Source organism: Capra hircus, chromosome 6, assembly GCF_001704415.2.
Source record: "Capra hircus breed San Clemente chromosome 6, ASM170441v1, whole genome shotgun sequence".
Classification (NCBI taxonomy): Eukaryota; Metazoa; Chordata; class Mammalia; order Artiodactyla; family Bovidae; genus Capra; species Capra hircus.
The window spans coordinates 15,219,739-15,363,917 of record NC_030813.1 but is presented as its reverse complement, the minus strand read 5'-3'; the positions used below and the strand labels follow the sequence as shown (position 1 = coordinate 15,363,917).

The 144,179-nt window shown below is 38.4% G+C and overlaps 1 protein-coding gene across 1 annotated transcript; it reads left to right on the top strand.

The window, feature by feature from the left end:
- Positions 56,425-138,632, top strand: ENPEP (glutamyl aminopeptidase). Its single transcript, XM_005681306.3, has 20 exons — positions 56,425-57,319; positions 70,008-70,149; positions 73,051-73,182; positions 85,063-85,183; positions 86,486-86,640; positions 86,846-86,959; positions 89,693-89,827; positions 92,142-92,207; positions 94,660-94,725; positions 94,858-95,009; positions 105,858-105,937; positions 113,874-114,007; positions 114,135-114,190; positions 123,233-123,383; positions 124,380-124,453; positions 124,563-124,667; positions 124,755-124,925; positions 127,963-128,103; positions 136,758-136,836; positions 137,833-138,632. Exons 1-20 carry the CDS (start codon positions 56,685-56,687, stop codon positions 137,977-137,979), a joined length of 2,856 nt encoding a protein of 951 aa, XP_005681363.2. The 5' UTR covers positions 56,425-56,684; the 3' UTR covers positions 137,980-138,632.

Genomic DNA, 144,179 nt, shown 5'->3' with positions numbered 1-144,179 from the left:
AAAGACTTTGGCATATATCAATAAAGCAGAAATAGATGTTTTCCTGAAACTCTCTTGGTTTTTCTGTGATCCAGCAGATGTTGGCAATTTGATGTCTGGTTCCTCTGCCTTTTCTAAAACCAGCTTGAACATCAGTAAGTTCACGGTTCACGTATTGCTGAAGCCTGGCTTGGAGAATTTTGAACATTACTTTACTAGCATGTGAGATGAGTGCAATTGTGTGGTAGTTTGAGCATTCTTTGGCATTGCCTTTCTTTGGGATTGGAATGAAAACTGATCTTTTCCAGTCCTGTGGCCACTGCTGTTTTCCAAATTTGCTGACATATTGAATGCAGCACTTTCACAGCATCATCTTCGAGGATTTGAAATAACTCAACTGGAATTCCATCACCTCCACTAGCTTTGTTCATAGTGATGCTTCCTAAGGCCCACTTGACTTCACATTCCAGGATGTCTGGCTCTAGGTGAGTGATCACACCATTGCGATTATCTGGGTCGTGAAGATCTTTTTTGTACAGTTCTTCTGTGTATTCTTGCCACCTCTTCTTAATATCTTTTGCTTCAGTTAGGTCCATACCATTTCTGTCCTTTTTGAGCCCATCTTTGCATGAAACATTTCCTTGGTATCTCTAATTTTCTTGAAGAGATCTCTAGTCTTTCCCACTCTATTGTTTTACTCTATTTCTTTGCACTGATCACTGAGGAAGGCTTTCTTATCTGTTTGCTATTCCTTGGAACTCTGCCTTCAAATGAGTATATCTTTCCTTTTCTCCTTTGCCTTTAGCTTCTCTTCTTTTCACAGCTATTTGTAATAGATAAAGTTAGCAGTGCTTTATATAGCTTCTAGATAAATAGTTTTTTATTTAATGAGAACTATATAGAAGAACCTATAGGTTGCAGTGTGAATTAAATTTGGGATGTGTAGTTAAGATATTTTCTTTCTTAGGGTCTTGATGATTTGGTAAATTAGTAAGTGCTATCTTTTTAGGACCAAATGGAGCAGAGTGGTTGCATTAGTTTGCTAGGGCTTCCATAAAAAAAATACCACAAATTGGGTGGTTTTAACAACAGCAATCCATTTTCTCTCAGTTCCAGAGGATAGAAGTTCAAGATCAAGGCATTGGCAGGGTTGGATCCTCCTGAGGCTTCTTTCCGTGGCTTGTGGATGGCTGTCTTTTCACTGTGTCTTCACATGGTCTTTCTTCTGTGAGCCAGCAACACTGAGGTCTCTCTGTATGCCCGTATTTCCTCTTCCTATAAGCACATCTGTTATATTGCATTAGGGCCCATCCTAATGGCCTCATTTTACTCAGCACCATTTAAGAGTCCCTGTCTCTTAATACGGTCACATGCCAAGCTATTGGGGTTAAGTCTTCACCATATGAATTTTAGGGTGGCACAATTCAGTCCACAACAGTGGTTGTTTGTGGGTTTTAGGATCAGTGAGCCCCATGGTCAAAAGTGATGCTTTCAGCACTGTGTCAGAATGGGCCAGTTAGGCTGCTGTGATAAACAAATCCACAAGACACAAAGACTGATTTTTCGCTCACATGAAATGTCTTTTGCTGATTGGCTGGGGTCTCTGCTCTGCCTTGTTCCTACTCTAGGACCCAAGTTGACAGCTGATAACTGTATCTGAAACATCAGTGGCAGGTAGAGAAAGAACCATGGCAAATTTCACATTGACTCCTCAAACTTCTGTTCAGAATTGACACATAGCATTTGAGTTTACATTTCACCAGCCACAGCAATTTATGCACCATTCTTAACTTTAAGGAAGGCAAAGTGGCTGGGGAAACAAAATCTGACTAGTGCCTAGAGAAGACAAAACCTGGAAAACTGTGAATATAGCCTCAATATCAATGGAAACCACTAACTAGCGAGTGACATTAGGCAAGTTACTTAACTGCTCTAGGCGTCATTTTCCCAAATTAAAAAATGTGACAACATTAATGTTAATTCCTATCATGTGAGATTCCCATGAAGATCAAATGAGATAATGAAGAAGATACAGTTAGTACATCCTTTTGGACTCACTTGGAAAGGCTAAAATGCTTCAGTATTAGATACTATTATTATTACTATAAATAATATTAGAAATTTCCTCATATAGAATGAGCTATAGAGATCTGGTCAACCCTCTTTTTTAGATAAGAGAACAGAGGACCAGAGTAAATGAATGATTATCAGATGAAATAGAACCCAGGAGAGAGAATTCATTACTTCAGCCTGTCATCCTCTTATACTGTGATGCCTTTCACAATCACTTAAAAATATATACACACATTGATATACATTTATTTATTTATATGGACTATAACGGTAATTTACAGAGTTTAAGAAAGTTCCAGATCCCTTAATGGACTGGAAGATGAGAAATGCTTTAGACAGAACCTCTTTATGGTTAGTGGTTGTGAGATGGGGACAGAAATCCATTGGGAAGAAACCAAGTGAGCTGCTGAAAGTGAGAGAGAAATGGGAAGAAAAACTAGGGGATCTGGCAGTGGCACCATTGCTCAAGAGCAAGGAGTCACCTGAGCTGATGGGTGTATATGAACTGAGGATAAAATAAACTAAGGGAAAAGGAGTTTTACAAGTGTCCACAGCTGCCCTCCTCACGTACATGATCCCTTCATGACTTATTTCCTGAACTATAATGTCAGCAGGGAAGTGGTCTCTCCACTAAGAATAACAAACAGATATTTTCCACAGCGCCTTGAGCACAACGCATTTGCCTTTGAGGGGTCTGCTCTCTGAGGTATCTTGCAACATGCCCAGGAGAGAAGCACTCAACACTTTCATGCTTCTTCCAACCCGTAAAAAAACATTGACACTGTAATTTAAAAGTGGAGGCTATTGAAAAAATGTTCTGGCATTAAAAACCATAAGGAACAATGCTACAAAATGCAGAATTTCTGAGAGCATCAGAACTACCTGGAATAGATTTGACACAGGGATACTCTTGTTTGAAATCAGGCCAAGTGACCTGGGTTATAACTCAGATTCCAACCCTTTTAACCATGTAATCTTGTACAAGTTACTTAATATCCCTAACCTCCTTTTCCTTGTCCATCAAACAGGGATAATAATAATACATATATACCTCACGAGGTTACTGTAAAGATTACATAATGTTGCTGTGAAAATTACATGAAGTCCATCATGAAGAATGTAAGCCAGAATCATTATCCTTATCATCATCACACTTTCAGGGTCTCTTCAGACCAAATTGAACATTTTTAAAACTTTTTTTTTTAAGATAAAATTTATCTTTCCTTTTCCATTCCTTTGTACATCTGATAGTGAATATAAAGCTTTGTAATTTAATGCTCAATGATTTTGTCAGTTTAATTAACTCTTTCAGCATCCTAAAATTGTGTTGATATTTAGGAAAATATTCCTTACTAAATTTTTTGTTGTTGTTCTTAAAAAGCTTGTAGTAAATTCCCTCAGTATAAAGGCAACCTGATTCAATGAAAAGAATACTAAATCTACCATCGAGAAACCTAGATTTTATCCAGGAACACTGTCACTAAACAGCTGGATGGCTTCACACTGGGGCCTAACACTTACTTTCCTTATTCATAAATTTAGTAACTGTGGGGCAATCACTGGGTGAGCAAAGAGGATTCAAGAGAAGACAGAGTCTCAATGTGAACAACTGCAAAAATAATACCTCTAATCAAAATGTGAAAGTCAGAAGGAAAAAGTAGTCTTCTGGAAAAAAAAAATATTTGCTTTTAAATATGTTGAGCTTGAGAATCACGGTGAAACATTTGATTAGAAATATCTACAAATCAGTTGGATATCCACAACTGGAATTTGACAGTTATGGCAGAAAATGTCAATGTTAGGACAATTATTTAAACAAATACCTGACATTATTCGAATGGATGGTAATGTTGATGGTAAATATGAAGATACAAAAAGAACTAGATGGTTCAAATTGTATTTGGAAAGAAGAGTAGAATCAGAGAGGTCAGAGGGGAATTATGACAGTGTGGTGCCATGGATAAAAATGCACGTCTTTGTGGGCAGGCAGTGATGTGTGAAGCAGCAGGTGAGGAACACGTGAACTTCTGAGTGCCTAAAATGACTAAATACTAGTTTTGCTTAAAACGAAAAAGAAAAAACTTTGGGCCTAATTGGGCACTGAGTAGGCCAGCAGGTTTGAATTCTTGGCATCAAGAGAAGAGAATGTTGAGAAAAATATGGAAGCAAAATGCCAGTTATAATGGAAAATCTGAAGCATGCGACTTAAGAGTAAAATCTTATTGAATGTAGGTCTTGAGAAATTTTATGTGGCCTTTGACAATTCCGATTCCCCAGTGGAGTCAATTGTTTTGAAGCCATCTTCTTCGGAATGCACAGGTGGCTGATGAAGGAGAGAGAAATGGCATGAGTTCAGGAGTAAGAGAAAAAGACATGGTATAGTTGGTAGTCAAAAGGCACAAGAAGGATGGTGAAGAGAAACATGCCCTTGCGGAAGAAGAGACAAGAGGACCCTTTTGAGAAAATGGTTGCGATCAAATCACAAAGCCCACGTCATCAGGTGGAGCAAAGCTTTGAAATGTTGTTCTAAGATAGTGATTATTCTTTAAATATTACTCATTTGGCAGGATGATCAGCTTAGAAGTAAACTGTTAAAAACAACTTCCCAGCTTCTAGAATTTATCTGTATCATTAGAAAATAAAGATAGCCTCTACCTAGACTAATTTATAAGCCTGTTGCTGTTAAAAGGTGTGAAATTGTTTTATTAATTTGAATGCCTGGCCCTTTCCTTCCTAATTTTCCTTTTTGTTCAGCTAGTTTTAACAACCCCTCAGGGAACCTTGTTTTCCTCAACAGCTGCTCCTGTTGTTGGCACTCAGTGGCTCCTTTCCAACCTTTTGCAGCCAACCTTTATGAGAAGGGGGAGCTAACAGACTAATTAGACTGGTAGCTTAAGAAAATATAGATCGTGGTACACACCCACACCAAAAAGGCTTACATGCACAAAACCAAGCATTTAGGCTTGCCCAACCCTCCCAAACTGCTAACTTCAGACTTTATGTCTCATTTGGAAAATTGGTTTTGTTTTGCTGTTTTGTACTTTGGCATACTATAGAGAAGTTTGACATACTCATGGAAAAAAAAGGACGTCTGGAACAATGAGATCTACATTGGAAAAATTATGTAGGAGATTTGGAGGTATAACATAACCATTTGTCATTAATGGAAATATGCAAATCGGCAAACTAGCAAAATCTGCTTTAGCTGTTGAAAATTTGAGGATAGCTGCTGCTGCTGCTGCTGCTGCTGCTGCTGCTGCTGCTGCTGTTGCTAAGTCGCTTCAGTCGTGTCCGACTCTGTGCGACCCCATAGACGGCAGCCCACCAGGCTCCCTCGTCCCTGGGATTCTCCAGGCAAGAACACTGGAGTGGGTTGCCATTTCCTTCTCCAATGCATGAAAGTGAAAAGTGAAAGTGAAGTTGCTCAGTCATGTCCGACTCTCCGCAACCCCATGGACTACAGCTTACCAGGCTCTTCCATCCATGGGATTTTCCAGGCAAGAGTACTGGAGTGGGTTGCCATTGCCTTCTCTGGAGAATAGCTGCAGAAAGGGTTAACTTTTTGTGCCATATAAAGAAAAAAATATGTTTTCTAGTTGACTTGTAAAATACGATGTAAAATAGTTGGCTTGTAAAATATGATATTTTCTGGCTGAAAGTTCCTATAGAATTGTCTTTCCTGAACCTATCACATCAATAGTGTTGTAGTTGTCAGTGTTACAAGAGTGGCCAAAGAGAAGATTCAGTATTTCTAAATTCATCAGCTATCTGCGTCAGAATTACCTAAGCTTGTTTTTAAGAAATGCGGATTCCAAGAATCCACCCCAGAGATACTGAATCTCTGTGAGTTTTAAGAATAATTTTAATAAGCTCCCAGATGATTCTTATGAAAACTAAAGTCTGCAGGCTAGGTTTCAAAACATACAACCACGTTTAGATTCATCACTGCTCAGAGTGAAAACTGGCATATCCTTTACATTATGCCAATTTTTTCTTGCAAATTTTCCTGCCAGAATTAAAAAGATGCACATCTTTTGACACAGCAATCCTATTTCTAGGAATTTATCTCAAGGAAAATACAACAAATGTGCAAAGACATATGTAAAAATATTCATTGCAATATTGACTACATTAGTAGAAAAGTGGTAATGATTTAAAAACTTATTAAGAGATTTTGATTAAACTATTACACTTATGTAGGATTATTATGTACAATGTTCTAAGCACTTCAAAAGATGTAATTTAATCTTTATAACATATGTAATATAATATAGTATAAAATGTTAATAATGTAACAATATTATTGCCCCCATTTTACAGATGATAAAGCTGAGGTGCAAAGCAGTTAAGTATTTGTCCAAGATCACACAGCTAGCACACAGCAGAGCCAACACAATGCCAGGCAGCCTGTCTTTAGAGCCTGTGGCTTCACCCTGCACTGTCTGCCTCTCAACATTCTGTGGCCTTCACATCATGATAATATGAAAGAAAATATTTTACAAAAAAAAAAAAAATGTTTGATGTCATATTCATGGTGAAAATGAACATTTATACCTGGATTCTGAACCAAAAGATTATTATGAAAAGGTAAAGAAAACAACAGGTGTTAGAGTGGGTGCACCAGATTGAAGATAATGACCTTTTGGTGGAATTATGGATGTTTTCTGTTTTTCTCCTTTTGCTTGTCTCTGCTTGTTTTCTCCTTTTTTTTTTTTTTTTTTCCAGTAATGAACATATACTGTTCTTAAAAAATACAGAAGAGTAATACGTGAATGGGCCTGGCCTGCAAATATATTAGAAAGTTTGTGCTTTTAGAAGAGTGGCCTTTAAGATAAACTGACCATAAATAGAGAGGAGGAAAAATACCCTTTTTTACGCCTACATTCACCTTACTCCATATGAGTCCACTGTGTTTCTAGCAGATCTGTATTCTCAGGCTTCTTTTTCATGAGCAAGCTAGTATAAATGGCTACATTTTCTTTTACTACTAATTTTATTTTCCATTTAATCTTTCTTTTTCTCCACCAGAAAGGGATAAGATTTCTCTTTCTAAATAAATAATGCTTTTTGCCTCATCTATAAACCTGAATATGTATATTTATTTCATTATCTTGGGTCTCTTAAGGATCCAGTCTTATTCAGAACTATCTGAATTATACATGTCAATAAAAGAACCAGTTGGGATTCAGTCCAAGGGGAAAAAACTTAAAAGAGCCTCAAAGTGGATGTCACACCAAACTCTAGGCCAAGTTAATGTTCAGTTAACTTAGCAGCATGATTGGAGCATTTCTTGATCTAGTTTACTTTAGTGCAGGCAGGTAGATTTAGTGTTCTTTGTATTTGATAAATGTCAACATTATTTTTCAAAAAGAAACTGATAAGGCAAGGTGATATGTTTGATTTCTGAAGATTTAAATTCTGAATGGTTGTGTGTTTTGCTGGTAAGTTATATTAAGTAACCATATTGTTTTTAAACATGAGACTGTTTTATCAACCCCAAATTTGCTGCTAAGGCACAGCAATTTTTTTAAAAATTGAAGCAAATGAAAGCTCAAAATAGATTTGGAATCATTATAATAAAATAAGACAGACTTTTAAGCAACTACCTGTCACTTCTCTGGGAATTTAAATTTACTTTTTTTGCCTCTCAACAAACATCTAACAGAATTAAAAATCTAAAAATCACGTATTCAATCTGAGCCTCTGCAAGTATAAGGACTTTGCCATGTGAAATATTACCAGCTTTTTTTCTTACTTCAAGGAAGCATCCTTTACTTATCTAAAACTAGTACAAAGATAATAACCAAGGCCAAAAAATAATCCCTGGTGGGATTGCCAATATTTTAGCAAAATGTAAATTGCTAACTCATAAACATTAATTCTCTTTTTGAATAAGATTTTTATGAAATTCATTACTATTACTATTCTTTTCCTACCATTGTAATTTTGATAATTTCATCTGTTCATGATTTAAGCACGTAAACATTATTTTTAAATGTAGAAAACTATTTATGATGTGACTATGTTTATATGCACACATAATATAGCATAACATAAAATTTTCCAAATAATTTGCAATGAAGAATAAATCATTAAAAAGTGTTCCAGATGATTGTATTTCAGATCAAAGTCTTCAGCATTCCCACAAAGGTCAAGAAGTAGTAGTTATTAAGCTCCAAAGGAGCTTGATGGATATTGGTGGGTAATTAAACTGTAACTGATAAAGTATATTGCTGGGTCTTTTATTGTACACTGCCCTTCTAGTTTGAATATATAAACCAGCCTCACCCCAAATTTCAGATATTTAAAACAATTTTAACTTTGTCATTTTACCTGGTATGAAAGTACTCATTCTTAGCAATATATGAGCATACAAGTGTCTAAATAACTGAAGAAAATTGACTCAAATATTTAAATCAAATCCATTAGTTATAGGTAGCCTCCTCAGTGGTGTAATTTAGAAGAAACTTAAGATTTATTGCTCTGAGCAGGTAAAACTGCTCTGGAAAACTTGGCTGATATTGGGGTTTCAAATGTGTTTTGAAGTTGCTTGTGATTATCCACAAAGGCATACCCTAAGTTGACACACAAAAAGGCAACATCATAGTGTGGAAAATTATTAGCTTGTGAATCAGAGTATCTGTTTGACTCTCTTCTTGCTACATCCTCATATAAAATGTGGACAATGATACTGATCTCTCAGAATTATTGTGAAGTAGTAAATAACACCTAGGAAATTGTCTGCCATATGATTAACTCACAATAGATGTCGGCTTCTTTTCCCTTGAATAATGAATGTAAGTGGAATATTTACTGACTTTTCAATGAATAGAACTGGTTTTCATTTATTCTGCAAATATTAAACACGTCAACGTTTGGGTATGGAAATGGGTGTCACTCAATATTCCAAGTATGAATATTTTCAATGCAGGGAATTAGAAGTGAAGTGTTAGTCATTCAGTCATATCTGATTCTTTGCAACCCCATGGATTAGAGCTCGACAGGCTCTTCTGTCCATGGGATTCTCCAGGCAAGAGCACTGGACGGTTACCATTTCCTTCTCCAGGAGATCTTCCCGACCCAAGGGAAGCTGCCAGTGATGATATCGGCCTGTAGTACCACAAGGTTCTCAAGAGGCTTGCACCAAAGACTCTCTGAATATCAAGAAGCTCTGGAAGTTTCCTTCTGACCCCTCAGGCTGCAGGACTGATGCAGATGATTCTCAGAAAGCTCACCAGAAGCTGATTAGAACCTCTCATATGCTCAGTCATCCGCCTGCAATTGCCTCCAGAAAATAATGGCTTCCTTTTCTCCTAAAGTTTGTGCTGGTGTCTCCCATCTCAGTAGGATTCTGGGAAACACAGTTCTCAACTTCTCTTGCAATGGAGACCTTAGGAAGGTGGCAGTGATGCCGAAATGAGTCCAAATAATCCAGCACACCTACTAAAGGCAAGACTCTGGGCTTTGTGATCTTGGAACACAAGCGTGACTTGTGTGAATCTTCTCACCCTGCTCTCAATCTGGCAAGGGTGATAAGACGCATGAGTAAAAACGGTGGTTCAAGGCAGAAGATTCAGGTAGAGGCAGATGCAGGGACAATGTCTGGCAATTCAGAGAAAGAAATGGCTTCCAGCTGAGAAAGAATCAGGGAAGACTTCAATGAATGGGTAGACTTTAGATTGAGCTTTAAAGAACCAGTAAATTTGGGGAATAAGTCAACACGGAAAAGCAGGGAATTAGGGGCATGAAAATGGTATAAATAAGTACAGGGATTCCCAGGTGGCACAGTAGTAAAGAATCCACCTCCTAAGGCAGGATAAAGGTACAGAAATAGAAAAGAATGTAGTGATAAGCGACTTTATTCAACTGAAGAAAGGTGTACTTTGAAAAGGGGCAAAGTGGAGGGGAATTCCCAGAAAGTAGTTTTTGTTTCACTTCAGACACTGTTCCAATATATGAGTTTGAAATCTTTTTAATAGCAAATGGAAAGCAATTTGAGATTTTAAGAATATGATGATTAGATTGCTCCATTAGGGTGAGGCCTCACCACAACTCTGTTTTGTGGGTATTATCCCAGCTAGTTGTTCAGTCATTAAGTCATGTCCAGCTCTTTGTGATCCCATGAAATCCCATAGGCAAGAATACTGGAGTGGGTTGCCATTTCCTTCACCAAGGGATCTTCCTGACCCAGGGACCAAACCTGCATCTCCTGCATTGCAGGCGGATTATTTACCCCTGAGCCACCAGGGAAGCCCTGTCATCCCTGCTGGGTGTCCATTAAACCAGGATGGGCAATGCATCCCCAGGAGGTGCGTGGGATTTGGTGTGCACAGCCATAGGCAGGCACCTGTTAGCCCCCCACTCATAGGTCATTAGAAGAAATTGGGGTTCAGAAAGATTAAGGAACTACCCAAGATCATATGTTGATGAAATGTGAAGCTCGTGGATCTTGATTCCAAAGCTAACATTTTTTTCCACCTAACTTGCTATACCATACTGCCCCCACTCCACAGTCCCATCAATTTTTTCCCATCAATTCCTTCAGCTATTTTCTGCTCCTTTTTTTCTAACTATATAGGTCTTGCCCTGAAATCCTGAGAAATAGGAGACTAGTAAAATTTGCTCCAAGTAAAGATCAAACTTATAACCCAGGTTTTTCCTCATATACCTATTAAGGTATAAATGTCATTCAGTTTTATATAACAAGAGAAGAGGAGATTTTGAAAGTTATTCTTTGTTTAATACAATGTGAAAGAAACTTATTCAACCAATGCCCTCTCAATCCACGTCCTTCTGGTGTTAAAATAGTTCTGGGTTAAAGTTGAGCATTCTGCTTACTGGATTATCTAACTCATTTCAAAAATTATTTAGTCTTTACTTATATAATCATTACAATCCCATCCCCAAGTTGAAGATGAACTAATCTTCCTGTTTAGAACTTTACCATCTGAAACTGTGACCCAACATTTCTAAACTGACTTATCAACACCTCCTTTCTCATTGGATCTTTTGAGTCTGCCCCAGGATTTCTCACTTTCTCTAAATAAAATACCCATCCTTATATATCATAATGCTCCTCATCTTTTAAGTCTCAATATAAATTCAACTTTCCCCATGAAGTCTCTGCCCATCCAGTGCCCACCATTACCCCTATGGATGTAATGTAACAAGCCCCCATCCTAACGGCTCTGAGGTTCTGTAGCATCCCTTGCGATTTTTCTATACCCCAGCCAGAGTTGGGATGCAGGTAGAAATAAGGAACTTACTAATAGAAAATGAAGGTGTTTGCTTCAGTAGCACATGTACTAAAACTGGAACAATACAGAGAAGATAAGCATGGCCCCTGCTAAGTGAATTTATTTACAAAACAGAAGTAGAGTCATGGATGTAGGAAACAAACCTATGGTTTTTCCCAAGGGATGAGCGGGGAGGGATAAACTGGGAGATTGGAGACTGGGACTGACACACACATATAGAATTCAAAGACCCTTGCTCCTTGGAAGAAAAGCTAGACAGCATATTAAAAAGCAGAGACATCACTTTGCCAAAAAAGGTCCATAAAAGTGAAAGCTATGGTTTTTCCAGTAGTCATGTATGGATGTGAGAATTGGGCCATAAAGAAGGCTAAGTGCCAAAGAATTGATGCTTTTAAACTGTGGTGCTGAAGACTCTTAAGAGTCCCTTGGACAGCAAGGAAATCAAACCAATCAATCCTAAAGGAAATAAACCTTGAATATTCACTGGAAGGATTGATGCTAAAGCTGAAGGTCCAATACTTTGGCCACCTAATGCAGAAAGCTGACTCATTGGAAAAGACCCTGATGCTGGGGAAGATTGAGGGCAGGAGGAGAAGTGGGCGACAGAGGATGAGATGGTTGGATGGTATCACTGACTCAGTGGATGTGAGTTTGAGCAAATCCAAAAAGATAGTGAAGGACAGGGAAGCCTGGTGTGCTGCAGTTATGGAGTCACAAAGAGTCAGACATGACTTAGCGACTGAGGAACAACAACAGTATATAAAATAAAAAACTAATAACCCACTGCATAACACAGCGAACTCTATTCAATGTTCTGTAAAGGCCTATATGAGAAAAGCATCTAAGAAAAAAAAAGACTATATATGTGTACGTCTAATTGACTCACTTTGCTGTATACCTGAAACTAACACAACACTGTAAATCAACTATGCTCCAATAAAAACTTAGAAAAGAAATAAAAGGCAAATGTTTATGGCTAGTAGTTTAAAACAGAATTCTGTGGTAAAGAATAAAATTATGCCTGCTTCTTGAATTGCGTTCTATAACTCAGACCCTCAGTGTCAGGCTGGACTAGTCTACACTTGGAATGAATAAATAATAAAACAGTAAATACTCACTACAGCACTCTATTATGTGCCCAAATCTGATCTCAGCACTTTACTAAACAACAACAACAACCCTACCAGATATGTACTGTTATTATCCCCATTTTACAGAAGAGAATTTGAGGGCCAGAGAAGTTAGATAACCAACCTAACATCACACAGCTAATACTTGACAGAACCAGGATTCAAAGAAGGCAGTTTAACACTATAGTGACTCATCGAATCATATTGGGGGGAGGTAGGGTTTCAATATATGAATCTGGGGGGACACAAACACTGAGTCCCTAAGAACAGGTGAGTCTGGTGCATAACCAGTATTCAGTTCAGTTCAGTCGCTCAGTCGTGTCCGACTCTTTGCGACCCCACGAATCACAGCACGCCAGGCCTCCCTGTCCATCACCAACTCCCGGGGTTCACTCAAATTCACATCCATCGAGTCGGTGATGCCATCCAGCCATCTCATCCTCTGTCATCCCCTTCTCCTCCTGCCCTCAATCCCTCCCAGCATGAGGGTCTTTTCCAATGAGTCAACTCTTCATATGAGGTGGCCAAAGTACTGGAGTTTCAGCTTTAGCATCAGTCCTTCCAATGAACACCCAGGACTGATCTCCTTTAGGATGGACTGGTTGGATCTCCTTTCAGTCCAAGGGACTCTCAAGAGTCTTTGGAACTACCATATTCTCTGTGTTTATAGAGATATAGAAGCATTCCTTTTTAATTTTACAAACACTATACAAATTTTAATTAAAATGTAAATTATAAACATTTAATTTTGCAATTAAAATTTAACTGCACAATTTTTAAATAAAAAATATAGGAGTATATGGAGCAAAACAAATATGGATACATTTCCATTGTATCATATGCCCAGTTATCTTTCAGGTGTTTCTAGCACACATTCTTATATCCACTGATTACAGCAGTTTTGTGAAGTGAGAATCAGATTGGTTAAAAGGTGAGATGGTAGATCTGTCGAGATAGATTGCATATATCCACTAGAGGAGCATATTGTATCTCTGGGCACCCTGTCCCCTGCACATGCTTATATCATTATCTTTCATATTCAAAAGTTCCTGCTGACTGTGCAGGTGCACAGGCGAGGCTGTAAAATCTGCCTTGTGACTCATGATAGTTTCTTTCATGATTCGCACCAGGCTTAGTCATACCTGGCAGAGCCTGTTGCTGTTTGCAGTTTTGCCTCTTTTCCTCATGGGTTAATGACTTACCTTTTCTCTGACTTCAGCAAGAGACATTGACCAATCTTCTCCAGGGTCTCCAACCATTCCTGCTGAGGAGCTCATTTTGATATTTCTGAGACTTATTATGCTCGTCTCCACCCCTACACTGGGAATACAGAGAATGAGGTACCGGAGAGAGCAGGTCACTCACAAGCAGACCCTGAGCATACTGGAGCCTAACTCAGCTGCCTACTGCAATGTCCTCCTCACAAAGCTTCCAAACACCAAGGCGAGAGGATTGAGGCTTCTGGAGCCAGCTTAGAGGCTGAACCAGTGAGTTCAGGAAGAGTCACTTGGCCACTAGTGAATTACTGCTGCTGCTGCTGCTGCTGCTAAGTCGCTTCAGTCGTGTCCGAATCTGTGCGACCCCATAGACGGCAGCCCACCAGGCTCCCCCATCCCTGGGATTCTCCAGGCAAGAACACTGGAGTGGGTTGCCATTTCCTTCTCCAATGCATGAAAGTGAAAAGTGAAAGTGAAGTCGGTCAGTCGTGTCCTACTCTTCGCGATCTCATGGACTGCAGCCTACCAGGCTCCTCTGTCCATGGGACTTTTCAGGCAAGAGTACTGGAGTGGGGTGCCATTGCCTAGTTCATCCTAATTCAATGACTTTGCTCTCCTCTAATTCATTTGCTCTCTTCTCAAGAAAGTCCTCTGGTAAAATGTTACAGAGTTTCTTTAACCAGTAATATCTGGTCAACAAAACAAACCCTGTTAAAAGTTTTTCTAAGAAATAATGAAGAGATGGAAAAATGCTATTATCTACAAAATAAGGCAGAAAAACTGAAAAAGGGAATCTCCATGCCCATGCAGAGTCCCCAGACGTGTGGGAGACCTCCTTATGTGCCTCTCCAGATACACTCTCCAGCTTTCCCACCTGCTGTGTGACCTGGGATGTTCATCTGCTCTGTGTGGGATGGGGACAATCCACAGAAACCACAGACAGAAGATAAAGAAGGACAGTGAAGCTGAAGTATTCATTCCTTTGTATGCCTCCTTTTGGGGTCACCAGGGACAAGCTGTACCCATAAATCAAAGGTCACAATGCCACCTGGGTGCCCTGCCTACACAGCTCTCCTTTTCTTCAAATTTTCTCCAGCTGCTCCTCCTCTTTCCCTTTCAGCCCCTGATGATAGCAGAGCCCCACTGTCACTGGCATGGCAATACATCACTCTTCCTGGTAACATCTCTACACACTGCCTATGCCTTTGTAAACTTTATTAACGCCTCTTCTCAAATTACCCTATTTCAGTGTGACATCTCTTTCTGCTGGGACCACAGAAAGCAAATGGAGGATATCTTTGTATTGATAATTCTCCAAAATACCACAACAGCACCTAGAAGAAAACCAGCATGTTAGATTAGATAAAGTAGGTAGACTAGACGGAGAAGGCAATGGCACCCCACTCCAGCACTCTTGCCTGGAAAATCCCATGGACGGAGGAGCCTGGTAGGCTGCAGTCCATGGGGTCGCTAAGAGTTGGACACGACTGAGCGACTTCACTTTCACTTCTCACTTTCATGCATTGGAGAAGGAAATGGCAGCCCACTCCAGTGTTCTTGCCTGGAGAATCCCAGGGACGGGGTAGCCTGGTGGGCTGCCGTCTACGGGGTCGCACAGAGTTGGACACAACTGAAGCAACTTAGCAGCAGCAGGCAGACTAGAAGGATAAGCAACAATATTTTCTCTACATGAATCCTGATGCAAAGAGCTGACTTATTGGAAAAGACTCTGATGCTGGGAAAGATTGGGGGCATGAGGAGAAGGGGGCGACAGAGGATGAGATGTTTGAATGGGATTACTGACTCAGTGGACATGAGTTTGAGCAAACTCCAGGAGATAGTGAAGGACAGGGAAGCCTTGCATGCTACAGTTCATGAGGTCGCAAAGAGTTGGACACAACTGAGTGACTGAATAACAATATGAATCCCAGGAAGACCTGCTAATGGGGAATTCACATGCTCTATGTCTCTAACTACTCCTGAAGAAAACTTCCCAGTTGTGGATACCAGCCCCAACGTAACTTATTTATTTATCCTAAAACCTAATTCTCAGGTTTCAGTATTGCACTTTAGTCAACCAACCACAGAGGTATCCAATTTGTAAATGACCTTTTCTTGTTTTATTGATGAGTATATTAAAGATAGTAAATGTATTGGTACTTCCCTGGTGGTCCATTGATTAAGAACCCACCTTGCAGTGCAGGGGATGCAGGTTCAATCCCTGGTCAGGGAACTAAGCTCCCACATGCTGCAGAGCAACTAAGCCCACACACTGCAGCTACTGAGCCCATGTACCACAACCAGAGTCTGTGCACTGCAAAAAGATCCTGCATGATGCAAGGAAGACCCTGCATGCTCCAACTAAGATCACATGCAGCCAAATAAATAGATAAGTAAATATTTAAGAAGAGCAAACAAATAAATATATTGATTTTTAAAAACAATCAAATGTTGCTCCCACCATAACAATAAGAAAAACCAGAATTATTTACAAAGTCATAACTTTTCTTGAGAGTTGAGTTAAGGAGGCAGCCAATGGAACTGAATTCCACAGTGAAGAGTCCCTCTGGGACATAAGGATACTCAAACGGATTCATCTTAGTCAAAGCATGGAGGGAAAAGTGGCTGTAATAGAAGTAAGTAAGAAGAAACAAGAGAAAAAATTAACAAATCCCTAAAGGCTGAGAGTGGGTTAGCATACCACTTTAGAATGACAGGAGTGCCAGGCATAGGGAAGTTTGCACCCACTTGCATGCTCTTCTGCACAAGCCTCCCCTAGATTCTTAGAGAAATAGTAAGGACAGGGAAGGAGACGAGATCAAACCTCATCAATGGTGACCTGGTGACTCTGAGGAACAAGCACAAAACAGTGCCACTCCTGTGGACCTTATTTTCATAAGAAGCAAAAGCTGTAAGCCATTGGAAGAAGGACAGCAGTCCTTCTCAGCCCTTTCCCCCATCATGTGGCAGTGGGTAGGAAATGCTCCTTCCTGCCCCTTGGAACTAGTCACAGACCCATTGCTTCTGTAGGGAGGGTAGAAGCAAAAGATATCTTCCCTGGAGGATGTGAAGGAAACACTCTTGGACCAGTTATTCTGCACCAATAAAAAAGATTTGCTTCTGCTGGGGGAGGGGAGAGAGTATTTCTCCTGCCCCAAACTCACCATAGATTTGAGGCAGAGTCTGGCTGCCACAGAAGCAGAGGGAATGAATACTCACAAGGGCACACTTTTGAAGCCTTGGCATACTGCCTGAAACTGAGGTTGGACCAGGAAAATCAAGAACTTTTACCCCCGCTACAACCCACCACTGAGTAATATGCAACCGCAACTGGGAAAGGGGCAAGACCATGGACCAAGGCAGGTGACCAAGAATGAATAAAAGCTGAGAGTGTAGTACACCAGAAAAAACTCCTCAGTACCCCAAGCCCCATACAAAAGACAAGGTGAAAATAACCCACTGTTAGAATCTGAAGCCTCTGATTTCACTGAGGATGACAATAGCAGTAACAAAACCCAAATTTTGCTTAAATATTGACTGTGGGTTGTTTAATTGCTAAGTTGTGTTCAACTCTGTGACCCCATGAGCTGTAGCCCGCCAATCTCCTTTGTCCATGGGATTTCCCAGGCAAGAGTACTAGAGTGAGTGGGTTGCTGTTTCCTTCTCCAAGTCATCTTCCCGACCCAGGGATCAAATGAGCGTCTCCTGCATTGAAGGCAGATTCTTTGCTGGCTGAGCCACCAGGGGAGCCCCGAATCCTGGCTAGATTGATTCAATATCCCTTGCTAATAACCTAGCAGAAGAAGAGTGGCTATTCCTAGATCTGAAACTATTTAATTCAAGGTATATTATTACAATGTACACAATGCATTAGAAAAAAATAAGACTCAAAAAAGCAAGGAAAAAATCGACGTACTGTCAAGAGATAAATCAATCAACAGAACCAGAAACAATGACCTAGATGTGGTACTTCACATAAGGATTTAAAAATAACTATAAATAATTTGTTAAAGTATATGGTGGAAAAAGTGGACAGAGAGTATCAGAAAGAAATGGAAACTATAATAAAATGCTAAATGGAAAAAAATCATGGTATAAGAAATCAACAGTTCCTTTATTAAACATGGCTGAGGAAAGAATCAATGACTTTGAAGACAGAAAAGTGGAAATTAACCAAAAATTAAACAAAATGACAAAAAAAGAGTGATGAAAGAGAAAAGAGCATCCAAGAGCTGTGAGATGATGTCAAACCATCTAACATAAATATAAGTGTACTTCTACAAGGAGGAGAGAGAGAACAGGGAAGAATCACTCCAAGAGATAATGCCTAAATTTCCTGAAATTAATGAAAGACAAAAACCCACAAACCTAAAAAGCACAGAGAACCCTGAGTAGGATACACACACACAGGCACACACATGTATCATAGTCAACTTGCTGCAAAAAATAAAAATAAAATAAAGAGAAAATCTTCAAGGCAACCAGAGGGATAAAAAAAATCATTATCTAGAGAATAACATGGAGAAGGCAATGGCACCCCACTCCAGTACTCTTGCCTGGAAAATCCCATGGATGGAGCAGCCTAGAAGGCTGCAGTCCATGGGGTGGCTGAGGGTTGGACATGACTGAGCGACTTCCCTTTCACTTTTCACTTTCATGCATTGGAGAAGGAAATGGCAACCCACCCCAGTGTTCTTGCCTGGAGAATCCCAGCGATGGGGGAGCCTGGTGGGCTGCCGTCTATGGGGTTGCACAGAGTCGGACACGACTGAAGCGACTTAGCAGAGGATAACAGTGGACTTTTGTCAGTAACTGTGTAACAAAAGAACAGTAGAGCAACATCTTAATGATGGTGATGAAAAGAGCTGTCCATCCAGTGAAAATTCAAAAATGAAAGGAAATACTATCTATGTCAGGAGAGTTTGCTTTTGGCATTTACACAGAACCACAGAAATTCACACTTGTCAAAATGTATTGCATGACATACACTTTTATGCTTGCACCCAATCTGTACTGTGACCTACTCAAGAATAAGGACTTTTATTTATTCTTTTTCTCCAGTGCCAGATGCAGTGCCTGGCACCCAGAATGTGCTCAGTAAGCGTTTCTGGTTGATCAGATCAACTTAAACCGAAGTCTTTTGTGTATGCACGTGTGCATGCTCAGTCGCTCAGTCTAAGATAGCTCATTTAAATAATCTTTATTAAAAAAGTATTTCTGGTGCCTACCATTGCAAAACAGCATCTATCAAATTGGGAGTTAAAACAATTTATTGAGGTATTCAGAGACTTTTTGAGTATAAATAATGTCTTTCTGGGGTTTCCCAGGTGGCTTAGTGGTAAAAGAATCTGTCGACCAATGCAGGAGAAACAGAAGATGCAGGTTTAATCCTCAGGTCAGGAAGAACCCCTGGAGTAGGAAATGGCAACCCACTCCAGTACTCTTGCCTGGAAAATACCATAGACAGAGGAGCCTGGGTACAGTCCATGGGAGTGCAAAGAACTGGACACAGCTGAAATGACTTAGCATGCATGCATGCAGTGTCTTCCTATCTTACCATCTTTTACTACTATTAGTGCTACTGTAGTATGTTATGCAGAACACTTTACAACGTGATCTAGTGACGAAAAGAGATAGTCAGGATTTCCCTCTGCAGAAGATTGTCAAGGAAAAGAAAATATGGAGGCTGTCTATACACATTTTGAAGAAGTAAGTTTTAATTAAATTATTGAGATAGTATTGAATATTTATCAATGTGATAATCAAAGAAATGGTCTGCATTTCTAAGTTTCTATCGTTTGTGGTATAGGGTATCTTAATTCAATCAATTATTCCAGTGGAAGTGCTTCAGAAATGGTGCTACCGCTAGCTCTGCATAACATGTGAAAAAGGGGAGGATGATAGAAGTGATAAAGTAGTAGAGACACCAAAACTTATACATTACAACTGTGTATGCATCTAGGTATACACATTTATGGGCTTCCCTGCTGGTTTAGATGGTAAAGAATCCACCTGCAGTGCAGGAGACCTGGGTTCAATCCCTGGGTTGGGAAGATCCCCTGGAAGAGGGCATGGCAAGCTACTCCAGTATTCTTGCCTGGAAAAATCCTCAGGGACAGAGAAGCCTGGGGGGCTATAGTCCATGGGGTTGCAAGGAGTCAAACGCGAGTGAGTGACTAAGCATACACACACACATACACATTTATATATGTAAGTTTCAGTCTCCTTGGTGTTAATCATACATTTTCAGTTTACTACATAATTTGTGCAAAACTGAATACGACTATACACTTATATTTGGAGAAGGCAATGGCACCCCACTCCAGTACTCTTGCCTAGAAAATCCCATGGACGGAGGAGCCTGGTGGGCTACAGTCCATGGGGTCGCACAGAGTCGGACACGACTGAAGCGACTTAGCAGCAGTAGCAGCAGCAGCAGCATACTCTTATATTAATATATGATTAAGTAGTTTTTAGGATCACATATTCACCATCCTTATGGAAGAAAGTGAAGAGGAGCTAAAAAGCCTCTTGATGAAAGTGAAAGAGGAGAGCGAAAAAGTTGGCTTAAAGCTCAACATTCAGAAAACGAAGATCATGGCATCCGGTCCCATCACTTCATGGGAAATAGATGGGGAAACAGTGGAAACAGTGCCAGACTTTATTTTGGGGGGCTCCAAAATCACTGCAGATGGTGACTGCAGCCATGAAATTAAAAGATGCTTACTCCTTGGAAGAAAAGTTATGACCAACCTAGATAGTATATTCAAAAGCAGAGACATTACTTTGCCGACTAAGGTCTGTCTAGTCAAGGCTATGGTTTCTCCTGTGGTCATGTATGGATGGGAGTGTTGGACTGTGAAGAAGGCTGAGCGCCGAAGAATTGATGCTTTTGAAGTGTGGTGTTGGAGAAGACTCTTGAGAGTCCCTTGGACTGCAAGGAGATCCAACCAGTCCATTCTGAAGGAGATCAGCCCTGGGATGTCTTTGGAAGGAGTGATGCTAAAGCTGCAGCTCCAGTACTTTGGCCACCTCATGCGAAGAGTTGACTCATTGCAAAAGAGTCTGATACTGGGAGGGAGTGGGGGCCAGAGGAGAAAGGGACGACAGAGGATGAGATGGCTGGATGGCATCACGGACTCGATGGACGTGAGTCTGAGTGAACTCTGGGAGATGGTGATGAACAGGGAGGCCTGGCGTGCTGCGATTCATGGGGTCGCGAAGAGTCGGACACGACTGAGCGACTGAAGTGAACTGAACTGAACTGAACTGATTCATGCCATTATTGAGCACTATTTTGTATCTAGAAATGTGATATCCTACTGCAGGATGTTACTATAAGCAAGCCTAGAAGGTAAATTTTCCATTGTATTAAAAACATGCAAAGCAAATGATTTGTACAAACTACATATGTCTATATGCATACTTATATACATTAATAAGCAGAACATAATATTAGAACCATTTTTAAACCTTGTTTTAAAATAAGAAGTATGTTTTATTTTGTTACTGAAAAATGTCAAGGAGCAATGGAGTAAAACCCATACAACCTCACCTAAATTCACTGAGTAGTAAGGTTTTTGCCATATCTGATCTCCTTTCTTCCCTCATCCCCTCCCCCTATACGCACACATGAATATTCTTCTCTCAACCATCCAAAAGTTAAGCTGCATACATACATCAGAACACATCACCTCTAAATATTTCAGTTCTCAAGAAAATGTGATTCCTCTATACAACTTCACACCAGTACCACACCTAACAAGCAGTCATATCCAAACTTTCTCAATTGTTTCACCATGTCCTTTTTGCTAGATTATTTTTTCAGTCCAGGTTGTAATAATCAAGGTTGATGTATTTCATTTGGCTGTTATGCCTGCTTAGACTCCCTCAGTTTTCATCTGTCTTTGCTTCCTCTGCTTATAACATTAAAATAGTTGAAGAGTCCTACAGAACACTCCATATCCAGGATTTGTCTGTTCCCTTGCGTTAGGTTCAGATTGAACATTTCTGGCAGAACACACTGTAGGTGATGCTATATTCCTCCTGTCACATAACATCAGGAGGCAAGACTTCAGGCTATCCCACTACTGGCAGTGCCAAGCTCCATCACTTGGCTAATGCGGTCACCTCTCCATTATAAAGATATATTTTGTCTCTCTGTAATCAATAAGTTATCTATGGGCTGATACTTTAATGTCATCAATAGTGTCCGCCTCTTTGTGACCCCATGGATTGTAGCCCACCAGGCTTCTCTGTTCATGGAATTCTCCAGGCAAGAATACTGGAGTGGGTTGTCATTTCCTTCTCCAGGGGATCTTTCCAACCCAGGGATCGAACCCGGGTCTCCTGCACTGCAGGCAAATTCTTTACCATTTGAGCCACCAGGCAAGTTCCCAAACTAAGAGACTATCCAGTTCTCCAAGAATCTTTCACCTACTGTTTCAGGTGAAACATCTGTTCTTGGTGATCTGAACCAATTTTTACATTGGAGGTTACAAAATAGTGATTTTTCTCATGCTATCAGGCTTTCTATATTTATTAGGGGGGAAGTATGCTTTAAACAAACACTGAATAAAATGATAAAATTTCATCAACCAAACGGTGTTATAAATTCCATCATCAGGTCTTAGTACTCTTGAAAATGATCCCAGCAATTCAACTAAATTTTTCACGTTCAGATATAGATTGATGACCCAAAAGTGTCTGAGATACCTCAGGACCTCAGCTCATTTTCAACTGGACCCCACCATGAGGTAAGCCAAGCATGTTCACAGGTTGCGTTGGGTGTCACTGCCTCCAGGGAGCCATTCCTCATTAACCTCAGATGGAGACAATCACTCTCATCTGTGCCCAAGCTGTGTCCTGTACAAACTTTCATCAGAGTACCTCTGACACTTCATTACACACAGTTATGGTTGTATTTACTTCCTTCAGGCTTCCCTGGTGGCTCAGCAAAGAATCTGCCTGTAGTACAGGAGACCCAGGTTCAGTCCTTGGGTCAAGAAGATGTCCCGGAGAGGAGAATGTCTACTCACTTCAGTATTCTTGCTGGGAGAATTCCATGGGCAGAGGGGCCTGGTGGGCTACAGTCCATGGGGACGCAGAGTCAGACACAACTGAGTGACTAACACACACAGTCACTCCCTTCTCATGGATAAGCTCAGGCAGGATAGAAACCTTTTCTTATTGGCCTTCTTAGCCATAACATCTAGGACGATGCCCAATGCATACTGAATTAACACTGAAGTCACACACAATCTGTATCGTCTAACAAAACCCCTGAGAGGCAAGTAGGGCACATGTCCCTTATTTGTTTTATACGGAGAGCAACTCAGAGAGGTAAGGTGACCTGTTTTCAGGAGGCTGTTTTCCTATCCAGTGATGGCAGACTACACCACAATCGCTACTCAAGAACAAATTCCAGTGATGCTCCTCCAGTGGTTTAGCGATTTCTAGGAATGGGAAAAAACATCTCAAACGCTTGTTTCTGTCACAAAATGCCCTGCCCATTTTCTCCAAACATCCTTTTCTTGGATTTTTTTCACTTCTCTAATTATTAAAGCTGTTATTTATTAACTCATTATGCACTGTGCAGGGCTTCCCTGGTGGGTCAGACAGTAAAGAATCTGCCTGCAATGCAGGAGACCTGGGTTCCATCCTTGGGTTGGGAAGATCCCCTGAAGGAGGGCATGCCAACCCTCTCCAGTGTTCTTGCCTGGAGAAATCTCATGGACAGAGGAGCCTGATGGGCCACAGTCCATGAGGTAGGTCACAAAAAAATCTAAACATGACTTAGCAACTAACACTTTCACTTATGCAAATATGAAACAGAAACAAGGAAGTACTAGATAACTTGCCCCATCACATTCCCAAAAATCAAAGGGGCCAGGATTTACCCAGATGCTCCAGAGTGAAGGCTGTAACCCACTTGTGATGGCACCCTAATCACTGCTGTAGAGCAGAGCCAATGTCAGGCCCTGGCAAAGAACCACTTAGAAAGGAATTATTAGTCTCCTCATTTATACAGGAGGTAGTCTTACAGAGGGATTAAGTAACTTCAAGTTAGCTAGTAACAAGCAAAACTAGACTTTTGAACCCATATGACCTTACTCTATGGCCAGAGCTCTTAATCATTGATCTGTGCTGTGTATGCTAAGTCACTTCAGTTGTGTCTGACTCTTTGTGACCTAGTGGACTATAGCCCGCCGGGCTCCTCTGGCCATGGGATTCTCGAGGCAAGAATACTAGAGTGGGTTGCCATGCCCTCCTGCAGGGAATTTTCCTGACCCAGGGATCGAACCCACATCTCCTGCACTGGCAGGCAGGTTCTTCACCACTAGTGCCGCCTGATCACTGATCTATTGCTTCTTTAACTTGCTGCTTCCCCATCAGTGTTCAAGCACACCCTCCTTCTTACACAATGGCCTTTACAGAGGAAAGGAAATCAGCAGTTGTGCTAAAAATAATAATAGGTGATATTTACCAAACACTTACTGGGTACCAGGAAGTGTTCTGAGTATTTTAAATGTATTATTACATTTTATCCTCATATTTACTCCATAAAGTAGGTTTCGCTTTAATCATGCTACACACATGCTCATTTAATCCTTGCAACAAATATTTTGACAAGCAATGATGGTGAAAACCCTTGAGATTTTATCTCAGGAACATAACTGGCTCATGAAAATGTACACAGAATATGCAGCTTAGCAGAGAGGCCCTCACACGAAGCTGCAGTGAAACTCCAAGTCTGTTCACAGAGCACTGTGTTCCATCACTCTTTACTTGGTGTGGTAACAATAAACATTAATCTACTGTCTTAAGAAAAAATTATCTACCTCAGCAACAAGTTAAACAGCATAGATCTGTTTTCTTTAATCACCATTTTTGGGAGTTCGTGATGAAACTACACTTAGTGGTATTTACTTTCCCTTTCAACAATCTTTGAAGTCAAATGCTTTTATTTAAAACCCTGCAAAATGCATATTGCCAAGTGAATGAAGCCCATCTAAAAAGGCTACATGCCGTATAATTCTAATTCTATGACACTAGAAAAACTGTGGTGACAACACACGCATCAGTGGTTGCCAGGGGTTCAGAGGGAAGGTGAAGGAGGGATGGATAGAGAGCATAGGGAATTTTTAGGGCGGTGATATCATTCAGTATGCTATTGTAATGGTGGATACACCTCATTAAATATTTGTCAAAATCCATAGAACTTACAAAGAATAAACCTCAGTGTAAATTATGGGCTATAATTATTAACATTGCAACAATACTGGCTCATTGATTATTACAAATATCACACTAATGCAAGATGTTAATAACAGGGAAAACTGGGGGCAAGAGGGGATGATGGGGTATATGGGAATTCTGTGTATTTCCTGCTTATTTTTCTGCAAACCTAAAACTGTTCAACAGATAAAGTCATTATTTTAATATCATGTACAATAATTACATATGTGAATATATAATGTTCCTGTTACAGATGGAATGTACATATATGTGTGTATGTGTGTAGAATGTACATATATATGTTGCAGAAGAACATGAAGCCACTTCCATCAGACCATCGAAACATCATTACTAACACAACTCCCCTTCTTACTGAGAAGGAAACGTCTCCTAGTTAGTTGTGCTGTGGGATATGTTCTGTGCTGTTGTCAACTCTGGGCAGTTCATTAGGAATAAATTTACAAGATGTCAACTGAAAAGCCCAGTAAAGCCAAATTTAAGAACATTTCACCATATGATACATTGAGCACGTTGTGAATACTATTCTATCTTTGTCATACATCCCCATTCCTGTTGCCAATAGAGCACACACATCCCCAAAAGATTTTGTTTAGGGCACATTTTCAAGACCCCTGGAGATTAGAAGGCATGAGCATGGTGGGGGGCAGGGTAATGAAATTCCTTAACTCTGAAAGAAAGACTAAAAAGAAATAAGAAGATTCTACTAACAAAATTGAATGTGCATGTGTGTGTGTGTGTGCACGCATGCACATTTGGCAGGAGAAGGTTGGGAGTGGAAGGTAGGAATGGAACAAGATTTTAAGATGGAAATAAACCCACACCACTTACACACACACATACACATATGTCTGGAGCATATAAGAGTCTCTTTAGTTCAAGCTGGTTTTAGAAAAGGCAGAGGAACCAGAGACCAAATTGCCAACATCTGCTGGATCATTGAAAAAGCAAGAGCATTCTAGCAAGACATCTATTTCTGCTTCATTGACTATGCCAAAGCCTTTGACTCTGTGGATCACAATAAACTGTGGAAAAGTCTGAAAGAGATGGAAATACCAGACCACCTGACCTACTTCTTGAGAAATCTGTATGCAGGTCAGGAAGCAACAGAACTGGACATTGAACAATAGACTGGTTCCAATTAGGAAAAGGAGTCCGTCAAGTCTGTATATTGTCACCTTGCTTATTTAACTTATATGCAGAGTACATCATGAGAAACACTGGGCTGGATGAAGCACAAGCTGGAATGAAGATTGCTGGGAGAAATATCAATAACCTCAGATATGGAGATGACACCACTCTTACGGCAGAAAGTGAAGAAGAACTAAAGAGCCTCTTGATGAAAGTGAAAGAGGAGAGTGAAAAATTGCCTCAAAACTCAACATTTAGAAAACTAAGATCATGGCATCTCGTCCCATCACCTCATGGGAAATAGATGGGGAAACAGTGGAAACAATGGCTGATTATTTTTGGGGGCTCCACAATCACTGCAGATGGTGACTGCAGCCATGAAATTGAAAGACGCTTACTCCTTGGAAGAAAAGTTATGACCAACCTAGATAGCATATTCAAAAGCAGAGACTTTGCCAACAAAGGTCTGTCTAGTCAAGGCTATGGTTTTTCCATGTATGGATGTGCGAGATGGACTATAAAGAAAGTTGAGCACTGAAGAATTGTTGCTTTTGAACTGTGGTGTTGGAGAAGACTCTTGAGAGTCCCTTGGACTGCAAGGAGATCCAACCAGTCCATGCTGAAGGAGATCAGTCCTGGGTGCTCATTGGAAGGACTGATATTGAAACTGAAACTCCAATACTTTGGCCACCTCATACGAAGAACTGACTTATTTAAAAAGACCCTGATGCTGGGAAAGATTGAGGGCAGGAGGAGAAGGGGACAACAGAGGATGAGATGGTTGAATGGCATCACCGACTCAATGGAGATGAATTTGGGTAAAGTCTGGGAGTTGGTGATGGGCAGGGAAGCCTGGAGTGCTGCAGTCCATGGGGTTGCAGAGTCGGACACAACTGAGCAACTGAACTGAACTGAACTAGGGGATAGTCTTTAGGAAAGTAATTGTTGGATCATTTTGGATTTCTGGATTTCAGCTGCCTCATCTCTAAGATGAGACGGTTACATGCATGCCAAGTTGCTTCAGTCATGTCTGATTCTTTGTGACCCTATGAACTGTAACCCACCAGGCTTCTCTGTTCATGGGATTTCCCATGCAAGAATCCTGGAGTGGGATTGTTGGATTATAGGAATACTCAAATACTCAAATTTACTAAACAAAGTCAAATTGTTCCTAATTTTATTTCTTATGGTCTATATCTTGCTTTATCACATACTTTTTGGTGTATTTTGAAGAGCAGAGGTTTTTGGTAAAGTCTAATTTATAAACTCTTTCATATTTAATATTTGTGTATCCTAAGAAAACTTGCCTGTCCCAAATATTTTCTTCTAGGAGTTTTATGGTTTTAATTTTTCATTTAGGTCTCTAATCAATTCTGTTTTTTAATATAGTGACATATTATGTATCAAAATTCACTTCCTTCAGTACAACTAGTGTCTTCAATCTACTTATTTCAGTATTACCTGCTTAAAAAAAAAAGAAAAGCTATCATTTTCTCATCAGTTACCTTGGTATCTTTGTGAAAAATTAATTGTCCATATGTACGTGACCTTATCTCTATTCATGCCCTTTCATCAGTTTACATTCCAATCCAAAAGAAAGCCAATGCCAAGAAATGTTCAAACTACTGCACAATTGCACTCAGCTCACATGCCAGCAAAGTAATGCTCAAAATTCTCCAAGCCAGGCTTCAACAGTACATGAACTATGAACTTCCAGATATTCAAGCTGTATTTAGAAAAGCCAGAGGAACCAGAGATCAAATTGCCAACATCTGTTGGATCATCAAATAAGCAAGAGAGTTCCAGAAAAACATCAAACTTCTGCTTTATTGCCTATACCAAAGCCTTTGACTGTGTGGATCACAACAAACTGTGGAAAATTCTGAGAGACAGGAATACCAGATCACCTTACCTTTCCCCTGAGAAACCTGCATGCAGGTCAAGTTAGAACTGGACATGGAACAACAGACTGGTTCCAAATAGGAAAAGGAGTACGTCAAGGCTGTATATTGTCACCCCGCTTATTTAACTTATATGCAGAGTACATCATGAGAAACGCTGGGCTGGAGGAAGCACAAGCTGGAATCAAGATTGCCAGGAGAAATATCAATAACCTCAGACATGCAGATGACACCACCCTTATGGTAGAAAAGTGAAGAAGAACTAAAGAGCCTCTTGATGAAAGTGAAAGAAGAGTGTGAAAAAGTTGCCTTAAAACTCAACATTCAGAAAACTAAGATCATGGCATCTGAGCTCATCAGTTCAGTTTAGTTCAGTCACTCAGTTGTGTCCGACTCCTGCGATCCCACAGATTGCAGCATACCAGGCTTCCCTGTCCATCACCAACTCCTAAGGTTTAATCAAAATCATGTCCCTTGAGTCAGTGATGCCATCCAACCATCTCATTCTCTGTTGTCCCCTTCTCCTCCCACCTTCAATCTTTCCCAGCATCACAGTCTTTTCCAATGAGTCAGTTTGTATCAGGTGACCAAAATATTGGAGTTTCAGCTTCAGCATCAGTCTTTCCAATGAATATTCAGGACTGATTTCCTTTGGTTGGATCTCCTTGCTGTCCAAGGGACTTTCAAAAGTCTGCTCCAACACCACAGTTCTGGTCCCATCAATTCATGGGAAATAGATGGGGAAACAGTGGAAACAGAGATAGACTTTATTTTCTTGGACTCCAAAATCACAGCAGATGGTGACTGTAGCCATAAAATTAAAAGACGCTTACTCCTTGGAAGAAAAGCTATGACCAACCTAGATAGCATATTAAAAAGCAGACATTACTTTGCCAACAAAGGTCCGTCTAGTCAAAGCTATAGTTTTTTGAGTAGTCATGTATGGATGTGAGAGTTGGACTATAAAGAAAGCTAAGTGCCAAAGAATTGATGGTTTTGAACTGTGGTGTTGGAGAAGACTCTTGAGAGTCCTTTGGACTGCAAGGAGATCAAACCAGTCAATCCAAAAGGAAATCAGTCCTGAATATTCACTAGAAGGACTGATGCTGAAGCTGAAACTTCAATACTTTGGCCACCTGATGCAAAGAGCTTACTCATTGGAAAAGACCCTGATGCTGGGAAAGACTGAAGGTGGGAGGAGAAGGGGATGACAGAGGATGACATGGTTGGATGGCATCAATGACTCAATGGACATAAGTTTGAGCAAACTCCGGGAGTTGGTGATGGACAGGGAAGCCTAGTGTCCTGCAGTCCATGGGGTTGCAAGGAGTCAGACATGACTGAGTGGCTGAACTGAACTGAAATTGTTCTACATAACTGCTTGCTTAGTTGCATCAGCAGTGTCTGATTCTTTGAGATTCTACGGACTGTAGCCCACCAGGCTCCTCTGCCCATGAGATTCTCCAGGTAAGAATACTGGAGTGGGTTGCCATTCCCTTCTGCAGGGTATCTTCCTGACTCAAAGACTGAAGCTTCATCTTTTATATTTCCTGCATTGACAGGCAGGTTCTTTACCACTGGCACCAAGGTGTCTCAGGGGGTAAAGAATCTGGCTGCAGTGTAGTAGACCTTAGTTCAATCCCTGGGTTGGGAAGATCCCCTGGAGTGGGGCATGGCAACCAACCCACTCCAGTATTCTTGCCTAGAGAATCCCATGGGCAGTGGAGCACGGTCCATAGGGTTGCAAGTTCTACATACCTGTTCTTATGTAAATACCTCATGTTTTTTGTTGTCGTAGCTTTACAACAAATCTTGAAATCAGGTCGTCTTTAGTTCTGAAAATCCTTATTGATTCCCTTTAAAAATTGTTACGGCTCTTTCAGATTTGGGGTCTTTCATAACTACGTTTTGAACTGACATAAATTTCTATCTGAAAAAAGTCTATTAGGATTTTGACTGGGATTGAGTTGAATCCTAGATCAATATGAGAGAACTGACACCTCAAAAATATTGAATCTTTCCATCTATGAACATGGAGTGTCTATCCAGTTGTTTGGCAATTCATTGATTTATCTCAACAAAATTTTATAGCTTTCAATATACAGATCTTGCAAATATTTTGATAAATTTATCCCTTAGTGTTTAACATATCTGGAAGTTAGAGAAGGTATTTTTTAAATTAATTAATTTAATTGATTACTTTCCAATATTGTGATTTTTGTCATACATTGACATGAATTCGCCACAAGTGTACACGTGTCCCCCCCCGTCCTGAACCCCCTCCCCCTTCCCTCCCCATTCCTTCCCTCTGCGTTGTTCCGGTGTACCGGCTTTGAGTGCCCTGTTTCGTGCATTGAACTTGGATTGGGCGTCTGTTTCACATATGGTAATATACATGTTTCAGTGCTATTCTCTCTAATCCTCCCACCCTTGCCTAGAGAAGGTATTTTTATTTTTTAGTTTGTATTGTTGGCATTGATTTTTGCTTATTGGTCTTATTTCCCACAACCAGCTAGATTAATTTCTTGGTAGCTTCCTAATCTATTGTTCTCAGTTATCCGTGGCTCTCCCCTCTAGACTATTTGCTCTGGATTCTGTGACATCTTTCCTTTATGGTAAACAAACACATCTGTTCATAGCTGTGCAGCTTTCTCAATTGGGCTGCTGCTTTCTGCCCTCAGAAAACTGATGGACCAAAGGCCTCATTTCATTGTGCATTGTCTATCTTTCCTTTTCTACTCCAAACTGATGATATTTTCCCAACACAAGTCTTCCAAAAGCCCCTCCAGGTAGCTTCTCATCATCCCTATCATGGTCACAGGAAAGTGTTCTAGGAGCATGACAGGAAAAATTAATTTTTTTCCATTGTAACTGGATTCTCTCTCCCCCTCTTCTGCGCTATTCTTATGTGTCATGATTATTTCTTGTACATTTTTATGTCTTTTAAAGAAGAGAAGAAAGAAGAAAACATAGTCTTTTATATTAATTCCCATATTTACCATTTTTGATGCTCCCTTTTGTCTATGGGTTTTATCCTGTTTGATCTCATTGTTTGGATATATCTCCATCACTCATCTCACTTTGTACTATTATCATCATACATATAAGATCTTTACGTGCTATTTGCCCAACAATACATTTTTATAATTATAGTTTCATGAAATTATCTTTTCAATAATTAAAAGAGGAAAAAATCACAGTCTTTACAATGCCCAGATTAAAGTAGTTTATGTAAGACAGCTTGAGAGGGAGGATGTGTGTTTATGAAGAAATATTGATCATTAAAATTTTATATTCTGATTCACTAGCACAGTTGGCTGCAGTGCAATCCTAAAATGAGATAAAATTGTTAAAGTTTCCTACGCAGAAAGAAAGACTCTATTTCATTTTTCTCCACAGACTTAATGGAGTAAGTAAATACTACTAACATGGAAACAGAGATTAAATTGCTGACATAGCTGACAAGCAGTGCAGGTAGGATTAAACACAGTCTGTTTCCGTGGTCTGTGTTGCATCCCAAATAGTATTTTCCATAGTAACCACTGTTTGGGTTCCTCCAGACCCTTTCAAAAGCGTCTAGTTTTACCCAGGACCTTGCAGGTGTGTGTCACGTGCACGTGATCATTTTAGCTGCTGTGCCACAGCCACCGTCTTCTCTAACATCCTTGCTCTGATCTGGTTCCCTCCGAGTTATCACTCCTGAATCAGCCAAACCCCCTCCTGAAAGCACTAGTTACTGACGGTGCCGCCACTCCACTGCTGGCCCTCTGCTGCCAAAGGTCTTCTGTGCCTTGCTGCAGCTGCCGGCTTGCATGCAGTCACCGACGCTGCAGGGGCCATGCTGCCAAAGTCTCCTGCTGCTGGCAAAGGTCACGACCTGCTAGCAGGAGTGCTGGGCTGAGCCAGGCCTCTGTCTCTCTCCCACTCCCAGGGCCTCAGTCAGAAGCCAAGGTGGGGACGCTGAGCCCAGAGGCAGACACTGCTATCCTCAGAAGTCCTCCTCCCCCTAAGGCGGAGTACTGACCGTGATCACAGTTTAAGGGCCCCACTCTTTTAGGATAAATTCTTCTTCGAGATGGCAGTTCACTTCAGATGTAAGTGGACTCTTGGCAGGTGTGTACCACCAGTCCTCAGTCTCCTGAGTCACTGAGATAAGTTCAAGAAGTTCTGTTAAGTTCGAGTAAATTCAGCTGAGGTTTCCACAACAGTGGCATCTTCAGAACCCAGTGTTTGGTGTTGGTCAATAAGTATGTCTGTGTAGACCAGGTCAATACACTAGCATCAGATTCCTATGTAACTAATGCTATTATTCATGTTTTAAAAACAGCAACAAATTTGAAGGCTTTTTTCTAGTGTTTTTCATTCTGATAAATGATATTTTCATACACAGGGAAAGAAGATCTTTCCTGAAAAATGTAAGACTGACTTCTCACTTGATATTCTAAAAAAAATTCTTTTGGTACTGAAACTTGGAATAATCAACTTTGAGGGACTACCTATTCAGTACAATTTGCTGCTTCAGTGCTATATTCAATGTTATTTTTCCTAGAGATTAAAGCATAATATCTTAGAACTGTTTATATCAATATTTTAAAGTAAAGATGATTGACAAGTAAAATTATGGCTTTTTTTTAGGGGTTTTTTTGGTCATATTTCCATGAGTGAATATCTCAGGGCATAGTTAGCTTTTTATTTTTCCTAATGTTACATACGCTTTTCAGGAAAAGAAAGTTTCACTCAGTACATTAGTGTTGAATCTAAGTGGACTAAATGAAGGAATATACTCATATCATAACTTACTTTTTACCCATTAAATAAATTATCTAATAGAGTTCTGGCCCTATTGAGGACTACAAGAAGAGCGTGCAGAATTGAATACTTGTTTTCTCCTCAAATCTGAAATACTATATTGCCTGATTTTTAAAACATTATCTGTACATGTGAAAAGACTAGCAATAGGCAAATTATATTACCTGAGAATTTTATTTTTTAATAAAAATATCTTTTAAAGTTCTTTTTAATTTTAGTGTTTTATGATAATAAAATTCATTTGTATCAAAAGCATAGTAACTTAAGAACACCCAGTGAAGAGGTATTTCTTTTAAAACTACAATTTACAAAGAACTGAAACCCATTAATTTCCAAACATTAGCATATTTTTAAACTTATTGTACTGTTAGTTCTCATGCTTTTGGAATTATTCACATAGAAAGCTATCCTTTGAGTACAAAATAAACATTGAGATTGGTATTTTTAAAAAATAGATAAAAGGACAGTATAGTTGACATTTTTGCTTTGGATTATCTATATATAGTTATGTAAATCACAATTGGGGAGTACAGAACTTTTTTATTTACAAAATGATTGGAAACAATTTTCATTACAATGAGATAGAAGAGACTGTATATCAGTTAATAGATTTACTTGAAAAGAACAAACTTGGAAGTTTTGAGATTTGCATGTACGGGCAATTCTGTTCAAATTAGTAAAATCTCTTCCACTCCCTCTCGGTCTCATTTCTTTCATGAACACTTTAGGGGGAAAGCATTTTTATAGGTCTAATGTTTTTACATGGCTTTACATACAATTACAACTGTCTTTGTGTAAGAGACCCTAAATCATCACATTCAAGTGCAAACATGTCTGAATAATAAGGTTTCTTTTTTTTTTTTTTGCAAAAGACAATCCAAATAAAGTTTCATCACATGAAATCTGCAAGTAAGTAATTTTAATTCTACATCGAGTTAAGTCTTGTACAGACAGCATTTATTTGTACTACAACCCATATTTTTCCCTCCACAGGAAATGTTTCACATTCTAGCTGTGTTATTTTCTTTTTTTTAATGAATAGAGAAGGCTAGATTTGAGACTTAAGTGAACTATATTTAATGAGTTAACTCAGTGTGTAGAACAGTGCTTGGCATATAATAAATCTACACATGTATTAGCCATAACCAAGCAGAACAGTGACAGTAGATAAAAAACGGGCTCTGGGAACTTCCCTGGTGGTCCACTGGTTAAGAATCTGCCTGCCCATGCAGGGGACATGCGTTTGATGCCCAGGCTGGGGAGGTTGCACGTGCCACAGGGTAACCAAGCCATGCACTGCAGCTACTGAGCCCATGCACCTGGAGCCCGTGCTTTTCAGCAAGAGAAGCCCCCACAGTGAGAAGCCCACGCACCACAGCTGCAGAGCAGTCCTCGCCTGTGGCAGCTAGTGAAAGCCCACATGCAGCAACAAAGACCCAGTACAGCCAAAAATAATGTGAAAAAAAATTTTTTTAATGGGTTATGGATTAGGTAAGGGAAATTTATCTCAATAACTTCCTTGTCACTCACAACAAAGCAAAATAATACATGAGGTTTAGTGGAATCTAAAGGCAAAGTTTAAATTGGGCAGAATTTCCAAAAACTCTATTATAGGGCTATTTGTTCCTTTTTATTTGAGTACCTTTTTCTAGAAACATTTTAGCAGATAAAAAGGTAAGAAATACACCTCATCTTTTCCTATGTGACTGGAGTAGTCAAGTTTCAATTTGGAGCATAATAACTATTCCTCAGGAGCACTTTAAAGTGTAACACTCAAGCCCACGCTAAAAGGACACCGGAGTCTCTTCCGTACTAGGTTCTCCCTCCCTTGAGCTATCCTAGAATCCCTCAGAATGCTTCCTTGTTATGAAAGACCAGCCATATTTGCCTTTGGCTTACAGATAGAACCATAACTGATTGTACTCTCTCTGACAATGAGAGAGCACCACGGCCTTTACTCCACAAAGGCTGTGAGAAGCTAAGTGCACAGAATCGCTTCTGCCTGTGAATGCAGCTTAAACCTGCAGAGTTCAAAGAAATGCGCCATTCATCACAGCCTGCAGTAGACGTGTTATTGCTGCCTCCACGGTGATGGTTGCTGCAATCACCAGAGTGTTTCTTCAGGTACAAGATAGGATAGTTATCCCCAGAGCCATAAATGTTAGCATTAAAATTGGTCTCAGCCTCAATGTGACAGATAGTTCGCTCAGACCACCCCAAGTCCAAAGGCTCCCTATCTCTCACCCCTCCTAGGTGGATGACTGATTTGGGAGTGGTTCTAGTGTCTGCCACCCCACAGCCTTAAAACCATAAATGCCCCCTTCCTTGCCCTTGACTACACACTCGGAGCATGAATCAGCTCATCTGTTCTTGTCTCTTTCCACCCTCATGGAAACTTTTCCCCCACTAGCTTCCGTGCCCTTCCTTCCAGTCAGATACATGGATCCACCAGTTTTGGATAGTTTCTTTTACCATTCCTTCAAATTCACTAAGCATTTTCTTCCTCAGTGTGTCTAACTACTATTTATCCCATCTGGTGTATTTTTCACCTCAGGCATTATATATAGTTTTTATCTTGAGGTTCAATTTGGCAGTTTTTACTTTTCTCCATGTCTGCTTAACTTTTTGTACATACAATTGCAGTCACTGTTTTCATATTTTTATCTGCTAATTCTAATATGTGTGTCAGCTCTGGTTTCAATTGATTTATTTTCCACCTATTTAGAGATTCTTATTTCCTGCTTCTTTGCATGCCTTGTAATCTTTGATTGGAGGTCAGACATTGCGAATTTTATCATGTTGAATGCTGGATATTTTTGTATTCCTATCAATATTCTTGAGCTTTATGCTAATATACAGTTGAGACAGTAGGAAACACTTTCATCCTTTTGTGTCTTGGATGGCTAATTTCCACTGTTGAGGCTAAACCTTCCTGAACAATCTATTTTCACCCTGGGCACATTGAGGTTTTCTAGACTGGCTAGAACAGTGACTATACCCAGCCCTGTGTGAGTGCTCATATTGTTCTCTCTTATTCTTCTGGGAGATTTCCTTGCCTCTGATAGTTTCCTCACAGACATACACTAATGAGTACATGCTGAACGGTCAGGGGAACACACCGTATATTTCTGGATTTCCCCTCCTCTTTATTACTCTTTCGAACTCTAGCTGACTTTGTCTCCCTGGGTTCTATTCAACTCAAAGAGCCTGCTAACTCCTCCTGGGTTCCTCCTATTTGCACTACAGTCTGGAAACTCTTTTAAAGCAGTAAGCTTGGGCAAAAATAAGAGTCACCTATTTGTTTCCTGTCTCTCAAGGTAACTGTCTTATGTTGCCTGATGTTTGGTATCCTGGAAATCATATATTACATACCTTATTTTCCTTTTCTTTGTAGTTTCAGGTGGAAGGATAAATTTGGTCCTTGTTACTTAATCCTGGCTATAAATGAAAGTGAAATTGAAATTGAAAGTGAAGTCGCTCATTGGTGTCCAACTCTTTGCGACTCCGTGGACTGTAGCCAACCAGGCTCCTCCGTCCATGGAATTCTCCAGGCAAGAACACTGGAGTGGGTTGCCATTTCCTACACCCCAATTTTGAATATCAGACAGACTTCAATAATTTTCCACCTTGAGGGGAAGGATTTGAAGAAGTGGTACTATGAGAATGTCTAAGCAAGAGATGTTTACAGACGGCAGTCTTATAGAAAAAAGTTACGTGAAGCTGTGTTTGCATAGCATATAAAATAGTATGGAAATAATACACATTCTGTCAAAAATGAGGGAGATTATGGGGAGGGGGCTGAGCCTGCTTGGTTTTGCCTTTGGGTTGGGGTCTCAATCTCTTTTTTTAACCAAAATAGCTCTTGAGATTTTTTATGCCAATCTGTCCTTAATCTCCACATCAGGTTCAAACACCAAAGTTGAAAAGTATTTACCCACACATAATTAAAATTCTTCCCACCTCTTCTCAACTGTTCAATAATGGGAAGGAGAATGCCTTGTAGAATATAAAAACATAGCAGGTGCTTCTGCTCTGGAACTTTGCACAGTCTGCCAGCTTACTTATGGATCTGGTATGGAATACCAAAGGGAACACACTGTGGGCTAACTCAGGAGTTGGATGAAACTAGCAAGATACCCATTCTGGAAATATATAGTCATGTTTGTCAGATTTATTTCATTAAACATACTTCAAGGGATACAAAGCAGGCAAGCACATGCCTAAATGAAGCCTGGGTGATTCTCCAGGGCAGGGTTGCAGAGACAGTCAGAAAAGAGAGAATATTTTACCTTAATGAATGAGGAACACATTGATCTAGGGAACCCTTCCTCCCCACCTGAGTTCTTACAAAGGTTACTCTCTTAAGCAGACATCGTTTTCAAGAAACTACACTTACCTACTTGGAAATAAACCCATCTTTTAATTTTTAATATAACGTCACAAAATGATAGTTTTATGTGCTTCAAGGAATATATATAAGTATCTGACAAGGAGGGCTTCCCAGGTGGATTAGGTGGATCAGTAAAGAATCCACTTGACAAGCAGGAGACATGAGTTTGATCCCTGAGTCAGGAAGATCCCCTGGAGAAGGAAATGGCAACCCACTCCAGTATTCTTGCCAAGGAAATCCCAAGGACAGAGGAGGTTTGTGGGCTACAGTCCATGGGGTCACAAAAGAGTCAGACACAACTTAGTGACTAAACAATAACAACAATATCTAACAAGGAACTGCCTGTGCTCTAGTAGGGAAGTAACTCATGTATTTATTAAGAGTAGCACAAAGGAAGACAGACCCCAAGTAACACAGTAGGTGTTGCGAGAGGGCATCAGAGGGCAGACACATTGAAACCATAATCACAGAAAACTAGTCAATCTAATCACATGGACCATAGCCTTGTCTAACTCAATGAAACTAATCCATGCCGTGTGGGACAACCCAAGATGGTCGGATCATCGTGGAGAGGTCTGACAGAATGTGGTCCACTGGAGAAGGGAATGGCAAACCACTTCAGTATTCTTGCCTTGAGAACCCCAGGAACAGTATGAAAAGGCAAAATGATAGGATACTGAAAGAGGAACTCCCCAGGGCGGTAGGTGCCCAATATGCTACTGGAGATCAGTGGAGAAATAACTGCAGAAAGAGTGAAGGGATGGAGCCAAAGCAAAAACAATACCCAGCTGTGGATGTGACTGGTGACAGAAGCAAGGTCTGATGCTGTAAAGAGCAATATTGCATAGGAACCTGGAATGTCAGCTTCATGAATCAAGCCAAATTGGAAGTGGTCAAACAGGAGATGGCAAGAGTGAATGTCGACATTCTAGGAATCAGCAAACTAAAATGGACTGGAATGGGTGAATTTAACTCAGATGACCATTATATCTACTATTGTGGGCAGGAATCCCTTAGAAGAAATGGAGTAGCCATCATGGTCAACAAAAGAGTCCGAACTGCAGTACTTGGATGCAATCTCAAAAACGACAGAATGATCTCTGTTCATTTCCAAGGCAAACCATTCAATATCACAGTAATCCAAGTCTATGCCCCAACCAATCACACTGAAGAAGCTGAAGCTGAATGGTTCTATGAAGACCTACAAGACCTTTTAGAACTAACACCCACAAAAGATGTCCTTTTCATTCTAGGGGACTGGAATGCAAAAGTAGGAAGTCAAGAAACACCTGGAGTAACAGGCAAATTTGGCCTTGGAGTACAGAATGAAGCAGGGCAAAAGCTAATAGAGTTCTCCCAAGAGAACGCACTGGTCATAGCAAACACCCACTTCAAACAACACAAGGGAACACTCTACACATGGACATCACCAGATGGTCAACACCAAAATCAGACTGATTATATTCTTTGCAGCCAAAGATGGAGAAGCTCTATACAGTCAGCAAAAAGAAGACTGGGAGCTGACTGTGGCTCAGATCATGAACTCCTTATTACCAAATTCAGACTTAAATTGAAGAAAGTAGGGAAAACCACTAGACCATTCAGGTATGACCTGAATCAAATCCCTTATGATTATATAGTGGAAGTGAGAAATAGATTTAAGGGATTAGATACAGTGCCTGATGAACTATGGACGGAGGTTCTTGACATTGTACAGGAGACAGGGATCAAGACCATCCCCATGGAAAAGAAATGCAAAAGGCAAAATGGCTGTCTGGGTAGGCCTTACAAATAGCTGTGAAAAGAACAGAAGTGAAAAGAAAAGGAGAAAAGGAAAGATATAAGCATCTGAATCCAGAGTTCCAAAGAATAGCAAGTAAGAAATCCTTCCTCAGTGATCAAAGCAAAGAAATAGAGGAAAACAATACAATGGGAAAGACTAGAGATCTCTTCAAGAAAATCAGAGATACCAAGGGAACATTTCATGCAAAGATGGGCTTGATAAAGGACAGAAATGGTATGGACCTAATAGAAGCAGAGGATATTAAGAAGAGATAGCAAGAATACACAGAAGAACTGTACAAAAAAGATCTTCATGACGCAGATAATCACAATGGTGTGATCATTCACCTAGAGCCAGACATCCTGGAATGAGAAGTCAAGTGGGCCTTAGAGAGCATCACTATGAACAAAGCTAGCGGAGGTGATAGAATTCCAGTTGAGCTTTTTCAAATCCTGAAAGATGATGCTATGAAAGTGCTGCACTCAATATGCCAGCAAATTTGGAAAACTCAGCAGAGGCCACAGGACTGGAAAAGGTCAGTTTTCATTCCAATCCCAAAGAAAGGAAATGCCAAAGAATGCTCAAACTACCACACAATTGCACTCATCTCACACGCTAGTAAAGTAATGCTCAAAATTCTCCAAGCCAGGCTTCAGCAATACGTGAACCAGGAACTTCCAGATGTTCAAGCTGGTTTTAGAAAAGGCAGAGGAACCAGAGATCAAATTGCCAACATCCACTGGATCATGGAAAAAGGAAGAGAGTTCCAGAAAAACATCTATTTCTGCTTTATTGACTATACCAAAGCTTTTGACTGTGTGGATCACAATATACTGTGGAAAATTCTGAAAGAGATGGGAATACCAGACCACCTGACCTGCCTCTTGAGAAACCTGTATGCAGGTCAGGAAGCAACAGTTAGAACTGGACATGGAACAACAGATTGGTTCCAAATAGGAAAAGGAGTACGTCAAGGCTGTATATTGTCCCCTGCTTATTTAACTTCTATGCAGAGTACATAATGAGAAACTCTGGGCTGGAAGAAGCACAAGCTGGAATCAAGATTGCTGGGAGAAATATCAATAACCTCAGACATGCAGATGACACCACCCTTATGGCAGAAAGTGAAGAGGAGCTAAAAAGCCTCTTGATGAAAGTGAAAGTGGAGAGTGGAGAGCGAAAAAGTTGGCTTAAAGCTTAACATTCAGAAAATGAAGATCATGGCATCTGGTCTCATCATTTCATAAGAAATAGATGGGGAACAGTGTCAGACTTTATTTTTGGGGCATCCAAAATCACTGCAGATGGTGACTGCAGCCATGAAATTCAGTGATGCTTACTCCTTGGAAGAAAAGTTATGACCAACCTAGATAGCATATGCAAAAGCAGAGACATTACTTTGCCCACTAAAGTCCGTCTAGTCCAGGCTATGGTTTTTCCTGTGGTCGTGTATGGATGCGAGAGCTGGACTGTGAAGAAGGCTGAGCGCCGAAGAATTGATGCTTTTGAAGTGTGGTGTTGGAGAAGACATTTGAGAGTCCCCTGGACTGCAAGGAGACCCAACCAGTCCGTTCTGAAGGAGATCAGCCCTGGGATTTCTTTGGAAGGAATGATGCTAAAGCTGAAACTCCAGTACTTTGGCCACCTCATGAGAAGAGTTGACTCATTGGAAAAGACTCTGATGCTGGGAGGGATTGGGGGCAGGAGGAGAAGGGGATGACAGAGGATGAGACGGCTGGATGGTATCACCGACTTGATAGACATGAGTTTGAGTGAACTCCGGGAATTGGTGATGGACAGGGAGGCCTGGCGTGCTGCAATTCATGGGGTTACAAAGAGTCAGACACGACTGAGCAACTGAACTGAACTGAACTGAGCACAAAGGAAAGAAAGGCAAATAACAATATAAAGTGCCAACAGAATAAATTTCATGGGTATAAAACACATGGTAGAGAAAACAATCATATTTACAAGTTCAAAGTGATGTGTAACCACTAACTGGGTTGGTTTATAAAGGTCTCATTGAAGAAGTGGGACTTGTATTGTGCTTGACAGGATTTCAGTGAACAGATTTTGAATTCTTTCTTCTACAAGATTCATTATGACTCATTTTATTATAACTTTCATTTCACAGACTCACCTTCAAAGATGGAGGGAAGTTTCAAGAAAGTGAAATGAAGTGAAGTGAAGTCGCTCAGTCGTGTCCGACTCTTTGCGACCCCATGGACTCAAGCCTATCAGGCTCCTCGGTCCATGGGATTTTCCAGGCAAAAGTACTGGAGTGGGGTGCCATTTCCTTCTCCAGGTGATATTCCCAACCCAGGGATCAACCCAGGTCTCCCACATTGTAGGCAGATGGTTTACCATCTGAGCTACCACGCACCATCCATGCATGCATCAAGAAAGGGGAAATAATTGCAAATAATTATAAAATTTGGCATTCCCCACAGTAGAAACTCTGAAACATTATATCCTAGAGACAACCACATCCCTGCTTCTCCTGGGCTCTCCAGCAATAGTGGTCCCACAAAAATAGCTTCTAAACTCTTACTTTACCAAGGTGGGGAGGGAAAGTCATTGTTCATAAGGCAGTACCATTATGTGGTACTGTCACTGAGTACCACATAATACTGCGAAGAATTGCCCATTATTTTGATCATTATCCGATTCAGTGAACTAATGAGACAGTTGTTTTCAGTACTGCTTTCTATCTTCATGCAAGAATGGTAGCATCATTTTTCTGCTGTCTGTGGAAGTATCTTGCAGAGTGGACGCTAGAAAACTGCTGAATGTAGAACTGCTTGTCAGTGAAGCAGAGGAGTATACTATTTATTCTTCCCTCCTGTCAGGTCACAGAAAAGTAATAATGTTCTACATGTATCAGCAGAAGTGATAAACAGAGCTAGTGAGTTGAGACTCATGGGAGACAAATGCAGACAATTAAACCCATGAAGAAGGAAAATATAATGCTGTGTACTCTTCTACAGCACAAAGGTAAACTGGGGCAAGTTAGAGGTACATGCAAACAGAGAGGTGAAAAAAGTGGTCATTACATTCAAAATATTAATAGATGAGCCCTCCAGTTCATGGCCTGTAAGTGAAAGCAAAACACTCTCTTGGATCATGGGACTGTTTCCAGACTTGGCTCGATTTATATTCAAAATATAAGGTGTAATTTCAAAATATCTTAAATGATGTTTGGCATTTTATTTCATAAAATTATAGTCACCATTATAATTACTCTTCAGATTGAAATTTCAGGAAATCCTCCTATTTCATTTTCCGCTTTCTACTTCTCACTTTTAATGTCAAATAGAATTTTTTTCTCAACTTTCTATGACTTTATCAAATAAATTTTCAAATACTATGAGCTTATAAACAGAGGATTCAGACATTTTCAATTATAATGCCAAATCTTTGCTATTATTTCAATGCCAAATAGTTTAAAGTCATTTCCATATGAATAAGTACTGATAATTAAATCCAAGAATTCCACCTTATTTTCCTTTTATAAACAATTATCAGTAAATAAATAAAGTAACATTTCTATACTATTCACATCAGAAATGGAATTATATATGTGCATTATAAATACAGACACATTATAAATACAAGGTGTGTTCATCAGGTAGAAATGTGTGAAATGATGCATGCGAGAGTCAGTTAACTATGTAAATTAATACTGCTTAAGTCATTGTGTATAACAGTCATGACTGTCGTAAAACACGATCTCAAAAGACAGATAAATGAAAGGCAACAAGGCATTATAATTGCTATTCCAAATTGAAGTAAAATCTTTCATAATTATTGATTGCCTTCTATGTTCCAGGCACTGTAACAGAGAAAAAGATTATTCAGTTCAGTTCAGTCGCTCAGTCGTGTCCAATTCTTTGTGACCCCATGAATCACAGCACGCCAGGCCTCCTTGTTCATCACCAACTCCCAGAGTTCACTCAAACTCATAAAACATTATTAAATATTTAAAAGATTATTAAATATTGCAAAATAGTTAATCCTACAACTTTGAACTTAATAAACTTTGAACTTCATTATATGTAGTAGAAAGAGTGTTGGACTGGGTGTCTAAATGTAGCTCTGCCTTCGCCTGGCTCAGTGACCTTTGAAAAGTTACTTAGCCAGTTCAGGATGGGGAACACGTGTACACCCGTGTTGGATTCATGTTGTTGTGTGGCAGAACCAATACAATATTGTAAAGTAATTAGCCTCCAGTTAAAATAAATAAATTTAAACTTTTTAAAAAAAGTTACTTAGCCTGGGTTTTAATATTCTTAAACATTTTTAAAATATCTATATTTAAATATTTAAAACTACAAACTAGATTATATCTAGTTTGATAAACCAGGTCACATCTAGCTTGATAAACTAGATCACATATAGTTTGATAAACTAGATCATAAAAACCATGATCACATCTAACTAGATATGATCTAAACTAGATTGTATCTAAATTGCAATGCAGCTCTAAATTCCCATGTTTTTATAAAAGATAAATTTGTCTGTATTTTTCAATAAGTTATGGTTGAATAACATTTTAAGATGAATTAGAAAAATTGGTTAGGCTGCGATGTTAATGAAACCATGCTCCTGATTACCATAATTCCCGTTTTGACCTAAGTTCTAAAACAGATCATTCCAAGTCCTACTGACCAGCCTTGCAGAAAAATGCTCTGATTCAGGGGTAAGGTGTAGGTGTGACAGATAAGCGAAAATCCAACTAAAAGGACACACTGTGCTGAGGAGAGCACCGTAGTTTCATCTCCGTAGACCAAAGAACAACAGTGAGACTCTCTGATCTGGGTTGATTTTCCATTACAGAAACTCATAGGAGTTTTCAGGAATTTGGTGAAAGCCAGAAGGTGAAAGCAGAATCAAGAAAACTGCCCTTCTAGTGGTAGCCTGAAAAGGCTCTGATGGTTCACAAATGGAGATAAAAAGAGACTGAAGGACCTGGGAGAAAGGACATTCTCTGCTCAAAGATGAAAGGTGTGTTCCTTACGTCCTGAGCCGCAGATCCTATAGCCGTTTTTAGGAGCAGAGAAGACACAATATTGTGCATTATTCAAAGCCAATTTTTGTTTAAACAAGAGATATTTATTTTGTGCCTACTATGTGCCCGGCATAATTCTAGCAATGAGGATGCAAGAAAAAGTTCCTACTCTGTGGAACTTACATTCTAGTTGGTGAGACAGACGATACTCATTAACAAAAAACTAGGTAAAATAACTTGAGGTGGAGAGAAGGCTATGCGAACTCTGACGTAGTGTAATGGGATAGACAGTCACAGAAGAGGGGGAAGGGCAGTAATAATGAAGTAAGGCAGTTGGTGAGGACCCCTCAGAGGAGGAGGCATTTGAGATGAGACGTGAATGGTGAGGTGGCAGTCTCGCAAAGCTGCCCGGGAGACCTATTTTAAGTAAGAAAAAAAGCCCCAAATGGGACTCTTGAGTGTTTAAAGAACAGAAAGAAAGTTCTTGTTTTTTCAGAGCCTATGGGATAAAATGAAAAGGTATCTTGGAGGACAGGAAGGCCATAAAAAAATGTCTCAATGTTGTTTTAATTGTACTGAGAAGACATTAAAAGTTGTAAGCAGAGAAGTAACATGATTTATGTTTTTAAAAGGTTACCATGGCTGTGGTATAAACCATATTGTTTGGGAATAAGAAAGGGAAAAGTAAAACATAAAAATTCATAAAGCTTTTCTTTAAGAGAAAAATAAAATCCAATTTTAAAATGTGAAATATTTGTTTCCTCTGTGTGTGTCTGAATGTCAGTTATCCCAATAAAGGCTTAATAAGGCATATTTGTTATTTGTCTGACCTGTAATCCATGTTGTAAAACACAACCTCCAAGGGGCAGAATGATGTTTAATAATGTCTGAAACAGGGCTCCCAGATGGGCAGGATGGGTGAGATGTGGGAAAGAAGATTGGAAGGAAGTACATGATCCATGGACTGGAAATCTCAGCAATCAAAAATATAATTTATGGAAAAGTACAAAAAGGGGAACCCACATAATAATTTAACTTATCTTAATAAACTGGAAATATGAAATGATGAGAGAAAATGGATTTGTATTTTCTAGAGACAATATAAACATCTTTTCTTAGTTTATTTAATTTAATTAATCAAGATTTCAGGGAAGTAACAGATACAAATAAACATCTAGATTTTTCCATGGAAGACTTGACCTTGTATAACAATCTGCATATGTGTGTTTTTTCCCTAAATACTAAATAACATATCTTCAGGGAAATACTCTACACAAAACAAGAATGATAATACAAAACTGCAAAAGAAATTTCCCATAATTTTATATATCACCAAGAAAATCACTGCTTTTAACACTTTGATTCATGCTTTCCAATCTTTTTCTGTGTATATATATTTTACAATGGGAATTTCATGTTGTATATATCATTTTGTTATCTTGCTTTTATCACTTCATGTAAGGACACATATATTACATTTTGTGCATTTTCTTTTTTTTCTGTCACAAACCTATGTTAGATTCTGACTAACACAGTTTTATGTTGTACTCCAACAAAATTGGTTAATGTTTTAGAGAGAAAATCTGGGAAAATGCTGTTTTATAAACAGCTTAATTTTAAATTTATGATCAAAAGAGGAAATTAGTTTCTCTTTCAGCTTAAATTTTATGTAATTATCACTTAGCCTCTCATTCTATCTGTGTAATATCTTGTATGAATTTGGCACTGTGCAACGCCGTGCGCATGGTGGGAAGGGGACTCTCCCAGTGTCCTGACAGGCCTGAGGACCAGATAAGCAAGCAGGTCTCATGTGTTGGTTCCTGTGGTACATTTTCACCTAAAAACAATATTATAAATAAGATTTGTCACTTAGGCTAGCTGCAAAGATAGTCCACGTTGTACCTAAAATACGAAATTATTCATGGAGAAGTCTGGACTAGCCCATAAATAGTACTAAATTCCTTCTACTAGATTTGGAGACAGCATGGGTTGGTTAGTAGCAGCTGGGACCCATAATAACTAATTCATAGCATTTCTGGATGCATTAAAAAGACAGCAAATAAAAGACATCTGGCACTAAGTATGTACCATGAATGCTAGTTCCTTTTCGTTCCATTTCCTTCTTCTTTCCTTCCACCTGAATGCAATTACTTTTACTTACACTTGTTTCTATGGTATTCTGAAGTGCCAGTAAAATGACCTTTAGAAAATAGGAGCTGCTCTACCTCAGCCATCCCTAGAAGCAGAGCGGGATCCAGAGTAAATCACTCGAGTGTGTGTCCCATTCATATTACGTGTCTGTTCAGGAGAAATCAAGTTAAAGTAAATATTTAGAGCAGCAGTGATGGAGATAAGCATAAACTATGAGCATGTAGGTGAATCATTTTTATACATGCATGAAGAAAGAAGGCATTTTGCCTTGGATATATCCTGAGAACTTGATAAAAATAATAGCAACTGGCACAGTGGTTTTTTTTTTTTTCTACATATGACCTTCTTCTCCTTCTGAGTCACTGTGCCATACTAACAACATTCACCCTAAGATGAGGGGAGGCCAGCAGAAGGCAGTCATGGCTAGCTGACCACCAAAGCTCCTCTCCTGAAGGCTTGAGTTGTTTCTGCCTGTCCCAGCCCCTTTAATTTTTCGCGGAGTTATGTGACTACTGCTAAGTTGCTTCAGTTGTGTCCGACTCTGTGCGACCCCACAGATGGCAGCCCACCAGGCTCCCCCGTCCCTGGGATTCTCCAGGCAAGAACACTGGAGTGGGTTGCCATTTCCTTCTCCAATGCATGAAAGCGAAAGTGAAGTCGCTCAGTTGTGTCCGACCCTTATTGACCCCATGGACTGCAGCCTACCAGGCTCCTCCATCCATGGGATTTTCCAGGCAAGAGTACTGGAGTGGGCTGCCATTTCCTTCTCCGGTTATGTGACTAATTCTGGCCAATGGTTTCGAATGAAAGCAATAGGCCAAGATCACTAAAAGTCCAGTATGAGTTTCTCATGTTTGTTCTCTTCCTACGGCCACCTTGGAGTCATATATTGAAGAGAGAAACAAAACAAGATGGAAGGAACCTAAATTCCTGACTTACTGCTTAATGGAGTGCATCCAGGGGAGTCCACGAACAAAAATATCCACCTTGGATATAGCCTGAGTGAGAAATAACACAGCAGATAGATGGGTACCGCTTGTTTGGGTGGTTGGATTGCGTTTACTAATACACAGCATGAGTGGCCGTTTGGGGATTGGACTAAAAATAAACGACAAATGAATGACATCAAGTGCGTTTATAGGAGGTAAAGAAGGATTGACCAGTTTGGTCCATTTGGATCAGAGAATGTTTGTTTACTTGAGAAGAGAGGTAAGCTGGGTCCCGAGAATGACTCAGGAGAAGAGGCAGGAGCGTCAGCACCAGCAAATGCATCATGATAGCAATGGGTACTGTGCGTTAACAATCAGTTGGCCAGTCTGGCTTAGGGGTAAATTTGAAAAAGGATTTTAAGATGTCAGGAACCTTCTAGAGTTAAGGGAACTGGGGCTTGGAATACCATGCCATGAATTTGATCCTGTCAGTGAGTGGGACACACTGAAGATTTTTGCATAGTGCGATGGCAACGTGAGATGACTTTAGAAAGTTGTGAGGAGATAGGTAATACGAGAGTCCTCCCCACCTTGGCCTACCCGCTCCCCTCACCCCGGACCTTGCCCTACACCTCCCCTAGAAAAAACTCTCCAACAAAAACAAGCCAGAAAACCAGTAAAGATGTTGGGAGGATAGAGGCAGCAGATAGAACATAGGAAGTACAAATTCTCTGCCCTTCTCAGATTTGTCCTGATCCTCTCCAGAGATAAGATCTATCGAGGCTGTGCTTGTGCCCGGCCAACAGCGGTTTCTCCTCTTATTTGCCAACAAATATCCTGAGTTTGCACCAGCAATGTGTGCTGCTCTAGAGATAAGTTGGTGGTGATTCGGCTCAGTAATTTCTATCACATTCCTCTCCAGCAGGTAAAGCTACAGAAGAGCCAAATGAATCAGGATTCCTGAATGAAATTTTAGATGCAGACTGCTGAGGACTTCTGAGAAATTATTGTCTTCACTAATAAAACAAAAAGAACTCTTAAGGGAAAAAAAAAGTTATTCTTCCTTCCTCCCTCCACTTCTTAATCTTGAAAATGATTGTCATAGCCAGAACTGTGACAACCAGCTTGGGACCACATAATAAAGGTTATGGAATGAATAGATAAGCACATGTTAGTTTCCTGAAGACATTATTGAGCTGCCAAATCATGATGCTACTCTCTAACTCCAGACTTGTTACTAGAGAGCATCACGGTTCAGTCGCTAAGTCGTGTCTGACTCTGTGACCCCATGGACTGCAGCATGCCAGGCTTCTCTCTTCATGGGATTTTCCCAGCAAGAATACTGGAATAGGCTGCCACGCCTTTCTCCAGGACATCTTCCCGACCCAGTGATTGAACCCATGTCTCCTGCACTGCAGGCAAGTTCTTTTCTGATGATTCACGTGGGAAGTCCAACCCTTGCAACATATGCATATAAATATCTTAGCCACAGATGCAAAAGATATCAGATAAACCAAGAACAAAACTTACCTGACCCCCTTTAAAAGCTAATGAAAATCAAGATATCAAAGGAAAATATCTAAATGCAGAAGCTAAATAATTCGCTAGATAACTATCAATGACAAGAGCAGAAATAAATGAGGCAAAGCATTCAGAAGATAGAAGGGAATCACTCCATCCACAAGAAATAGTATTATTTTATCTTGGATTTGCAACATCACTGACCAAAAAAAGCATTTAGAATTAAAGCTTCCAAATCAAAAGCAAATATAAAGTTTCCCAAGATGTAATTTAATAAATGATTCAGATAAATTCAGTGGGAGTTATAATGTTTATACAGAAACACATATATTCTATTCACTGAAGAAACGATTTATCAGTCCTCTTAACAAACATTCCATGGTGAAGGCAATTGGAAAATAAATGCATAAAAATCCTTTAAAGGGGGACTTCCCTGGTGGTCCAGGGGGTAAGAATCCACCTTGCAGTGCGGGGGATGTGGGTTTCATCCCTGGTCGGGGAGCTATTGAGTCTGTGGGCCACAACTAGAGAGTCTACAAAGAAAGATTCTGTGTGATGCAACACAGCCCCAAGGCAGTCAGGTAAATATTTTAAAAATCCTTTAAAACCTTGAGTAAAATCTACATATGCCCTGAAGAACAAAAACAGAGCTCTGAAGTGTATCTCTAGAACATCAGAAGTGGATGAAAGAAAAGAGTATGTCATTGTCCAAAAAGCCAATATTCTCTCTTATTCCAACCTTATTCCTACTTGAGAAAAACTCTTCTGCTCTGAGACTGCTTTTGTGCTCTTATTTAGTGCTTTCTGTCAGTTGAAAATATCTGGCATGTTGTGGATCTCAATCCATATTTGTTGAATGAATATCTAAAGACTATTATATTAATTTCCTGTGGCTGCTGTAACAAATCACCACAAGCTTAGTAGCTTAAAATAACAGAAATTCATTCTCTCACATTTTTGAGAGTCAGAAGCCCAAAATCCATATCACTGGGCCAAAATCAAGGTGTCAGCAGGCTACCTCTCCTTCAGCAGCTATAGAGGAGAATCTGGTCCTTGCCTTTTACAATGTCTAGTAGCTGCCAGGATTCTGCAGTTCATGACTACATCATTACAATCTTTAAGAGCAGGATCTTCAAATTCTCCTCTGCTCCATCTTCACATCACCTGTATGTCAGTGGGAAAAATCTCTCTCTGCCTCCCTTTTATAAGAATATGTGAGGGCATTTAAAACCTACCCTAATACCAATAATCTCCAAATAATGCCCTCATCTCAAGAGTCTTAATTTAACCATATCTACAAAAACTAACAAAAAATGCAAGCTAACATTCCTAGGTTCCAGGAATTAGGAATGTGGATATCTTTTAGGGGGACAATTTTTCAGCTTAATACAAAAGCATACTAAGAAAGTAATAAATGAAAAACAGAAGATATACCAAGAAAAGGGAGTCTAACAAAGAAATAATATATTTGTTTATCACATGGATGACTTGGATCATCTTAGTGGAGTTAAAGGGGCTTCCCTGGTGGCTCAGTGGTAAAGAATCCACCTGCAATGCAGGAGATGCAGAAGACGTGGGTTCGATCCCTGGGTCAGGAAGATTCACCGGAGGAAGAAATGGCAACTCCTCCAGTATTCTTGCCTGGAGAATCCCATGGACAGAGGAGCCTCATGGGGTCACAAAGAATCGGACATGAGTACTTCTAATGCAGTTAAAAACTTTACTTCTGAGATAACAAAAATTAAAGACAACTTTGTTAAAATTAATGTAGCAATGAAGAAAATTTCAAACCAAACAGCCAGTGCTAATAAATAAAAATTGGAAAATCACATGCTCTTTCTCTGAAAGAAATGATTATTAAGATGAAGAATGAATCTATGAAAATTTCTGTGGAGAACGTGATCCAAAATCATCATTACTAGTATAATTCACTTGGATTCCTTATGGAATAAAAGAACATTATGTAAGATATTTTCTCTACATCAACATTATTTTTGCAGATTTCTGCATATAGGAGAGGAGAGAGATAAGACATTGCCAAGAATTTTGATGCTACAAAAGGCTGAAAGGAAATGTTGAGTGAATTAAACAGAAAGTTTGAAAACTCAGAATATAAACCTGTTTTTTAGTACACTGAGAAAATAGATAAGGATGATTTTGAAGTTATCAGAACAGAAATCTAAACTATATTATCACTATTTTCTTCTCCTGCTGTTTCTATATCCTGCCACTGTCCCCCAATGTACTACTGTGGAGAAGGCAATGGCACCCCACTCCAGTACTCTTGCCTGGAAAATCCCATGGATGGAGGAGCCTGGTAGGCTGCAGTCCATGGGATCTCGAAGAGTCTGACACGACTGAGTGACTTCACATTCACTTTCATGCATTGGAGAAGGAAATGGCAACCCACTCCAGTTTTCTTGCCTGCAGAATCCCAGGGACGGGGGAGCCTGGTGGGCTGCCGTCTATGGGGTCGCACAGAGTCGGACATGACTGAAGCAACTTAGCAGCAGTAGCAGCAGAGAACCAAATATAAAAGCAGTTTAAAATTATAAGAATAAAAGCATTAATAGAAATACAGAAAAAATAAAACTATAAGAATAATAAAAATCCTGTCATTTTATTTTCTTTGCTTTCATGAATATTTTCAAAACTTTCACATTCTAAGAACAAAGCAGGGGTTTAAACACATGCCTTAAAGAGTATTTATTAACATTTCTTTTAATGTCCACATTTTAAAGTTTATCCTTGAATTCCTTATCCAATAGGTATTTGCCGAAAAGTAAATATTTATGGAGTTAGTATATATTTGTTGAATGACTGAAAGAAAAAAGTGGCCCATAGACACTTTTTCAGAGGCAGGTAAAGTGCACCAATTTTCCCTAGAACAATCCAAATGAGAAACAGGAATGTGATTCTTGCTCAGAGCTTATGAAATCCTGGTGTCCATGGACTACCTGGGTAGAGAATACCATGAGAAATTTGAGTGTCCAGAAAATCCTACAGAAGGATTCTCAAATCAGTCTGGAAACAACAAAAATAGAGAAGACATAAAAGTATTGTTTCATTGATTTTCATTTTTTATTGAATTATGTTGGAATATGTTTTGGAAATTTATTCTCCTCATCAGTTTCTCTGAAAGTTTTTCTTCTTCCTTCTCTTCCTTATCTCTTGACTCACTTTCTCTTCTCTCTTCCTTGTTTTCCCTACTGTGTATTTTTTCTTATTGTGCTAGTCATTGGACAAATTCACCATTACCAACCAACAAAAGTTAGATGGTCTCATGAATACTTTCTGCCTGACATATGCAGTTATGGAAAAAGTTAGGAGATCACTTAGTCTTAAAACCAGTTGAGGAGTGGAATGGGGAGGAGGGTTGGTGGAGGGATGTTCAAGTGTGAGGGGCATGGGTAAGAAAAAAAAATGGAGAGAAAGAAAAAAAAGAAAAACCAACTGAACCTTTGAAAACAGTTCCTGAGGCTGAACAAAAGATGATGTTCCTGAGGAGAATAAAATATAATTGACTAGGATCACAATGAACATTACCAATATGGATTTAGAATGCATGGTTGGTGAAGTCAAATGGAATGGCACTCCCCTCTTTTAAATTCGAGCTAAACCTTTGAAGTTTAGAAATACTTGGATTGACCGTGAGGTTTGACGTGGTTGATTATAGAGATGCTGTGGCAAGATGGAAAAAAACTGGTTCTGATTCTCCCTGCTCCCTATATAATATAGCCCAATTCACAGATTCTGCTTCTTCCATCCAGTATGATTCTATCTTGCCATTTTTGTTTACTGTTTTCCTGAACAATTCAGCTTTCATTAACAAACAGGAGAGTCAGTCAAATAACCACACCATAGTGTAAATTGCTGACACTATTTCTGGAGATTCTTCTAGTTCTTAGGTGAGCTGTTAGCACTCAAGATACACAGAAAACCCCTGCCTCTGGGGTATGTGTATTTTCTGAGATCTAACAGAAGAGCTTTAAACTGAAAGATTTAAACTAAATCTTCCATCTTTGGTGGCTCAGAGGATAAAGCGTCTGCCTGCAATGAGGGAGACCCAGGTTCAATCCCTGGGTTGGGAAGATCCCCTGGCGAAGGAAATGGCAACCCACTCCAGTATTCTTGCCTGGAAAATCTCATGGACAGAGGAGCCTGGCGGGCTACAGTCCACGGGGTCGCAAAGAGTCAGACATGACTGAGCAACTTCACTTGACTTGACTTCACTTGACTTTAAACTGAAGCTCCAAGCGAAAAGGGGGGCAATACACACTGTGTATACAGTATTATGGATTTCCCCAGTGGCTAAGATGGTAAAGAATCCGCCTGCAATGCAGGAGACCTGGCTTCGATCCCTGGGTTGGGCAGATTCCCTGGAGAAGGGAATGGCTACCCACTGCAGTATTCTTGCCTGGAGAATTCCATGGACAGAGGAGCCTGGCGGGCTATAGACCATGGGGTCATGAAGAGTTGGACATGACTGAACAACTAAGCATGATTCGGTACTGAGTCTCTTGCATCAATCTACCTGCTATGGGAAGGAATTAGCCAAGAAGTTGCTCATCTTCTCAAGATCAGGAATGTTTTTCAAGCCCTCACCTCCAAGGAATTCCCTTACAGTCATTCTTGGAATTTGAACTGAGTTTATCTCAACATTTCTGCCATGTTATACCCACTGACCTTTCCCATTCTGTATTCTTGGAGTCTTTTTCCTCCTTTTTATTTATCCATTCATTTGTTTATTCAACAAGCAATCAATGAACATTTATTGAAGTCATATTTGGGAGACTGGATGTGTACTTGGGATACAAGCTGATAACAGCTTTTTGTCAAAAGCTGTGGGGGAGGGATAGTGTGATCTAGGGTCAGCAATGAACAGCTGTGCATTCATTAACTCCCCTGGCTTGAACCTAAATGGAAATTGACTAGAGGTAGCCTTTTCAAATTAATTATATGTAATGAAGACTCTCTGACGCAACATCAGTCAATATAAATAGTTTAATCTAGATGAGTGCCTATGATGGTTTGTCGATCTTGTTGCAGGAGTAGATTCTCTCTTTCTCTGTCCTGCTAGTGGCTACCTTGACCTTCACTGTGGACTGGATCTGGAACAAGGGCTTTCAAGATCAAGAGTCTCCTGCCACAGACTCCACATGCCAGTGTCAGGGAGAGGAAGGTCAGCAGGCACTGCTGCAGCAGAGTGCAGTGTTACTAATTATGAAAGCTGGGGCTTTATATTTGGTAAACCCTAGTGTGTTGACCCTAAATGTGTTTAGTGCACTTGTTGGCTCTGCTACTCCAGCTTGCCTGGCTGGACACTTTATCTCGATCACATCAGGTACCCCTAATATGCTGATGTGGGTAAGATGTGGTGCCCTTCAGTGGGTGTAGGCAGCTCTTTTAGGCTGGTACTAATAAGATGTTGTGGCCAGAACTGGGCCTTAGACTAAAAATTTATGGATATGTGCACACACACTAAGTGGATTTAAGTTATTTTATTTCTTCTAACAACAACAAAAAAATGCATTTAAATAATGAATTCCTTATGGTGGAATTTCAGGCAAAGTAGGAGAGACATTTGGTGTTCATGTGCTGTCTTTGCCTACTCTGCGACCCCATGGACTTGAAGCCCACCAGGTTCCTCTGTCCATGGGATTTCCGAGGCAAGAATACTGGAGTGGGTTGCCATCTCCTTCTGCACGGGATCTTCCTGATTCAGGGATCAAACCCACATCTCCTGTGGCTCCTGCACTGGCTGGCAGATTCTTTACTACTGAGCCACCTGGGAACCCCGAGATACTTGATTTCAGGTGGTCATTCTCAATTCCCCTGAGGTGTACCTTATTTCAAAAGTCTATTATCATCTTTGTTCAGTTGAGCCCAAATAAGATGGAGATAAGATTGCTATCTTTCTAGACAAGATTAAAAGTTTCAGCTGAGTTTAAGAGTTTAGCTGAGATTTCTTAAAAAATGCTTCCAGTTTAATATAATTTTATGTACATGTTTTTCCTTTTCATTTTCAGTCATTATGCTGAGATAAATTTATTCTACATCTTCCTTTTAATTTATGGAGAACACATCAAAATGTTTCTGAAACATTTAGTGAAACATCAGATGATCTTTCTGATTAAAAGAAAAGGGATTTTTTTTAAAGCCTAAAATTCAGGAAGTTGACTTACCAAAGCTAAACATGCTATAATTGTAAAAGTTTAGGATTGCTTCAGAATATGAAATAAATAACAAGATGTGCCCATAATTTAGAAAAATATACCTTTTCCCCTTTATTTCTTTTACTACTATTTTTATAAAAACAATAGAAATGTTCAGAGCAAAACAGACCCTTTCATTCTTAAAATCTTCTCTTTTTTTCCTGTGTGTTTATAATTTGGAACCGTTTAAGGTAGCATTTCTCAGAGTATGGAATACAAGACCCTCAGAGTGTATTTCAAGGAACACAGACCTTCAAGACCCCCAAAAAAGGTACACCAAAGAAAGCTTTCTCATTAATTAAAGGCAGAAATCACTCAATAGTGTATCCCGTCTGGGAGACTCACGGCATGATGCTAATGCAACCTGGAGGCCCTGTAAGAATGGGAGGTAATGAAAGAATGTTCTTAACTTTATCTACCCCAGCATTGCCTACCTTGCAAGTATATCTGTTAATATCCATGGATTGCATGTTGGGAAATACTGACCAAGTTTTTCATAGTTATTTATTTATTTATTTATTTATTTATTTTTTTCATAGTTATTTAACACTTAAATATTTTTCCTCTTCAGAAAAGAAAGGCAGTATAATTAGTTATTTGGATTTTGGACTCAGACAGCCTGAGTTCTAACTCCAGTTCTGTGACCTTGAGCAAATGACTTAACCTCTTTGAATGTCAGTCTTTCTGTCTCTAAAATGGGCATCATAATAGTACCAATCTTATGGAGTTGTTGCTACGACAGATCTTCTTTAAAGTAGCTAGTATACTGCCTGGCATGTAGAAAGCTCTACATTTATGATTGTACTGTTACTATTAGTGAAGGCTTGGGTGTATATACATCTTAGGTACTCACAATAATGGGAGTCAATTATTGTGATTTCCATCATCTTGACCTTTTCATATAGAAGCAATAGGTTTGGGCAGATAATAGATCTTTCTAAAAGGCCAAGTTTTGCATCTGGAATCTGCTCCAAATGTCATCTACCATACTCAAGGTTAAAGAATTCAATCTCACTGAGACCAGACTATCTGTTCAACTATCTCACTGAGAACAGACTATAGTTTAATTATCTAAGCTAACAAGTTTATCTTCCTTATCCTTCTGTCCTTTCAACCCATTCCCTTTCTTTTTTTCTTTTTATGCATTTCAGCTCTTTTTATGCATTGCTTTGATTAATGTCTTATGTTTCCTTCTCTTTTATCCAGCATCAACTGATTTATGGTGACCTGGCCATGTTTTGTTAATCTGCCAATTCAACAAATATTTACTGAGTACTTACATGGTCCCTGAATTTATGTATCATACTGAGCACTGAATTTCAGGAACTGGCTTTGGCAAAAGACAGAATCTGAATGCTTACATGAGGGGGAAAAAAATGAAAAGAAAACACAGCTTCTTTAGCAAGTTACCTAAAAAATAGCTGAAATTCAAGAAGCCCTTTGATTAGGAGTGAGAGATTGTGCACACACAAGACTCAGTGGCAAAGGTTGAATTTTTCTATCATAAGCACACCTCTTTCCCAAATGCTCTCTCCCTGAAAGCTGCTGACAGAGCTTTGGCAAAAGATCATCCTCCTCTTGGCTGATAAGCTAAGCCCTGTTTTATATTTAACTCACTCCGGCGCAGGAGGGGTGGAGTGAGGGATGCGTTGTTTATAAGAGGAGCCGTGACAATATTCTCGTCAGTCTTCTTCCTCCAGCTCAGCCCCTCTTCTGGAGTCCTTACTCCACCCCCTTGTTTCCACAGTCATCCTGGAGTGGCTAGCGGGAACGTGAAGGGAGAGGGAGAGACGCAAGAAGCCAGAGAGAGGTTTGCGAAAGGCAAAAGCCCGCTGCCAAGCCAGGCAATTACTTCCAACTGGAAAAGGACTGCTGACGTTAGTTAGTTACATTTAACATCCTTTCATGTATAACATTTGACTTTGGAAAGAAAAATGTTCTTGGAGGAGGGATCATCTTGGGAAGGCTCTAAGAGATACTGCATTAAGACGAAACATGTGGCCATTATCTGTGCAGTGGTGGTGGCTGTCGGATTAATAGTAGGACTTTCTGTGGGTCTGACCAGATCATGTGACTCTACAGAGAGCGGACAGGGCACGACCCAGGCTCCTTCCCACCTGCCTCCCGTTACCAGCCCTCCACAGGACCAGGGGGTCTGCCCTGCCAGTGAGGATGAAAGCGGAGGCTGGAAAGATTTCAGGCTGCCGGACTTCATCAAGCCAGTGCACTACGACCTGGAGGTGAAGCCGCTGATGGAGGACGACACGTACACGGGCAGCGTGGACATCTCCATCAACGTGAGCTCACTCACCCGGTACCTGTGGCTACATCTCCGGGAGACGAGGATCACCAAGCTCCCGGTGCTGAGGAGGCCGTCTGGGGAGCAGGTTCAAGTCAGGCAGTGCTTCGAATACAAGAAGCAGGAGTATGTGGTGGTGGAAGCAGAAGAAGAGCTTGCGCCCAGCGCTGGCGAAGGTCTCTACCACCTGATCCTGGAGTTCGCCGGCTGGCTGAACGGCTCGCTCGTGGGATTTTACAGAACGACATACGTGGAGAAAGGACAAACCAAGTAAAATAAAAGTTTTTTGCTACGTTTTTCCAGAGCTTTTATCTTTGCTTTCCGTTCCTCTTCCGTTCCTTTTCTCTTTTCACCTTTCACTTATTTGCATGGTCTGATCTTTGTTTAAACTTGACTTCATTTCTGCCTGTTCCTCTGGGAAGCAAAAACTCTTGCCCTGTTGTCTTTTCAAAGCTTGTCACAAAATTGGAAACTATTGAATGAGGTGCACGGAGTCTAAAAAATCAGTGTAAGTCCTTTTCATCAGGAAAAATCATAATATACTGCATGTTATCCTTAATGTTTATATAAACTACCTGAAACTTTAAAAAATATTATGTTTTTGGTAACTTTCACTGGTGATATTTGTGGGCTATATGGCAATGATTTTAAGCTGAACTCTTAAAATATCATACTAAATTTAAGTGAAAATCAGTAAATATCAATTATAATTTTTTGTTTTATTGGAGACTGAACATTGAAAGAGCATATAAAATTCATGTAACTGTCTTTGTGTTTTCACTTAAGAAAGGTAGGGCTGTGTCTTTTTTTTATCTCAAATGTCCAGAACTATGTTTTACTCAATAAATACTCATTGAGTCCATACATCAGTAAGTAGTAGCACATGGATAAATCTTTGGGCTTATTATCTATCATGCAGTATGCAGTAATTATGCTCAGTCTTTTGTGACAAAAAAGATATATTAGGCAATTAAGGACATAAAAATATCCCCACACACGGAGCCCTCCAAGTACACCTGTATATATATTTGCATCCCCGGAGACAGTTACTTGTCTTTCATTTAGTCAGAGGCTATTACTTAGAGCTATGTCAAAGACATAAGTTCTGTCAATGAATTAAAAAAACTTCACCCTGTGGGTATGGTTCTTGCATATGACAGGAAGGTTACACCTGAGGTACCACCGAACTTGAAACTGTTTTGACTTTTACCTACTTAGATTCCGAACAAGTGAATAATGGAGAAACGTTAAAATCTGGCAACTAAAACCAACGTTGGCAACTAAAAACGTATAAGCAAATCTTTGACGCTCAATCAAACTTGGTATATACAATAAAAAGTATTTACATTCTAAAAAAAAAAAGAAAAGAAACTTTATGTCACTGTTTAGAGAAAGTTTAAGGCCAGCCCTCTAAATATCCCTATGTTGTTTGAAGCATTTTAGAGAGCAAAGCAAATCTTTTGGTCAAAATGCTTCCTGTTGTTTATCAGAAAGACCAAGGGATTGAAAGAAAATATTTAAACATTCTTATTGTGTGGTATAGTATTAAACTGAGTAGACTAGAAATGATAGTTTGAAAAAATATTTGGAGGGATCATGTTTATATAGATACACTATTCTATATACTATAGAATAAAGTTTCTTTATTGTTTATATATTTTTCTGTTTATAAAAATTACAAATGTTGAAAGCATAGAAATTATAAAAAGGAAAATCAAAAAAACGTATAAATAATTTCACCATCCAGTGGTAAGCCCTGTTAACATGCTAATGTATATTCTAATTTTTTTAGGTAATCAAAATTGTAATTAAATTATCTCTACATATCTCTCCATCTATATGCCTTTTAACTGAATATACTGTAAGCATTTCCCTTTATTAAATATTTTCAAGAATCTGATTTTAAAGACTGAGCAATATTCCACTGCATGAATGCATTGTTATTTTTTAAAACCAATTCACTAATGCTAGACATTTGAGTAGATTCCAGTATTTTATTACTATAAACAAGTCAGAAAGAACATAGCTGTAAGTACATCTGTAAGTGTACTTACAGTGTATTTCCTTGTGTTAGGATGTAGTCTGAAAAATAAAATTGCTGGGTCAAAGTACAAATATATCAAGAAACTTGTAACATTTATTTTGGTTAGTTATTTCATAAAATATGTTAATAAGACATTCACTACAGAAAACTTGAGAAGCAAAAAACTTATAAGAAAAAAAGTCCATAAATAACCCCATCACTCAAGTATAGAAATTGTTAGTATTTAGGCAGATAGTTTTCTAGTCATTTTTTTCTGGACACAAACATAGCATTATTATGCTTTATATAGTGTTGTGTAACATGTTTTTACAATATATCAACACTTTAACATGTTATTTGGTGTTCTGTAAATGACTTAATGGATACATGATAGTCCATGATATGAATATAATGTAATTCAACTTTCCCATTAGATTTGGGTGCTTAAATCGCTCCCACTTTTTTACCTACAAACACCTATAAAATATAATGAACAGCCTTTTAAAAAACTAGGAATAATATTTTCTCATATTTCTATAGGAAAATTCTTAGGAAATTGGCTCAAACTATGTATGTATGAGCACATGTGTGTGTGTATATACACACACCTACACATATATAACACATGTGCATGTACTTATGTATATGTATCTCCAAACTGACTTTCAAAAATATGTTCCAAATTATGTTTTCACAAACAATAAAGTACCTATTTCTCTGAGTCTAACAATAAAATGATTTAAGTGTTTGCAATTGGATAGAGGAAAAGGAATATCTAAAGATATATCTACCTCTAAAGAATATCTACCTTCCAGAGATTCTAAAAATCTGTTAGTGTAAAGTGAAAACAAGTCAAAACTTTTAAATGATTATTGCTAAGAGTTTAAAACTGCTTCTTGGGTTGTGAAAACAAGAAAAATTGCATCTGAGTAAAGCCATCAAAATACTTTATAAAAATTCTATACACTATAAGAAGGCCAAAAAATAAGGAACACAGTCCCATTCATAAGTTTCTGTTATGTATTTCATAAGCATACAAATTACTGTATGCTAACATATATTATTCATTCTGAATCTTTGGATTATTTTACCATATGAGCTAATTTTATGATAAAATATATACTTGAGAGCTGACATTTTGAAACTTAGCTGTTTTAGTTGAGAAAATACTCAGAAATACTAAGTGACAGCAAGGTGAGGGGAAGGCCAGTGGTCAGCTAGGCTCCCTGGAGGACTGGTGTCTGAGGGGAAGGCCAGTGGTCAGCTAGGCTCCCTGGAGGACTGGTGTCCCCGAGTTTGTCTGTTTTCATTGGTAGCAGTTGAGGTTCTCACATTACACAGGATGCAGCCAGTTCTGTACTGCATTCATGGTTTTGGAACGATTCTGGCACATACTCGGTAACCTCATTTAGGCTCAGTGGAATACTTTTTGTTTTTCTATTATGAAATATTTCAAGCATATGAGAAATTGTTTTCTTTCAAGCTTGTGAATAACATTTTGACAATGCAGGTCTCCAGTGGGTTTCATCTACAAAATGCAGAGAAGAGCCACAAGAGTGAGTTCAGGGGGAATAGCAGCATTCTTTCTTATTATATAGTGAACTTTGTCATATTTGATGCTCATACAATTTCAAATGCCATCAGAGTAATACATTTTTATGTATACTGTCAAGATTATATTTTCCAGCTTTTCTGCCTTATTGTAAAATTAACTCTGGGATTGAGTATGTGTGGTATGGGATATTACTGTCGGAACCACAGTGCAAACTAAACATAAGTGCACTCAACAGAAGCCAAAATTACTTGATTTCTGCAAATACAACTGAGACTTGGACTTCATAGAAAGGAGACAACTGTCTGAGCTTCTTTCTGTCAAAGTTCAGAGGCAAATGGAGACTTGGAGAAGAAGGTAGAACCAGTTCAGAGTTCCCTAGCTATAATAACCATAGCATCTCACTGGGGACAGAGTTGTAGTGAGGCTTGGGCGGAGAAAGTTTGAGAAACTTGACAGCCACTTTTTCTACCGTCTGGTCTGTTCCTTTGGGTCTGAGGAAAACCACTTCAAAGGACTGAAATCTTTGGAATGATTTCCTGCCCACATCACTAAACCCTCTTAACACTCTCAACAGTTACGTAGGATTCCCAGTTACTCTCTTCTCAGAGTTCCCCTCTACTCACATCTCTAAAATATATAACAATATTCCCTTCTCTCTAAGGTTCAGCATTTCCTTCTCTATATCTGGATTGCTCTTACACAGCATTTCCTAATTATCTGTTCCACAGAGTTCTAGTTGCATGAAGGTATTAATAGATATTGCCAGAAAAAAGCAGCAGAGTTATTCTGTGGCCAAGGGAATTTATTGTTTGGGAAATAATACTGAATACAAAATGATTTTTTTTTTAATGGTGGGACTTTTCAGAGACTTTTATATTATAAAGTTCATGACCACCTCTAGAAGCTGCCATAATATGCTGTTTCCCAACCACATGACTGTGGAATCTTCCGTGGACCCTGAGAGTAGGGTCTCTGTGTCTCTTGTTCACTACCTAGCTCACAGAGAGAACTCAACTATTACTGAATGAATATATAGAAGCATTTTCACGTAGGCTGCCACATGACTAGCATGCTCTGGCAAATGCTGGGATCCACTGCGTCGCCACAGCTTCTTTCCTGTAGAGGAACCCAGTTTCCACCAATGACACCTTCACTTTCCCCCTAAGCATGGAGAACTTCTTTTGGTTCTTTTCCTCCCCATCTCATGTCAAAGCCAAGAGGAGCTGATAAAACCTATTTTGTTGACTTAGGAATGCCATCTTCAAACTTTAAGGACTGAGAATCATTGGAATTGATAGGAATTACAAGAACTTAAAAGAAGGACAGTTTTCAGTTCGGGTTTTCTGGGGTTTTAGCAGAGGATGAGACAGATAGCATCACTGGCTCAATGGACATGAGTCTGAGCAAACCATGGGAGACAGTGAAGGACAGGGGAGCCTGGCACGCTGCAGGCCATGGGGTTGCAAAGAGTCGGACACGACTGAACAACAACAGTACTGCTGGGATTGAAGCTGAATTTTGATGTAATGGTGGGATTTCAATAGGCAGAGACAAGACAAGTAATGTAAAAAGCAGGCAAAAAGGAAAGGCACTACATCAAAAAAGCAGATTAAGGAGAAGAAATACCTTTGTAGGAGAGTTTTATTTGGAGATGCTAGCTAGAGATAAGTCTGGAAAACCCATTGGGAAAAAAAGTAAGGATAATTAATTAATGAAAGGCATTATGCAGAAAAGGTTAACCCATGACTACTTACACGGGGAGAAAAGAACTAAATCTATACATGAGTACATGAGAGAAACTGCAGGTATCCAGGAAAGAGATGATAAGGATCAGGTAGGACAGTGACTTCAGGACAGAAGAGAACACAATGAAGGGAACAGCCTGGAGGCAACATAGTCAGGACTGGCAGACTAACTGGCTACGGGGAAGAGAGGAGCTAAAGTTACAGATCAAGGATGCTCCAGAAGTCTGATCTGACAGCCCACCTTTCACTGACATTAGAAATAGAAGAACCAGGTTTAAAAGGGAAGGTCATGGGTTTGGTGTCAGATGTGCTGAATGTTAGATATCTAGGAAGAGACGTCTAGAAGATATCTGGATAAATAAATCTGAAGCACAAGGTTAGGACTTGGGATAAAGATGTAAGAGTTAAGTGGAAACACAGCAGAAAAGAAATCAGTGGGATGGTCATAAGGGTGTGTGTGTATGTGTGTGATATCCTCACACATGGACATGTATCCTCACTGTAGTTCTGATCTTGAAATTTTAACTGTATGTCAGTTTATTCATTCTATTCTTAGATTGATGTGTTAAGTTATTGATATGCCCATTATCAATAAAGAACAGATTTGGCAGGCAGAGGCCTTGTTTACTTGTTGCAGGATGCATAGTAATTTCCTTTATGTTGGAAGCACGGAAACAAAAAGAAATTTTACTTGAGTATCCTCCATTTGGAAAAAGAGCTGTTGGAAAATAAATTAAAATAATTAACTGGTTCAAACCACTATAAAAATTGGTTGGAGTCTGGATAATAATCTAAATGGGTTGTTTTGCACCGATCAGCTCCCGTACTTAATTCTGGAACCCTGCACTAAGTCTGCAATGATACTTAGTTGTGGCTGCCTCACCTGCATCAGAAGTCCTTCATTTAAGTTTTCACCCAGACCTTGCTGTTCATTTGCTGGCTCAAGTTATTAAACTACTGAACGTAGCCTGAGAGCCTTCATTGGAAACAGTGTGCCAGATGATTTATGAGGCAGTCAGGCAGCTGTTTTATTTTAAGTTGATTCCAAGTGAACGGCTTGGTGCTTGCATCATCACTTCCTCTCCCTTCAGCTTTCTCTGAGGTTTCCTTAATCTCACCCACTCAGAGAAGTCAGAGGAACGCCTTCCCTTTTGTAAAACTAACAAGCTACACAGAATTATGTTTTTAATGTGCTGGGTCTAGTAAGTGACTTATTAACATGATGTGGAGAGGCCCCTGTAGAAAAATGGTTTACCTCAGCACATTTGCCTAGCATTATAATTATTCAGGACATACCCAAGAGTTACTCCTGAACATACTGTGATTAGCCAGGCTTTTTCCATTAAATTTGCAAAACAATATATCTAATTCAGTGGTAAAAAGAAGCTTTTACCACTGAATAAAACCCCTCCAGAGAAGTCATTGTCCGAAATGGTTTTGTAAGGCTATCTCATATACATTGTTTTCAAATTTGCATATATTTAGAAAACTTTAGTAACTCTGATGGAATTTAGCATATACAAATAGGGCCTTTTTAAAAAACTGAAGAATACTTGATTTATAATATTAGTTTCAGGTTTATAGTATAGAGATTCGATATTTTTATGGATTATACTCCATGTAAAGTTACTATATAATATTGGCTACATTCCCTGTGCTGTACAATATATCCTGAGAGCCTGTTTCATTCCTAGTGGGCTACACCTCTTAATCCCCTGCCCTTATCTTGCCGCTCCCTGCTTCCCTCTTCCCACTGGTAACCACTAGTTTGTTCTCTATATCTGTGAGTCTGTTTCTGTTTTATTATATTTGTTGTTGCAAATAGCAGGCTCTCATTCTTTTTAACTATTGAACAACAGTCATTGTATACACACACACTCTGCTAAGTCACTTCAGTCGTGTCCGACTCTGTGTGACCCCATAGACGGCAGCCCACCAGGCTCCCCCGTCCCTGGGATTCTCCAGGCAAGAACACTGGAGTGGGTTGCCATTTCCTTCTCCAATGCATGAAAATGAAAAGTGAAAGGGAAGTCGCTCAGTCGTGTCCGACTCTTCGCGACCCCATGGACTGCAGCCTACCAGGCTCCTCTGTCCATGGGATTTTCCAGGCAAGAGTACTGGAGTGGGGTGCCAACGCCTTCTCTGACACACACACTACATCATCTTTATCCATTCATTTGCTGGTGACTCTTAGGCTGTTTCCATATCTTGGCTATGAACTTTGAAGTGCATCTATCTTTTCAAATTGGTGTTTTCACTTTTTTTCCAGATAGATACCCAGGACTGAAATTATTGGATCATATGGTAGTTCTATTTTTATTGTTTTGAGGGACCTCCATGCTGCTTTCCATAGTGACTGTACCAATTTACATTTCCTCCAATGTCCTACCAGGGTTCCCTTTTCTCCACATCCTTACCAACATTTATTATTTGTACTTTTTGTATTCCTGTTGTCAGTGTGGTGTATCAAATTGATTGATTTATGGATCTTGAACCATCCTTCCATCCCTAGAATAAATCCTACTTGACGGTGTCTGATCTTTTTTATTTACTGTTGAATTCAGTTTGCTAATATTTTGTTGAGGATTTTTATATCTATATTCATCTGAGATATTGGCTTATAATTTTTTTGTACTGTTTTTGCCTATTTTCAGTATCAAATTAATGGTGGTTTTGTGGAGTGAATTTGGAAGTGTTCCCTCCTCAATTTTTTTAGAATATTTTGAAAAGGATAATATTAACTCTTCTCTCTGTATATATTCTATATTGGTAGAATTCCCCTGTGAAGCTGTCTAGTCCTGGATTTTTGCTTGCTAGGAGTTTTTTTTTTTTAATTTGTCTATTTCAGATTGTCTATTTGTTCCTGATTCAGTCTGGAAGATTGTATGTCTCTAGAGATTTATCCATTTCTTCTAGGTTGTCCAATTTATTGCTTTATGCTTTATAGTTATACATAATATTCTCTCATGTTTTTTAATCTCTGTTACATTGGTTATAATTTCTCTTCTTTCATTTCTTACTTTGTTAATTTGTGTCCTCTCTCTTTTTTCTTGGTGAATCTGGCTAAACATTTATAAATTTTGTTTATCTTTCCAAGGAACAGCTCTTGGTTTTTTTTTATTTTTTTCTATTTTTTTAGGTTTCTATTTATTTCCTTCCTGATCTTTATTATTTCCTTCTTTCACTGACATTGGGCTCTGTTCTTTTTCTTTCAGGTTGTTTATTTGAGACTTTTGTTTCTTGAGGTAGGCATGTGTTTCTATAAACTCTCTTAGAACAGTTTTTGCTACATCCCATAGACTTTGGATAGTTTTTGTTTTCATTTGTCTCAAAGTATTTTCTGATTTCCTCTTTGATTTCCTCATTGAAACACTGGAGTTTTTTTTAGTAGCATGTTTTTTAGTCTCCACCTGTTTGTGTTTTTTCTCATTCTCATTCCTGTAAATGATACCTATAGTTTGATAATGCTGTAGTCAGAAAAAATGCTCGATATAATTTCTGTCCTCTTAAATTTGTTTAGACTTGTTTTGTGGCCTAACATACATCCTGAAGAACATTGCATGTACTCTTGAGAAGAATGTGTTCCTGTTTTTGGATGTAATGTCCTACGGATACATATTAAGCACAACTAATCCAAGGTGTCATTTAAGATCACTGATTTCTTAATGGTTCTCTAATGATCCTATCTGAATGACTGTCCATTGAATCTAGGAATTTTTACTTTTAGAAGAGGGTTTTCCCCATAAAACCACATAGGCTCTGAACTTAAAAAACAGACAAACAAATAAAATCCACATTTCGTAGCCCTTCTGGTTGATGAATGTCACTACACGTGTACCAGTGTAAGTCCAGATCACTATGACTGAGTGGGACTTGCTGTAACTAACATTTGCTGACAGGACCACCAACATGGACCAAACTACCACACAGAGATCTCACCAATACCGTCCCATTCCTTTTCCAAAGGTAGGCTCTGATGTACTGTAATATAATAAGGCATCTTTCCCCTACAATCAAGCACAATCTCTTTTAAAGAGAGATTGTGAGCAAAGGAAGGAAAAATCTTCCTTCTCTTAGATGCTTAGGAGTACATACTGTAGCATAGACACTGAAACCAAGTATTTGGAAACCTACCCAATGGCTGTTGCTTAGAACAGTATTATTCCACCCCTTCATCACGTCACCTCCCCCACACACGAAGGTGCATGCACACACACATGCTCACGTGTGCACACACACACATATGCTCACATGTGCACACACACGGTCTCTCTCTCTCTCATATTCCCAAATTAGCGGGCTGGCTTATTTCTGAGTTGTGACTAAACTGAAACATTCTTGCAGAGAGTAACTTTTCCTTTTCTTTTGTCTGAGAAAGAAATCAGAATCCAGAAGAATTCAGAAGAAAAAAGCAGCTGACTAAACATGGAGTTGGAGCTAATGAATCTTATTATAAACCCTCAGTATTCTGGGAAAGTGTATAGGTTTCTTTATGTTCTGATGTATTTGAGATTCACGCTTCCCTTGTAGCTCAGTCGGTAAGGAATCTGCCTGCAGTGCAGGAGACCTGGGTTCGATCCCTGGATTGGGAAGATCCCCTGGAGAAGGAAATGGCAACCCACTCCAGTATCCTTGCCTGGAAAATCTCATGAACAGAGGAGCCTGGTAGGCTGCAGTCTATGGGGTCGCAAAGAGTTGGGCATGACTGAGCGACTAACACTTACTTAACAGTCTCAGGTGTTAGAAACTCCAATTGACTAGTTAAACTGTTATCATCACAAAAACTAATCAGTAATACTGGGACTTTTTGGATAACCTTCTGTTTTGAAATAATTTTAAACTTAACAGGAAATTTATAATAATAATACCAGGAATGTAGGAACACAACCAATGGTTTACATTTCGTCCTGTTTTCTCTCTTCCCTACAGCCCCACATCTCTGTCTCTCTCTTTAGACTATGCTGAAACATTGTCTCTCTTTACCTCTTCACATTCAGTATGTATTTTTAAAGTACAGAACATTTTCTAACATAAACCACAGCATTGATATAATTTTTGTGATGCTTTCTGATTCCTTTTATTGGAGAGTGGTAAGTTATGACCAACCTAGATAGCATATTCAAAAGCAGAGACATTACTTTGCCCACTAAAGTCCGTCTAGTCCAGGCTATGGTTTTTCCCATGGTCATGTATGGATGTAAGAGTTGGACTGTGAAGAAGGCTGAGCGCCAAAGAATTGATGCTTTTGAACTGTGGTGTTGGAGAAGACTCTTGAGAGTCCCTTGGACTCAAGGAGATCCAACCAGTTCATTCTGAAGGAGATCAACCCTGAGATTTCTTTGGAGGAAATGATGCTACAGCTGAAGCTCCAGTACTTTGGCCACCTCATGCGAAGAGTTGACTCATTGGAAAAGACTCTGATGCTGGGAGGGATTGGGGGTAGGTGGAGAAGGGGACGACAGAGGATGAGATGGCTGGATGGCATCACTGACTCAATGGGCATGAGTCTGAGTGAACTCTGGGAGTTGGTGATGGACAGGGAGGCCTGGCGTGCTGCGATTCATGGGGTCGTAAAGAGTCGGACACGATTGAGCGACTGAACTGGACTGCACTGAACGGGAACTAGTTGTGCTCACTGCTACAAGTGTGTTATTTCTTCTAGTCCTGTTCAGCAGACAAAGATAGGGAATACATGTCTTGTATATTTTTATATCCATTTACATATTTACCCAAAAAATCATTGAATTTACACTGATCCTTCAGTTACAGTTCAGTATCAAGGTCTAGTCTCCTTTCTTTTTTAAAACAAATCTATAACTCTCTTCCCCAGCGGTGAGAAACCTGCCTTCTGTTATCTTCATTTCTTTTTTTTTTTTTCATTTGCTCAAGCTCAGTATACATAAAAGTTTGCTTTTTCATTGCTAATTCACATCACTGCAACAATCCAAACCTACTTACTGGAACTCAATATTGATCTACAGTTATTTTAAGATAGATTTTATACATATTAAATGCATAAATCTAATGGGAACTAATTTAATGAATTTTGAGGAATGTACACATCTTTGTTAATCATACCCATAATAAAGGATACATTTTTTTCAATCATCCCAGAAAGTTGTCCCCTTCAGTCAATAGTATCCCAAAAGACAGCCCTTTTCCAGTTTTATTTTTCACCGATTAGTTTTTTTGGCTAAGTTGTTAACAAGTAATTTTTATATCCAGAGAGTTTTTAAAGGAACTTCAAAAATATTTTAATTTCTTGTAGATGAATGTTGACCTATGACATATTAGTTTTTACATAAATTATGTATATATTGCATCTTTGAATCCAAATAAAGTGCAGACTTTTACCATGGCCTCTGCTGATCATTTAGTCCTTCCAGTTCACTGTACTTCAGCTACTCTGGACATCTTTCAGGTCCTCAACCACAGTAAATTCTTTTCCACTTTAGCAACTATGTACTTGTTGTTCCCTCTATTAAAGAAACATATTTTCCGTAATCTCCACCTATCTGGAGTTTTCTCATCACCTACTGCAAGAGATTGTCCCTGACTATTGTACCTTATATTGCCCACCACTTTTCCGGGGTCACTCTCTGTCTCTTTCCTTGTTTTATTTCCTACACAGCTCTTGCCACTCTCCTTATCTATCTAGTCTTTGTTATTTCCTCAGTATAGAATGATACCTGGTAAATGTATGTGTGTGTCTGAATATGAAATAGTGAGTTCAACAAATATTTATTGGATGAATGAAGGATGCAATAATTTGTTATTCTGTATGAAATACCTTCATTAGTCCCAGAGAATTCTGAAGCACAAAATATTTTTCTTGTACAAATTATTAATGAATATGTCAACCTTTCTATATTACACTTTTTACTCTGCTTAGTCTTCAAATGAGCAAATGTGTAATCTTACTGTACTATAACTACATATAAAAAGTATATATTCATTGATTTTTTTTTGAGCAATTACTCAAAAAATAGTCCCACTTTGAAATGATGGAAACATTATAAAGTAACATTTTAGTTTAATAACGCATATGCCTAGTTAGAGCCATAAAAGAATCCTGTCTCTTTCCAAAAAGGGTTTTAAATCTGGCCAAAGGTTGCTTCACTGGGAGACTGTTCAGGGACTGCTTTTCATGGAAATGAAACTAAGGGTTTTGTCCCTGGTGTAACATAAGTAAGAAAGAATGTGCTATTAGGGACAGGATCTGTAGACTCTAGAATATACTCCTCTATTCCATGACAGAACACAGCTGTTCACACTTACAAGGACAGCTACAAGCAAGCCTTTGAGTTTGGCTTTGTGTTTATCTACTTGTCACTTGATAGCTGTAGGATGGAAGGAATAATAGCACATAAAGTGGATTGATTTTTGCTCATCACAGATTTTTAGTTATGGGACCAAAATACTTAACTACTCATATAAAATACCCAAAGCAGTTTCTGAATTTTCATTTGTTAACCTAAAAATTCCAGTAAAGACTTTGACAACTATTTGATAGATTTCTGGATGGACATTTGCTTTAAGAAATGCAAGAGTTGATTACATAGTTGATTGTTTTATATGGGAATAGAGGCTGTCAGAAGAGGCAACATGTATTTTGCTTGTGTGTTTGTTTCTAAGGAGCATAGCAGCCACTGATCATGAACCAACAGATGCCAGGAAATCCTTCCCTTGTTTTGATGAGCCCAACAAAAAGGCAACGTATACGATATCCATTGTCCACTCCAAAGAATATAAGGCACTTTCAAATATGCCAGTGGAGGTGAGTATTTTAAATTCTTTTAAAATTTATGCAGATAGTTTGTTTATAATATCAATTTCCTGATTTGCCATGAGAGAACCTACTGAATTCTAAAATAAATGTACTCTAATAGCTTATTTAGAGGCTTGAAGATACATTTGGGCTATCTCTTGTCTTTGAGTACTAGAAGTCTTTAATTCAAGATTTTACTATCTAGTCAAAATACCATGTTGGGTTTTCTAAGCAAGAATGGATACAGTAGACATATGTCAGCTAGGCTCTGCTTAAATGAAAGCATCCCCTAATCATGATAAATTAAAGGCAAACGAATGGAATTACAGATTTTAAAATACTCAGCAGCCTAGTTGTCTTGGTTTCTACAAAAAAATCATCACTTAAATGTTGAAGTATAGCTACCAACTCCAGGGATCACCATGCCCATAAGTATTCTAGTGAACAAGAAGTACTCATTAAATGTTAAAAAACAAACAAAAACAAAAAACAGGCTACAATAAATTCTGTTTGTATAATTATTAACATGATTCTTCCCTCTTTTCCTGCTCCTCAACCCTATAATGGGTAATGCAGTTAACTAAAGTATCATTACCTCAAGGTTGAGGTTTATTATGCCTTATATCTTTGACATGTAAAAGGGTGAAGCACATCCTTAGATATAATTGTCACCTACCCAATACCAGAAAAGCACTGTGCCTACATTACATTTCCCATCTTTCTGATCCACTATCTGAAATATGATCACTGAAATCATCCTCTTTAATTACAAATATTCCTCAAAAAAGCAAACAAAAGCTTAAGAAGGTTAAAAAGTAAATGGAAGCTTAAAAAGGTCAATGTAAGCTCTTCTAGTGTCAGACTAGTGTCAGACTCCTAGGCAATTGGGTTTTGACTGGAGAAGAAAGAGGAAAAGATGAACTTAAAGGACACACTCTGACTGGGTCAGAGTACAATGCAGTCAGAATACTTGGCATGGAACAGGTAAAGTTAGGGTGGGAGGAGGAAGGATGCAAACTTTTTATCATGGAGTAACATGGAACAACAGACTGGTTCCAAATAGGAAAAGGAGTACATCAAGGCTGTATACTGTCACCCTGCTTATTTAACTTCTATGCAGAGTACATCATGAGAAACACTGGGCTGGAAGAAGCACAAGGTGGAATCAAGATTGCCGGGAGAAATATCAATAACCTCAGATATGCAGATGACACCACCCTTATGGTAGAAAGAGAAGAGGAACTAAAAAGCCTCTTGATGAAAGTGCAAGAGGAGAGTGAAAAAGTTGGCTTAAAGCTCAACATTCAGAAAACGAAGATCATGGCATCTGGTCCCATCACTTCATGGGAAATAGATGGGGAAACAGTGGAAACAGTTCAGACTTTATTTTGGGGGGCTCCAAAATCACTGCAGATGGTGACTGCAGCCATGAAATTAAAAGACGCTTACCCCTTGGAAGAAAAGTTATGACCAACATAAATAGCATATTCAAAAGCAGAGACATTATTTTACAAACAAAGGTCCATCTAGTCAAGACTATGGTTTTTCCAGTGGTCATGTATGGATGTGAGAGTTGGACTCTGAAGAAGGCTGAGCACCGAAGAATTGATGCTTTTGAACTGTGGTGCTGGAGAAGACTCTTGAGAATCCCTTGGACTGCAAGAAGATCCAACCAGTCCATTCTGAAGATCAGCCTTAGGATTTCTTTGGAAGGAATGATGCTAAAGCTAAAACTCCAGTACTTTGGCCACCTCATGTGAAGAGTTGACTCATTGGAAAAGATTCTGATGCTGGGAGGGATTGGGGGCAGGAGGAGAAGGGGACAACAGAGGATGAGATGGCTGGGTGGCATCATGGACTCGATGGACGTGAGTCTGAGTGAACTCCGGGAGTTGGTGATGGACAGGGAAGCCTGGCGTGCTGCGATTCATGGGGTCACAAAGAGTCGGACACGACTGAGCGACTGAACTGGACTGAACTGCTGGGGCTTCAACTCTCCTCTAATAGCACATGCTTGCCTTGCCGATGATGCATCGAGCTCTAATCCAGCCTCCCTCTCTTAATCCTTTTTTAAAGCTTCTCACTGTAGAGCGACTCACTGTGTGGCTGCAGGGCATGTGGAAGTGTTTATACAATGGACAGCAGGAATTAGGCAAGTATTCATGGATGAAGTATTAGGACTGGTGATTGGCAGTGAGGAAGGCAAAGTGGCATGGACAGAAAACCAGACAGATGGAGTTGGGAGCTGCAGCAAGTAATACAATCTCTTCTCTCTCCATGGTAAACAAGGCAGTGACTTTAGTGACCATACCTTAGGTCTCCGATGGAGACAACCAGAGATGGAAAAGACAGCCTGACCTCCTGCTATGCCTGCACAGCTATTGCCCTCTTGCATGTAGTCAAATTAGCAAATACCTGCTTAGTTCTTCCTGTGTTCAAGGCACTGCTGCTGCTGCTAAGTCGCTTCAGTCGTGTCCAACTCTGTGTGACCCCATAGACGGCAGCCCACCAGGCTCCCCCGTCCCTGGGATTCTCCAGGCAAGAACACTGGAGTGAGCACAAGCCTATTCTCCATTAAGGGGTCATAGTGTATGCTCAAATATTATGGTCAGGATTTTCTGTTTAATGCAGAAAGATAAACTCCTGTCTAGTTTATATCACAAAGTTTAATTTCTCCCTAAGAAACCTCATACAGTATATAGTTCAATCACACTCTCACAGTACTAAAAATAAAATGAATTTTCCTCCAGTCTTTTCAACATCACCATTTAGGGGTAAAATTTCTTCCTACCATTAAGCTTTGACAAGCTTTTTTTTCTAACTGGAAAGCCAGGTTTAGAGTAACTATTTGTTTGTCTTGTCCATGATTGATCACTTTATAAATAAAAGATTATCTTTTGCTTTCAATAGAAAGAAGAGTCGGTGGATGATAAATGGAATCGGACAACTTTCCAGAAGTCTGTTCCCATGAGTACTTACCTGGTGTGCTTTGCGGTACACCAGTTCGACTCTGTAACGAGAATATCCAACAGGGGGATACCTGTGAGTACCATTCTATTTTTTAAAATTTACCACCTATGCATTTGTGATTGTCTACTTTTTTTGAACAGTCTTTTTAAACCCCACACTAGAAAAGCCCATTAGACACCAAGGTCTGTGAGTCTGATGAAACACTGAACAATATAGAAAAATGTAAGCTGAGAGGACCCAGGTGAAAAATAAACAAAATAGCCATAGGAATGGATGGCCTTGAATTATTTCAGGAGAAAATTCACTATAAATCCAAACCTAGTTTCTAAGGATATCAGCACAAAAGTATTAAATATTTGAGCATGCTCAATTTAGTAAAATGATTGGGTTTCTGTGTTTGGGTGGTGTCCAAGATAGAGGCCAGAGGGAGAGGAGGAAATCAGAGGTAGGTGAATATCCTTCAAGTAGCTAAGCACTGAGATGTTTGTGGTGCCATCCCAGTATGTAATTCAACATAAGACAGCAGCAAGGTCTCAAAAAGCATCTTCTTAAAAATGTAAGAAAATACAAATAAGCTTTTTTAAAAAAAAATTCAAATGATGAACTTAATAATTTTCTCCTGAAAAATGAAATACTAAATACTTTAACCTAATGATTACCTAATTATTTTTCTCTTTTTGGAGGCCCCCATTCTGCTCATGCCCTAAACTTGCTATCTAATGGTTAGTCTGCCTCTGTGCTATATATTATATATATGAAACATTATATTCTTTGTAATATAATTTTATAAGGAAGAGATCATCACTCCCATTTTACAAGTGAGAAAACGGAAATGATGAGTTTAAGTAATTTGCTCAAAATCACACAACCGGCAAATGCGGAGACTCAAATTCCAGATTCTTTGCAAACAATGTACCCTGCTGTAAACCTTCTGAAATGTGATATCCTGAAACATATCTTTACCTCTTCACCAGTCACTGGAGAGAAGAGGTACTTCTCTCTCCATCCTATCTATAGAAGACAGCTAGCCAGAGTTTTCCTTCCTGCAAAAACCTGTGGGGCTCTTTTCTTCAAAACTGAAGGAAAACTTAAGGGCATCTAGTTTGAATGTCAATTCAAGGCAAATTCTGCCTCTTTGGCATTTGACTGGCTCCCTACCCATTCACTCTAAATTGAAATCTAGCACTTAACACCCAAGCACAGATGCTCCAGTACAACTTCCCACTCCAGAGAGAACTACGGGAAAACTACACCACTTTTATCTACTTAAAAGTAACATCAGTGGGAACCGACACTATTCTCACAGTACTACATTCTTATGGCTACACGGACAACCTAAGACAAACCGGCATATGAGGAAAACAAGCAACATAAAAGAGAAAATCCAAGACAAATAAACAGCCAAGCACAGTGTGAGTAAATAGTAATAGTTAGAAACCAAAAAAGCCATAAAGATTAAACATTCTCACATACCCAACCTTTAATTATTACCCTCAGAGATTCAAGAAGATATGACCACTGTAAAATAAAAACAGAAAACTATGAGAAAACAACCAGAAATAGTAGTCAGAGTTTAAGAATATAACTTTCAAAGCATGACATGGCTCTAACCCCCAGGAGCTCGCTGCAAATTCCTTCCAAACCCAGGGCCCAGTAGGCTGATAGGTTTAGTCCCTGCCAACTGCTCTGTATTTTTATCCACTCCACAGAGATGCTTACGTTGTTTGAAGCCCTGATATGTCTTGTGGGCTTTCCACTTTTATGTTGTGACTGTCATTTCTGTTTGGTAGGAGCAGCGTTGTTCCTGTTTAGTTGCTAAGTCATGTCTGACTCTTTCCGACCCCAGGGACTGTAGCCCACCAGGCTCCTCCGTCCCTGGGATTCTCCAGGCAAGAATACTGGAGTGGGTTACCACTTCCTGCTCCAGGGGATTTTCCCGACCCAGGGATTGAACCCGCATCCCCTGCATTGGCAGGTGGATTCTTTACCGCTGAGCCACCAGGGACGCCTGTCAGGAGAAGTGGGGGTATATTAAAGCATTAATATGCTGTATGCTCTAGAACCAAAGTCTCCATATTACTGGTCCCTCTAACAGATGAAGTTGGTTTTTGTGTAACACTACATTTTTAGTATAAATTTCATAAATCAGGAAACCGTTCTTATCCACTCCACTTCTGACAGTATTATTCTGGTAACATGTATCACTCGCTTTCACAGTCGGGTTACACTGTACAATCCAAGACTCTATAATACCCTGACTGAAGTCACCATTCTGGCAAGAACTACTTTACATCAATAAAAACCAAATCGAAGCCCATGTTCTTCTTAATTGTTTACCTGTAATGGCAGATATTAGTACCTGCACCATTCACTATGTTTAAAATGTCCTTGTTGCTCATGAAGATTAGGGATCCAATCCTAAAAAATTGTTGGGAAAAAAGGGAACCAAGTTTGGAATGTAGTTCAAAAAGACTTAACTCTGCACATTTCCTTTTGAGACTGCCAGCTGCATGACACTTTTATTGAGGTATAGTTGGTTTATAATACTATATAAAGTTCAGATGTACAACACAGCAATTCATAATCTTAAAGGTTATACTCTATTTGTGGTTATTATAAAATATTGGCTATATTCCTGGGGCTGTACAAGATTTATTTTATATATAGTTGTTTGTACCATTTAATCCCCTACCTATATTTTGCCCCTCCCTTGTTCTCTCTCCCCATTGGTAACTTCTAGTTTGTTTCCTGTATCTGTGAGTCTGTTTCTTTTCTGTTATATTCACGTTTGTTTCATTTTTCAGATTCCACATAAAAGTGACATCAGATAGTATTTGTCTCCCTCTGTCTGACTTATTTCACTAAGCATAATACACTCCAGTCCATCCATGTTGTTGCGAGTGTCAAAATTTCTTTCCTTTTCGGCTGAGTAGTATTTCGTTGTATATATACCACACATGCTCCATTCATCTGTTGCTGGTCGCTTAGTTTGCTTCCGTATCTTGGCTATTGTAAATAAGCTACTATGAAAACTGTGGTGTGTATATATTTTTGAATTAATCCTTTTGTTTTCTTTGAATGTATGCCAGCACTGTAATTGCTGGGCATATGGTAACTGTATCTTTAGTTTTCTGAGGAAGCTCCACACCGTTTTCCACAGTGGCTGCTCCAACTTGCCATCAACAGTGAACAGCGTTTCCCTTTTCTCCATATTCTCAAAAGCATCTGCTATTTGTGGCACATTTTCAGCATGAGTTTGATTTTTACAACATTTTTATTTCAATGAGTTTTTTTTTTTTAATTTCTTTCCTGGAAGGACTGTTCTAAATTAAGGGCTATCAATCTTCCTTGAAAGAATGCATTTAATTCAGGAAGCCACAGAAGATTGCCAATGAGTCTTAAATTTACAAAAATAATATGTCCTGGCTATTATAAACAGTGCTGCGATGAACATTGGGGTACATGTGTCTCTTTCAATTCTGGTTTCCTCGGTGTGTATGCCCAGCAGTGGGATTGCTGGGTCATAAGGGAGTTCTATTTGCAATTTTTTAAGGAATCTCCACACTGTTCTCCATAGTGGCTGTACTAGTTTGCATTCCCACCAACAGTGTAGGAGGGTTCCCTTTTCTCCACACCCTCTCCAGCATTTATTGCTTGCAGACTTTTGGATCGCAGCCATTCTGACTGGTGTGAAGTGGTACCTCATTGTGGTTTTGATTTGCATTTCTCTAATAATGAGTGATGTTGAGCATCTTTTCATGTGTTTGTTAGCCATCCGTATGTCTTCTCTGGAGAAATGTCTATTTAGTTCTTTGGCCCATTTTTTGATTGGGTCGTTCATTTTTCTGGAATTGAGCTGCATAAGTTGCTTGTATATTTTTGAGATTAGTTGTTTGTCAGTTGCTTCATTTGCTATTATTTTCTCCCATTCAGAAGGCTGTCTTTTCACCTTGCTTATATTTTCCTTTGTTGTGCAGAAGCTTTTAATTTTAATTAGATCCCATTTGTTTATTTTTGCTTTTATTTCCAGAATTCTGGGAGGTGGATCATAGAGGATCCTGCTGTGATTTATGTCTGAGAGTGTTTTGCCTATGTTCTCCTCTAGGAGTTTTATAGTTTCTGGTCTTACATTTAGATCTTTAATCCATTTTGAGTTTATTTTTATGTGTGGTGTTAGAAAGTGATCTAGTTTCATTCTTTTACAAGTGGTTGACCAGTTTTCCCAGCACCACTTGTTAAAGAGGACTTTTGGACTCAGAGGGAGAGGGAGAGGGTGGGATGATATGGGAGAATGGGAATTCTAACATGTATACTGTCATGTAAGAATTGAATCGCCAGTCCATGTCTGACGTAGGGTGCAGCATGCTTGGGGCTGGTGCATGGGGATGACCCAGAGAGATGTTGTGGGGAGGGGAGGTGGGAGGGGGGTTCATGTTTGGGAACGCATGTAAGAATTAAAGATTTTAAAATTAAAAAAAATAATAATATGAACAAAGAAGTATATAAAATTCTGTGAAGTTAGATTTTTAAATGTTATTTGTTTGGGAAAAAAACTCTACTGCAGTCATGATAATCACCACGCATCAAACTACTCAAATTTTGACTTGAATGAGAAGTGAGCTGCCAGTAAGTATTCTGTGTAACCTAAGTGATGATGCTGGGCTGCTTCTCAAACAGTACCTCATGGCTGCTGAGCTCTGGGACTCAACGTTCTGAACACACGTGGAAACTGCAAGGCCACAGCAAAAATACAGTCCTGAGTCACCCAGACTTTAAGCCAAGGTTTTCCATATTTATAATAATTTATCGATGGATAAGGGACAATCTAAAATTTAGGAAGAATTTATCACATTCCTGTGATAAAGCAGGATCACAAACAAAACTTGAAACGAACCAAACATCACAACTCCTTTCTACTAAGTATTCCTCCTCCCCAAATTTCTATCTACTGCTGGAAGAATATTTAGAAGGACATGCTTCCCAGATGGCGCTAGTGGTAAAGAACCCACCTGCCAATGCAGGTGACTAAGAGACATGGGTTAGATCTCTGGGTTGGGAAGATCCCCCGGAGAAGGGCATGGCAACCAACCCACTCCAGTATTCTTGCCTGGAAAATCCCATGGACTGAGGAACCTGGCAGGCTACGGTCCATAGGGTCACAAAGAGTTGGACATGACTGAAGCAAATTAGCACACATGCAAAGTTATAAAATTAAACATATTGATGGCATCCAGTAATACTAACTATGTAACTTAAACATGCATTTACAGAATTAAAAACAATATCAAATTCTTTTCTCTTTCTCATCCTGGCTACATCAACATTGATAATAAAACTGAGGTTCTCCCAACATTTTGTCAGTCTTTATTGAGCACCTACTATGTGCACAAATAGTATGCTAGGTCCTGAAGGGAGTGAAATATGCTAAAACATCTATACCTCAATGGACATGTGAAACATAGGTGGTCACCACTGTCCACTGTCACCCAACTGTGTTTTAAGGTCTTTGATCACAAAGATTTCACCTTCTAAAACAGAAAACACAAAAACAGGGGGCTCTGCAAGTCATGGGCCACATAAAAGGAGTGTGTCTATCTGGAACAATTCAGATAAGATGGAAAAATCTCAAGAGATGAACAGGTGCTAAGTGTGACGGGTGATCAGCAGTGGAAAGGCAGGTTGTTGTCAATGGGTAGAGTGACCAAATATTTTATTATTTATAGAATATAAATAATAGAGGTGTTATTAATTATGCTGGGATAAGAGGTATAAACAACAGACTTAGAATCCTGGGACATTTCTGGGCAAACTTGGATATTTGGTCACCTCTGTCCATAGAAGACACTCAGCAGACAAGGACAACAAAAACATGGTCCCAGGCCCAGCAGGCCTGCAGGGCTTACAGGTGGTGGTGGGGACCCTGCAGGCACTGGCTGGACTTCTGACTAGGTGGTAGTGGCTAGAAGCATCTGTTCAGGTTGATTCCTTTTTGTTCCCATGGTCTTTCCAAGTTCAGTGCCTTTGTCTCAGACTCTAAGACACCCTTCCAGGGTCTTGCCCCTTCAACCTTACTACCCCTCTCCTGGGGTTACTCATTGACACACAGCCCTCTGGACTTGCCTCTTCTCTCTTTCCAATCTATTGTTAAAGCATAAACTCTGTGGTTTTACTTTTTTTCTTGCCTTCTGTTTTTATTGCTAAAGCCTTTTCCAACCAAGCTCTTGCAAATCAAAAGGTTTTGGATTTCAAATTTATTTGTATGGGTGTGAAAAGCCTATTCTGAACTTCGAAAACTTAACATTTTATTTTTTCCCTCTTCATTCTCCTAGTATTCCTAATGGTAATGTGGGTACCACAGTGTGGATATCCCACATATAAGGAAGTACGGACAAAGAAAATTACAGGGGATAATCATTCAATGTATTATCTCTGATGATACTAACGTTCTTGATGGAACACATGAAAACTATTATGTGTCAAGTATTGCTTATGCATTAGCTTATTTAATGCTCACATTAACTATTGGTTACGTACTGTTGTTAACTCTATTTTGTAACTCGGGAAAGTCAGGCTTCATTCTTAGGAGTAGAGAAAAGAAGCAGTACAATATAGTAAAAAACAAACTTGGTGCTGAAGTTTAGTGTCAGTTTCGTCTTCATTTCTCTTGTGTATACATTTTCCTCATATATACAATCAGAAGTTTACTTTTAAAACTCTTCAAACTCTAAAATTTGAGATACAAGTTTACAATCCTTATCTAAAATTTTTGGGATTAGTTGCATGTTGGAATTCAGAAATTTTCAGATTTGTGAAAGGCAATATGTACAGATATTGAGTATTATTGAGTAACTGCAGTGGGATCTTGGGGGTAGCTCCTTATGATCAAATAAAAGTGTTTCTACAGCAATACTTTTGTAGTGAGAAAAATAAGTTATATTTTTAAAAAATTCCTCTCAGTTCAGGTCAGATAATACCACCAAATTAATTTGCTGAGAACATATTAAAAAAAAAACACCGGATTTTCAAAACTCATTGGATTCTGTAATCGTGGAAACTGGGCTAATGAAAGCATTGGAGTAAAGATATCACTAGTGATGGAAAATATTATATTTTATTATCATTATGAATAGTCTAGATTAATAGGATTGATGTGCATGGTAAGTGTCACATTACCTGGAAAATTTTAAGTACTCAGTAAGACTAATAATTAACCATAATGATTACACATAAAAGAAGTAATGGCAACCAATTAGAATAAATTCTTGCGGACTTAAATTCCATCTCTCAAATTTCTGGAGACCCTTGATTAAAGGGATACTATTAACAACTCTAAAAGCCTTCTTGGGTAGGGTTCCCACGTGATAAGAGAAAGGCAACAACAACAACATTGATAAAACAGATGAAGCACACCTCCCAAAAGAATAGCCAAGTGCATATGGGCTTCAGGAAGCACAGATTTTACATCTGATGCCAGCTCAATAGATCCAGTGTTTTGAGTTACGCCTAAGGGGCTTCCCTGGTGGCTCAGAGGTTAAAGCGTCTGCCTGCAATGCAGGAGACCTGGGTTCGATCCCTGGGTCAGGAATATCTCCTGGAGAAGGAAATGGCAGCCCACTCCAGTATTCTTGCCTGGAGAATCCCACGGACAGAGGAGCCTGGTGGACTACAGTCCACGGGGTTGCAAGGAGTCGGACACGACTGAGCGACTTCACTTTCACTTTAAGAGTATCCAACAGGTCTTCCCTGTAGCTCAAATGGTAAAGAATCTGCCTGCAATGCAGGAGACCCAGTTTCGATCCCTGGGTTGGGAAGATCCCTTGGAGAAGGAAATGGCACCCCACTCCAGTATTCTTGCCTGGGAAATCCCATGGACAGAGGAGCCTGTTGGGCTACAGTCCACGGGGTTGCAAAGAATCGGACACGACTGAGCGATTAACACTACTACGCCAATAGTATCCAACAGTGGTATATCTCAGTAATTTAGTCCACTTAGAGAATTTAGTATCTAAAAACTAAATATATGCATTCAAGTTAGGTAGGCTCTTGAAGACTTACAAACTTCATAGATAGTTGTAGTTATTAAGCTTATATAAAACCTTTATATTTAGCCTTTAATAAAATCTTTAAATGATAAAGGCATTTGTGACTTTATAGAAATTAAGAAGAAAGAATATACATGTATATCTCCTTCCTCACCCCATGCTATTTCATTATGGTTAGTCACATGCTTAAAAAGAATCATCTCAGTGAAGCAGGCATGTAAACTTAGAACAACAGTTTGTTACAAAGCAATGACAATTCAGGAGTAACTGACTGAACTTTGTCATGGACAGAAGTGCTGAGGCTTAGCAGATGATGGAGGGGAGTTAGCTACTCCTACCAAAGGCTGCAGAAAGGAATCCTTAAAATAAAAACATGTTTGTGATATATAGCAGATAGGACACACAGATATGCTCTGGCTAATACTCTAACAAGGTTAATGTCTTTCTATTCTGTGATTGCTTATCTCAGTTGATCAAATTGCTTATCTCAGCTTATCTCCGTTGAACAAAGTTGATCAAATATGACCATATCTCAGGGTTAAAAAAGATGATGCATCCAAATAAAGGTCACTTTAAAATAAAGGTTACTTTTATTTTTATCGGGTTTACATGAACACAACTCTATTAAAGGACACTGCATGCCTGTTGCTGCTGGCAACAGAAATATGGAGAGTAAGGAAAACATGATCACATTGTCTCAGAAGCCTTCTGATTGAAGGAGGTCAGTCTACCAGCATGGTACTGGCAGAAAAAGCACAGGGCCTCTCTCCTCCCCACTGCTCCACCTAACGGGGAGACCTGCCTGTTATCTCCTCTTCCTCTTTTTCAATCCTGCTTCACTCTCCAAATATTATGGGCAACATAAATGTGCAGAGCGTGTAGATGACAGCACGGTGAGTCAACAGAAACTACCATTTCTGAAGTTTTTAACAGAAGAGAACAGAAAGTCTGGCATACTAATCAGTTCACTGGTGAAAAATTCTGAGAATCTCAGTTTACGACATGGTCATGCCATATGACCATCATGGTTTTGATTTCATAGGGGGCGATTACCTTCACTTTGTTCAGTGACCACCAACGAGATCCTTGGTTTTACTTAACGTCTTGGAAAATGCATGCTGTCGTTCACAAAGAGAACAGGAGAGCAGCAGCAGTAAGGAAATGTACCACCTCTTCTGGAAAACTTAAAAATAAATAAAAATGAAATTTAAAAGAAAGGATGATAAATGAGTGAGCTTTGTAGGCTTTGGAAATGAAGATGAATACAATTTTATTTATGCAAATAAAGCAAGAATGTTAATCACCCAGTATCTGGGAGAACACTAACCACTGGTAATTTAAGATGATTTTAGAAACTCACCCCTTAAATTATTGAAACTTTCTTATTGTTCACGTCTAAGAAAAGACGGCTAAAGGGGTAAGCCCAAAAGAATAGCAAAACTAACAATGCATTTGAAATAATAAAAAGGAAAAGAGTAGGCCTAATTTTTTCATTTTTCCTTATTAAAGAGTGATGAGGCCCCAGCTCTAGTTGGGTAGACAGGCTTAAACTTACCAGATGGCTGCATCTTTTGCTTTATTTGAGGTTTTAGAATCAGGCCTCAAGTTCAACAAATACAGTTCATTTGAATTCCTCACAAACTCTGTTAAAAAGACTGCTTTCTTAGAGCAGTTTTAGGTTTACAACTAAATGAAGAGGAAGGTACAAAGATTTTATATAACCTCCCCCCCACCAGCTCCCACACATGCATACCCTTCCTCATTATTAATACGCCTCCTCCAGACAGTACATTTGCTACCAAGGATGAAGCTACATCGAGCCATCATAATATCCAAAGTCCATAGTTTACCTTAGGGGTCATTCTTGGTGTTGTATATTCTATGTATATTCTATGTAGTCAAATGTATAATGACGAATATCCATCATTACTGTATCATGCAGAGTATTTTTACTACTCTAAAAATCTGTGCTCTATCTATTAATCTCTCCACCCTTCACCCCTCAGCCTGTCCACCACTGATCTCTTTACTGTCTCCATAGCTTTAACTCTTCCAAAATGTCATATAGTTGGAATCATACAGTATGTAGCCCTTTCTGATTGGTTTCTTTCATTTAGAAATATGCATTTAAGGGTCCTCCCTGTTTTTTTTGTGATGGTTTCATAGTTAATTTCTTTTTAGCACTGTATAATATTCCACTGTTCACAGTTTATGTGGTACACGAGAGACATCTTGGGTGCTTCCAAGTTTTGGCAATTATGACTAATGCTGCTATAAACATTTTTGTGCAAGGTATGTTTTAAACGCCTTTGGGTAAATGCAAAGGAGCACAATTGTTGGGCCATATGGTAAAAGTATGTTTAATTTTATAAGAAACTGCCAAAACTGTCTTCCAGAGTAGCTGTACCATTTTGTTTCTCACCAGCAATAGGAGTTCCTGTTGTCACATCCTCATCAGCATCTGCTGTCGTCAGTGTTTTGAATTTGGGCATTTTAGTAAGTTTGTAGTGGTATCTCATTGTTATTTTAATTTTCATCTCCTTGATGAATATGATATGAATCAGCTTTTCACATACTTACTTGCCATATGTATATCTTCCCTGGTGAGGTGTCTGTTAAGGCCTTTGGCCCATTTTTTTTAAAAATTAGGTTGTTTGCTTTCTTCCTGTTGAGTTTTAAGAGTTCTTTGTATATTTTGGATAATAATTAATCATCAAATGGACCTTTCATAAATATTTCCTCCCAGTTGATGCCTTATCTTCTCATTCTCTTGATACTGCCTTTCACAGAGCAAAAGTTTTAATGAAGCCCAGCTTATCAGTTTTTCTTTCATAGTTTATGCCGTTGGTGTTGAAAATAAGAAATCACCTTCATATCCAACATCATCTATTGATAGATTTTGTATGTTATCTTTAAGAAGTTTTATAGCTTTGTGTTTTACATTTAGGTATGCAATCAATTTTAAGTTAATATTTGTGATGGTTATAAGGGCTGTGTGTATATTCACTTTTTTCCATGTGGATGTTCAGTTATTCCAGCATCATTTCTTGAGACTCTGTGTGCTCCGATGTGTTGCCGTTACTCCTCTGTCAAATTACAGTTGACTATTTTTATGTGAGTCTATTTCTAGGCTCTCTATTGTCTTGTACTGATCTGTTTTTCCATTGTTTTGTTAATACCACATTGTCTTGATTACTGTAGCATTACAGTAAGTCTTGAAGTCAGATAGTATCAATGTTTCAGTGTTGTTTTTCTCTTCCAATATTGTGCTGGATACTCTGGGTTATACATGCTTAGAACTGGGGAGCAAAAAGTCTATCCTTGCTTTGATTTATAAATTATGTCATGGCATAAAATAATATCCTGGGTATTTAGAGATGTAGCTTATCAAGATGCCTCCCTCTTAAGAAAATTTTCAATCACTGTATTTTAGACTCTGGGAGTAGAACAGTTAAAATATCAAAAGGGTAATTTGATGGCAATGGATAGGAAAGCATAAATGGAAAACATGTATGTAAGGGCTCTTTAGATAAAAAAAAATCATGCCTTATTTCCTCAAAGACAAATTACACAGAGATACATAGATAGACAGACACATAAATATTAAGATGACAATATATGCTCTAAGTGGAAAAAAAAATATTTTACAAATATGTCATACACTATGCCAACCATTGTGTCTTACGTTATTTACAGTCCTTGATGAAATTACTCAGTGAGTTAGGCAGTATTCTCCTTTACACCTGAGTCTCAGAGATGTGAAGTGATTTGCCCAAGGCCATGCAGAACGAGGATTCAATTAGACTTGTCTGCCTCCAAAGCTCACCTTCTTTCTGCTATGTCATGTATCGTAGTTTTTGTGTTTTATCAAATGAACAATTTTCACTGAAGCTTTCTGTTTTTTTAATAGCTCACTATATATGTCCAGCCAGAGCAAAAGCACACAGCTGAATATGCTGCAAACATAACTAAAACTGTGTTTGACTATTTTGAAGACTACTTTGCTATGAATTATTCTCTTCCTAAATTAGGTGAGAACCATTTTTTAAATTTTCTTATTTTTAATATTGCCTTTGTTTTCATCCAAGTTAACTCACTTCCTCTACTTTTAGCATCCTGAGTTAATGGTTATTCATTAGTCTTTTAATCATATGCCTACACTATTTGTCTAATACTTACTGGATGCTGAAAGATTCATTCTGGATTCCTCCAAGAGTAATGTCTATTCTCTCTTCTTACCTGATAAATGTACAGTATTTTATTTCCAAATAAAGATTAAACTACAGACAATGATTGCGTCAGAAAGAGCAACCTAGATTTGTTGATTTCAAAATTAGCACCCATCCCAATAGCTTACATTGCCTCTCTACCATCAGCAAGTTAATAAACAATAGGGATAAATAATGCTGTCAGAGTCTTATGTATTTCCAGTCTTTCCATTGTTGTACAAGACTAATTCTAGATTCTCCAGCAGTTGGAATGAGCTGGTGCTCCTACCATAAATATTTTTTCTAATATGAAGGATGGGGGAACATGTTTTCTTTTGAAAATAAAAACAGTGCTATAATCAGAAACACTTCATTAGTAAGTTCAAGCGGTATTAGCAAAGACTATAAATGTAACACCCATACAGATGACTGTAGGGATGAAATGAAGATAACAACAAAAAAAAACAACCAACCAACAACTGACTTTCTCTTTTTCTGTTTCTGCCCTTACTTTAATAAATTACCAATGCAAAGCAACTGGAATGCCAAATTCTCTACATGGGAATGGCTATGGCTCTGAAAAACTTTGTGGAAGCTCCTCCTCACTTTCTTTTGATTGCTTCACAACCATCAGAGAAGGAGACAGGAAGAGAAATACTTCACAAAAATCAGCATAATATCTAATAAAATATTAAGCACATTAATTTAAAAGTCTTTTTCTGTTTATGTCTCTTGTACCACTCACGATAACCTGGAAAGTGGAATTCTCACCAATTTATTCCTTACGAGCATATCCTCCAAAACAGATGCTTGGGAAAAAAGCAAATAAAAATGAAATCCAGAAAAAAACAGAAGACATAAAATTATAGAGGACTTGAAAAGAGCATTGCCAATCATATCCTTAAGAAATAAAAGACACTGATTTCTGGAGTCAACAGGAAAAGTCCCATGGAAATTTTGAGCACGTTAAAGACTAAAAAGTTTATACAAATAGATGATTGTTTTTCACTCTGAGAAATTATTTTTAGCCTGTTAAAAAGCATTCATCTAAAGAACTTAATTTGGTAAGAAATGTTATGAACAGAATGGAAAGAATGTATTTCTCACTGGACTCTTTTTCCATAGATAAAATTGCTATTCCAGATTTCGGCACTGGGGCTATGGAGAACTGGGGACTCATCACTTACAGAGAAACAAACCTGCTTTATGACCCTGATGAATCTGCCTCATCAAACAAACAGAGGGTGGCTACTGTGATAGCCCATGAGCTTGTGCATCAGGTATAGAATCTTAGCATCAACTAGGGAGAAATAAAGCAGGAAATAAATGCTGAGTAAATAATAAACTAGGGAGAAATAAAGCAGGAAATACATACTTCTGTGTCATTACAAAACTTGCATGAACAAATTATTATATTGAAAATTTCTCAGCCTCTGTACCATAGGCATGGGAATCTAACTATCTCTTTATTGCTGATAATTGCAGTGGTTTGGAAATATTGTGACCATGGAATGGTGGGAAGACTTGTGGCTAAATGAAGGATTTGCTTCCTTCTTTGAGTACCTGGGAGTAGACCATGCAGAAAAAGACTGGCAAATGGTAAGCTTGAAACATGTAAACTTCAATCTCTATTATGCTCGTGCCAAGCAGACTGGGGACTTTGGACTAGGACAGTGGCCCTGAGTTAGGGACCATGTGCAGTACTGAACTGGGAACTGTGCTGGGAGGATGGGGTGGAGCCAGCTGGCTCCAGTGACTGTACCATGCTCAGAGCCTACACCCAAGCATGAGAGAGCAACTGAACACCACAAGTCTAGGATGTCTTTGGTAGAGTCATTCAAGAACACACGCCAAGGCAGGAAAAAATATCTAGCTTAAACAGTGTGAACTCTGCATTCAAGAAAGTATCCGTAGTTCTAACCCTTTGAAAAATGTCTAAGCCTAATTTTATAAATGACTTGCCTTACACAGTTTGCTGAAATGATGGCAAAGAGATAAGAAATGGCAAAGAGATAAGCACATAAACTTAGTAGTTAGACTCAGGTTTAAATCCTGGATGAATCATTTTAAGGTGTGTTACAGGGAATGTGACCTTGAGCAAGTTATATACACTCTCTGAGTCCGTTCTCTCTTCCATTAAAGAAGAACATTGTTCTCTATCTCGTAAGCTTAAAAGCGCCCTGAAAAATGTACAGGTAATTACTAACTGTGTGTCCCCGAGGGGCCTGGAACAGAGGCTTCCATGAACTCTACAGATACTGTTTTCCTGAAAAGCTATATCTGTTTTCAAGTATATTTACATGATGTAAGTATCTCCAGGGGATCTTCCCGACCCAGGAATCAAACCTGGGTCTCCCACATTGCAGGCAGACACTTTACCGTCTGAGCCACCAGGGAAGCATATGCTTATTAGTGTGTACATATAAAAGTGTAAGCATGTGAAAGACATGTCACAGAAGGTTGTCTGCTGTACAGACTACTGCCCTCTACTGGACAGAATGAGAAGACCATTATATGCTTAAAGTACTTCAAGTTTGCACAACCTGGTTTAAAAACTTAAAAAGTTAATTTGCAACAATTGCTTCCTTAAAATTTAATCTACATCAGAATTTTTCATCTGGAGCTATTGGGCCAGATATTTCTTTGTTGTGGGGGTATTCTATGTATTGTAGGCTGTTTATCAGCATCCCTGGCCTGTATCTACCAGATTTGGGTAACTCTCCATCCCAGTTGTAAAACCAAAATTTCCCCACATATTTTCATATGTCACCCAGGGGACAAAATTCCCCTAGCTGAAGACCATTCATTTATGTTGAAAAATGCTGATTTTGTAATTTGTTGAAATTAAACTATATAAATGAAAAGTTATTTTGTCCTTTACTTTTTATAAAGTAACCCTCTATATATCAAGATATAAGAAATTATAACATTTTAATATTGCTATATTATGCATAATATAATATTTTAACATTTAATATTTAGTGTTTCAAAAACACCAATATTAGAACAATTTAGAATTCAGTTCTTAAATGAAATGTAATCATATGATCCAACTCATTCATTCTTCACCCATTCATTCATTCTTCATTCAGTGAACACTACAGAGGTCTCAAAACTAAATAAAACACACACACACTTCCTGCCCTTATAAAAGCTCCCAATTTAGGGTCTGGTGGTGAAGGGGATAGATGAACAAAGATGCATTGTAAAAAAGCTTGCTAAGTACCACAATAGTGGAGCCTTATATCACAGGTGAAAACTCTGATGCCCAGGAAGGTAATATAAGTTTGCAATATTACATAGACAGTTGGTAACACAACCAAGACTAGAGTCAAATTTACTGACATTGAGAATAAGATTATTTCTTCTTACCAAAACATTTTAGGGGCATAAAAATTAAAATTTAAATCAAATTACCTTGATTGACAGTCATCATTTGACAATAGTATCCTGCCTATCATAAATGGAATTCACAAACTTGTAAAATGTAAACCAATATAGCATCCTCCCTTTTGGAAATATTTTTTGATTAAGTAAGACCAATAAAGCTTTTGATTTTTTATTAGTAGTGCTTTATTAGAGCTAGATTTCAGATTCTGATTAAGAATCAAAATGATAACAGCAGCTAATGTGCTAAGATTTCACTGTATGCCAAGAACTATGTCAAATGCTTGCATGCATTGTCTCATTAAATCCTCTGCACATTTCTGAAAAGTAGCTGCCATCATTACTCCTATTTAATGAGTGAGGGAAATTACTTAAACTTACATGTCGAGAAAATGAGCTTTGAATCCACAAAGCTTTACTATAGGGCTAGATTTCTCAACCACTCTATTTTGCTGTGAAAACCTAGGGTTGGAATAAGAAGGTAAATATTAGAACTAATGCAAAAGTTAGTATTTTCTTCAATAATGAATCATCCAAATTCCAATGATTAGTTGGCAGAAAAGACCCCTAAAACATCCATTTTTGGCAAATCAACATTCTTCCTTACTTCTCAGACAAATTTGTGAGGTGATAGCATCATTCCTATTGCACAGATATGGAAACAGAGCCTCAAAAGTTTGGCACATGTCTGAAAGTCATAAAGAAATAGCAGAAACAGAATTTATAAATGCTTGTGTCTTCTTGGCCAACCATAAAGGGGCAAAGTCAAAGGAATTATATTTAGGGGAAGGGAATGGAACCACTATAGAAAAATCAATGCAAAATTTGATTAATTGAACACCTAATGCTTGCTTTAAATAACATGAGTCAATCTGTGTTCTATAAATATTTTTATATATAAACCAGTATAAAGTGCTGTATTTCTTTGGTTCATTGTCATTTCAGCGTGATCAGATAATACTTGATGATGTATTGCCTGTCCAAGAGGATGATTCTTTGATATCTTCACACCCAATTGTAGTCACTGTGACAACTCCTGATGAAATAACATCTGTTTTTGATGGAATTTCCTATAGTAAGGTGGGGAAAATATGACACCGTTTTGAATGTCTTCCTGTTTAACGGCTTTTTCCTTAGCAAATGCCTAAAAATGGTAAGAATGGTTAGATTATGTTAATGGGTTTGGAGAAATAGTGTAGAGCTTATGCCAGTGCAGAATATTCCACAGTTTGCAGTTTTCAGTGGAAATGATCAATGCTAGTCATTGTCACAGAATTCTGAATCAGATTCTTTTTAAAGTTTCTCTTTTCACTTTTGCTTAAAATGGCTCTCATTCTGATAACTGAACATTTATACCTTAAACATCCAATTTAAAATTATTTGATTTGATTATCTGAATGACAATAAATCTTTTTCTGTAGTCAATGAGAAATGCCATATACATGGACACCTTTCCTAGTAGAGTGCTTCCAGTAAGTATTTAAATCCCAGTCCACTTAAGGAATTACTTTCATCCAGTTTCATATAAGATTTAAAGATGAATGACTTTTGTTAGTATGTCATAGATGGGGCATTTTTATCCATTAAAATTCCATGAAAGGTGTTGAAAATCCACAGTGACGCAAAGTTTCACGCTACCCATTTTCTCTTACAACTTTTTCTCCTGTAGCTTCTCTTCTAAACATATTCCACATTTGTATGCAGCATATTTCAGTCAATTTTCTGCCTCAGCTTCTTATGGTTTACCAACTATACTAAGTGGTCCAAAAACCTCTGTAAACTAATACATTTTATTGGTCTAGGAGATACTCAAAGTTTTATTTAAGACAAACTATGATAATCATTAAAATGAATAGTAGATAAAATTGGCTTGAATGAAAAATACCATATATTAGTATTTGAAGCTTATAGCATCGTATTTTTTGGCTTTCCCTCTCATATATTCTCATGGCATTTTTAGGCTTCCTTTATTCGTTTTTCTTTTACATTGTCAATGATTCTTTTTATCTTTCAGTTAAAATGAAAACCTTGAATCTACTTATAATATATTCTAATAATTCATGGAGACACATTTATATTTATCAAATGACCTTCTTCCTAAGTCCCAGGTATTCCATGGGTTTAAGGTAATAGGTCAGAAATAAATACATGTTTCTAAGCCTTTAGCCTTCTACTAGGTATAAAAATAACTTATATTTCAATAAATTACAGTAAAAATTGCTAATTTAAATGAGGAAGCAATGTTTCTCTGGTCAGCTACTTGAAAATTGATTTTTAAAATCTATTTTGGCTATTGTTGTTGTTGTCTAGTTGCTAAGTCATGTCCAACTCTTTACAACCCCATGGACTATAGCCTGCCAGGCTCCTCTGTCCATGGGATTTCCTATGTGAGGATATTGAATGGGATGTCATTTCCTTCTCCAGGGGATCTTCCCAACACAGGGAACGAACCCGGGTCTCCTGCAGTGGCAGGTGGATTCTTTACTACTAAGCCACCAGGAAGCCGTTTAAATCTACCAATAAAGTGTTTTAGAGTTAGTCTTATAACATATGAAAAGCAAGTAGAGAGCAGAAGTATTCATCAGATACTTCAGACTAAATAAAACCAAGTAAGATAAACCATTTTGGAAGAGAAGGGTTTCATGCCTAAATTATGTGTCTTTGTGTGTGGACAGTGCTCAGTTGTGTCCAACTCTTTGCGATTCCATAGACTCTCCAGGCTCTGTCCATGGACGTTTCCAGCAAGAACACTGGAGTGGGTTGCCATTTCCTTCTCCAGGGAATCTTCCTAACCCAGGGGTTAAACTTGCATCTCTTGTGTCTCCTGCATTGGCAGGCAGATTCTTTACCACTGCATCACCTGGGCTTCAGTAAATTATATGTCTAATCTATATTAGAAATTATATGTCTAACCTATATTAAACTATATGACCTGATTAATCCCTCAACTGTTTACTCCCCTCTGTTAAATATAATTTTCCCAACTATTCCAATATACCTAAGAAGTTGCCAGAATTTTATCCTGAAATTGGTTTCCTTGTTCAAAGAAGATGACTTAATACTTTTTTCCCCAAGTTTCTCTTTCATTAGGAAAGCCCCATCTACTGGTTCATGTGGTGAAGTGCAATAATTATTTGAATCTTAGGTTCATGAAAGGCTGGCCCTTGTATCCTTTTCTTCCTGCCTTTTAGTTATTTTAGAAGCATAGATATAGAGGTATGCCAGATGGTATTTTCACCCTAGAATCACAGATTGACAACCATTTAGCAGAGTCATCTTGAAGACATTATCCCACAAATATGGTCATGAGATACTAGTCCTAATAGAGATCACTGATATTTGTTTCTTTTGTATATCCTCTATTAGTTTTACTTGCCATTCTTTTACATCATAGGGAGCTTCCATTCTGAGAATGCTTGAAAACTGGATAACACCAGAGAAATTTCAAATAGGATGTCAGGTATGATTTATTACTTTTAATACTATTAAAATCTACACTGGTATGTGGCTGGTGAATGTTAAGATATGTGATTAATTAAGGACAATTCCCCTTTTACTTTTACTTTCCTTGTTCAGGAATAGATAATATTGCAAACTCAAAAAAAGTGATTTCATATACAGTATGTTACCTATATCGGGTCTGTAACTGTCACTCAGCCAAAGTTTCACAGAGAAGTTAACAGATTACTTTGTTATTTTTGATATCCTTTACAGGGCTAGGGCTTGGGAAATGTCCTTTCCCTTCCTAAGATATTAGTAGTAGAAACACTTTGTTTCATTTTGTGCTTACCAGTAACAACTGAGGGACCATTATCGAGAGATCTAGGTCATCGTGAACTTTTGACTAGAATGACTATATTGTAATTTTTCAAAGTGAAGAAGAAAATGTCAATATAGAATATTCAAAAGCACTAATCTAGGTAAAATTAGTTATTTTTAGTATCCTATAAGCTGCAATCCTCTCACTCAGAAGAAGCAAGGAACTAATTTAAAAAGCAGTAACAACAGTGATGAGAACCACGCAAACTGATCCAGGACTCAGAAGTCTCTTCACTGTAATCTCAGGCAAATCTCTTCTCCTCTTTAGACACCAGTTTCCTTCACCCCCAAAATGTGAGAGTCGCAAAAAACAGTATTTAACGTTCCTTTCAGTCCCAAGATTGCATGTTTCCCAGTACAAGACAACTGTGACAATACAAAGAAGTTCCTCTAAATTAATTTTAAGAAGATACTATTCACTAAAAATCATCATTAACAGGTAGCTACGATTATAATCATTACCGTTTCAAGTATCCAATTATTTTACTAAGAAAGAATGATCTATACAAAACTCTGGAACGAAATTTGATAAAATGTGCCTTTCGTTTCCTCTCCCTTCCTTTGCCTGCCCTCCAGTGGCAGTGCTGAGCAGGCAACCAACCAAAAGAACAAACATGAACGCCGCGTTTCAAACTGTTTTCAACCCTCTCCCAGGTATCTTGGGGCAGTCCTGCTAATATTGTTTTATCTCTCCATGGCTAAAAAAAGGAATTTAGAAGATAACATGACTTAGGAAAGCACGTCTGGAAAGTTAAAGCAACTTAAGAGTGAAAATGATATGTACAAAGTCAACCACTGGTTTATTTTCTTTGAAGATTCAAAGACCACTTAAGAAGGTTCTGTTTCCATCAAAGACATCTATATTTTAAACAGGACAATTCTAGAGCATAACAGAGAAGAGATTACAGTAGGAATTTTGGAAGGTTTCCTGGAGAACCACAAGTAGTGCCCAATTATGAGATTAGAAGACTAGGAATTTTCTTTAGGGATATCACAGTATCCCTGAAAACTCATATGCAGAGAGGTTTGGGGACCAGAACTGACAAAATGGGGAAACTTCTAGTTAAAAATATTTTGTATCTGTATTGTAAAAATATTTGAAAAATGAAGGCTTGCACTTTAAAGTGAGTAATTTCCCCAGTTTATCCATTATCATCATCATGATGATTATTATTCCAAAGACTGTATATTCATTTCTTTAGAACAAAAATCTGCAAATTATTACTACAGCTTGTGGGCCAAATCCAGTCCACCACCCATTTTTGTAAGGTCTGCAAATGAAAATCATGTCTACATTTTTAAATGGCTGGAAAAAATCAAAAGAAGCACATTTCATGACATGTGAACATTGCATGGAATTCAAATATCAGTGCATAAATAATGCTTCACTGGAAGACAGCCACGATTACTCACTTACATATTATCTTGGCTGCTTTGGGGCTATGGAGGCAGAGTTGAGTAGTTGTGACAGAGACTTATATTGCTCACAACACTTAAAATCTTTACAGCTTTTTATGGAAGAAGTTTGCTGAGAGCCCTGGCTTAGAGCCAAGCTTACCAGTTTTTATCTTTGCGTATCACTTAAACCACTCATGAGTGATGGGGCCATCTAGTATCTGAGATGAGAAAACACTACTGGTGTAAATAAAGGTAAGGGATACAGCTGGTAGTGGACAGTTTAACACTAATAAGTGAACATCATAGAATCATGAGTCTTTTTCCCCTACCAGATCAAAAATGTTACAGTCTGCTGACTGTCTGCTGAACACTTGACTGTCCTTAAGTACCTTGCATTGTATATCCTGAAAAAATTAAACTTTCCCTCTCCTGTTCACAATTCCACTAGAATAAAAAAAAAAACATTATCTCATTAATAATAAAAAGTATTTCTTATACTTTACAAATAAATCATTATTTGTACAGTGTTTTTATAGGTTATGAAATGTTTTACATACAGAATATCATTTGATTTTCATTCCAGGTATACTTGCTATATTATACATTAGAATGAGATTGTTGAAAGGTTCACTCATGTTGTGAAAGTATGGAAAAAGCAAACATTGACTTCTGAAATATTTATCTTTCACATGCAGAATTACTTGAGAAAACACAAATTTGAGAATGCCAAAACTTCAGATTTCTGGGCAGCACTTGAAGAGGTAATGAGAAGTATATCCTCAAAAATTCCTTTGATTAACAAATGATTTATCAATCATTTCTTTATCTGATTATTCTATCCTTTTATTTCCCGTATTTGTTGATTGATTATTCTCTATTTTTTTTAATCTTAGGCAAGTAATCTCCCAGTGAAAGAAGTAATGGACACCTGGACCAATCAGATGGGTTACCCTGTACTTAATGTGAACAATATGAAGAACATCACACAGAAACGCTTTCTGTTGGACTCGAGAGCTAATTCTTCTGAGCCACATTCAGCTTTTGGGTAAGACTCTATAATGTACTTCAGGGGAAGCAGAAATTTGATGGAAATACTGGCAATTCATTTAGAACTTGTTCTTCGGTACCTGATTCATAAGCACAGTGTCTTTATGGAAATAAAGACATTTAGAAATAGCTTAGTCATCTCTGGGTTCAAAATGGTGGATTGAGCATGTGCATGCAAGTCTTATTCTTCCCGGAAGTGACTGAATAAGGAAATAGAAGTACTAAAAGAAATAAACTCAGGGAAGTAAAGAAAACAGAGAGGAACTCTGAAGTTCCTAGATGGGAGGGAGGGAGGAATATAGACAGAAAACAAACTGAGAAGGTGCAGCCAGATGAAAAGAGACTTGAGTAGAGGTGGAAGCTGATTTCCCCTACCCTAGATGGGCCTGGGCTCAATGTCAGCACTCAGAGTGGACGGCAGGAGTGAGAAGTGAGGTTGAAAGTAGGGCAGTTAATTTGAAGTCTGCACTCAGGACCATTGCATTAGCCAGACCCCTCTCCCTCCACTTTGCCTTCACTGACTGCCATTCTTTCCTCTGCACAGAGCTCTCAAAAGTCTGGCAATGACCCAGCAAAGCCCAGAGGGCTTTTTTTTTTTTTCCTGAACAAACTGACTAAAACAGTGGAGGAAAGCTAAGAATTCCATTTGGTTGGTACACTCAGAGAAAAGCTTTCCTCCTCGTGGCATTTGTAGGATGAATGGGCTGGAGCTGCCAGCTCCACTCATACATACACAGAGCCTCTAGTCAGACTTCCTGTTCAGCGGAGAAGTCTGTCTCAAAAATATACCTCTCTTCTCAACAGTAGAGGGGTTAAATACAAGACACCAAGAATAATCAATTTAGTCCTTCTTTCTTTAACATGAATGAGCATCAAAGATAACAAGATGCATGAAAAAAATCTAAAAAACATAAAAGTCAAAATCTCACATGAACAAACAATAAACCCATCTCAATAAGAGACATAATTGAAATAAAAAATTTATGAAATATATTGAGATCAAAGCTCTTATACACATTAACTAAGAGCAGATTGTTTTTGAAAGGACAAACTAAAAATATAAAAGAGCTATGAAAGATTAAAATTTCAGTTGTCAAAGAAATTAATAGACCAAAATAAATTTGGAGAATTCTCTAAAAGTAAAGGACAAGCATATACAGAACTGGCAAGGGTGATAGAGAAGATAAATATGAAAAAAACCTAGCACCAACTAATACAAGTCTCTCAAAAAAGGAAAACAGAAACTTAATGGGCATATTATATCAAAGAAAGAATAAAAGACAAAGGATTCTGATTAAAAAGTCCCATTGAGTACATAGTACAAAATGATAAAAACCAAAACATACTTAGCTACAGCCTCATGAACTTTCAGAGAATAAGGGTACATGAGGTACTGCGACATTAGAATTCTTCACAACAACTCTGAACACAAGAAGAACATAAAGCAGACATTTAAAATGTAGATGCAAAAAATATTTTCAACCTCTGATTCTCTACCCAGTCCCTAAACCAAAAGTAACAGCATAGTGAGGACATTTTCTGACATGCAGCCCCAGAAAATGCTTTACATGCAGCACTTAGAAAGTTACTAAGGCTACACTCTAGGTGAACTGGAGCAGGGAGAGAAAAAATATGAATATATAAAAAAAGAGGAAGACAGAGGATCCAGGAAACAGTGTGTCTGTCCTAGGAGATCCATGGAAGGAAATACAGGTCAGTACCCATCCGGTGGGCTCACAGTGCTGTAAGAGCAGGAAGACTGGAGCTGAGTTAGGTGAGCTGCAGGAAAAAGACAGTATGATTGGGAGGCTGGCAAAATTGAGGAGTTGCTGAAGGCCTATTAGTTTGGTCAACTGTAAAGGAGAAAAATTAGAAAAAAAAAATCAAGGCCATATGTAAAAATTGTGATCAAAAAAAAAAAAAAGAAGCAGGTAGCATGATTTTATGCCACTGATAAATTATAAGGAAAAGGAGTCTCCTACACAGGCAGGTGGATTCTTTACCACTGAGCTACCAGGGAAACCCAAAAAGGCGTCTATTTTACCCTTATAAAATAAGGTGTTAGAGGAGATTTTTACTTAAGTGACTCAAAGGCCATGAAATCAAACCATCGAAAAGGAAATATAACTCCAACACACTTCTTGGCCAACAAGAGGTATATAGCATAACTCCATATATGTTATTTGTTGTCTTTTAGTTTTTATAATCAACCAATGGATAACATGTTAAAATTTTGTTCTGGCGGCAGGTTAGATTGTACATATAAACAGTTTTAACACTGTAACAAGAAAAAAAAAATAGTTGACAGAAGAAAGGAGGTGGAAAAGGAAGAAAAGGTAGAAGAATGTTGAGATACTGATTCAGTGGTGGACTGAAGCTGGTTTTAATCCCAACTCAGAGATGTCATTCCAGTAGCCTGAAATTGGTCATGATGTGAGTTAATAGAAATCAGCAAATAACACATTCCACCTTCCACTCCACCCTGAGAACCAGTTATTGAGCATTTACTAGCACTGCACAAGAGAACCTTATTCTACAGTTAGGAGAGAGTAGCAATACTAAAATTTATAAAACAAGAAACGGCAGTATGAGTATACTATCTAAAGGAACAACTGTAATTTATACAAAGTCTAATAAGAATAGCAATAGTTTTGCTTTATTAAAATTTGACTGTTGAAGGGAGAATGAAAAAGAAAACAGTGAAAGTGAATTAAATCACCCTCTTTTGTGGGTGAGTTAATAAATACTACCTAAAAAAATATAGAGGAATTTACAGTCACAGGACATCTAAAGAACTAAAACCAGAAGCATTTAAAAGGGGGTGCTTCTGAGAGAGGTGCTGGCCTGTGGGTAGAGTGGAGAAGACTTTTCAATAGCAGTTTCCCTAGTTTTTGATTGAAGATGCCTTTATTTACAATGCATAAATGAAATTCTCCTGAATATTTTAACAATTACAAACTTAATCAATCAAATTATTTCATATATTTCATTTACAAGAAACTTCTAAACAACACTACTTAGTGAAGTGAAAGTGAAAGTCCCTCAGTTGTGTCCGACTCTGCGATCCCATGGAGTACACAGTCCATGGAATTCTCCAGGCCAGAATTCAGAAGTGGGTAGCCTTTCCCTTCTCCAGGGGACCTTCCCAACCTAGGTCTCCTGCATTGCAGGCAGACTCTTTACCAACTGAGCTATCAGAGAAACCCCCAATACCACTGAAAAGGTTATTAAATTCCATTTACAATTTCAAATATAAACACCTAAAGACACAGATTTATAAATCTAATTTAAAATACTTTTCTATACATTTTTATGGACATAAACTAAAATTCATAAATATAGCATATCAAATTTCTTGGACATTTTCAACACATTAGGCTTTAAAAACAACAAAAATAATAAAACCTTTAACTTTACAAAATAAGACTTTTCTGCACATAAAAAGATGCTCAACATTACTAAATATCAGAGAAATGCAAGTGAAAACTACAGTGAGGTGTCACCTCACACTGGTCAGAATGACAAGCAGCAAAAGACCTACAAACAATAAATGCTGGAGAGGGTATGGAGAAGAGGGAACGCTCTTACGCTGTTGGTGGGAACATAAATTGGTACAAATACTATGGAGAACAGTATGAAGTTTTCTTAAACTACAAAGAGAACTACCAGATGATCCAACAATCCTACTACTGGGCATGTATCTGGAGAAAACCGTAATTTGAAAAGACACATGGACCCCAATGTTCATCAGCACTGTTTATAATAGCCAAGACACGGAAGCAATCTACACGTCCATCAACAGCAGAATGGGTGAGGAACGCGTGCTATGTGTATACAATGGAAAACTACTCAGCCGTGAAAGGAACAAAATAGGGCCATTCGAAGCAACATGGACAGACCTAGAGATTCTCATGCCAAGTGCATTAAGTCAGAGAAAGACAAATATCATATGATATCACTCATGTATGGAATCATATTTGGAACAGACTCATAGGTTTCAAAAATACACTTAGGGTTACTAAAGGGGAAACAGGGTGGCGGAGTATAAATTAGGAGCTTGGGATTAACATACACACACTCCGTATAAAAGAGAGGGCCTACTGTATAGCACAGGGAACTCTACTCACTATTCTGCAATGACCTACACGGGAAAGAATCTGAAAAGAATGATACATGTATATGTATAATGGAATCACTATGCTATATGCCTGAAACTGACATTGTAAGTCAATTATAGTCCAATAAAATTACAATAACAAAACCCCAGCAAAATCAGATTTTTCTAGACATTTAAACATGACTACTGAGTGAAGATAGTCTAAGACTTTCAGTTAAAATTACAAATCCAATATGTCATTCCCTCTAATTTGCCAGATTTCTTAAACATCACAACTATCATAAAAGCTGACAAAATATGTGCCGCACAGCCAGTGGTTTCTAAACTTATCCCCCTGGTATGACAACAACTTTTACGAAAGAGTTAATACTATAGCCATTGCTGTATAAATAGTTATTTTTGTAGACATTAATGGAGTGCCAACTGCTCCCAACTGAAGAGAACAAAACCACAACCGCGTCACAGGAACCTGGGTGTGCCGCTTTGGGGATATCATCTCAGACTGATATCCCCCTCACCCAACTGAACCCCCTCCTAGACAGGATTCTGGCTAAATAAAAGCCATACACTAAATCCCCTGGAAACTATTCCGATTTCATCCATGCTGATTTTAATTGTCTCTTAGCTTAACACTTGCTTTGGGTGGAGACAATTTTGTACCCACCACACTCCAGGTGGCTTCTAATCGCCACTGCCTGATTTCTATTGTAGACCCTTCACCTTCTTCCTCTCATTTTAAATAGTCTCACTGACCTTATCTTACAGTCACATATATAAAGCATCACAAGATCACTTATTCAATAGCAATTAGGATAATATGAGGAAGGAGAATTACAGGGTGTAAAGAAAGTGTCTCAGGAAGTGTTTAATAACCGTAAGCTGGTTCTTTTATAGTTAGTTCTATGTTCCAGCAAGTTATCACTAGATTGGCCCATTTTAATACTGCTAGAGCCTCTGGATATTAAAATTTTAGAAACATTTCTCTCTCGCAAAACAAGCTTGCATTTGGAACTTTCACAGTAATTATTCTCTCCTGCCCTACGTGTCCACTGATACACTGAGCCTGAGGCAAGAGGTGTGGTGGAGTAGAGAAGGCTACAGAAGACTTTCTGTCTGGAGGAAGTGATTCTTAAACTGAGTAAAAATTGGTGTTGAGGGTGACTGTCAGGGTTGTCAAAATAGAAAACATGTATGAAGGCTCTAACGTTGAAAAGGAGCATTTTACATATGATATGCAATACTGATCGGGCGTTTACTAAGTAGCTGCCACAATTTTAAGTGCTTTAGAGTATTTTTTTGTAACAGATGGAGAAATTTAGGCAGAACATGATTAAACAGCTTATTTAAGGTTGCACAGAGTGTAAGTGATGGATCCTCAATTTGAATGCAGGCAGTCTGGCTCCAAGAACTGGGTGACAAAGAGGCCCTGGGAAGAGTTGGGGGCAGATAAAGCTGGAGAGGAAGACGGGGGCCAGGCGTGCAGACCACGTTAAAGATTCGAACAAAAGAGTGTGCAAATTCAAGGAATTTAAGGCAAGAACAGGCAGGATCACGTTTACAATTTTCAGAGTTCCCCTCTAGTGTACAATGGAGAGCAGATCACGTGGGGCCAGTGCGGATTCAGGGAGACCTGGTAGGATGATATCATAGCGGGTGACCTCTGTGAGAGATGATGGAGTTGCTGGGGCCCACACCAGGAGAGGGGCTAGGGCTGGGGGCATGTGGCAGATGTTCCAAAGATTGACTTGAGCTAAAATTTCCAGTTAAAGAATAAACAGTGTACAGGGAATCAAATCGGATGAATCTGCAAGGAACAATCTCCTTTTCGAACATTGTTTTCATCTTGTTTATATGGAGGAGCCTGGTGGGCTGCAGTCCATGGGGTCACTAAGAGTTGGACACGACTGAGCGACTTCACTTTCACTTTTCACTTTCATGCATTGGAGAAGGGAATGGCAACCCACTCCAGTGTTCTTGCCTGGAGAATCCCGGGGACGGGGGAGCCTGGTGGGCTGCCGTCTGTGGGGTCGCGCAGAGTCGGACACAACTGAAGTGACTTAGCAGCAGCAGCAGCAGCATAGGGGTCATAGCCATACTTCTAGAGAACTGAAAAAGCTTTATAGACCCACTTTATGATACATATTCCATGCAATAGGGAACAGAATCTGTTTCCTGGCTTCCAGTTCAGGACTTTGGGAATTAAGTCACATGAATAGCACCTCAGGTGTTTCAAAAAATTCAAATTGCCAAAAACTTTCTAAGGCATGGAGGATGAAAAACACTCAGAATTATTAAATAACCTACTTCCAATAAACTGGTAGGCACTTAAACCGGAGAAGCCAGTGGCGGTCACCTTGTTGAAACCTGTTACCAGCCTCCCCCCGCCCCCACCCCCTGAAAGCCTCAGCTCTCCCACAGTAAAGGAAATTCAGAGAAACTGGATATCTTGCTGGAGTGCAGGTTCTGAAAATTAATAGTTCACGCCCAAATATAGGAGAATTTGAGTTTTTAGGCCCAATGAAGTCAGTCAGGGAGTGTCTGTATATCCTTTATTTTGGAGAGGAAAGATTATGATGGAGAAGACTGTTTTTCATCCTTTCCTCTTCATAATATGTGAATGATTTGATACTTAGATCTGACCTGTTATCAGCTGACAGTTCAATTACATAAACGTACATAATTTATGTGATCATTCTATTAACCATAAATTGTTTTTTTTTTACAGTTACTGTTCATGTTCTAGCAGATCAGATTGGCTATCTTTAATACTGCTATTTAATAGTCTTTACACATATAAAATTTTTAAAATATATTTCTTTCTTGAGAAACAAATTTCCACTGGGAAAGTTTCACAGTAGTTGTTCCCTTCTCTCACTCATATCCACTGATTTGTTAAGTCAAAGACAGCCAATGGTGTCTTTAAACCTGTGGAATTGGATTTTCTAAAACTACTCCTGCATTATGGATCCCTCACCAAACAAACAAAAAAAGATGTTATTGCCAATGGAACTAAGCATATCAGCCAGTCTAACATCACTTTTAAAGTTATAATAAATCTTTATTTTTTAATATAAATTCATTTATTTTAATTGGAGGTTAATTAATCTTTACATTGCATTCAGGCTTATCTGTCCATGGGGATTCTCCAGGCAAGAATACTGGAGTGGGTTGCCATGCCCTTTTCCAGGGGATCCTCCCAACCCAGGGATTGAACTGAGGTCTCCCACATTGCAGGCAGATTCTTTACTGTCTGAGCCACCAGGGAAGTCTCATCAAGATTTAGAACATGGAACTATGCTAACATTTATACTTTTCTTTAAATTTTTTGGTCTGAACCTTCAGATACTTCAAAAAAAAGTTAGATTAATAGATGTATGATTTTTAGTGATCATTTATCATAAAATCAATCTATTTGTTCCCTTTTTACAAATTATATACGCATAGGAAAATAAACCTAGAAAATACAGGCTCTACTTCTAAGAACATTTCTTAAAAATCTATAGTGACTCTTGAACTAATAAGAGAGAAAAAAGACATTATATAAAAAGTTGTCATTCCTTATTTTTCAATTTGATTTAAAAGCTAAATCATGCTGCTGCTGCTGCTACGTCACTTCAGTCGTGTCCGACTCTGTGCGACCCCATAAACAGCAGCCCACCAGGTTCCCCCGTCCCTGGGATTCTCCAGGCAAGAACACTGGAGTGGGTTGCCATTTCTTTCTCCAATGCATGAAAGTGAAAAGTGAAAGGGAAGTCGCTCAGTCGTGTCCGACTCTTTGCAACACCATGGACTGCAGCCTACCAGGCTCCTCGGTCCATGGGATTTTCCAGGCAAGAGTACTGGAGTGGGGTGCCATCACCTTCTCCAAAGCTAGATCATAATATATGCCTAATACCCCCAGAAAGGAACCTTTTTCCCCTCCAATCCTAGTATTTACTTGCTCTCTGTTCAGATATATTCCTGTCTGATAGACAACATTAAGTCATACTATAAACTAAGTGACCTCTTCCCTTTTCTCACTGCTTAAATCCAACATCAGGGAATTCTTACTGATCAGAAGCTTTTTATAACCTAAATGGCTCACAAGTGTGTAAGGTATTGTTCTAACACTATGGCCTCAACCCATCTCTTAGAAATGGGTGAGTTTCACATCTCCATCAGAGAGAGTTCTCTATGGGACAGGTTCACATGTCTTTGGCAGTCTAGTCAATGTGAACAGGTGCAAGAATGCAAGTAGGTATATTAGGGCAAAATTAGTTTCCTTATTTTAAAAATTAGATTGGCCATATTTATACTGCCAGAAACTGTTACAGTGTTTTACATATTTCTGGGAAGAGACTTTTTTCTTTTTTTAACTTATTTTTTAATTGGAGGAAAATTGCTTTACGATGCTGTGTTGGTTTCTGCCATACAACAAAGTGAATCAGTTATAATTTTATATACATATACACACATATATGGGCTTCCCTGGTGGCCCAGACAGTAAAGACTCTGCCTGCAATGTGGGGTACCTCAGTTTGATCCCTGGGTTGGGTTGGGAAGATCCCCTGGAGGAGGGCATGGCAACCCACTCCAGTATTCTTACCTGGAGAATCCCCATGGACAGAGGAGCCTGGCGGGCTACCTGGGGTCGCTAAGAGTCAGACACGACTGAGCAATTAAGCACATACGCACATATATATATATATTCCCTGTTAGATATTTTAAAAGTGAATTATGCCTTTAAAAATATACTCTTGAAGTTTAGATAACATATAAGAAACTATCATTTCATTTATGTAATTTTTATTTCTTGATATTTTGTACTCTCAAATCTATTGTTTTACTCAGATTATATTAGATCCTGCAAGTGGTTCCAAAGCTACAAAATTATATAGCCTCAACCCTCTAACCTTTTTTGTCTTATGATGCTCTTACAGACCTCAGAGTAATATTTTTTAATATGACCTTAGTAATATGTCTTATGCTTACTCTCAGGCACAGCCTAGTCCCAAACACCATGTCTTAGAGGGGACAGTGGAAGTGTGAAATCCTAACTGTATACATAGGGTATCCAGACACTGCAGAATCAGTTGTTTCAGTTGGGTTGGCAAGGGGGAAAGCTGAGGAGAATGAAATGTTAGTCTACATAGCAACACCAAATCAGCAGAGCAGTGAGAGTGAAATCTATAGGTAGGATATGACTTTTAAAAGACGTTTCTTTGTCTATCTCTCAAGAAGTTATAAGGTATCCTTCTTAGGTTCACTAAAATCAGACTCTGATCATCCAAGTGACAGTGACTCATAAGGAAATCTAGGAAAGGCTGGTGGGGGATTGGGCAGTGGGATATCAAACAGCAAAATACAGCAGGCAGGTGCTGTCCAAGGTAACTACCCTGTAAGGAAGCTCTAGAGACTGCTTCAGCATGGTCCTGCCAGATGGGGCAAAGAACACTCTCACGCCCAGCCACCACTGACTAAAGACTGCACCCAAGGGTATATATTTTCAGGAACTTCTGGCTTTCCTTGATCAGGCAGCCAGAGGGCAGTCCTCTGACAGACCCGGTGTTGGCTGTCGGCAGGGAAAGCGCGTTGGAATCGACAACTGGAAGTACAAACATGACAAAGGCATTCAAGGGGATAAGGATGGACCACTGACAATGTCTCCTATAAGATCCCAGAAACAGTTTATGTACTGGTTCTGTGAAACTTAACAGCCAAAAATATTCAAATGCAAAAAAATCCTTCAAGAAAGCTAGTAAAAGCTCAACCTATAAAACATTTCACTAATTATAAAAGAAAGGATTACTTCTTTCATGCAGGTGACAAACACACATCTCTCTGAATTATATAAATTTTATTAGCTCTTGAAAGGGAGAAATCTCATTCCCCCATTCTCTGTTAGGGACTTGAATGATCACAGGTCATTGGACAACTTTGAGGTCAAACCTAAACCCAAACTCAGATTTCATCGTTTCTCTAGATCTCCTGTATTTTCCGACTGGTAAGGTATGATAATGAGAACGACCAAAAAGACACTTATGATCTCTTTTAAGAGATTTCAAGAGTAAATATTAGGTATACATATTGTATCAAAATACAAAGCTCATCTCCTCCCTTGGCTCCAGGAGAAAATACCAAGGAGCTAAAGAAAACACTAAAAATCCCTGAAACGTGCTTGCCCAGTGATTTTCTTTGCAGCACAGTGGTGCACATGATTCTAAATAGGAGATATTTAAAGAGCATGAGGCATTTCAAGGGATGATGGTGGTAGTGTCATTTCAATGTAATTTCTAAAATGTTTCGTTTCCTTCACAGCATTTTAAGATTGTCTTCTGAATTCTAACAATGCATTATGTTCCTTGATGGGAACTATAGCGTACTAGAGTGCATATGAGTATGTACGTGAATGCTCAGTTTTCTTGTATAATAGATGTATTATATTTATGCAATACTTCTATCCCAAAGTCTCAAGGCATTTTATTGAAATAATCTTCTTCACCTTAGCTAATTTTCTGAAAAAGCTTCCCAAATTTTAAAGATTTATATAAATTGAAAGCAATTACATAGTCTATCTTTACCATAAAAAGAGTATAATGTATTAACTGTGTTAATTGTATACTATATACTAGATAATCGCCTATGAGGACAATATGCTTATTTATTGCCTTTTATGCTTGTCTATTTTTACTTTGGAAATATTTTTATGTTTTAGTAATCAAAGTTAAATTTTTCTTTTTAAAAAACTAGTTACACATGGAATATTCCAGTTAAATGGACTGAAGATGATGAGCAAAGGATTACATTATACAATAGGTCAGAAACAGGAGGTAAATACCATCAATTGATTTATTTCTTCCTTGAATTAATGTACTACATTAAATAAGTATGTGTAAAGAAACAGCAATAAAACTGGAATTTATGATGTGAATTTCAGCTAAAAGAAATTTCTTAAATAATTAACTGATAAGCCCAAATCCTTATCTATAATAATGAGAATTTTTTGCCGTAAGAAATTCTTTGTAATGATTTACCATAACTGAAACAATAATAAATACCTACATTCAAAGAGAAGGGTCATACACCCAACCACTAGAAGATCAGTAAATCAGTTTTCTTCTTTGCTTTCCTCTCTTCCCTCTTTTTTCCTTCCCTCTTCCTTTCTTTTTGTAAATATCAAATGTCATTGAATTTCTTAAAATGTTATGTGACAAGCATGACATTTAAAATACTGCCATTAAATCAGACCTAATGTTTTTCTCAAATCGGCATGACACTAGAATTTTTAATGACACTAAGTTATTTTTTCTAAGCTGTAAGTTGTCGCCAGTAGCTCTGTATCTATATCCATTCATCTACCCATCCATCCATCCACCTCCCAAAGTGAATGCATTGACCCTTGCCTGTGTTAAAGTTCAGCTGTGACTGTTCCATCCACTTAAGTCAACTAGAAATATATTTCTGTATTCTATTTCCATTCATTTGTATTTTCTTTTCTTGAAAAATTTTAGAGTTATATGAAAACAAGACCTTATCACGTTTTCTACTACAGATCGCTGAAAAAATAATTTAAAAAGGCAAGTTTTAGCAACTATCCAAGAAGAATCCTGCTTTCTATACTTCTGCTATTGTGCCTGTTTTGTGTTTCAAAGTCGCTTCTTATCTAAAACAAAATGAGACTCTTCTTCATCCCATCCCATAAGGACTTGGTTTCCAAATAGCATTTGGCATGGACTTTCACCCATTGCTTCTCAAGAATAAAAGCAGATCATCTACCCTCTATTTACATATGCCTATTTGCTCCTGCAAAATATTCTAAAATAGTAATTCATTTCCTCTGGCAAGTAAATTTTTACCCTGTTTCCAGTAGATTAAAAAAATAGCTTTATTGAGATACAATTCACATATTAAAAAATCCCCCCATTTAAAGTGTGCGATCCACTTTTTATTACATTCACAGATATGTGTAGCCATCACCACAGTCAATTTTACAGGATTTCAGTCACCTCAAAAAGAAATTCCACACCCTTTAGCTATCATCTCCTCTATTCTCCTGATCCAAGCCCTAAGCAACAACTAACCTATTTTTTTATCTTCATAGATTTGGCTATTTTGGACATTTCATATAAATGGAATGATATCTATAGCATTTTGTGAGTGGCTTCTTTCGCCTAGCTTGTTTTCAAATTCATCTATGTCACAGCATGTATCAGTACTAAATTCCTTTCTATTGCCAAGTTATATTCATATCATATTGATATACCACCTTTTATCTGTTCATCAGTTGATGAGCATATGGATTGTTTCTGTCTTTTGCCTATTATGAATATTTCTATAAACATTTGTGTACAAGTTTCCATGTGGCTCCTATAAGGTTTTTTCAGCTTTCTTTTTTTATTTCTATTATAAATTATTTGTGATTTTAAAAATAATTGTAGTTCTTTGCATACCTTGGCTGTGCTGGGTCTTCGTTGCTGCAAGGCTTTTCTCTGGCTGTGTTCAGCAGGGCTGCCCTCCGGTCGCGGTGTGTGGGCTCCTCACTGCGGTAGCTTCTCCTGTTGCAAAGCAGGGGTTCTAGGGCTCGCGGGCTTCTCCGATAGTTTTGGCTCTCTAGCTCTAGAGCGCAGGCTCAACAGTTGTGGCCCACAGGCTTTGTTACTCCACGGCACGTGGGATTTTCCCCAGATCACGGATCCAACCTGTGTCTCCTGCATTGGCAGGCGGATGCTTTTCCACTAAGCCACCAGGGAAGCCCTATTTTGTGATTTTTAGCTTTTACTGTAAACTCTACTAGCTTTGCTATTGTCAAGGTAAGACCTTTCACTGTTGCCTTTACAACAAAAACTTTCTCTTGCTCATTTATACTAACTTTAATTGATGTAGTCAGCAGTCTCTCCTAAATTCTTCTAGAATACCCAGATCAGTATTTTATATAGGATCATTTTGTTTGCATACCAAGATCTTTTCTGACCTTTTTCTTACTTAAGCCAAAGGAAAATGGAGACAGAAAAAAATACAGTAAAAAAAAAAAAAAATGTTCGATAGCACCAATAAACATAATGAGGCTAGGATTCCCTTGGGAAATTTTCAGTGGATTTGGCTGAAATATTACTACATATTTTCCCCATTGGTCACCACTGGTTAACTGAAGATAGGAGGAACATCTGGGAATCTTCTTGATGTGATGTTTACAAATTTAAAGCATGGATAATTTATTTTCACCAATACAATCTATTCAGAATTTTCATAAACTGAGGTTTTCATAAACGTAATTTCCAGGTAACTAAAGTTTATTCTAGTGGTCCAGAAAATAGATTTCAGGAGTTAATAATAAACATTTTCTTATGTGTATTATGTCCTTATTAGACACAATGTTTTAATAATGAACTTAGTCCTTAATTAATTAAAATATTAATTCTTTCAAACAAGTATTTACTGAGCACTAACTAATGGGCCAGACACAGGGGTAGATATAGAGATAATGCTGAGCGAAAAATCCCCACAATTCTTACTTTGTAGCACTTACTGTCTAGGGAGGGTGTGGGCGAGTCAGCAGGCAAATATAACACCATGTCATAAGGGCCTGGCTCACAGGAGAAATACAAGTGGAGATCTGGAAGTTGAGAAAAGTTAGTAAAGAAAGGGACATCTGTCTGAGGGTTAGGGGGACTTACCGGTAGAGTTTATGTGGATAATAGGATTGACTGCGTATAGACTCAAACAGTGCTATGGACAGAAAATGTTAGTATGAAAGGGAGAGAGCAAAGGGCTCGCAGGGCAACCTTGATCCCTCTGTCATTCGATTTGAGATATTTCTTTTGCTGTAACTACCGACTTTTGTCTGTCCCTCCCCTCCCTGTAGAATATTCCTTGAGAATGAAGCTTATTTTTTGTTGTTGTGTGGTTGTTCCATATCTCCAGCAGATACCTAGTAATTGTTAATTGAAGGAATGAATGAAGTGGCTCTAATGTCCACAGCGCTTTGATGACAAACCTATCTTTATCTGCAACTTCAGAATCATGACTGGTCATTTAGCCAGAAGCAAATTAGACATCTCTTCCTACTTCAAAGTGCCTGCTCCATTTTTAGGCTATGCAATAAGTTCCTGTTTCCTGTTTAGGGACATCTTCAACTCCCAGCTCAGAGCGCAGATGACAACACGTCCTGAGGGTACTGAATGGGCAACCAGCTCAGGTTACCAGCCCCACCTCCTTCTTCTCGGTTTCTTTGGTGATTCATCAGCTAGAAATTTCCCAGGCAATAGTGGGGCTTCCCCTAAGGTCTTTTATTCACATTTGTGTTGTGCACAATATTTTAAAGATGAAAACAATTAAACATGTACTTTTTAACAAAAGAAGAGGATCTCCATCTCAGGGCCTTCTCTGGCAATTCTAACCTACCCTGAATAATCTCTCCTCTTATTGTTGAGAGCATATTTTATGCTATTAGTTTCATCAATCCTTAGATTTTAAGCAACATCATTATTAAGGTTCATATCTCTGTCTTTTCTTTTTATGTAAATTATAAGCCCTTTGAAGGTACACACTGCCTAGCATACTCCCTATCTCCTGTTCACCCTGTTCCCGCAAGGCACTGTGTACATCTTAAGATGTACTAAGATTCAGCAAGTCCTTTCTTAATTAAGGCTTGTTTGCCTGAAGACTGCTGTCCTTCTAGAGGTTGCCTATGTATACTGAATGCCTCTATCTTTAGCATCAGCTACTATACTGTCTATTGTCAACGCATCTACATTTAGTAGTATACCACCTTTCTGTTTTTAATCTGCTGCTTTCCAACATTTAGCAGACTTATAGATTGGCATACGATATCAGACAACCAGTCTTGCTAAAACAGATTTAAAAATAGGGATTCATGAGCATATAGGGTCTAAAAGACAGTTTTAGGGCATAGGATGTAGAACAGACTTTGTGATGACTGTTTTCACAACTCTTTCAGTTACATATTATGGATGATTTAGATAACCAAATTCTATCATATAAATATTCCTAAAATTTTATGGTTATAATGAAATATTTCATATCAAAATAATGATGGACATATATTTTTCTAATTTAAAGAGAGAGAGAGAGAAAGAAAACAAAAAGAAAAGACATCCATAATCATTCATTATGGATTCAGTTTTGCAGATTGAGAAGCTCAGTTTGTTTAATTCAGCACTGGTCAACAAAGTCTTGAAAGACTTATTCACATGAACCACACAGATAAGAATGCTAATTTGTTAATTTACACAAATAAAAACATATTGGCTAACGTCAACTAGAATATTCACTTCAGCTAATTAGGCATGTCTTCCAGGAAGAAAGTTTACTTAACTAGGGTAAAGAGAGAGCTAAGTTATATCAATTGCTTTAAAGATGTCAATCAAGCTGTGACAGCTTTGTATATTGCATTAACCAGGGAAGCCTAATTATTGCATATATTGGCTATCAGGAGTAGTTTAATGCAACAAAAATTTCTTATTCATGCAGCAGTCCAATGGAGATGTTTCTGACCTGCCATCTCTCCTAGGTAGCTCATACGCAGATAATGACTTAGAGTTCCTGTCTTTTTCCTTCTTATGGCTCCACTTCCTCTCTCTCTACAAACTAATATTAGACTTCTGTACTGGATCTCTTGCATCTGATCAGAGGACAGAGGAAGATAATGGGGGGACCAGACCTAGAAGGGCATCTATTATTTCTGCCCACACTTTATGCCCCAGTGTCAATCATATGTTGCCACCTAACTGCAAGGGAGGCTAATAAATATAGTCTAGCTGTGTACCTAGAAGAAAAGGGAACAGTGTGGTAATCAGCCAACAGATTTCTCCACATACACTGTTTTCTGTAAGAGCAGATCTGTCAAACGGATCAAAAGGAAAAAAAGTTTTAGAAACAGTTCCTACCCAGAAAGAATCCATTTACCATTCTTCTCCATAAAACTAGAAAGAAGTGGTACAAAACAATTTATAAATTCTGTGATTACTATGTGGCCATTAAATCTACATCTTCATATACATAAAATGAAATTGCAAAGTGTTTACAATTTCAAGTGAAAAGGATTAATAATCAAAAACACAATAAATTTCTCTCTCTGTATTGTGTCTTCACATGTGCATTTATTTGGAAGATAAATACACATATACACACAAGAGAAAAATGTAATGTCAACTGGTGGTGGCTAATTTTTGTATTCTTCATTTATTTTCCAAATACATATTTGAAACCATAAAGAACACATCCTACTGTTATAATCAGAAAAATCTTATTACTAACTGGAGAAACAGAGTGAATCATGCGCCCTTTATTCTATGTGCTGCCTGGAACAGCCACCAGTATTTTATCCTACTTACTTCATTATGCAACGAAACAACCCAACAGTATTTTGTTGTTGACAGCTGCTCCAGAAGTAGCATGAACTTGGAAAGTCCAGTAACTACTGACTTCCTGGACCTCAGCTTCCTCATCCATAAAGTGAGAAAAATCACAGTAACTCTAGACAGGCTTAACTAGGTATATATAAAGCACACTAAAATACTGCTGTATTTAGATGGATTGCCAGGAACTTCTCAATGTTATTTATATTTGCCTTGCTATTTATAGAACTGGCGGCATATCCCCTTTCATAATAATGGGGATAGCTACCATCTGTTGGACACATAACTATGTAGCTGACACTTTACCTATGTTATCTTATTTAATCTTCACAATAGCCCTGTGAGGGATTTTTATCCATTTCCCTCATGGTGAACTGAGACACAGAGAGGTCAAGTGATTTGGCCAAGATCACACAGCTAGTAAGTCAGAGAGAGCAATGATTGTATCCTAGACCTGTCAGACTCGAAAGTTCATGTTCTTTCTCCTGTAACATATGGCTCTGTGCTTAGCAAGAGGCTCTCCTCCTGATGCAAACATTCAAAGTGTATGGCTGCCAAAAGATTAGCTTCCTTTCAACAACCTGTCCATGGGAGAATGACAAAGAAAGATAAATACTACATGAGTGAGGTAAAGGTTTACAATTTGTCAAGAACCTACTATGAATGTTCCTAAAGAAACTTATTGTCTTGTTGAAGTGTTTACTCATGTATTATGAAAAACTACTGTGTCACTGGATATCTTCCAGACTTTGTGAGCACTTCCAAAATGTAAATCACCTTTCCTCCCAAACTGACTCATCTTCCTCTCTTCCTTCTGTAATGGCAACACCATTATTCATCCAGTCATGCACGCCATTTTCCCCTCTAACTGTCCACATCAAGTCAGAAAAGATAGTGTTGATTTTACTGGTGATGTGTCTCTTGAACACATCATCTATTTTCATCATCTCCACATTAAGGTAAACTCTCATTTTCTCTTGCCCTAGATTAACACAGTAGACTCTAGAATCTCCTTCCAATATCTCCTTCCCATCCTACCATCAAAATCATCTTTCTAGAAACAGACCTGAATGTATTATTTACCTGCCTAAAAATCTTCTCTTTTCTTACCATCTCTCAGAAGATGGACTTAATACAGCATGTGGCTCTTCACACTGAAGCCCCACTTTTACTTCCAGCCTCATATCCTATTTTCCAATATCACATCCCATGTTATTATTACATTAAACTATCTGAAGTTATTTAAATATACTAAGTATTCCCACATCATTATTTAAATTGCATATTGCCCATACAGACAAGAGTATAGGAGTTAAAAAGTATATGAGTAATGCTAAACAAACACTGGTCATATCAGAGCATAAATACTATTTGGAGTTCAGTTCCGTTCAATTGCTCAGTGTCCAGCTCTTTGAGACTCCATGGACTGCAGTATGCCAGGCTTCCCCGTTCTTAACCAACTCCTGGAGCTTGCTCAAACTCATGTCCACTGAGTTAGTGACACCCTCCAACCATCTTATCCTCTGTTGACCCCTTCTCCTCCTGCCTTATTTTGAGTAGTTTTTACTTAAAATGTCTTTGTTCCTTCAATGTTGAGCTTCCAAAATCTATATCCTAGAGCCTTATGTAAATTCTAAATACTACTTTAGAAATCAAGTTAATTTGGTAAATCCACTGATGAAAAAACATTGATATAATCAGTTGAAATATGAAAGTAGAAGGCTTTACAAAAATAGATAAAATTGGGAGAACGAGTATGCAATAGACTACAAGATCAAAAGGCTGTATTTGGATTTTACTCCTATTGCAAGCCTTCTTGACATTTGAAAATTGTTACTGACTCTCAAATCATTATCCTGCTTAGCAATCACCATATCCATCAATTAGGATATTGATTTTAAATAAACATAGTATCCTTTTAAATGTTTATTTTTATATCCTTCCTAGGCTATCCCAGTGAATATTCTTTGTGTAATTAATCCATCATGATTAAGAATATATGGATTACCCCCAAAGGGCATGGACTTCTCTGTCTTTAAGTACTGTGGTTTTTTTTTTTTAATTTTTTTATTGAGGGATTGACAAGCATAGAATTATTTCACCCATATGACAAGCTTCTGAAAGTAAGAAATAATAATAAGTCACAAATTACAGGGCACTTAATATAGGTAAGTGCCCTGTAATTATTTCTTTTTCATCTCACACACTACAATGACATGTTAAAATTAGGCAATAAGAATAATAAGAATTAGACTTTGGGGCTTTGGATCCAAATCAAACTTGACTCCTCAAACTAACATTTCTTTTCTTTTTGCCCTCTGGGTCTAATTTCTATGTGTTTACAGTATGTGCAAACATGTTTCTCATTAGTGTTTATTTACTACCACAGGAATCACTTTGGAATCTACTCTTAGTGGAAATGCTTTTCTCAAAATAAACCCTGATCATATTGGCTTTTATCGTGTAAATTATGAAGTGTCAACTTGGGAATGGATAGCTACCAATCTTTCCATCAACCACACGGTAAGAGTAGAAATTGTTGTGAATTGTTTTACTTTTGTTCTAAGAACAGCATCTTAATGATATTAATTTTTCAATATATTTTGCTTTAAGATTCATGTTTCCTACCTTTCTTTCTTTCTCTTCCCAGGACTTTTCTTCTGCTGATCGTGCAAGTTTTATTGATGATGCTTTTGCCTTGGCACGGTAGGTTTCGGAATGAGATTCAATTATTTAAAATACTACGGATCTTGTCATAAATTTCTTTTAAAATGAATTATAACACAGTTTAAGTATTAATTTATAGTTTAAAGTATCCAGAACCACTATTTACAACATTATTATTTTACGTAGCTTTCTTCTTTAAAACTAATATGAGCCTTATAGCCAAAATACTGATATCAGCCCTTAACAGACACAAAAACCTCACCTACCCTATTGACTTTAAGTGAAGTTTGACTAATCTGAGTTCTTGAGCTAATTAGGAGTGACACTTACAAATGCTCAAAAGTGCACCATTATAATTTGATTTAATAAAAAGACAAACAATGTGTTTCATGAACTCATCTCTGTGAGCCCAAACCCATTGTAAGATTTTTTTTTCCCCTTAGTTTTTTCAAAAATTTTATTTATTTATTTTGTTCTTTATTTTTTATTTTTTTTACTTTACAATACTGTATTGGTTTTGCCATACATTGACATGAATCCGCCACAGGTATACATGAGTTCCCAATCCTGAACCCCCCTCCCACCACCCTCCCCATATCATCTCTCTGGGTCATCCCAGTGCACCAGCCCCAAGCATCCTGTATCCTGTATCGAACCTAGACTGGCGATTCGTTTCTTATATGCTAGTATGCATGTTTCAAATGCCATTCTCCCAAATCATCCCACCCTCTCCCTCTCCCACAGAGTCCAAAAGTCTGTTCAGATTTTATGGCTAGAGTTTTCAAATATTATTCAGGTCATTGGGGTAAGAAGAATGAGACATGGTGCTCTAGGACTGACAGAATTAAAGTGTCATTTCAGAAATTTGAATTTTTTCTCATGGCCTAAAGGTAGTTTAACTTAGAAAAACACAACCCACACCTTGAAAAAAGAAAATAATCAACATAGATTGGGGTAATGTAAGAGTAGTAATCACAGCACCTTTGAGATTCTTTTTTCAGCTAGGCTAACACTAGTAATTTGACCAGTATTTTTTGAATTTCTGGCACTTCTGTAGGAGCTAGGGACACACCCAACTTGTTTTGCTGACTTTGTAGTAGCCTCATTTTAGACACAAGCAATGTACTGACAATGAGATGCTAGTTCCCCTGGAGAAGGCAATGGCACCCCACTCCAGTACTCTTGCCTGGAAAATCCCATGGACGGAGGAGCCTGGTGGGCTGCAGTCCCTGGGGTCACTAAGAGTCGGGAACGACTGAGCAACTTCACTTTCACTTTTCACTTTCCTGCATTGGAGAAGGAAATGGCAACCCACTCCAGTGTTCTTGCCTGGAGAATCCCAGGGACGGGGGAGCTTGGTGGGCTGCCGTCTGTGGGGTCGCACAGAGTCAGACACGACTGAAGCGACTTAGCAGCAGCAGCAGCAGTTCCCCTTGTCTGAGTTGGGTGTCCCTTTTATGGACCCCTATGTTTCCAGTGATATCAACTGTCATTGCTTATTAATTATCCATCTCACCCACCAAATTATAAGTTTCATGAAGGTAGGCACCTGGATCATGTTTCTCTTCATTTTATCCCCAGCTCCTAACTGTGCCTGGCCCCTGGTAGATGTTCATTAAATAGGAACTGAATATATGGCTGGAAGGATAGTATAACAGCGCTAAAGGCATGGGAGAACTATTTTACATGAAATCCCTAGATACTGCAAGTTAGAAACCCTTTGTGATATTTTTAAGGGAGGAATTTATAGGGAATGAAAAACAAGCTCTCAAACCATGTTAAAATCCTGGCTCTGTATAACCTTGAGAGAGTTTCTTAACTTGTCTCTGCTTCAGTTAGTTTCCTTATTAGTAAAATGGATATGAACTTACAACACTCTTGTGTGGAATAAGTGAGAGAATGTACACAAAGGACCCCAACCATTGTCCAGTCTTTAGGAAGTGCTCAATAGATCGTAGTGCTTGACCAAAAAAGGCACCCACCATTGATTAGCAGCAGCAAAGAAGCATTTGGTAGCTCAGTGGTGAAGAATCCACCTGTCAATGCAGGAGACATGGGTTTGATCACTGGGTCAGGAAGATCCCCTGGAGAAGGAAATGACAGTCCACTCCAGTTTTCTTGCCTCAGAAATCTCATGGACAGAGGAGCTTGGCAGACTACATTCCCTGGGATTACACAGAGTTGGACACGATTGAGCAACTAAACAAAAGAAGCATTTAGAAAAGCTCTTCTAAATTTGTAATCTAGACTCTATTGTCGGTAATAGAACTTGATTCTCTTTGGTGAACCTCCAAGTTTAATCTCCTGGCTATGTAACAGATTATTTTTATTATGTTATGGTATATCAATCCCTCATTTATAAATATATATTGAGCACCTACTCTGTTCCTGGCACTATGTAGATTGGGAAAATTAAGTGGTAATATGGTGAAAAAAAATGATCCACCTTTTAGGGAATTCCCTGGAAGTGCAGTGGTTATAACCCTGCACTTTCACTGCTGAGGGCATGGGTTCAATCCCTGGTCCAGGAATTAAGAAATTGAAAGCTGCATGGTGTGGCCAAAAAGAAAAAAGAAAAAAAAAAAAGGCTTTTTTAAATATAATAGGACTATTAGATTTTTTTTTTTTCAGGAAAACTCTCCTGTGAATGCATTATGATCTTTTCCAAAGCTTAGAATCTTATCTGTAAAGATTATAAAGATATTATAATATCTTTACAGTTTAATTTTCATCATAACACAGTTCTTTTGCTTTAAGAAGTAAAAGCCTCTTGAACAGCTTTCTCTGAGGAATGGGATACAAAGTGGATAACTCACACCATTGAACAATCTTCCTGCATTTGTTCAGCTGCTTGACCATAGCCCCATCAAATTTTGAAGAGCTTCAGAAAGGAAGAAAGTGAAACAAATTTGAAAGTCAAAAAGCATGTAGAATCACACAGCAACCAATCCAGAAAATACCTGAGCTCTCATCTGAAACATTGCCTGAGCTATTGCGTTATCACCCAATTTCTGTCTGCAACACATGAGGAAAAACGGACTCAGAAACAGACCCCCACCTGTATTAGTTAGAGTCTGTCCCAAATCACTCAAACTTCGGAGAAAAATAGAAATGCGTAGATAGGTTAAGTGCATGAGGGAGGATTCGAATTTACACAGTTCTACTCTGATATTCAAAAAGAAATGAACTATTATGTTTCATCAGTAAAATGACAGATCTAAAACTAAATATATTCTTGATTTCCCTGCCCCCAAATGTGAGGAGCCAGGAGTCTTACTGCTCTCCAGCTGGGCACATTTGCTGAAGACAAGGAGTAAGAATTCACCCAGTCACTCTGAGTCCCCACGACAGGCTCAGCTCAACCATATGCCCTGCCTAGTTATACCCTCAAAGTTTTTAAGTTCATTTAAAGTTTCCCCCAGCCCCCCACTCAGGCTAGTTTCAGGCCAGCCACCTGCAATGAGAACAAGGTGCCTGATCTCCTCTCCGTTTTGCTACACGGAGCTCTTGCTTCTCACCATGTTGCCTCTGATTCTCCACTGCGAGGAGCACAGAGAGGGCAGAGGAGGGAAGATCCTGACATGCTGTCTACTTCTGGTCCTCTCTGAACTCTGGACATGTTTGGCACTGATGCTTTCCCTTGTATGGTGCTTGCATGGTGTATGTGCTATCGTATGGCCCATTCCATGGCCAACGGTCTTTCTTCTGCAGTTCCCTGAGGTGAGAAAACTTCCAAACCACATCTAGTCTATAGCAAGTTTTCATATATCCTTTCCCCTGACAAAGTCTGGAGAGATGGCCACCTCATGCAGTCCCATCTCTTCACTCGGATGTTAAAGCAGTAATCAAGTACAGTCTCTCATCCTTTAGATTTCTTGGGGATCAGATACCAGGCCGCTGTGTCCACATGAGTTCCAGGATACACAGATAAAACTCTTCAAGTGGTTGCATTAAAACCTCTTTTCTAGGCTGGGTGTGAGGGGGAAAGCATCCTGCACTCTGTCCTCCGGAGGGGACAGCACATTCAGTACACTAATGGAATCCTCCAAAACTGTGTGTTAGTTGCTCAGTCGTGCCTGACTTTTTGCGACTCCATGGACTGGAGCCTGCCAGGCTCCTCTGTCCACGGAATTCTCCAGACAAGAATACTGGAGTGGGTAGGCATTTCCTTCTCCAAAAGCCCTCTTCTAAAAAGCATTCCAATCTCTTTCACAGGCTGGAGTGGGCGGTCAGCTGAGGGTCACAGAAAGCTGACCCTCCTGACCCTGTCAATCCCGATTGGATCAGCTCACATCTTACTTTCGAGTATAGGCCAAGGGGCTTGGTTTGGGGGCCTTGCCAAAACTGAGACAGAATCCTTTTTTGTCTACCTGTTGCAGTAGAGCTTTATCTTTTCAATAGCTTATTTGGCACTTTGCAGCCCCCTGTGTGCCAAAACCAGGAGAGGGGCCAGGAATAGCACCAGTGAAAGCAGAGAGTGCTGGCTGGCAAGCACACGGAAGGGGGCAGGAGTTTCTGGCTGAGGAAAGGATGGCAGAGAAGGCGGCTTCAAGGGCCACCTAAACTAATGATGTAAGCAGACTTTCACCAGACTTCAAGGTACTGAGGCTCCAACCATGTCCAAGGTGAGGGGAAGGTTAGCAAATAAAGACCACAAAGTGAGCCATGAGCCATGCCAAGGTTACAGACCTCTAGGCGCACCAGATTACCTTTTTATAGGTGCTTACAGAGTTGACCAGACCACAGCACAGATCTAGATAAGTAACTTTTCCCACCCTATTGAGGACTCCCTTTTAGAAAAGGGATAAGTGAGTTGCTGGGGAAAGACTCCAAAAGGGATCTAGTTGATTGCAAGGAGACTGTTTTAAGCCAGAAATCTGAATTTAATTAGAAAGTTAACGTCAAGAGAAAACACATGGGAAGTTTCAAAAGTCTCCACACCACCTGAAGGCTCTGCTGAAGAACTTGAGACCATAGTGTCAAATCCCTCTACCTAACCACCTCTCTCAACCATTTGTCCTGTCCCATTCAAAAGCCACTGTTTGATAAGACATTGTGCTGAACTCGACCTTCTTAGAGGACTGTGCAGTCTTTCCAGGTCATACCCAGGAAAGCAAAACCAAACCTTTTGTTCCAAGATTCCCCAAACTTCTGAGTACCTCCGCCCAAGATAGGAGAGCAAGAATTTCCTCAAAAGACCTTTTTGTTTTCTTTTTCGTAGCATTTTGTGAGAACTTTCTTTAAGTTATAGCCTCTCTCCTCTCTACAATATAGATTGTAGGCCAATTCTAGGATCAAAGTTCCTCAGGCTGGACTCTTGCTATAAATGGAAGATTTCTGAATAAGGAAAATTCTCAACCAAATCTGGCTTTCATAACTGCTGTTGGTCTATGGATTTAATAAATAGGGTTGGAGGCTCAAAGTGAGTAAAAATGCTGTCTTGAGTTCCCTCAAAGCAGAGGTTCATGAACACGTGGTTTATTGAGAGAAGACGCTTATGAAGTAGGGAGTGTGAGAAACAGGGTGGGGCAGGGGAAAAGCTGAGCAGCGACGACGTCGTCTTAGCTGGAGTTTAGCTTTGCCAGATTCCAGTAGGAAGCCATCCATGAGTTGTACTACACAGTGACCCAGCTTGAGGGAAGCAGGCTGGCCTGCTGCATTCCTGCATCAGACAATCAATGACCAGGGGTAGGGGTTGCATAACCTTTTAAGCAAGATGGGTATATTTGGTCAAGGGCTATTCTCTGAAGAAAAAGTGCAGCTATGAACCAAAACAGCACTGTAAGGGGACCTGGGAGGGAAGGGCACTGTAGATGTCTTTGTTCTAAAAACTGATTCTTCACACATGGTCCCAGTATCAGCATTGCTGGGAACTTGTGAGAAATGAGAATTCTTAGGCCCTATACCAGACCTACTGAGTCAGAAATTCTAGAGATGGGACCCAAGTGTTAAAAAAAACCTTCCAGGTGTTGCTGATACATGCTCAAACTTGAGAATCATGAACCTAAATGATACCACTCTTCCTTGGAAGTATCGAATACCACAGAATCGCATGATGTATGGGAAATGAAAAGGGCATCAACTTAATTCTCAAAATATTCTCTCTATAATAACTGACAAAAATTTTATTCTCAGTCCAGTGTTTTGACCAAGTGACTCAGCCTTAAAAGAACAAGTGATACCAGTGCAATGATTGCATAGCTATCAAATACGTTGAAAAACAAGGCACTAGTTTAGGATATCGATTTTTCAACATTAAATATATAGTGAAAGTGAAGTCGCTCAGTCGTGTCTGACTCTTCGTGACCCCATGGACTGTAACCCATCAGGCTCCTCTGTCCATGGGATGCTCCAGGCAACAATACTGGAGTGGGTTGCCATTTCCTTCTCCAGGGGATCTTCCTGACCCAGGGATTGAACCCAGGTCTTCCACACTGCAGGCAGATGCTTTTACCGTCTGAGCCACCAGGGAAGATAAATATATAGTATTTATATTATAATATTATAATATATATATATAATATATATTATATATAATATATATAATATATATATTTATAATATATATTATATATAGTATTTATATATATATAAATAGTATTATATATACTATTTATATATATATAGTATTTATATATATAGTATTATATATACTATTATATATATAATAGTATATATATATTATATATAATAGTATTATATATACTATTTATATATATATAGTATTTATATATATAGTATTTATATATATATAGTATAGTATATATATTATATATATAATATATATATTATATATATAATATATATATTATATATATATTTATAATATATATTATATATAGTATTTATATATATTTATAAAATGGGCCTCTAAACTTCACCTGCTATAAATGTGCAGCCCACTAGGTTTCTGAATTACCTATTATTCTTCATAAACTTTCATTAGCCTTCACCAATTTGATCCTCAGAGCAACAGCTATTCATAGTTATTCTAAGAAAATACTGACAGGTCAAAGCTGTTGCTCTATCCACCCAGAAAACTAGAGAATTATTAAAATTAGAAAATTATTGTTTCAAATTGCAACATAAAATTCTACAATCACTTTCTACTCAACAAACATTCTCAATAAAGTACTCCATTTCTCAATATTAGTTATACTTTTATTAAGACAAGTTGAATATTCCAAAATATAAATCCTTTTAAAAAGATCATAATGTTGAGCACCATAAAGAAAGCTGAGCCAGAAGAATTGATGCTTTTGAACTGTGGTGCTGGAAGAGACTCTTGAGAGTCCCTTGGACAACAAGGAAATCAAACCAGTCAATCCTACAGGAAATCAACCCTGAATATTCAATGGAAGGACTGCTCAAACTGAAGCTCCAGTATTTTGGCCACCTGATGTGAAGAGCCGACCCACTGAAAAAGACTCTGATTCTGGGAAGGATTTAAGGCAGGAGGAAAAGGGGATGACAGAGGATTAGATGGTTGGATGGCATCACTGACTCAGTGAACATGAGTTTGAACAAGCTCCAGGAGATGGTAAAGGACAGGGAAGCCTGGTGTGCTGCAGTCCACGGTGTCACAAAGAGTTGGACACAACTGAGTGACTGAACAACAAATAAGATCAAGATCTGAGAAAATAGGAGAAATCGGCTCTCTGAACTGAAAACAAACTCTATATCATATCACATTAGTATAAATCATATGATGCCAAAAGTATTTATTCTTACCTAGATCTCCAATACCATTTTATCTTCTTATCAATTCAGGGGAGAAATCAAGGTATGATTACATTATTTCTCATTCACAAAAAATGATCTCAAGCATAATAGCACTCAATGCACCAGTATGACTTACTCACTAATTTAAAGTTTATTATTTAACCTAAATTTTCAAAATGTAGTTTGGAAAGACAGGATTCCCACCTAAGAGTCTTTACAAAACCTAGGCTAAAATTTGAGGCATAACAGATTTCTGAGAATATTATTTCAAAAGCTTCCAAAATCTTTTCTAAGGAGGAATAAGTCAGACTCTTTAAACTAAAGTGTCAATAGTAATTTCACGTTGTTTTGAGGAACAAAATCCATTTTTATTTATAAATATTACTGCTGCTAAGCTGCTAAGTCACTTCAGTCGTGTCCGACTCTGTGCGACCCCATAGACGGCAACCCACCAGGCTCCTCCATCCCTGGGATTCTCCAGGCAAGAACACTGGAGTGGGTTGCCACTTCCTTCTCCAATGCAGGAAAGTGAAAAGTGAAAGGGAAGTCGCTCAGTCATGTCTGACTCTTAGCGACCCCATGGACCACAGCCTACCAGGCTCCTCCATCCATAGGATTCTCTAGGCAAGAGTACTGGAGTGGGGTGCCATTAAAAAGGAGATGTTTTGTGGGGAATATAAGCTCAATTGAAATGTTTTAAGCATTGATGATTCACAAGTACTGTTATATTTCTTATTCATATCAAATATAAAAAATTCAATAAGGTACATTTATAATGGTGCATTTGTATATTATAATGAGCTAGTGAACTTAATGTTTAAGTTTCTATTTGTCAATATTAACCATACAACTAAATGGCTTTTGTTTTTTTTTCATTATTTATTTATTTTTATTTTACTTTACAATACTGTATTGGTTTTGCCATACATTGACATGAATCCGCCACGGGTGTACATGAGTCCCCAATCCTGAATCCCCCTCCCACCTCTCTCCCCATATCATCTCTCTGGGTCATCCCAGTGCACCAGCCCCAAGCATCCTGTATCCTGTATCGAACCTAGACTGGCGATTCGTTTCTTTAAATGGCTTTTGTTTTATCTAAAATTCTGCCACAGAAATTTTTCAATGCATACCTTAACGTTTTGTCTCCTCTTTATTGTTGAACATATGAAAACACTAATACATCATTGTGAACAAACCTCTTTGATTGGACCTTTATAGTAATGTATTTTCTTAATTGTTTAATTGAAGGATTCTCATTAACATTGACATCTATGATGCCCATGTTAGTACTTTCAGTCAAAGGAAACCAATCTATTGGTTTTAATTTACTGTGGGATTTTTTTTTTTCTTTCTTAGAGCTCAGCTTCTAACTTATAAGGAGGCTCTGAACTTGACCAAGTATCTCAAAGAAGAAAAGGAATATTTACCATGGCAGAGAGTCATTTCAGCTGTAACCTATATTATTAGCATGTTTGAAGATGATAAAGAGCTATACCCTCTGATTGAGGTAATGCTAATGCTATATCTCATGAAAATAGATGTTTAATCCCATTGGTAGAATAGGAAGATTTCTGAGAGAAGGAGCTTGAAAAGCATATCTTGACTGCCAAGTAAAATCAAAGGAAATTACAATAACTTGACTAATCAAAGAGATGCTATTTTCTTTCAGCTTGAAGTGTATCAGTATTTCTGGTTCAGTATACGACTTAAAGGTGTAGTTTAGTGTTAGAAGAAATACAATAGTTAATATTTTATTTAAAACAAATAACGTTTTAAACCATAGATACAAACTAGATCCTATTTTAATGGATTTATCTATGTTAAAATGAATTTATTCTTATCAAAATATAACATCATTTTCCTTATTATTACTGCTGTTATTTCCACATTGAGATTTTATTATGACAGTCATTCAGACTACTTTTCTTGGCTTTGTGATTTCTGTAGCACTTTCTGATTACAAGCACACTTGTAATTTTAAACAAATTCTGGATTCCAATTTCTAGCTCTTCCATTTTCTTTATGAAAGAAATTGGACAAATGATTTCATATTTATTTTCTTTGTACAATAGGAAGTTAGTACTTGACTTCCCATGGTAATGGGATAGTAAGAATCATATAATATAAATATCCTTTGTAGATCTTAAGGCAATATGCAAATATTAGTTACTATTTCATTAATACTTGAGCAATCTTTAATATGGTAAGTCTATCAGGTGTTATTCTATTTATTAAAATGTCAGCTAAGAAGTGGAGGTTAAAAGGGGATGACCCAAAGTTCTATAAAACATTAGAGAGTGATCCAGAATGTTCTTATGTTCAGAACTGAAGTAAAACTGCTATGTGATAAAAACTGGAATATATACCTTTCCTAAGTACAGGCCCAAAGTTCTCTGAACTAGTAGGGGAAAAGATTACCACTGGGAACTGTAGATAATAATAAATGGAAGACTGTTGCTAAATAGTAAATTATTACTCACTGCACATGATGCTTTTATTTCAGAAATATTTCCGAGATCAAGTGAAGCCCATTGCAGATTTTCTGGGATGGAATGATGTCGGAGACCACCTCACAAAGTTATTTTTTTACCTTTTTAAAAATTAATTATTTGTTTAATATTTGTGTGTGTTAAGATATGTTGAAAAGTTCTCAAGGCCCCAGCTCTGTGTGTGTTTGTTTTCTTAGATTACTCCGTGCCTCTGTATTAGGACTGGCGTGCAAGACGGGAGACAGCGATGCCTTGAACAATGCTTCCCGGTTATTTCAGGAGTGGCTAACTGGGACTGTAAGGTGACTGTTCCCATGTTTTCATATCTAGAAGACTTTAAACTGAGAAATGAGGAATTAAAATCTCTGAAACACTGTTTCTTCTTCTAGTCTTCCTGTAAATCTCAGGCTTCTGGTATATCGGTATGGTATGCAGAACTCTGGCAATGAGACTTCATGGAATTACACTCTCGAGCAATACCAGAAAACTTCATTAGCTCAGGAAAAAGAAAAGCTACTGTATGGATTAGCATCAGTGAAGAATGTTACTCTTTTGTCAAGGTAAGTTGGAACTTGTAAAAAAATTACATGAAAGGTACTTGATAGTTTACATGTCACAGTCTCTTTAAAATGCTAATTAATGGAAGATACATTTCCAAGAAAGTCTATTAAAAAATTATTTTCCTGGCAAGAAACAAAATATCCATGTAAGAGTGGCTTAAAAAATAAAGACACATTATCTCATATAAAAAATTCTAGAGGTAGATAACTTCCAGTCATGTACAGTGATTCAACATTTTATCCAAGACCTAGGCTCTTTCTCTTTCTTTTCTGCCGTCTTCAACATGTTGGATGTTTTACGACTTCCAGAGCCCCAGATATTTTGTCTTCCCATAAATACGTTCAATGGAAGAAAGACAGGAGCAAAAGAGCTCCTCCTCACAAGACTCTGTCTTTTACGATAAGAGGTCAGTTATCTCCATTTCCTCTCATAATCCAGCACTAGGTCACCCTTGATCATTCTGGGTGATTCTCTGGACCTACCACTTGATCACTTGCTGACTACAATGAACTTGAGTTCCTTTGACTGACTTGGACCAATCATGCTACTCTGAGGACGGGGTAGCAATTTGCCTTCTCTAGAATCAAGGATACCTTGATCCAAACCCAGAACGAAACTGGTCTCTGTCAGCAGAGGACTGTCCACCACAGCAGGCATGCACACACAAATAGTTATTTACATTATACTCAAAAGATACAGCCTTCCCTGGTGGCTCAGAGGTTAAAGCATCTGCCTGCAATGCGGGAGACCTGGGCTCAATCCCTGGGTTGGGAAGATCCCCTGGGGAAGGAAATGGCAACCCACTCCAGTATTCTTGCCTGGAAAATCCCATGGACAGAGGAGCCTGGTGGGCTACAGTCCATGGGGTCACAAAGAGTTGGACACGACTAAGCAACTTCACTTTGACTGTCAAAAGATACAAAGACCACTTGAAGCCCATCTATGAATGTTCTCCCACTTCACACCTATGTCCCAAATTAACTAGTTTCTGCCTTATTCACTTTTTGCTTATATAGATTCTGAGTTATTTGCTTCATTCATTTAACCAACACTTAAGATATCCTTTCTTTGTATAGGTATGTAGATTGTGGGAATAAAAATGAAAAAGAATAATATCCATCCTTGAGAAACTTATAGGTTCATGGGAGAGGCAGAATATAAATAGTAAATTATAGTGCAATAACGAATTTGTAAGAGCTACCAGAAACAGTTTGCTTTTACTTAGCAGGGTCAACAATATACTTTCACTATCTCACCTCAGGGCTATATGTGAAGTCTCCTTCTCTCTGGCCTAAGATAGTCTATCTATCCAGAACTTGATCATCTTGACATTCCACAAAACATCATATTGATTCATTACTTGGTTGTCATTATGCTAATTGTTGTATATGATGAGAAAATTAGCAAGTACTTAGATGCCTTGTGTGCGTGTTCAGTTATGCCCAATTCTTTCCAACCCCGTGGACTGTAGCCCACCAGGCTCCTCTGTCCACAGAATTTTCCAGGCAAGAATACTGGGGTGGGTTGCCATTTCCTACTCCAAGGGATCTTCCTGACCCAGGGATCAAACCACGTCTCTTGGATCTCCTGCACGGGCAGGCAGATTCTTTACCACCGTTCCACCTGGGAAGCTCCACATAGATGCCGTACTAAGATTCTTACGAACTAGAGGATAAAAGATAAATTGTACAAAATTCAGGAGTGCCCCACTCCAGTGCCGAAGTTTATTAGAGCATGCTCAGATATTCCCTCTGGGTACAGCCATGGAATAAAGTGAATAAAAATCTATCTGGTCACTTAATTTATCTTGGACTTATTTGCTTTATACTCTAATTATAGCCAACTAATCTAACCATACAGATTATATTAGAAAGTTGGTTTTTTTCACAATCTTCAGTTCAGTCGCTCAGTCATGTCTGACTCTTTGCAACCCCATGGACTGAAGCACGCCAGGACTCCCTGTCCATCACCAACTCCCAGAGTTTACTTAAACTCATGTCCATTGAGTCGGTGATGCCATCCAGCCATCTCATCCTTTGTCGTCCCCTTCTCCTCCCACCTCAATCTTTCCCAGCATCAGGGTCTTTTCAAATGAGTCAGTTCTTCGCATCAGGTGGTCAAAGTATTGGAGTTTCAGCTTCAACATCAGTCCCTCCAATGAATATTCAGGACTCATTTCCTTTAGGATGGACTGGTTGGATCTCCTTGCAGTCCAAGGGACTCTCAAGAGTCTTCTCCAACACCACAGTTCAAAAGCATCAATTAAGACTTAACTGTAGTCCCACGTAAAATAAGAACATAAGGACCCCCCTGGGGGCGCATGGGTGAAGAGTCTGTCTGCCAGTGCAGGGGATGTGGGTTTGACCCCTGATCCAGGAGGACCTCACAAGCTGCAGAGCAGCTAAGCTCATGGACCACAACTACTGAGCCTGTGCTCTAGCGTCCTGGAGGCACAATTACTGAGCCCACACACCACAGCTCCCGAAGCCCACATGCCCCAGAGCCCATGCCCCACAACGAGAGAAGCCACCACAGTGAGAAGCCCATGCACCGCAACTAGAGAGTAGCCCCTGCTCTCTGCAACTAGAGAAAAACCTGTGCAGCAACGAAGACTCAGCACAGCCAAAATTTTATAATTTTATAAAATTATGAAAAAGAAAGAATATCAGTAATTTAATTTATTAGTTCCTCTTTTAGTTTCATGGAATAATAGGCAAATGGATGGAGTGCTTCTATTAAATAAATACAATTAATTTTTTAAATTAATAGTTAAAATTGTGGGTTTTAACTGTTATAGTACTTCCAAAATAACTGAAATTTTCATACAGTTTACACTTCTCTAGTCCTCAAAATTAAAGAACAGTTAAGTATTTTAGAAAATATTAAATTGTGTTTTATTATTTTTCTTATTTAATTGTTTCCGTTGATGACTCAATAATTAAATTACTGGAATGAAAGCTAAGTTCTATCGGAATTTAGCTAAGGGTGAACACTGAAGGTTCATTTTGAATTGCTTTTCCATTTCACTTCTTTTAGGTATTTGGATTTACTCAAGGACTCAAACCTTATTAAAACACAGGATGTGTTTACAGTCATTCAGTACATCTCATATAACAGCTATGGGAAGACTATGGCCTGGAATTGGATACAACTCAACTGGGAATATCTAGTCAACAGGTGAGGTGATTAGATAATGATTTTTTGTTCTCTTTGTCTGATACCATCTACAAGTTTTTTTTTCTCTTTTTTGTGCTTTCTCTGACATCTATACAATATCTGAAGTGCCATATTATCAGAAGTAAAGGATCATGGTATTTTCCCTCTAGGAAAGCAATATGCTAGTTTAAGCATAATTCCTTTCCTGGAAAGTAGTGTTTCCAACTGATCAATAGATTTCTAAAATCTTCAAACATGCCTAAATTGCATCTGAGTCATCAGAGAAGCCCCTAAAGGAATTTCTCTGTAGCTCATACAGTAAAGAATCTGCCTGAAATGCGGGAGACCCAGGTTTGATCCCTGGGTAGGGAAGGTCCTCTGGAGAATGGAATGGCAACCCACTCCAATGTTCTTGCCTGGAGAATCCCATGTACAGAGGAGCCTGGTGGGCTATAGTTCATGGGCTCGCAAAGAGTTGGACATGACCGAGCAACTAAGCACACATATGTGGTTTATTTCAAATAATGCATATTTCATTTTAAAAGTTAGTTCACTGTTATACCTCTTAAAGACTTAAGAAGTAGAAAAAAACAGGTTTGTATTATGATAAAAGTCAAAAAGAGTTGACCTTAAATCTATTAGACCTGAAGTTTAATTTTTTCAGGACAAATAAATTAATGACTATTTCCAGTGCTAGTTCTAAACACTCTCCCAAGGCTTTTAATATTTCTTCATAGTCTAATAATCTAATTCTCATGTGATATTATTTCAAGTAGCCTAAAACATAAAATCATATAATAACCATATGTCAGACACAAACAAAAAAGCCCAATATTAAGTATGGTTAATTTGAAAAAGTATAATTTCCCCATTAAAATTGGATAAGACAAATTAGACAGAAATGAGCCAAGCTTCAGTCAAATATTTTCAAACTCTTAAACATTTTCCAGACTTCAGAATGAGTGGTTTTACTGCCTCTGTTTCTAAATAATTTATAGTCATCTTAAATAATCTGCTTTTTTATAAAGCTTTTGCTTTATGATTTTTATGACAGCTGATGACCAACCACTAATGTCCTTTCCAGTTTAAGACTTAACCAAAAAGTTCCAAAAACACTTCAGAAATTATTTGCTTTTATTTATTCCACTCAGCAAATATTAAGTCAGAGGTTATTTTTATATAATTATTTTTCAAAATATTTAAGATATAATTAAATCCTTATTTTAGTTTTTAAAATAATTAATATGATAAATATACAGCATATTTCCCCTTAAATGGTACATTCAATATGGTATTAGTTTCTTGGAATAAACATACTTATATTAAATGTTGAAATATGACTGAGAATTAAAAATAACATCAAAGAAGCCTACTTAAAGACATAAAAAGATATCTACAATATAGGATAATGTAAAAAACAGCAGATTATAAAAACATGTTTAATATCATTCCATTTCTATAAATAAACAAACATCCATGGAAAAATGACTCAAGGGAAAACAGCTATGTGCCAATAGGGATTTTTTTTTAGGTGGTATGTATGGGTGATTTCTATATCCTTATTTTTGCTTCTCTGTATTTTGTGCAAAATAATATACACCTATTTTATGATAAGAAAATTGAAATATTAAAAAAGGAAAACACACTAAGTTCCTGTAATGGTATTTTATAGATTTGAAGAAAGTCTATTACAGCTAACAGTTTTCCAGTGATTTTCTATAATTTCTATAACATTTCTTTTCTGTTTTATTCTTTGTGACTAAAAATTAAAGAATATATTTAGAAACTAGCAATGAATAGATTGAATAAAAACTGCAACTACCTATGTAAATTCTCAGTCATATTTCAACATGTAAATACATCTTAGTTTATCTAGCTAATCTCCATCTGTTGGATAATAAAATTGTTTGAAATTTTCCACTGTATAATTAATGTACTAGTGAACATCTTTGAAACTGAACTTATTTGTTCTCTTTGAATGTCCTTGACAATTTCCTTAGGATACAAATAATACTAGAAGCAATACTGCTGAGTTAAAGGATGCATTCATTTTTAGAGTTTCTGATGAATATTGCAAAACTGTCTCCCAGAACAAACTTTACTATTAACTTTGCCTGCTTTCCAACCCTTGCCAATACTCAGTGCTATCATTTAAAAATATTCTTATTAATTGAGTACATGAAAACTGGTATCTCATTTTAAATAATTCTTTCCTTCAATAAGTGTTATGGAGCATATACTATGTGGTAGGCTCCGTGCTTGGCACTAAAGTTATAATAGTGTACAGGAGAAAAAGATCTGCTTCTCTGTTTTCATGGAGTTTAGAGTCTAATGATGAAGAGCAATATTAAGTAAAGTGCAAGTGTTAGTCATTCAGTCATGTTCGACTCTTTGTGACCCCATGGACTGTAGCCCACCAGGTTCCTCTGTCCATGGAATTCTCCAGGCAAGAATACTGAAGCAGGTAGCCATTTCCTTCCCCAAAGGATCTTCTCAACCCAGGGATCAAACCCAGGTCTCCTGCGCTGCAGGCATATCCTTTAGCATCTGAGCCACCAGAGAAGCCTGTAACAGTAAGCAAAGAATCAAATAAATACATGTATAATTAAAACTGTAATAATTACAGATAGAAAAGATTCTGGGTACACTGAAAGAGCATAATGGGGAAACTGACCAAGTCAGGAGAAGTTGGAGATTAAGGGATTCCCAAAGGGAGTGATGACTGAGCTGAATTCTGAAAGAAGGGCAGGAGTAAATTAGATGAACAGGAGGTGAGCATTCCTGGATGAAAAGAAGAAAGCTAAGGGCTAAGCTTTTGGGGATCACATTAAGATTTGGGCTTTTGTTCTAAAAGCAATGACCTATACACTAACAATGAGAAAATAGAGAAATTAAGGAAACAATTCCATTCACCATTGCGACGAAAAGAATAAAATACTTAGGAATATATCTACTGAAAGAAACTAAAGACCTATATATAGAAAAGTATAAAACACTGCTGAAAGAAATCAAAGAGGACACTAATAGATGGAGAAATATACCATGTTCATGGATAGGAAGAATCAATATAGTGAAAATGAGTATACTACCCAAAGCAATCTATAGATTCAACACGATCCCTATCAAGCTGCTGCTGCTGCTGCTTCTAAGTCACTTCAGTCATGTCTGACCCTTAGCAACCCCATGGACTACGGCCCACCAGGCTCCTCCATCCATGGGATTTTAGAGCTAGAACAAATAATTTCACAATTTGTATGGAAATACAAAAAACCTCGAATAGCCAAAGCAATCTTGAGAAAGAAGAATGGAACTGGAGGAATCAATCTGCCTGACTTCAGGCTCTACTACAAAGCCACAGTCATCAGGATAGTATGGTAATGGCACAAAGACAGAAATATAGATCAGTGGAACAAAGTAGAAAGCCCAGAGATAAATCCATACACCTATGGACACCTTATCTTTGACAAAGGAGGCAAGAATATACAATGGAGAAAAGACAATCTCTTTAACATGTGGTGCTGGGAAAACTGGTCAACCACGTGTAAAAGAATGAAACCAGAACACTTTCTAACACCATACACAAAAATAAACTCAAAATGTATAATAGCAAATGAAGCAACTGATAAAGGACTAATCTCAAAAATATACAAGCAACTCCTGCAGCTCAATTCCAAAAAAATAAACAACCCAATCAAAAAATGGGCCAAAGAACTCAACAGACATTTCTCCAAAGAAGACATACAAATGGCTAACAAACATATGAAAAGATGCTGAACATCACTCATTATCAGTTCAGTTCAGTTCAGTCGCTCAGTCGTGTCCGACTCTTTGTGACCCCATGAATCGCAGCACACCAGGCCTCCCTGTCCATCACCAACTCCCAGAGTTCACTCAGACTCACGTCCATTGAGTCAGTGATGCCATCCAGCCATCTCATCCTCTGTGGTCCCCTTCTCCTCCTGCCCCCAATCCCTCCCAGCATCAGAGTCTTTTCCAATGAGTCAACTCTTCGCATGAGGTGGCCAAAGTACTGGAGCTTCAGCTTCAGCATCATTTACTCATTATCAGAGAAATGCGAATCAAAACCACAATGAGGTGCCGTTTCACACCAGTCAGAATGGCTGCTATCCAAAAGTCTACAAGCAATAAATGCTAGAGAGGGTGTGGAGAAAAGGCAACCCTCTTACACTGTTGGTGGGAATGCAAACTAGTACAGCCACTATGGAGAAAAGTGTGGAGATTCCTTAAAAAACTGGAAATAGAACTGCCTTATGACCCAACAATCCTACTGCTGGGCATACACACCGAGGAAACCAGAATTGTGTACCCCAATGTTCATCGCAGCACTGTTTATAATAGACAGGACATGGAAGCAACCTAGATGTCCATCAGCAGATGAATGGATAAGAAAGCTGTGGTACATATACACAATGGAGTATTACTCAGCCATTAAAAAGAATGCATTTGAATCAGTTCTAATGAGGTAGATGAAACTGGAGCCGATTATACAGAGTGAAGTAAGCCAGAAAGAAAAACACCAATACAGTATACTAACGCATATATATGGAATTTAGAAAGATGGTAACAATAACCCTGTATGTGAGACAGCAGAGGAGACACAGATGTATAGAACAGTCTTTTGGACTCTGTGGGAGAGGGCGAGGGTGGGATGATTTGGGAGAATGGCATTGAAACATGTATAATATCATATATGAAACGAATCGCCAGTCCAGGTTCGATGCATGATACAGGATGCTTGGGGCTGGTGCGCTGGGATGACCCAGAGGGATGGTATGGGGAGGGAGGTGGGAGGGGGGTTCAGGATGGGGAACATGTGTACACCTGTGGCAGATTCATGTTGATGTATGGCAAAATCAATACAATATTGAAAAGTAATTAGCCTCCAATTAAAATAAATAAATTTATATTAATTAATTAATAAATAAAAAGTACCCCCCCCAAAATAGAAGCACTGATAAGTCACTAATGGGTTTTAATTAAGAAAGTAAAAATGATCAATTTTGTTTTCAAAAGAAAGCTCTAGTGGTAAAGCCTAAATGGGAAACTTGGGGAAAGCAATTATAGAGTTACTGGAGTAATCCTAATAAAAGATGGTGGTAGATTATACTATGGATGTAATGATAAAGATGAAAAGATAAGAACAACCTTTAGAATTAGAAGTTAGAAAGGTAGATTAGAAGTTAGACAGCTTATTCAGCTTATATGCAGAATGCTGCTACTGCTGCTAAGTCACTTCAGTCGTGTCCGACTCTGTGAGACCCCATAGACGGCAGCCCACCAGGCTCCCCCGTCCTTGGGATCATGCATGCGAAATGCTGGGCTGGATGAAGCACAGACTGGAATCAAGAGTGCCCGGAGAAATATCAATAACCTCAGATATGCAGATGACACCACACTTATGGCAGAAAGCAAAGAGGAACTAAAGAGCCTCTTGATAAAAGTGAAAGAGGAGAGTGAAAATCCTGGCTTAAAGCTCAACATTTAAAAAACTAAGATCACGGCATCCAGTCCCATCACTTCATGGCAAATAGAGGGGAAACAATGGAAACAGTAAGAGACCTTATTTTCTTGGGTTCCAAAATCACTGCAGATGGTGACTGCAGCCATGAAATTAAAAGACGCTTGCTCCTTGGAAGAAAAGCTAAGACCAACCTAGACAGCATATTAAAAAGCAGAGACATTGTTTTGCTGACAAAGGTCTGTCTAGTCAAAGCTATGGTTTTTCCAGTGGTCATGTATGGATGTGAGAGTTGGACTGTAAAGAAAGCTGAGTGGTGAAGAATTGATGCTTTTGAACTGTGGCATTGGTGAAGACTCTTGAGAGTCCCTTGGATTTCAAGGAGATCAAACCAGTCAATCCTAAAGGAAATCAGTCCTGAATATTCATTGGAAAAACTGATGCTGAAGCTGAAACTCCAATACTTTGGCCACCTGATGTGAAGAACTGACTCACTGGAAAAGATCCTGATGCTGGGAAAGAGTGAAGGCAGGAGGAAAAGGGGATAACCGAGAATGAGATGGTTGGGTGGCATCACCAACTCGATAGACATGAGTTTGAGCAAGCTCCAGGAGTTGGTGATGGACAGGGAATCCTGGCGTGCTGCAGTCCATGGGGTCGCAAAGAGTTGGACACAACTGATCCACTGAACTGACTGAGCTTAATAATGGGAGGCAAGTGAGGTGACAAAAATAAAATGTCTAGATTTCTAGAAAAGATAAAATTTTCAGAAGAACAGTGAGTTCAGGTATGTGTGTGAGTGTGTGTATACGTACATACATATACACACATTACTGAACTATAAGGAAGCTTAGGGCTTAGGCGAAAATGTTATTGAAAATGGTATATCATGGAATTTAAACTATTTTAAGAAAAAAGTGAAAGCAAAGGAAAAGCTGATGATCCTGATGAAAGTAGGGATAGAGATGCTCAGTGGACCAGAAATCCAGATAAAGTCAAAGAATGAGGGTAAATTATGTCATGAAGCATACATAAATTAATGATTTTAGAGGTAGAGTACTTATGGATGATCACAAAGTATGATGATGGAAATTGCTGGCTGGAGTAGAGTGGAGAAAATATCTTTGGAAATGAGGAGGTCAAGAAACTAAGGAGTTAAGCTGTTTTATCTTCATCTAAGTGGACCTTGAAGTCATGGCCTGGAGTAGAAAAGACAACCAGGAGTCAGATGCTAAAGTGTATCATAAATGAGATCAAGGGGAATAACCTGAAGAAGCAGAGGGTCTTAAAGAGTGAAGGAATAATGGTTTGTAAACTGTAATGGGGAGCATGATCACACCAATTCCTTTTCTGACCTGGTGCTATGGAGGATACAGGAAAAGAAACATTCTCCAAATGAGTAGTAGTATTCTCTGTAAAGGGGTAGTCCAAAGGGCTAGGTGAAGGGTTTGAGAGTAACTCTAGACGGCCCAGTCAGAGACCAGAGGGCACACACATGACAGGTGCAGTGTCATGCCTGAGTCTTACATTTTGGATAATGACTGATGATATTACGTAAAGGGAAATCGCTTGCATTATACTTCTAAGAAAATAAAGACAAAAGACATAATGGATTTAAATTCAGTGGTGTCTGCGATAAGAGTGACCATTGGACCTAGTATACCAAAATTGTGGATAATCATTAGAACATTTCATCTGTTTCCATTGGGTACATTTTCTCTATATATTTCTTTTGCAAACTGATGATTCATTCCTTTGCTAATTTCATGTTGGCATATTTCTCCCTATTACCAATCTGAAAGGGCTTCCCTTGTGCCTCAGTTGCTAAAGAATCCACCTGCAATGAGGGAGACCTGGGTTCGATCCCTGGGTTGGGAAGATCCCCTGGAGAAGGGAAAGGCTACCCACTCCAGTATTCTGGCCTGGAGGATTCCATGGACTGTATAGGCCATGGGGTCAGAAAGAGTCAGACAACGACTAAGTGACTTTCACCAATCTGAAAGGGCTCTTTAGATAGTCAAAATATTTGCTCTTTTTACAACAATACATTTTTACTTTTAATTTTATGGCAGGCTTCCTTTCACATAAATTTTTTCATGTGTATGTGACAAACTATTAGTTTTTATCTTCATGATTTCTTGATTTATGTGATATTTTTTAAATGTAAAATTTCTCCTCCTGTTTAATACTTTATACATTGATATATTTCCTTTATCCTTTCCCAACATTCCAAAAATTCAAAGTTTATAGATAATTCTTGGGACGGTTTTTTTTACACTGTGATTAATTGGGATGAAATTTTACCTGTGTCACTGTTATTTGCATTTTGGTTTGTAAGGAAATTTGTGATTTTTAAGAGAGAAAAATGCAAAAGGTATAGGAATAGAATATAATCGCTTAAGTGCTATCTTTGCACTTAGCTTCAAATGTCTTTGCTTAGCAGGCTGATATAGATGATAATGCCAAATATGCAAGTAGCCAATAAAGCTTTATGGAAGCAGAATAAATAGCCTATATTCGAATTTCTGTATCTGTAGGAAGACACATAGATTATTAGTTAAGATAAAGGTGACAGAGCTATTCTGCTGTAACAGACAAAACAGACAGCTTAAAGGACAAAAGTAATTATTTCTCATTTGGATTGGTCTCCTGAAGTGAACATTCCAAGTTGTTAGGGTGGTTGTGCTCCATGAGGCCTAGGGCCTTATTCTGTGTAGTTGAAATCTGGAAGAAGGGGAAGGAGAAAAAGAAGATCGAAGGCAAGCAATTTCCCTTTACTTCCTTAACAAGAAGGTGGAAGTTGCACCTACCACTTCTGTTTATGTTCCGTTGATGAGAACTGGATCACCAGTTTGCACCTAGCTAGGAGGAAGGCTGAGACAAGTAATCTGACTATGGTTCTCACGTGTGCAGGAAAAAGGAGACTAGATTTGGGGAATGTAACAACCAGCCTACCATTTCGGGGAAAGTGGAGTGGATCTGTCTACAAAAAAAAGTGCAGAAGTTGCTGCGAATTTCTACTGAATAGAATTATTTTAAATTAAATATGTTTACTTACTGTTTTATACTTACTGTACTTTACTGACAATTACTTTAAAAAAACTCTCAAAATAAAAAGGACATGTCTGCATCTAGAGCAAATATTTAAAGTTCTGAGCACTTACGTAGCCTTTTCCACCCCTAAATTTCTCTTCAGGTATACACTCAATAACAGAAACCTTGGCCGGATTGTGACTATAGCAGAGCCATTCAACACTGAACTACAACTCTGGCAGGTAGGAAGATAAATTCCTCTATACTTGTCAAGGAAGGAACAGAATTAATTTTTTTTTCAAGTAGAAATTATATTTTCTCTATTCAGATCCCGAAAGACAAGGAAAAAGTAATAATTATTATATATAATTAAATGTACATCTTATTCTTTTTCTAAACTAAAAAAATTTCAAATAACCAAGAAATAAAGTTTAAAAGTTGAGAAAGGTGAGGCCTGAGGAGGATTAGGCTCTTGGTCCATGAAACCATACAGTTTGGCAAGCCATGAGCAGTCCATCTCCCCTTTCCAGGTAAGTGCAATCCTGGCATAAGCTGCTCAAGATTTGATTCCTTTCAGAACTCAGAGTTTTGGAATTTCAAAACTAAGCCCAAATCTTTCATCAATTCCTGTGGGGTAGAGGGGTGAGGGGATGTTCATTAACGTTAGCCAAACAAAGATTGTATGAATTTTGGAAGGTTACATCCTTCTGTGAAACAAAATAATTCTTATTTATGTAAATAGCATATACTACTATGGTTAAGTTTCAGAGAGGGTTTTGGAAGGAAGAGGGAAAACAAACCAGATTTAATAGAGATTTTTTGATGAGCCCTCAATGAGTGAACTGAGTGTATATAAAACACTCCAGACTCTTGGAACAAAGCAAAGCCATCATTCCACAGTACAGATTTTCCAGGAAACACCTTGGGAGAACGTGCAGAAAACTGAGGAACCTGCAGAAGCAGAGAGAGCATGCCCGCCACCACTGTGCGGCTCTCCTTCCCCAGTACAGCAGAGCCTCTTCTGCGGGACGTGCTGCCAGGCGTCCAAAGCCATGGGCAGTGACTACCAGTCTGAGAGATAGGCTCACTCTAATGATGCACCAGAAGATGTATCTTAATGTTGTTCCGTGATACTGAATTTCCAGGGAAGAAGGAGACAAATCCAGAATGTCAATAAAATCCCTGAAGAACAACTGGGCTTAAAATGACTTTCTTAATTACTGCCTTCTCTTTTATAGATCAAGAGCTTTTTCGAAAGATATCCTGAAGCTGGAGCGGGACAAAAACCTAGGGAGCAAGTACTGGAAACAGTGAAAAACAATATCGAGTGGCTAAAACAAAACAGGGACACCATAAGAAACTGGTTTCTTGATTTGAATGGTTAATGTGTCCAAATATCATATTTTAATTTTGTGACTCTATTGTTTCACCTGTTAAATATTTGGTGGCCTAATTTACAAGCACTATGGAGGGAGTTTTATATATAGATACTGCTTTCACTAAGCACTGTGTTTATATGTCTTGCAAAGCTTTTAAATTGTTCCTTTTTGTTTATGAAGGAAGATATTAATAGAGTAGTTAATGTACTCAGGGATTTCTTCTAAGCATACTTCGTAGGAGATTCTTTACAAACTGAAGATAATTTAATAGCCATTTTAAGGTCTTTAAATATCATTCTTTGTATCTTAAATCTGTGAAAATAGAAGAATTTGGTCTTAGCTTTACATTTTTAGTACCAAAGAAACACCACTTAATCTTCTCTCTTGAATGATTTTTAAAGTTTAAACACCAGTACTTGAGGAACCAATATTACCATCTTAATCTTTATTTTATTATTCAGAATCACACAGATCTAACATCATTGTATTCACATGTTTTACTCTTTTAAATCCTATCAAAGTAACCTGGGCTTAAATTTTACTCAAGGATTGCATGAATTAGCCAAAGAAACACCTGACTCTTACCTTTGTTTTAAAATCAACAAAAGAATTCTCCTCTCCTTTTAAAAATAAATCTGAATGATCACCTTGAAAAACTACATTGTTTCCCAGTGTTCCTTTACTCTTGAATAATAATGACTGCAGCACTCCCCAAATACTTTCAGTTCAGTTCAGTTCAGTCACTCAGTCATGTCCGACTCTCTGCGACCCCATGAATCGCAGCACGCCAGGCCTCCCTGTCCATCACCAACTCCCAGAGTTCACTCAGACTCACGTCCATCAAGTCAGTGATGCCATCCAGCCATTTCATCCTCTGTGGTCCCCTTCTCCTCCTGCCCCCAATCCCTCCCAGCATCAGAGTCTTTTCCAATGAGTCAACTCTTTGCATGAGGTGGCCAAAGTACTGGAGTTTCAGCTTTAGCAAATACTTTACCAGGAGGCAATAAGATTCAAGAACCCAGTCTTTTTCATGCTTAGTTTTCTGTCATCTTGCTCCATTCCCTACAAAGTTCCTTCAAATAAGCTATGAAATTAAGGCGAAGATAGTGTTTAAATCCTACATGGATTTTAGAGGAAAAGGGCTAAATAATTGGAAACTTATTAGGAAACAGAGAAGGGTGTTCATTCCATAAAACTAAGTGGAATTAGAATTTAGCTTTGATCTTACCTAGCAATCTTTAAGTATGAAAATAAGGAAACCCATGGATGTTTCCAACATGACTCTGCATATCTGAGGATATATCTTCTTAGATATAACTTTAATGTGTAAACCCTTATATCCTAATCCATACAGAATCAGTTCAGTTCACTTCAATCGCTCAGTCGTGTCCGACTTCTTGAGACCCCATGGACAGGAGCACTCCAGGCCTCCTTGTCCATCACCAATTCATACAGGATAGCACTGATCAAATTTATATTCGTGATTTGACTAAAGACATCAATTTTGTAGGAGCTGGGGGCAAGAACATGTTTAATATGACACTTGATGCCGAGTAGATCCACACCACCAGTCCAACAGACAGAAAAGATAGTAAATTCATATGTTCCAATCTACTATATCTAGAAAATCTAAATTTATTTGGAACCTTCAGAAGTATAATTTAAGATTGGTTTGATGATAATTGAAACACACGGAAACAATCAAAACCCTAGTTTTGACTTTACATAAAAAACATTCCCTAATCAAGGGCTCTCAAACTTTGTAAACTTTCCTATTGCTGTCTCTTAATTTTTACTTCTCAATCCACATAGCTAAACTGTCAAAGTCAAATGTAGACTGGGGGGAGGAGGGGGAAGACTAAAAAAGAAGATATTTTCAGACTAAAACTTTTAAAATATTGTTTTAAATTACTTCAGAAGAAAACCACATTAACATCATAAATCATCAGGGGAAAAAAAAAAAAAATCCCGCTATCCTCATGGGGATTAACACCCTAACTTCAAATTGACCACAATCAAAACCAGCACTTGAAGTCCATGTATTGTTTCAAGCGGATAAATAAGGAAGTGGGATGTTTTATCCTTCTGCCTTATGCAATAAATTCTTACAAGAATTTGAAGGAGATGGTACATGAAACAGATTCCCAACTTGCCTATAAGTCATTCTGCTTCATTCCACTCTAAGCATTAAAACTGAGAATGAATTGTTTAGTTCTATTTACCCCATATGAAAAAGAACTGTGCACACTTCATTATAACTCTACTAGCCAATCAGGCCCTTCACAAACAGTATCTGGTTTTTAAAGGCTGATGACCAATAGATAGATCTATGCCAAGAAGAGTTTGCTACTGTGCTTTTTTGGTTGTGTCATGATTTTTACAGGAAAAAATTTTAGTATGTTGTATCCAAAATTAAACCACAATAAACCATCAACTTTAAAGAATTAACAGGAAGAAATGATCAGCAAAGTCATGTAGCAAGAAGCAGGACCAGTAATAATTATTGCCTCCTTCTAGACAGTTTATTTGGAGGAGGCAATGGCACCCCACTCCAGTACTCTTGCCTGGAAAATCCCATGGATGGAGGAGCCTGGTAGGCTGCAGTCCATGGGGTCGCTGAGTCAGACACAACTGAGCAACTTCACTTTCACTTTTCACTTTCATGCATTGGAGAAGGAAATGGTAACCCACTCCAGTGTTCTTGCCTGGAGAATCCCAAGGATGGGGGAGCCTGGTGGGCTGCCATCTATGGGGTCGCACAGAGTCGGACACGACTGAAGCAACTTAGCAGCAGCAGCAGCAGCAGGCAGTTTATTCCTATAGTGCAGATCACTGCTGTGCACCCACACAAGCGTAAACTAGGAGCTTATATAATAAACTATGAACAATAAGTGGCAAGCAGGGAAGTTCTGGGGAGCAGAGACATACAGCTAGGTTGAAGGCAATGGTACTCTACAGTTTACCCTCCATGTAGATAAAGTGTTATTCCAAAAATAGATAAATACAAGGTGGGAAGAGAAATCTAGAATGGTAATTCTCAAAGGGAGAATAAGCAGGGAACAGAGGAAGAAGAGTAGAATAACCAATGAAACTTCCAAAACTGCTAAATAACACTGATACTGATGGTAACAATAATACCAAGTTCCTTTCTAATAGCAAGCCCTGTTCTAAACACAAGCACTCCACAAACATCAATTTCTATATTTGAACTTTACAAAAACCCATGAAGTAGGTACTGTTAATATCCCCATTTTACAGATGGAGAAACAGAGAAGTCACACAACTTGCTCAAGGCCAAAAAGTTAGTGTCTGGCATGAGCCATGACTTGAACTTAGTTTATCACCAGAATCTACATACACAACCACATATTAAAGTAGAAATCCCTGAAGAGAATTCCATTATCTCACCCCATTGTGACACAGGAAAATCAACCAATGTGATGTACTATATTGATGGAATAAGGACAAAAACCACATGATCATTCCCATGGTGCAGAAGAAACATTTGAAAAAATCCAGAACCCTTCCGTGATAAAACATTCAACAAGCTAGGAATAGAAGGGAACTTCTTCAACCTGAAAACAGCATCTATGAAACACCAACAGCTAACATCACACATACAGGTGAAAGACTGAATGCTTTGCCCTTAAGATCAGTAACAAGACAAGGATGTGCTTGCTTACAACTTTACTTAACACTGGAGTGGAACTCTTGCAAGGGAAATTAGGAAAGGAAAAGAAATAAAAGACATCCAGAGCTTCCGTGGTGGCTCAGTGGTAAAGAATTCACCTGTTACTGCAGGAATCATGAGTTCCATCCATGATTCAGGAAGATCTCACGTACCATGGAGCAACTAAGCCAGAGGGCCACAACTATTGAGCCTGTGCTCTAGAACTTGGGAGCTACAACTACTGAAGCCCGTGAGCACTAGAGCCCATGCTCCTTAACAAGAGAAGCCAGGGCAATGAGAAGCCTGCTCACCACACCTAGAGAGTAGCCCCTGCTCGCTGCAACTAAAGAAAAGTCCGTGCAGCAATGAAGACCCAGCATAGCCAAAAATAAAGAAATTTAAAAAATTATTTTTAAAAAGATATCCAAATGAGAAAAAAGAAAATGATCTTTATTATCTGATGGCATGATCTTGCACATAGAATATCATAAAGAATACATGCACATATACACACACGGATGATTACCACTAAACGAATTCAGCCAAGTTGCAGGATACAAATTAATTGCAATTCAATACACTAGCAGTGAAAAATAAGAAAATAAAATTAGTTACATTCCAAGACCATCTAAAAGGATAAAATACTAAGCAACAAATTTAACAATAGGAGTCCAAGACTTGTAGACTTAAAACTAGGAAATATTGTTTAAAACAATTAAAGATCTAAATACATGGAAGGACATTTCAGGTTCATAGACTGGAAGACATAATATTGTGAAAATGGCAATATTCCCCAAATCTACAGATTCAACATAATTCCTAAAAATGTCACCTTGATTTTTTGCAGAAACTGAAAACCTGATCATAAAATTCATATTGAAATGAACACAGAATAAACAAAAGAATCTTCAAACTAAGAACAGGTTGTAGAACTCATATATCTCAAATTTAAAACTTACTACTCAACTACAATAATCAGTAGAATATGATACTGCCATAAGGAGAGACATATAGGTCAATGGAATAGAATTGAGAGTCCAGAAAGAAATACTTACATATATGGTCACTTGAGTCTTCACAAAACAATAATAATGTCAAAAAAGTCTTGTCAATAAATGGTGCTAGGATAACTAGATATCCCCATGCAAATAAAATGAAGTTGGAATGCTTCCTTACATCAAACACAAAAATTAACTCAAAATACATCATAAACCTAAAAGCTAAAACTACAAAAGAACAAAACAAAATAAAAAACATGCAAGTAAATCTTTGTGACCTTGGATTAGGCAATGATTTCTTAGGCATAATACCAAAAGCATAAACAACAAAAGAAAACAATAGATAAATTAGTCTATATCAAAATTGAAAACTTTATTGCTGCAAACGATACTATCAAGAGAGTTATAAGACAAATCATAGTACCAAAGAAAATATTTGTAAATCAAAAATCCTAATTAGGGACTGGTATGAAGAACAATACTGCATAAGAACCTGGAATGTTAGGTCCAGAAATCAAAGTAAATGGACACAGTCAACCAGATGGCAAGAGTGAACATCAACATTTTAGGAATCAGTGAATTAAAATGGATGGAAACGGGTGAATTTAATTCAGAAGACCATTACATCTACTGCTGTGGGTGAAAATCACTTAGAAGAAATGGAGTAGCCCTCAGAGTCAACAAAAGAGTCTGAAACGCAGTACTTAGGTGCAATCTCACAAATGACAGAATGATCTCAGTTCATTTCCAAGGGAAGTCACAGTAATCTAAGTCTATGTCCCAACCACTAATGCCAAAGAAGCTGAAGTTGAACAGTTTCTCTGAAAATCTACAACATATTCTAGAACTAACACCAAAAAAAGATGTCCTTTTCATCACAGGGGACTGGAATGCAAAAGTAGGAAGTCAAGAGATACCTGGAGTAAAAGGCAAGTTTGGCCTTGGAGTACAAAATGGAAAAGGGCAAAGGCTAACAAGTTTTGCCAAGAGAACATACTGGTCACAGCAAACTCCCTCTTCCAACAACACAAGAGATGACTCTACACATGGACATCACTGAAGTTTATACTGAAGTTAGACTGATTATATTCTTTGCAGCTGAAAATAGAGAACCTCTATACAGTCAGCAAAAACAAGACCGGGAGTTGACTGTGGCTCAGACCATCAGCTCCTTATTGCAAAATTCAGGTTTAAATTCAAGAAATTAGAGAAAACCACTAGACCATTCAGGTATGACCTAAATCAAATCCATTATGATTTTACAGTGGAGATGATTAGATTCAAGGGATTAGAGCTGGTAGGCAGAGTGCCTGAAGAATTATGCATAGAGGTTCGTAAATTATATAGGAGGTGGTGACCAAAACCATCCCCAAGAAAAAGAAATGCAAGAAGACAAAGTGGTTATCTGAAGAAGCCTTAAAAATAGCTGAAAAAAGAGAAGCAAAAGGCAAAGAAGTAAGGGAAAGATATCCAACTGAAGGCAGAGTTCCAGAGAATAGCAAGGAGAGATAAGAAAGCCTTCTTAAGTGAACAATGCA

Excerpts from the sequence above, each read along its gene's own strand:
- ENPEP (XM_005681306.3), top strand. The coding sequence starts at position 56,685 with ATGTTCTTGGAGGAGGGATCATCTTGGGAAGGCTCTAAGAGATACTGC. Across the intron at positions 57,320-70,007 it reads GTGGAGAAAGGACAAACCAA|GAGCATAGCAGCCACTGATC; the intron begins GTAAAATAAAAG and ends TTTGTTTCTAAG. Across the intron at positions 124,668-124,754 it reads TGGCTAACTGGGACTGTAAG|TCTTCCTGTAAATCTCAGGC; the intron begins GTGACTGTTCCC and ends TTCTTCTTCTAG.